This window comes from Phocoena phocoena, chromosome 7 (genome assembly GCF_963924675.1).
Source record: "Phocoena phocoena chromosome 7, mPhoPho1.1, whole genome shotgun sequence".
Lineage (NCBI taxonomy): Eukaryota > Metazoa > Chordata > Mammalia > Artiodactyla > Phocoenidae > Phocoena > Phocoena phocoena.
The window spans coordinates 81,051,578-81,160,939 of NC_089225.1; the positions used below are offsets into that span (position 1 = coordinate 81,051,578).

At 37.6% G+C, this 109,362-nt stretch overlaps 2 protein-coding genes and 1 pseudogene across 2 annotated transcripts; 1 reads left to right on the top strand and 2 right to left on the bottom strand.

The window, feature by feature from the left end:
* Positions 1–18,498: 18,498 nt before the first annotated feature.
* On the bottom strand, positions 18,499–78,921 carry TRAK2 (trafficking kinesin protein 2). Its single transcript, XM_065880089.1, has 16 exons — positions 78,726–78,921; positions 54,695–54,986; positions 47,788–47,982; positions 39,502–39,578; positions 37,847–37,963; positions 36,640–36,849; positions 35,891–35,969; positions 34,307–34,437; positions 33,801–33,875; positions 32,721–32,858; positions 30,165–30,244; positions 29,663–29,860; positions 27,710–28,008; positions 26,131–26,397; positions 21,901–22,006; positions 18,499–19,380 (listed from the first exon to the last, which is right to left on the bottom strand). Exons 2-16 carry the CDS (start codon positions 54,783–54,785, stop codon positions 18,702–18,704), a joined length of 2,742 nt encoding a protein of 913 aa, XP_065736161.1. The 5' UTR covers positions 54,786–54,986; positions 78,726–78,921; the 3' UTR covers positions 18,499–18,701.
* A 285-nt stretch (positions 78,922–79,206) lies between these two features.
* Positions 79,207–99,635, top strand: STRADB (STE20 related adaptor beta). Its single transcript, XM_065880595.1, has 12 exons — positions 79,207–79,338; positions 82,370–82,466; positions 85,445–85,525; positions 90,333–90,432; positions 93,502–93,623; positions 94,714–94,822; positions 95,692–95,815; positions 96,837–97,008; positions 97,306–97,410; positions 97,570–97,814; positions 98,515–98,557; positions 99,065–99,635. The coding sequence occupies exons 2-12, from the start codon at positions 82,455–82,457 to the stop codon at positions 99,206–99,208; spliced, it is 1,257 nt and encodes a 418-aa protein (XP_065736667.1). The 5' UTR covers positions 79,207–79,338; positions 82,370–82,454; the 3' UTR covers positions 99,209–99,635.
* Positions 99,636–103,717: 4,082 nt separating this feature from the next.
* Positions 103,718–104,761, bottom strand: LOC136125415 (heterogeneous nuclear ribonucleoprotein D-like pseudogene; annotated as a pseudogene).
* Between the last annotated feature and the right edge of the window lie 4,601 nt (positions 104,762–109,362).

Sequence of the window (109,362 nt, forward strand, 5' to 3'; positions counted from 1 at the left end):
GGCCTCTCCCGTTGCGGAGCACAGGCTCCGGACGCGCAGGCTCAACGGCAATGGCTCACGGGCCCAGCCGCTCCGCGGCACGTGGGATCTCCCGAACCGGGACATGAACCCGTGTCTCCTGCATCGGCAGGCGGACTCTCAACCACTGCGCCGCCAGGGAGGCCCTATTTTGCTCAACTCTTTACCCCTCTCCCCTCTGGCAACCAGTTTGTTCTCTGTATCTATGAGTCTGTTTCTGTTTTGTTTTGTTTGTTCGTTTGTTTTGTTATTTATTTTTTATGTTTTAAAGTCATTATTAAAGTTTTTATTGAAAATAACTCTCGCTCATACAGGTAAGGCCAATATAGTGTGTTATTGGTTAAGGAGTCACATGGAAAGACTGGCAGGAAACTGAGTTTAAAAACAATGTAGATAACTAAAATATTTTAAAATGTTATATTAGAATTAGAAATGTTATACTAAAAATATACTAGAATTTTTGCAAAAGTGAAAAAGGGTGTTTTGTTTTTTTAGATTCCACGTGGAAGTGAAATCATTCAGTGTTTGTCTTTCTCGGACTTATTTCACTTGGCATAATAGCCTCTAGGTCCATTCACGTTGTTGCAAATGACAAGATTTCATTCTTTTTTATGACTGAATAATATTCCATTGTATACATATGGCACATCTACATTCATTCATCTGTTGATGGGTACTTAGGTTGCACAGCAAAGGAAACCAACAAGATGACAAGCCGACCTACTGAATGGGAGAAGATATTTGCAAATGATATATCTGATAAGGAGTTAATATCCAAAGTATAAAAGAACACATACAACTCAGTAGCAAAAAACCCAAACAATTCGATTAAAAAATGGGTAAAGGACCTGAATAGACAATTTTCCAAGGAAGATATACAGGTGGTCAACAGACACATGAAAAAATGCTTAATATCACTAATCATCAGGGAAATGCTAATCAAAACCACAATGAGATATAGCCTCACAACTGTCAGAATGGCCATCATCAAAAAGACAACAAGTAGCAAGTGTTCACGAGGATGTGGAGAAAAGGGAATCCTTGTGCACTGTTGATGGGAATGTAAACTGGTGCAGCCCCTATGGAAAACAGTATGGAGGGTCCTCAAAAAGTTAAAAATAGAACTACCATACAATCTAGCAATTCCACTTCTGGGTATTTATATGGAGAAAACAAAAACACTAATTTGAAAAGATATATGCACCCCCCTATGTTCATTGCAGCATTATTCATAATAGCCAAGATACTGAAGTTAAGGATCTTGAGATGGGGAGATTATCTGGATTATCCATGTGGGCCCAAGGTAATCATTAGTGTTCTTTTAACAGGAAGGTGGGAGGGTCAGAGTCAGAGAAGAAAATGGCCAAGTAGGAGTGATTGAGGTAGGGGCCACGAGCCAAGGAATGTGGGCAGCCTCTAGGAGTTGGAAAAGGCAAGGGAATGATTCTCCCCTGAACCTACAGAAGGAACGAAGTCTTGCCGACATCTTGATTTTAGCTCTGTGAGACCCATTTCAGATTTCTGACCTCAGAACTAAAAGATAAACTGGTGTTTTAAGCCACTAAATTTGTGGTGATTTGTTACAGAGCACTTGTAATAGGAAACAGAAAATTTGGGGAAAAGTTAAAAATAGAAACATAGACACCTAAGAAAATTAAAATTGCATAATTACTGCAGGCTAACAAATATTGCATAAGAAAGTAAATAAAATCATAGTAAGGAACACTCTCATATATATTAATGTAAACGCTTAATATTGATTTAACCAAAAAGTGATTTGTGACTGCACTGGAAGATTGGGAGTGGGTGTGGGATGGAGAATGTTGGCCCAACGACCAGGTGACAGGGCCGCTGTATCTAGCTGTCCGTGTTCCCCTTTGCTGGGGGCCTGGTCAGGAGGTCTCAGGGAGACAAGGGAAGGAGGTGGGTGGAGCACACCAGGTGAGAAGATGGTGTCACAGGGGGCTAGAATTCAGGTAAGAATCTGAGAGGAGCCTGCAGCAGTAGTAAGACAGAAGCTCTGCTTCTGTTTAGGACCTTGTATCTGCTTCCTGTGAGAATGGAGCCGATCCTGAACTTGGGGGTTTAGAGGAGTCCCTGGGGCAAGAAGTGAGAGGCTGGGGCAGGCCAACTCCCAGCAAGTGCCTTCCCTATTCCATTTCTTGTTGGCCCATCTGGACTGAGCAGTTCTTAAAGGCCTGGATCCACCATGTCATTCTCTGTGCCCCCAGGGAGCCTGGCAAAGCAACTTGTCCACGACAGGTATTTGATAAATATTTGTTACCTGACTAATAAACTGGGTGGCTCTAATCACAGGGAGTAGTCAACAAGGAGAAAGGAGCTCCACAAGTGAAACTGTAAAAATGTACAGAAGTAAATTATGGTACAACCACTCAGTGGAGTTGATATAGATTTTTTTTTTTTTTTGCTGTACCACGTGGCGTACTGGATGTTAGTTCTCAGACCAGGGATTGAACCCATGCCCCCTCCAGTGGAAGCAGAGAGACTTCGCATTGGACTGCTAGGGAAGCCCTATATAGATTTTAACTGACCACTTTAAAGCCTGTGGAAACATGAAGAAATGAGTATGAACCAAGATATAAAATAGTGTGTATGCAATGAATACAGTTATATAAAAGTTTGTACCAATATGGACAAGGGTTAGAAGAGAATATATTTAAAAATGAAAATTGGGCCAGAATGTCAGAATTATAATTTTTCTTCCCCCCTCCACAACATTCTTTACTAAAATTTTCTTTGGGTTTTGGAATCAGATGGGTCTGATTTGCATGGAAGCTTCTCCACTTATCACCTGTGGGACCTCAAAAAATGTACTTTCACATTTCTGAGTCTCAGTTTCCTCATCTGCAAAATGGGGACAAAAATTCATGCCTTCCCATTGTGCTGTTGTGCACATGAAACAAGACCATGTCAGGAAAGCTCTTGGCACACTGCCTTGCATACATTACATTCTCAAAAACTGGTAACTGAGTTTAGGAATATTATGAACCCCAGTGGCATTTTGTTTACAGAAACTTTTATTTCTAAATTTGTGGGAGAATAGGTTTATTTTTGTGTTTCTGTTAAATTGAAATATGCTTATTGTAAAGAAAATCATAACACAGAAGAGTCTAAGGAAGTAAAAATTCTCCAAAATACTAACATCTAGAGATGACCACTGAAAATATTTTGATTAATATCTTCTAGAATTCTCTCTAAAGAAACAGGTTTATATAATTTTCCATAAATGAGAACAAACTCTACTTACATTCTAGATGTGCCTTTTTAAAACAATGTCATGAGCTTCTTTAATGTCAGTAACTATATATAATATATATATAGTATATATATAGTATAATATGTACATAGTATATATATTATATATAGTATAATCATATAATCTTTTTTTTTTTTTGCGGTACACGGGCTTCTCACTGTTGTGGCCTCTCCTGTTGCGGAGCACAGGCTCTGGACGTGCAGACCCACCGGCCATGGCTCACGGGCCCAGCCGCTCCACGGCATGTGGGATCCTCCCGGACCGGGGCACGAACCTGTGTCCCCTGCAATGGCAGGCAGACTCTCAACCACTGCGTCACCAGGGAAGCCCCCACATAATCCTTTTTAAACTTAAGTTTACTATGGAGAGATTTTTTTTTTTTTTATGGAGAGATTTTTTAAATGTACAGAAGTAGAGAAGAGAGTACAGTGAACTCACACATCACCTAGCTTCAACAATTTGTGGCTAGTCTCACTTTTCTAACACTAGATTATTTTAAAAGCAAATCTATAATTTTAATTATACCTAAGACAAATCTTTAAAACAAGCCTGAGATTTGATTCTATATCATCATGACTTTGTAAATTTCCCTTCTATGAATGTACCTGTTTATATTTTTAGCCAGTTTTATATTGATGAACATTTGGTTGTTTCCTTTTTTCACCAATGCTTAGTGCATATTCTTTTGCTCTTAAAAAGTAAAGTCCTCTCCCTCCAAATACTCGTGGGGGTGACACTCAAAATAGTTAACAACCGGTAAGACAAGACTATGGAACAATCAGTATAGTCAAGGGTTATAGGGATGGAACAGGGTGGAGGACCCTCTCCCATCCCCATGCCAGGTATTAAACCCTTACCTGCTGAATCCTGAGGAGGTATGCGGGTGCCAGGGGAGGTGTTGGGGTAACCAAGGTGGCAGTCAGGGCATTCGAGGGGCTTGAACAATGTATATGCACAACCAGTATGGTAGTATTTCAGTATATCAATAACTGCATACGAGCTAAACGTCAGCCCTCTACCTCTGTACCCTCCCAAGAGGGAATCACTGTTAACAGCTTTTTGGTTACCCTTCCAGAAATGTTCTGTAATCTTTAAAATTTTGTACACAAGTGAGAACATACTTTACACACTACACCGTTTCTGCTTTAAAATTTTTTTTAATATATAGCAGGCTATCTAATAGATATTTCCATATCAGCATAGATAGATCTGCTGCATACAGAGTGGCTTGATGGCCACCCTATGGCTCTAAACACAGGGGTGTGTGTGGTGGTGATGGGGTTAGGATTCTTTCTCCTCATTATTTTCCTTTCCTATATCTCTCCCTGATGATTTTACCTGAGGATCAGTGGACCGAATGTGCCAACTGGTGACTCTGTAGTCACCAGTGAGCCAGCTGAGCCTCCAGAAAAAAATTATATGAAACATCTTTCCAAAGGGCTTACCTTGGACTGCCCAAAGATTTGTTTTTCCCATGTGGTTCCTCTCCAAGCCAAGAGTCTTAAAGACACCACAAGGTTATAGAGAAACTGTTTCGCACCAACACAAAATCAGAATTCATTCTAGGTCAAATCCAGAGGGTTCCGGAACTCGAGACTTCAGTGGTCATTCCAAGTGATTGAAATGCCAGAGCAGAAAATCCACAGTATGTGTGCTGCAGAGAGACAGGCTTCCAGCGAATCCAGTCAAAGTCTTTTACAAAGGCTGACCTGGTATGAGCATGAATTTCCCTTCTAAAGACAATCCAATTTGAGTTTTTCAGTATTGCAATGAAAGTCAAACTAGAGCAGAAAGTCACCCCTTCATTCAGACTCTTGATGTGGACTTTGCGTTGTGAGGTTTGTCCTTGGGAGATGGAAGGGAAGATTTGTTTCTTTTATTGCTATGGAAACAGAACGGCAGCACCTCATTGGCTCAGGCACTCTGCTCTTTAAGAGAGAAGGCTGGAGAAGCAGCCATTAAGAAATTCTCCAAGATGTGAGACAAGATATGCTTAAGATACACTTTCAGAGGAAATAAAATTAAACAGCACTCCTGGGCTTAGTTGGCTGTGGCAGTAGTTTCCAGACAGGATCTGTGATGGGTTTTAAGTTCCTCTGTCATTTGCTCACAGAAACCTAAAACTCTAAAGTAAGCACTTTCTTCCTTGAATTTCAGGATTTGAAATCTATAAAAGTACAAATCCCCCAGGGGAGGAGTCTTTTTCAGTACCAGGAAACTCAGATTTCTTTTTTTCCCTAAAGAAAGCTTCTTTTCCTCATATTGGATTGGCCAAAAAGTTCGTTTGGGTTTTTTGTTAAGATGTTACCAAAAACCCTGAATGGACTTTTTGGCCAACCCAACAGAAAAAAAATGCTTGCTTAAAAAAAGACCAGTGGCTTTTATTTGTATTCTGCTACATCTCACTATCTCACTATATTTTACACATTTTATAATAAAAAATTGCTTTAAATAATACCTTGTTACATACTATTCTCATTTATTAAAAAAATTTTTTTTAAGTTTAAAATTTTTTAAAATAAATTTTATTCATTTATTTCAATTTTTATTTTATATGGCAGCATAGTTGATTAACAATGTTATATTAGTTTCAGGTGTACAGCAAAGTGATGCAGTTATACATGTACATGTATCTATTCTTTTTCAAATTCTTTTCCCATTTAGGTTATTACAGAATTTGTTTTTTTTTTTTTTTTTGCGGTACGTGGGCCTCTCACTTGTTGTGGCCTCTCCTGTTGCGGAGCACAGGCTCCGGATGCACAGGCTCAGCAGCCATGGCTCACGGGCCCAGCTGCTCCGCAGCATGGGGATCTTCCTGGACCGGGGCACGAACCCGTGTCCCCTGCATCGACAGGCGGACTCTCAACCACTGCGCCACCAGGGAAGTCCTATTACAGAATTTTGAGCAGAGTTCCCTGTGCTATACAGTTGGTCCTTATTGGTTATCTACTTTAAATATAGTAGTGTGTACATTTCAATCCCAAACTCCCAATCTATCCCTTTTTCTTCTATTTAAAATGAAAGCTGATTATAAATCCACCAGATTGATTTCATGATTCACTGATGAGTCACACCCCAAAGCTTTTAAAACTTTGTTATAAGTTCATCCATTCATTCTACTCCACACTTACTATCTACTGTGTACCAGGCACTGTTGTGAGGTTGGGTGGATACCTCAGTTTCTGGGATCCAAAGAGCTTAGAGACTAGTGGGGAAATGGACAGTTAATAAATTCAAGAAAAGCACAATGAAGCTTATATTGAGGGCTTCACCACATGCAGTGGGAGTGGATAGCTGGGATTTCTCTCTAGTTTAATGAGTCAAATAGTTTTAATTAGAGAAAGAATCTAACTAGCTTTGCATATTAGAAAGATAATTTTGACTGCAGTGTAGAAAAAAACAATTGGAGGGGCCAAGATACGTATGAGGGAGGAAAATCAGTTAGGAGTCTGTGGCAGTGGCCAAATGAGGGAGTAGCAGTGGAGATGGAGAGAAAGAGGACACAAGAGGTCTTGGTGATTGAGGGAAAAGGAGGAGGCTATGATGATTCCTGGGTTTCTAGCTCAAACAATTGAATAGATGGAGGGGCCATTTATTGAGATGGGAAAGTCTGGGGGACAGACAGGCTCAGGGGAGCTGGTCATGATTTCTTGGACTTGCTGAGTCTGAGATGCCAGGGAGACATCCAAGTGGTGAGGTCAGTTACAGAGCTTGTTAACATGTTTTGGGAGTTCAAAAGAAGAGTCTGGGCTATAAACACTTTAGGAGTCTTCAGAGTAGATCCTATTTTAAGCCAAGGCAGTGGATGAGATCACACAGGGAAAGGGTGTGTGTAAGAAGAGAAGAGGTTGAAAAAAAAAAAATCCCACAAGGACTCAGGGGCAAAAAATATACAGATCAATTTTCACTACAAAGTAAAGGAGCTGTTACAGTGGAGGATTACTGGACTGAATGTCAATATTATGACATAGTGTGAGTGTGTTTTGTGTTTGGTAATTGCAATCGTTGCTTTTGTTGTGGTCATCCATTTACAATGCTTGGTGTCCGTTTATTTATCTCTTGTAAAAATAAAATACAGTATGTGTGTGTGTGGAAAAAAAAAAAAGAAGAGAAGAGGGTCTAGAACAGAGCCCTGAGGATCACCAATGTTTATGACAGTATTTCTCAAAGTATGAACCATGTGTTAGTTAAAATATGTAAAACTACTACATGAATGAAAGTGGCTTAAAACAGAGAGGTTCATTAATTTCATGAAATACAAAGTCTGAGGTCAGGCTACCAGAGTTGATGTAGACTCAGAAATGTCATTGTAGAACTCGGTTCTTTCCATTTAATCTGTTAGTTAGCTCTTCTCCTTCTCTTCCTTATCACTGTCATTATATTCCAGAATATTTATTTTCAATAAATCTTCCTTTATACACATAATGAATATTTAATTAGTCAGCAGAGAAAATAAATATGTCTACATTTAAGATAAATCTTTACTCTCACAGATACGTTCTCTAGCCTTGGTGACTTGACTAATTAACAAATTAGTCTCTAAGTAAAGAAGATTTGAATTTAAGTGTGGAGAAACATAACATATTCACTGAAACCAAATGGACCATTTTTCAAATGCTAGGACTGACTCTAATTATTTGCACTTAGTTGGATTATTGTGTATTTTACGATTTGCATTATCATCTTATTACCATACGATACCTGCTATGGAGGAAAAATGTATTTTATGTGGTTCATAAGGAACAGTTGGAGAAAATTACCCTTCATTTGAAAATCTCTGTTGATACTTTGCAATAGTTACCAAAGTAAAGCTGAAGCATCAAAGTATGTATAAAGATCATACAAACTATATACAAAAAAAGAACTGGGTTCTCTCCATCTTTCTGTCATGTCAGCCTTAGTGTGTTGCTGGAGGGGAGCCTCGTGATTGCACTGTGGCTGCCACGACTCCAAGCACGATGAGCAGACTAGGTAGAGATGACTTCAAAAGCTAAAAGGATGACTTCCCTGGTGGTCCAATGGTTAAGACTTCGCCTTCCAATGCAGGGGGTATAGGTTTGATCCCTGTGCGGGGAGCTAAGATCACACATGCCTCACGGCCAAAAAACCAAAACATAAAACAGAAGCAATATTGTAAAAAATTCATCGAAGACTTTAAAAATGGTCCACGTCAGAAAAAAAAAAAAAAACAACTAAAAGGGAGGGAGAGAAGTTACCAAGAGAACAAGGGGATTGGATTTAGGAATTGGATAATTATCTTGAGTCTGTTTATTGCATGAAAATTTATATTTACCTGCTGTCCTACGATTAAAAAATAGGTAGGATTTGGGTCTTGTGTGGAGAGTGGCTGAAGAGAAAGATACAAAGGAAGTGGGTGCTGAAGGAAAACCCCAGCCACTTGACTTGGCCAAGGCTTAGCACTAATAACATTGGGATTTCTCCCCCTCCTTTCCTCTTTTTAGTCATTAGGACAACTTTGTTATCTCTAAAACAGCAGAAGGGAAGGAAATGAAAGTTTTTCAGAGCTAAATGTTCATTGCTCTTTCTTTGGTTGAACTTAGGGAAACTTTGGCATTGCATAAAGGGCTCTTTCCAAAGACCCCGTAAGGGGACTGATGCTACTAACATCCTCAGTAACTTTCCCCAAAGCAATGTGCCTTAGTATTTGGAATGGAGGTGGAGGAGGCCAGAATACCAACCGTATAACCAAGTATAAGCTGAATGAATGAATGAGAGAAACTGTGACCTAACAATTCACATATGTCATCAAAATTAGTCTGCACATTGGCTGGGGAAATGGGCACCATCTTGTGTGACGCTGCAGCCCTCATGAAATGGCAAATGTGATCAGCTGGTGAGCATTTAGAAGCTTCCCGTTCGTGTGGCTCTATGAGAATATTCCCAGTGTGGAAAAGACAGTGTTCTCTTAAGGAGCTTGTCATTATTTTCAGTTCTCTTTGATCATTTCTTGTCTTTTAAGATCTGAGTTAAGGGTGCTATGCTAAATCCCACAGACTCATTGAGCAGTTTCCAAATGGCCCCTAGCCAGGGAGCCACAGGAATCATGCAGCAGCCTGCAGTGCCACCCTCACACCTAGAAAGAGAGGCCGTTGCCCTGAGCCCTGGGCTTTAGAGGGCTCTGCACATCACAGGTCTACACAAAACCCTAACTTTATTAAAGAACACATGGGCACTTGATTTTGAGCTCAGTTCTGGAATAGCAGGACCTGTAACCCTAAACATGCTTCCTCATCATTAACATCATCAGGCCCCAGGAGAATGCTTCTTCCCATCTCTTGCCCTTTATCTTTAGAACAAAAGATGACTGTGTCCACGTGCTATGAAAGCTTCTGGGTTGTCCTGCTGCTAAGGTCAGAGGCCCTGCTTTGGAATTCAGGTAGAACTGGGGCAGGAGCAGTGAGGTGGGAGGAAAGGGAACTTGTCAAAAACACTCAGCATGAATGCACAGATTTATGCATAATGAGATAACGGTTTCCCAGTGGTGCTGAGCATACATTTTTTGCTTCTCATGTTTTCATTTGTAAATCCACAGGTACTCATATATTGGAGTACTATATATTATAGCCGAAGAGCATTTTGTAATATGGGTTCTGATTACCTTTAAATTGATATATATAGAGAGGTCTAGATGGGATGCAAATGAATCATGGCGCCAATTCTTCACATTATTGTATAGATCTAGCGATTGCTTTCAGAGATGGTAAAATAGCTTTATAAGTGGTAGTGAATTAAATGAAATTAAAATACTTTGTAAAATTTTCTGGCCCTTTTGTTGTAATGTCTGAATGTGATGTGAAGTTGTTTTAAACAACTTAGTGATTTTGCTGAGAAGGTAAGACAAATAAATTTAATGGAATAAAATTTTTTTACTTATTTGACATTTATATATATTTCTTCTAACATCTCACCTCACCTTTGGTGTGCTTCACTCATACTTTCTTATGTTAAAGAATAAAGCACTTCCTGCCTGTCAGCCAACAGTTGTGTTTTGGCATCTTCGCCATACCTGCACGACAATTGTTCACTTGAAAATTTTATGGCATTTTGGCCCTATTTCATAAAAACTAATGAAAAACCAATAGTAGCATAACTCAAACATATAATAAAAACAGAGATGAAAGTCAACAGGATGCTGAAAGCCTCAAATCTTCAGCCTCATCAGGTATTTGAACTTAAAACACATCCATTGATAATCATTTGTGAAAGAAAACACAAAGATGCTGGGAATATCACTAAATTATCAAAGAAGTAGAGACTCATACTTTACTCATTTCTCACAAAATGTTCATATTTCTTTTTTTTAACTTTAATTTTTATACAGCAGGTTCTTATTAGTTATCTATTTTATACATATTAGTGTATACATGTCAATCCCACTCTTCCAGTTCATCCCTCCTGCCCCCCCCCACATCCCCCCTTGGTGTTCATACGTTTGTTCTCTACATCTGTGTCTCTATTTATGCCTTGCAAACTGGTCCATCTGTACCATTTTTCTAGATTCCACATATATGTGTTAATATATGATATTTTTCTCTTTCTGACTTACTTCACTCTGTATGACAGTCTCTAAGTCCATCCATGTCTCTAAAATGACCCAATTTCATTCCTTTTTATGGCTGAGCAATATTCCATTGCATATATGTACCACATCTTCTTTATCCATTCAACTGTTGATGGGCATTTAGGTTGCTTCCATGACCTGGCTATTGTAAATAGAGCTGCAATGAACATTGGGGTGCTTGTGTCTTTTTGAATTATGGTTTTCTCTGGGTATATGCCCAGTAGTGGGATTGCTGGGTCATATGGTAATTCTATTTTTAGTTTTTTAAGGAACCTCCATACTGTTCTCCATAGTGGCTGTATCAATTTACATTCCCACCAACAGTGCAAGAGGGTTCCCTTTTCTCCACACCCCCTCCAGCATTTGTTGCTTGTAGATTTTCTGATGATGTCCATTCTAACCGGTGTGAGGTGATACCTCACTGCAGTTTTGATTTGCATTTCTCTAATAATTAGTGATGTTGAGCAGCTTTTCATATGCCTGTTGACCATCTGCATGTCTTCTTTGGAGAAATGTCTATTTAGGTCTTCTGCCCATTTTTTGATTGGGTTGTTTTTCTAATATTGAGCTGCTTGAGCTGTTTATATATTTTGGAGATTAATCCTTTGTCTGTTGATTCATTTGCAACAGAGAAGAAAAAGAAATGAAAGGAATACAAATTGCAGAATTTGCAGAATTTATCCCATTCTGAGGGTTGTCTTTTCATCTTGTTTATAGTTTCCTTTGCTGTGCAAAAGCTTTTAAGTTTCATTAGGTCCCATTTGTTTATTTTTGGTTTTATTTCCATTACTCTAGGAGGTGGATCAAAAAAGATCTTGCTGTGATTTATGTCAAAGAGTGTTCTTCCTATGTTTTCCTCTAAGAGTTTTATAGTGTCAGTCTTACATTTAGGTCTTTAATCCACTTTGAGTTTATTTTTGTGTATGGTGAGAGGGAGTGTTCTAATTTCATTCTTTTACATGTAGCTGTCCAGTTTTCCCAGCACCACTTATTGAAGAGGCTGTCTTTTCTCCATTGTATATCCTTGCCTCCTTTGTTATAGATTCGTTGACCATAGGTGCATGGGTTTATCTCTGGGCTTTCTATCTTGCTCCATTGATCTATATTTCTGTTTTTGTGCCAGTACCATATTGTCTTGATTACTGTAGCTTTGTAGTATAGTCTGAAGTCAGGGAATCTGATTCCTCCAGCTTCATTTTTTTCCCCTCAAGATTGCTTTGGCTATTCAGGATCTTTTGTGTCTCCATACAAATTTTAAGATTTTTTGTTCTAGTTCTGTAAAAAATGTCATTGGCAATTTGACAGGGATTGCATTGAATGTGTAGATTGCTTTGGGTAGTAAAGTCATTTTCACAATATTGATTCTTCCAATCCAAGAACATGGTATATCTCTCCATCTGTTTGTGTCATCTTTGATTTCTTTCATCAGTGTCTTATAGTTTTCTGAGTACAGGTCTTTTACCTCCTTAGGTAGGTTTATTCCTAGGTATTTTATTCTTTTTGTTGCAAGGGTGAATGGGATTGTTTCCTTATTTTCTCTTTCTGATCTTTTGTTGTTAGTGTATAGGAATGCAAGTGATTTCTGTGCATTAATTTTGTATCCTGCAACTTTACCAGATTCATTCATTAGCTCTACTAGTTTTCTGGTGGCATCTTTAGGATTCTCTATGTATGGTATCATGTCACCTGCAAACAGTGACAGCTTTACTTCTTCTTTTTCCAATTTGTATTCCTTTCATTTCTTTTTCTTCTCTGATTGCCACGGCTAGGACTCCCAAAACTATGTTGAATAATAGTGGTGAGAGTGGACATCCTTGTCTTGTTCCTGATCTTAGAGGAAATGCTTTCAGTTTTCCACCATTGATAATGATGTTTCCTGTTGGTTTGTCATATATGACCTTTATTATGTTGAGGTAGGTTCCCTCTATGCCCACCTTCTGGAGAGTTTTTATCATAAATGGGTGTTGAATTTTGTCAAAAGCTTTTTCTGCATCTATTGCGATGATCATATGATTTTATTCTTCAATTTGTTAATATGGTGTATCACTGATTGATTTGCATATATTGAAGAATCTTTGCATCCCTGGGATAAATCCCATTTGATCATGGTGTATGATCCTTTTAATGTGTTGTTGGATTCTGTTTGCTAGTATTTTGTTGAGGATTTTTGCAACTACATTCATCAGTGATATTGGACTGTAATTTTCTTTTTTTGTGATAGCTATGTCTGGTTTTGGTATTAGGATGATGGCGGCCTCATGGAATGAGTTTGGGAGTGTTCCTTCCTCTGCAATTTTTTGGAAGAGTTTGAGAAGGATGGGTGTTAGCTCCTCTCTAAATGTTTGATAGAATTCACCTGTGAAGCCATCTGGTCCTGGACTTTTGTTTGTTGGAAGATTTTTAATCACAGTTTCAATTTCATTATTTGTGATTGTTCTGTTCATATTTTCTATTTCTTCCTGGTTCAGTCTTGGAAGGTTATACCTTTCTAAGAATTTGTCCATTTCTTTCATGTTGTCCATTTTATTGGCATAGAGTTGCTTGTAGTAGTCTCTTTGTATTTCTGTGGTGTCCATTGTATTGTCTCCTTTTTCATTTCTAATTTTATTGATTTGAGTCCTCTCCCTCTTTTTCATGATGAGTCTGGCTAAAGGTTTATCAATTTTGTTTAATTGCAAATGTTGGTGTGTTTAATATTGTCCCAGAGGTCTCTTAGGCTGTCTTCATTTCTTTTCATTCTTTTTTTTTTATTCTCTTCAGTGGCAGTGAATTCCACCATTCTGTCTTCCAGGTCACTTATCCGTTCTTCTGCCTCAGTTATTCTGCTATTGATTCCTTCTAGTGTATTTTTCACTTCAGTTATTGTATTGTTCATCTCTGTTTGCTTGTTCTTTAATTCTTCTAGGTCTTTGCTAAACGTTTCTTGCATCTTCTTGATCTTTGCCTCCATTCTTTTTCTGAGGTCCTGGATCATCTTCACTATCAATATTCTGAATTCTTTTTCTGGAAGCTTGCCTATCTCCACTTCATTTAATTGTTTTTCTGGGGTTTTATCTTGTTCCTTCATCTGGTACATAGCCCTCTGCCTTTTCATTTTGTCTATCTTTCTGTGAATGTGGTTTTTGTTTCACAGGCTGCAGGATTGTAGTTCTTGCTTCTGCTGTCTGCCCTCTGGTGGATGAGGCTATCTAAGAGGCTTGTGCAAGTTTCCTGATGAGAGGGACTGGTGGTGGGTGTTGCTCTGGTGGGCAGAGCTCAGCAAAACTTTAATCCATTTGTCTGCTGATGGGTGGGGCCGAGTTCTCTCCCTGTTGGTTGTTTGGCCTGAGGCAACCCAGCACTGGAGGCTACAGGCTCTTTGGGGGTGCTAATGGTGGACTCCGGGAGGGCTCATGCCAAGGAGTACTTCCCAGAACTTCTGCTGCCAGTGTCCTTGACCCCATGGTGTCACAGCCACCCCCCACCTCTGTAGGAGACCTTCCAACACTAGCAGGTAGGTCTGGTTCAGTCTCCTATGGGGTCACTGCTCCTTCTCCCTGGGTCCTCATGCACACACTACTTTGTGTGTGCCCTCCAAGAGTGGAGTCTCTGTTTCCCCCAGTCCTGTCACGCCAGTGGGTGGACTTCTGTGGTGTAATTGTTCTCCAGTTTGTGAGTCACCCACCCAGCGTTTATGGGATTTGATTTGTGATTGTGCCCTTACTACTGTCTCATTGCAGCTTCTCCTTTGTCTTTGGATGTGGGGTATCTTTTTTGGTGAGTTCCAGTGTCTTCCTGCCAATGATCATTCAGCAGTTAGTTGCAATTCCGGTGCTCTTGCAAGAGCGAGTGCATGTCCTTCTATTCCGCTATCTGGAACCAATCTCCATATTTCTAAATGGATATTAGATGAGTTTAAAATAAATACATCAATTAAATTGTGAGAGAGAAAAGAGAACATCAAAGAACTTTTCTGTTAGAATCCAACAATTCTCAAATTTAATTTCTTGGAAAGAGTTTCGTAATAGCTAAGAGTATCAATAGTAAATTGTGGACTATAAGTAATGAATTGCTTCATACTTCCTGAGTCTTTTCAAATTAAAGATCTGCATTGACTTTAGATTTTATTTTTTTGTTGCTGATACTTTGCTGAGGAAACAATATGGCTATTCTATTTTTTAAAATCTAAGAAAATAGAATAGATGTTTACTACTCATGACTATTGTTGTTTTGTTTTTTCTGCTGTTTTGACAAATAGAGTTGTTTTCTGTACCAAAAACAACATAATGGAAAGGAAAGACTTAATGCAGGATTACCTGTGAAAAGAACTGGGACAAAAACACAGAAAGACAAATGAAAATTTAAGAAGATACTCATGTTTATTATCTGATTAACATTTGACAAAGCAAAGGTAGGTGCACAAAGAGCTCTTTGACAAAGTCAAGCCCCAGATATCAAACTACAGTATCTCCCTGGCAGCCCCAGAGGGCACCATGCCACTCCCAGGTAGCTGTGCTGGCTATGCAACCACTCAGTGTAGATGTTGCTGTGTTGTACTTGGAGTACAGGCTTGCAGGCAACCGACATCAAAGAAGTGGGCTACTAAACACTAAGAGTTCTAGTTTCAGGTGTCAAAAGTCAATGTTATTACCAACAAGTACTAATTGTGTACCAGAATGGTCAGAAAAAATAACAGGCTTTCAATACTGTATAAAATACACCTTTTATAAAGAACAGGCTCGTGTTGTGAGCTGCCTTTAACTTATTTCCTCCCTTTGCCAAAGTCTGTTCATTCAGGTCAAATCAAGGACATATAGTACAAAATTTTTTAAAAAACTACTTTAACAATAGTCATTAACTTTTTTCCAAGACCCATGCCTAAGGCTATGTACATAAGATTTGGGATCATCATAATTCAGAAGAAATTTTCATTCTGAGTTCACAGGGAAGGTATCCTTCCTAGTAGATAATAGGATACTCAGAAATACCTGAGGTATAATCACTGAGACCCTTCAGAAGGAAAAAAAAGAATCAGAGTTCCCTATACTGGCATTAAAGTACATACACAGTTGATAAAGAAAAAGTAAAATGTGAACAGTGCTAAAACATAACAGATAAATTAAGAAGGAACTTGCTACAAGGCTCCAGTTCTTACTATATTTTACACACAATTTCATTATAATAGAGATTCTCATTCTCAACCAAAAATGATTTTAGGTGGAAATTTCAAAAACAACAAAACCCAGTTTCAAAACAGGATTCATTTCTAGAAACGAGCATGCACCAGTTTCCAATCATTGTGTTTCTGGTGGAACAGCAACATCAATTTAATTTTCAAAAACCAAAGTCTGGTTCTCTTTAATCAGACAGGCTTATTTGGCTGTGAATACACCCTTGCCCTACCTCCAAAGTGACCATTTTAGCCTCGGTTATTTTAAAAGTATACTAACTATACAGAACACTCCAACATCTAGCTTAATTTTTATAGCTGTTTATATAATATACATAAAATCTGATAATTTAACACTTTGTACTACTCTCTGGTCTTATATTTTCCTACTTCCTGATGTCTCTTGGAAACTGGTAACAGGAAGATTACTTTCTTAGAGAATAAATAAAAAGCTTAAAGAATTGTCTAAAATAAGCATCCCAGCGTTACTTTATGAAGTAGAAACTCAAATATCATTTAAAATGTGAACTGGAATATTCTAGAAATTTAAACATCAGGAATTCTTCTGGTCCACATTCAGGGACATGTGCGTTCACTTACAGACCAGCTGGAATCCTTTCTGAACATCTTTGTGTATGGTCTGCTGATTTCAGAATGACTGAGCAAGGGGGAGAGAATGGGAAGAGGTCACTCTTTTTGTTTTTAAGAAGTTTATTTAGAAAAGTTTTATTAAAAGATTCTAAAAATCATGGAAAACTCACACATTTTACTCTTGCATGTGTGTTTTGAGCACATAGCTCTTCCTGAAGGAGAGGCAACTCATGAGGAGAGAAGGAGCCTCCTCTGGCCTGTAACAGGTGTATGGATGGGAGCCACAGGAGTAACATGCCCATCAAGAATTCTGCAGAAAATTACCTTTCAGTTTAAGTCAGAACAAAGCAGCAAAACATTTGCTAATGAAGCAATGAAAAGACCAAGTAACATGCCTCCCATTTTCAAAAAGAACTAGCCCCCTCCTTCATCTTCTCTCCATAATGCCTTTCATGTAACAGCATTTCTTTCTCAACTGCATGGCCGAGATAAAGCCATGTCATCTGATGAGAAGCAGACCTTGGTCAGCAATGCTCAGAAAACAGATCTGTTCTTCCCAATTCACAGCCTTGCGTCACACTGCTGAAAGCTGAAACCTAATCCCGGAGTTTCACTTTGCCATTTCACATAATTAAAAAAGAGAAAAAAGGAATCCCAGAGAAAAAGAAAAAGCATTTGACTTTCCCATCGAAAAAAGTTCATTCTCTACTTCCGCGGGTATGAAGAAAAAGGCAGATGTTTTAATTTTGTTTTATATTAAAAAAACACAATCTCAAAGAAAGCACCTGGGTTTTACTTCAGTTTATAATAATTTGCTGTGCCTGAGAATTTTTGTGCAAATATATGTCATCTTTCATTAAAAGTATGCATAGCACATTTTGGAAAAAGTTTAGTTGCAACCAACTTTCCTTCCAAAAATACTTACAAAGATAAATACACAACATTCTCTAATTCCTATTGATTGCACTTCTGGTTTAACCCATCCAGCCTCCAAGGAAATTTGAAAGACATGTACAGTAATTATGTTCATACACCTTTGCCAATGCACTTATTCAGAAGAAATATTCTGAAAACAAGTTTCCTTGGTTCCAATGTACCCATATCTTCCTTCTTAAAGTAAATCCCTCCTACCCCCCACTCATGTTGTTTGGGGCGGGTTATTGTATAAAAATACAAATTAAAAAAATTAATCCTTGGGCTTCCCTGGTGGCACAGTGGTTGAGAGTCCGTCTGCTGATGCAAGGGACACGGGTTCATGTCCTGGTCCGGGAAGATCCCACATGCCGCGGAGCGGCTAGGCCCGTGAGCCATGGCCGCTGAGCCTGCGCGTCCGGAGCCTGTGCTCTTAAATGGGAGAGGCCACAACAGTGAGAGGCCCGTGTACCGCAAAAAAAAAATATTAACCCTTATTAATCACAAGTGCAAAAGGAATGTGGAGGATTATGTTTGGGATCCCAGTGGCTCAAAGGCCTGAAAACAGAAAGCAAAAAGGGAGTCTCCACTAGTCTGATCTTATGCAAAAGGTAAAATTCCTTGCTGATAATGCAGTGAGCGTACTCTTTGATGGAGGTGTAATTTAACCAGACATTAACAGGGACCAGCAGATAAGCCATCTCACTGTTGTCTCACTAACAGACTGAGTTTACTCCAGCAACCTTCTAGAACAGCTTTCTAAAGGTAACGGTCAAAGCTGCTCCTTCTTTTTTCCCATCTCCTAACCTGGGTCCTCCCTGCTTATGCTCACCAGAAGTAAATGTGCTAGCAAGTTCAGTATTTCTGGTATGTTCCAATATTACTGAATTTATTTTCTAGTCACTTTTTATTTTCAAGACAAGAAATACCAACTGGAGGACCACATTAAACATTTCTTCTTTCTCTGCTTCCAAACACTCATGACCTATTCATTTATACTTTCAATTTATCAGACAGACCTCATGCCAATTGTTTCCGTTCTTCCACTTTCCCCTTCTCACATTCACAACCCTTCTGCAACATTCCTTTTCTCTCAGACAAGACTACATGTATCAGTGCAAATCTTTCCTTCATGTGCTAACTTGTGTAAGAGGTCAGTCAACTGCTGAACCTCAGTCTTCCTTCAGGATATCCATTTTCGGTGATGATGTGCAAACTGGGGTGCCAAAGCTACCCATAATGACTGGAAGACTCTGATTCCTCCTCAGTCCACTCAATAAATTGCTACCTGAATTTAAATAGACAGCAGAGTTTGGTCTTTCAAGACCATTTTCTGCCTCTTGGCTTCTTCCATTTTCCTGGGCTGCAGGGGTCTTGATCACTCTGGCTATCCCCAGTCTTTTCAGCCTGTCCACTAAGTTCATCTTCAACTGGCCAACATCAGGAGGGTTTCGGGATGGTCTCAAGCCATACATCTCCTGGAGGAATGTTTCAGCTGGTCGGGAGGCCAAAAAATTTTCAGAGAGATGCACTCGAGGCTCAACGGGCAAAGGAGAAGGGCAAGGTGAGTGAGACGGTGAATTTGGAGGCGTGGAAGGGATAGCCAGGCCTCTAGGGAGAGGCTGGAGGAGGGGGTCCTCTGAAACTGGGCTGTGGTATGCTTTAGCAGAGATGCCTCGCTTTTGTAGAAGTTCGGCCAAGCTCATGGTGCCGCTGAAGGTTATGGTGGAATCTCGTCGGTTGGTGATGGATTCACCAATGCTGAGCCTATAGGACATAGCAGGAGAATTCACTGCTGTGTTTGATGAACTGCTACCACTACTTCCACAGGATAATGAAGTGAAGTCAGAGCTTTACACAGAAAGAAAAAAAAAAAAAGCAGGAGAGAGAATTTAAGAATAAAAAGTAATCCCAAGTCAGCATTTAAAGTAATTACAGTAGTTATCCATAGTAAATATAGAGGAACAGGCAACACATCAGTATCTGAGGAATGAAAATTTTGATGTGTTACTTCAATGATTAGTTATTTGTAATTTAGTCATTAACTTACTGAAACATATTTCTTTTCACAGAATATGAGTTTACTGTACTTAGATAACTTTATTATTCTCAAATCATTACTTTATTATTCTTAAATTTTAACTCTAAAATATGTATCTGTGGAAATACAACTAAATTTTATAATTAAAAAATCAAAGGAATTTAAATATTGAAGAAAGCGAAGTTTAGAGATTTTTATTAACATATCCATTCCATAAAGTGAAATACACCAAGAGACAATAATCCGTGATTTAACAATTCTTCAACCTTTTAGAAAATACAATCTTTCATAATTAAACCGAAGACGGTTTTCTAAGGAGACACATTTCTTTTTAATCTGTCAATTTTATATTACTGAGAATAAAATTCTAATTGTTAAATTTCCAAGAATGTTAATTCCAAAGAATAGTACTAGAAGGATATCCATGGAACGAATTTTTCTCAATCTTGACTTAAAGCATGGGTTTCTGGGAAATTAAAAATAATTAAAAGCTTTGACAGCTATTAGAATCTTTCTTCTTATTCTATGTTTTGTTAAAAAGAAAAAAAACTAAATAAACAATCATGTACTCAAGGAAATGGTGATAGAATGGAGAGGGTACTTCTTTAGCAAATTATTCCCCCTTGAGCAAATGTTACCAGCATTTAAAACATAAACTTTCACTTTAACACAAAATACTCAGAATATCTAGATATCAAGATTATGAACAAGATGCAAATTTAGGATTAATAAATAAACTTTCTAAAGTACCAACTTGTATTAAAGCAAACAACTTTGACGCCTTGGTTCTGATGTAATCTGTCTACTGTATTCCCAGTATCCCACCTCCCTGGTCCTACTTTATTGTAGAATTGCCTGTCTTTTCCTAAACTGTTCATGTCACTACCATACCAAATGATGGTATCAACCTGTATCGAGAGCCTCCTCAGGAACCAATTTTATAAAACCTGCTATCTTGTTGACTATAAGAACAATGTAGAAAAATTGCACGTATGCCTGTAGACTTTATTGAGGTCTTTATAGGATACCACCCAAATGCTTCCCTAAACAGTCAATTTGCTTCTATCTTATAGACATTGTGAATCATAATGTTATTTCCCTCTACACTGGCAGCTAAAAAGCTAAGACTCAAATACATGGCTCACCTTACTTAGCAAGTATATAAGACTTTATAGTACAATTTATACACTAGGTGTATTCCTCTATCCATTGTATATCCTTACTCTTGATTCTTTTTTGCTTCATTTTTCTTCTCTAATTCTAGTTAACATTATCCTTCAAAGTTCTACATATCTCTGGAAATTGCCTTAGATTCTTTTTGGAATTGGTAGGACAGAAATTTCAGCAATATTGCTTACTGTTCTAATCTGTGTAGTAAATAATTTGGACTGCCCAGAGGGTTCTGGCTTTGCCCTCAGCTTCTGGGAGGTAATCTATGCCATGGCTGCTAGAAGTGTGTTTGTTCAGGATGGAGCCTGGCCACACTAGATCTTGGAGTGGACCTGGCCACACCCAATAGCTGTAGGATGGGGACTGGCCATGCCAGGAAGACTAACTATGTGATTTAGGGTGGAAGCTTTGCGTCAGTGGACCTGGAGGTGAGTTATTATAGTTATAGTGAGTTATAGCTATATAGGTAATCAATCAATCATGCCTTACACAGTGAAGCCTCAGTAAAAAAAATCTGGACACTAAGGCTCAGGTGAGCTTCCCTGGTTGGCAATACTCTGTGTGCACTATCAAACACTGATACCAGGAAAGTAATGATTCCTAAGGACAGGGAGGTTTCATGTGTGGAACCCTCCCAGACTCTGACTTATGTGTCTCTTCCTTTGGCTAATTTTATCCTGTAACCTTTCCCTGTAATAAACAGTAACCACGTACATAACAGCTTTCAGTGAGTTCTGTGAGTCCTTCTAGAAAATTTATCAAACAAGAGCATGGTTTTGGGAAGCCCCTGAACTTGCAGGTCATATCAGAAATGAGGGCAGTCTTGTGCAGAGGACTAGTCCCTCCAATCTTGCAGTCTGGCTAACTCTGGGTATAGTTTCAGCTGGGTCATTTACTACCTGCCTGCCCTTGGACCAGTCACTTGAACTTTCTACGCCTCATTTTCTTCATTTAGACACTACATACTCGCTTGGCTTGCCTACTTCAAAGAGTTATAATGATCAAATGAGAAAATACAATGTGAAAATATTCTAAAGACAAATTATCACAGGACATTAATTAAAATTCTGGGAATTAAAATGACAGTAATTTAAAAAAGAAATTCAAGAAAACAGAGTTGAGGAAAGAAGTAAGGCCTCATATTGCCCAGCCCCTCTTACCTGGGGGTAACCTGAGTAATATCAGAAGGATGTAATATCCTACAGGTGGTGAAGGTGAATGTTGAGTTTGTGCAGGAGAGACACTTTCCTGGGTTTGAGGTTGCAGCTGAAGTAGACAGTTTTAGGGAATCAAACACAAAATTGAAAGACTAGGTTAATAATGTAAAAAGTTTGTCATTACTATTAATAATACAGCATTTATCTGGTGCCTTTTATACAAAAATTCCCAAATCTAGAAATGAAATATACATATTTCATTTTTTCCCCATGAATTTATTTATTTATTTATTTTTGGCTGCATTGGGTCTTCGTTGCTGTGTGTGGGCTTTCTCTAGTTGTGGCGAGTAGGGGCTACTCTTCGTTGTGGTGTGCGGGCTTCTCATTGCGATGGCTTCTCATTGCGGAGAAGGGCTTCTAGGCATGTGGGCTTCAGTAGTTGTGGCACACAGGCTCAGTAGTTGTGGCTCGCAGGCTCTAGAGCGCAGGCTCAGTAGTTGTAGCGCACGGGCTTAGTTGCTCCCCAGCATGTGGGATCTTCCCGGACCAGGGCTGGAACCTGTGTCCCCTGCATAGGCAGGCGGATTCTTAACCACTGTGCCACCAGGGAAGCCCTACATATTGTATTAGTATCCACTGGTTAGTATGTAGCTGAATCCTTCCAATAATTTGAAACTGTAATTCAAAAGGATTTAATATAGCTTAGAAACAAGAGAAAAACACATTCTGAAAAAAAACATTAGAAAAAAATACCAAATCAAGAACTAGTCGTCCAATCTTTCTAGCCAAACTATCTACTCCAGTGGTTCTCGAAGTGTTGTTTGCACCTTGTGTGAGTCTACAGGTCAAAACTACTTTCATAGCAATGTTAAGATGCTATCTGCCTTTTTGACTGGGTTGGCACTTGCACTGCTGGTGCAAAAGTAATAGTGGGTAAAGCTGCTGGCTCTGTAGCACAAATCAAGGCAATGGCACCAAGCTGTACTAGTATTCATCACTATTGTCCAATTACAGTAGGAAAAAAAAAGCCAAATTCATATCAGAATGTCCTGATGAAGCAGTAAAAATTATTTATTAAATCTTGACCCTTGGGGGACTTCCCTGGTGGCGCAGTGGTTAAGAACCCGCCTGTCAGGGGCTTCCCTAGTGGTGCAGTAGTTAAGAATCCGCCTGCCAATGCAGGGGACATGGGTTCAAGCCCTGATCCAGGAAGATCCCACAAGCCACGGAGCAACTAAGTCCGTGCGCCACAACTACTGAGCCTGTGTTCTAGAGCCCACGAGCCACAACTACTGAGCTCATGCGCCTCATCTACTGAAGCCCATGCGCTCTAGAGCCCACGCTCCGCCACAAGAGAAGCCACCGCAATGAGAAGCCCACACACTGCAAGGAAGAGTAGCCCCGGCTCGCCGCAACTAGAGAAAGCCCGCGCACAGCAATGAAGACCCAACACAGCCAAAAATAATAAATAAATAAAAATAAAATAAATTTATATATATAAAAAAAATCTTGACCCTTGGGCTTCCCTGGTGGCACAGTGGTTAAGAATCTGCCTGCCAAGGCAGGGAACACGGGTTCGAGCCCTGGTCCAGGAAGGTCCCACATGCCGCGGAGCAACTAAGCCCATGTGCCGCAACTATTGAGCCTGTGCTCTAGAGCCCGTGAGCCACAACTACTGAGCCTACATGCCACAACTACTGAAGCCCCGTGCCTAGAGGCCATGCTCCACAATAAGAGAAGCCACTGCAATGAGAAGTCCGCACACCGCAATGAAGAGTAGCCCCTGCTCGCTGCAACTAGAGGAAGCCTGTGTGCAGCAATGAAGACCCAGAGCAGCCAAAAATAAATAAATTAATTAATTAAAAAAAAATCTTGACCCTTGAAACTTTAATATTCTGTGTGATGAAATGGGAAGCATTAAGCACTCTGCTAGATACAATGGTTATCTAGAGGAAAAGCACATATGCAATTTTTGCATTTTTTTCACAGAACACCATTTTTACTTGAAAGAACAATTAATACAAAAACTACAGTTATTCAGACTTGGATATTTGGCAACATTTTCTTGAAAAAGAATGTAGTGAGCCTGTCTCTTCAAGAAAATAGCTGACAGGATTTGCTGCCAGTGATGAAATTTGAGCTTTCAAGTGAAAATAAGTGTTTTGGTAGACTTGTATCCATCGCTGAGAGCTTGAAAGCTTCCTAATACAAAAAGACTTACCCAATGAGACAGATGGTGATATATATGATTTTAATATATTCTATAATGAAATGGGTCAACATTCGGAAGATCTGCATAACCCAGTGAACCAATATTTTCCAAATGACCAATGCATTATGTTAACAAAATCATGCATGGGTAAAAGATGCATTCAAAGAGCAGGACAGACTAATAGATTTTAATGTAACAAAGTATGAAAAATTCACTGATAGGGTTTTAGATTCACATTGCTACAAACCTTAAAGAGACTACCACTTATCAAGTTTTGGTGTAATATCAAAGAATATCCACAAATACCTGAAGAGGCTATTAAAATACTCTTTCCTTTTCCAACCATGTATCTGTGTGAGGCTGTATTTCCTTTCTTTTTTTAAATTTTAAATTCTTTTTATTTCATTTTATTTTTCTATTGAGGTATAGTTGATTTACAATGTTCTGTTAGTTTCAGGTATATAGCAAAGTGATTCAGTTACATAAATAAATATATATTTTTTCTTTTTCATATTCTTTTCCCTTATGTATTATTACAAAATATTGAGCATAGTTCCCTGTGCTATACAGTAGGTCCTTGTTGGTTATCTATTTTATATATAGTAGTGTGTATATGCTAATCCCTAATTTATTATTAAATAAATTATTAATTTATTATTAAACTCCTAATTTATCCCCTCCCCACCCTCCTCACCCCTTTGGTAACCATAAGTTTGTTTTCTATGTCTGTGGGTCTATCTCTGTTTTGTATATAAATTCATTTATATCAATTTTTTTAAGATTCCACATAAAAGCAATAACATATGATTTCTGACTTTCTCTGTCTGGCTTACTTAGTATAATAATCTCTAGGTCCAACCATGTTGCTGCAAATGGCATTATTTCATTCTTTTTTATGGCTGAGTGGTATTCCATTGTATATATGTACCACATCTTCTTTATCCATTCATCTGTTCATGGACATTTAGGTTGCTTCCATGTCTTGGCTATTGTAAATAGTGCTGCAATGAACACTGGGGTGCATCATGTATCTTTCTGAATTATGGTTTTCTCTGAATACATGCCCAGGAATCATATGGTAGTTCTATTTTTAGTTTTTTTTTGGCGGTACGCGGGCCTCTCACTGTTGTGGCCTCTCCCGTTGCGGAGCACAGGCTCCAGATGCGCAGGCTCAGCGGCCATGGCTCACGGGCCCAGCCGCTCTGCGGCATGTGGGATCTTCCCGGACAGGGGCACGAACCCGTGTCCCCTGCATTGGCAGGCGGGCTCTCAACCACTGTGCCACCAGGGAAGCCCCTATTTTTAGCTTTTTAAGGAACCTTCATACTGTTCTCAATAGTGGCTGCACCAATTTACATTCCCACCAACAGTGTAGGAGGGTTCCTTTTTCTCCACACCCTCTGCAGAATTTATTGTTTGTAGACTTTTTGATGATGATGAGGCTGTATTTTCTTCATAGTCCTCAACCAAAACAACATATTGTAATAGACTGAATGTAGAAGCTGACACAAGAATCCTGCTATCTTCTGTTAAGCCATAAATTAGAGACTTGCAAAACTGTAAAACTAAACCACTTTGTAAACTACTTAAAAAAATACAGCTATTTTTCATAAAACATATTATTTGTGTTAACATGTAACTCTTTTAAAATAATGAGTCAATAAATATTTTTATAATTTCTCAGTTTTGATTTCTAATAGGTAAATATCGGTAGATACAACCCACACAGACGCTCTCTGGAATTCTTAACGATTTTTAAGAGTGTAAAGAGATCCTGAGTCCAAAAGTTTTGTGAACCACTGGCTGAACTGCTCTCTCTCTGCCTATCTATTTATGCAGGTTGGCTAAGAAGTGGAGAGAATTAGAAGGGGCACTTATGCTATAGATTTCTATTGTCTTATAGTCAAGACTGAGTACACTCCAGTAAGATTTATATAGAGTCAGTCAGCTGACCATACAGTTACGCAGAAAGCAAAGTACTACTGTTTACTGGACTACACTCAACCAAGCACTCTTCTCACCTGTAACTGGACCACCAGCTGAAGTCATGGGCGGCAAGAAGATTCCTGTTACTGGCTGGGATATTGATGGTTTCTGTTCCACTTGAAGAGGTTGCTGAACCTGAAAAGTGATACCTTCCTCTTCATCTTCTTCTAAATCTGAGAGGTGATAGATGGCATCCTTGGGCAACTGGGTAAAGCCTTTAGTGATGACACCTGGTCGTGGGTCAAGAATGGTTCCTAAATTTGGTTGAGCAAGCTGCTGCCATTGGTGCAGAGTTTGTGATCCTGAGTACGCAAACCAAAAAAGGAACATGTTTTAAATTTCCCACAAATATTAAATCTTGAAAGAAGCTAAAACTGTATGTGTAAAAAAGTCATGATAATAATAAAACTACTTATTTGGTCTTAATATTTTGGTAAAATTTGTAAATTAAAGTTATCTGTGGAAGATTAACAAGATGATAAAGGTATGAATAATAATCTGTTCATTTCAAAAGTTAACTTTAAAAAGGAAATCTAAAGCAGGGGTGAAAAAAACCAAGACAACACCCTTAATAGAAACTAGGATGCTGAGGCAGTGATGAGAAAGAAGATACGTATCACGTCGGGTTCTATTTTCCCAGGTGACAAAAATTAATACTCCTTTGTCCTGGAACTATGCCTATGAACTTTGAACTCAAAAGCCAGGCTCCTAGGTTGGAAGGCACCTTGAATTACCATGGGTTTTTTTGTATATTTCTCAAGACTCATATGTGCTCATGACTCTCCTTTCACCAGGCTCTTGGGGAGAGTAGGAAAGCGAAGGAGATGATAAAAAAAGGAGGATCAATCCTCATGGTTTCTGTCTTCGAATACTGGTGAATGATCATCCCAAGTACCTGCAGTGTCTAACTGTCACTAATAGTCATATAATCCTAAAAGTGGCAACTCTGACAAATACCTGTACTATTAATGAATAAAAGGAACTTATAGCACCTTTGAGTGTGAGGGGTCCTTATAGGTTACTGACTCAAAATTTTGTCTAATGCAGACTCTTTCATGATACTAGCAGAGGATCATTTGAATAGTGTCAATATTCCATAAAACAAAGAGATCTGTTTTGAATTCAAGTTCTTAGGAGAGAATAGAAACTGACCTGAAATTAACAGAACTGAACAAAGAAAAATACAGACACACATATCCATAAGTAACTGACACTTTTTGGGTAAAGAACTTTTTTTTGAAAAGGAAGGTAGAGATGAAGCATTACATATAGATTATTTTTATTCATCTATCATATCCTGTTTATCTTACCATGAAAACCGCTATCAAGGATATTCCTTAGCAAAGGACAAGAAAAGATTACTCCTCCTCCCTCACAGTTGTAAAAAAACAGTATCAGTAGAAGAGAACTGACAGTTGATGGCTTGGAGAATGCAAATCTCTTCATTCATTTTCCACAAAGTTCTGCATGGTCACACAAACAGCGAAGATTTAGGGATAATAAAGACGTCTTCTGCATTTAGGGTTCTTATAATTACAAGAGAAATCTCAATTCCAGGGGAAGGCAAAGCCAACAAACAACATGGCTTAGAAACAGCCCTTCCTTACTTATTACCTTCAAGGGGCTTGACAATTTGCAATTTTTCAGGCATAAAACCTCGAAGGCAACTGGCACTGCTCAGGTCTGTGATCTCCGACTGGTCGGTGCAGAGGGAGGCAAGGCTCTCTGTGGGGATGCCACAGTCACTTCCCCCTTCTTTCTGGCCAGCCAGAACCTGGATCTTCCGTTGCCATTCTTCAGCAAAGAACTGCTTCTCACTTAAGTAGTTCTGTCGCCGCAGACTCAGGCGATGCAGGGCTGTAGCCAAATCGCTCTCTGCAGAGTGTCCTGGTTGACAGAGTTTCTGGACGTTCCTATGGGAAAAACACATTCACCGACTAGATCTGTGAGGGGCATAAGCATAGCATAGACCTCTCCTTTCCACAATGGTGAATGTTCAAGAGATTGATCTTAAAAACACATATCTTTTCTTAGATAGCTGGAATACAGAAATAGTAACAACAAACCCAAATCTCTAATATATATATATAATATTTTTATTTTTTATAAATTTATTTATTTATTTTTGGCTGCACTGGGTCTTCGTTGCTGCATGCAGGCTTTCTCTAGTTGTGGCGAGCGGGGGGCTACTCTTCGTTGTGGTGCACGGGCTTCAGTAGTTGTGGCATGCAGGCTCTAGAGTGCAGGCGCAGTAGTTATGGCGCATGGGCTTAGTTGCTCCGCGGCATGTGGGATCTTCCCGGATCAGGGCTTGAACCCGTGTCCCCTGCATTGGCAGGCAGCTTCTTAACCACTACGCCACCAGGGAAGCCCATATATATAATGTTTTTATAGGTCATTTCAAGTGACTTCAGATAGGCAAAACTATACTTTATTATGTTGTATTTATTAACTTTTCTGTTTCACTTAATTTATGAACCTACAGATAATGACCATCTATAAATTCAGTTTAGGTAGTCAAAAAACTAAATATTATTATATTTCACTGAATCTATAATACCACTGAAGGCAAGAGGTATCATTATTTTATGTACTAAGAAAGAAAAAAATGCTACCCATTAAACTATGACATGTCATTAGCTGCAAAAGATAAACAATTTCAAAAATATTAAAACGTGAAAAAATTTACTTTAGGCCATAGAATCCTCTATGAATATTACAAACATTTAAAAGAAACCAACAAGATCTGTAAATACCGCACTTTCACAGTTCTGCAATACACAGTTTTTCACTTATTAACATTTAAAAAATTGGCGGTATCTTACAACTGATACCAAAAGAAAGAGTAGCAAGCCAAGCTTTAGTTATTCCATGTGTGAATTCACACAGATCTGTTTGTTAGATCTTTTCCTAAGGTAACTGTGTACAATGAGGTAGTATTGAAACATCAAGCTATTGTGTGTATAGAATCTACCCCTAAAACCAGGCAATACAATTGAAAACCCAAGGTAATGGGTTTCTGCATTAAGAAAGACTTCCCTCAGATGCCAAACATCTAATTTTCAAAAACTTTCAGCTGACTTTCCAGTCATTCTCTTTAATTTATAGTTATACAAAATTCAATGAACTGAATTAATAAAAAGCAGAAAAAAATCTAAATTTAACCAAATAGGAAATTAAGAGCAATCTAGTTTTCCTCAATAGGTATTCCAGATTATTGCTTATCCTAATGGCACCAAAGCAACTGAGATTAGGACCATGGGTTATGAGAAAGTGTCATGTAATGCTATGCATAACTGCCAATGACCAAACAGATTCAAACAAATTTGACTTTGAACACAAGATTTAGACTCAAATTTTGCCAAACCAGAGACGAAAGCAGTAAAGAATTTTATAGTTCAATGAAAACTCCATTTTGAATACACTTAATTAAACTTTTTCACTCCAATGATCTAACAAATAATGATACAGGGAATCAGTACTGAATGAAGACTGACAGTTCCAGAACTTCCTTGGGACAGCACAGAGCAATGCTGGAATTTGAGTGTGTGAATCTATGTTTCTTACCCTGGATCTTCCTCCAAGTTACTCTTCTGGATTGTTTTGTCCTCTGTTTGTTGTAAACCAGATTCAAAAGGTTTTGCTGTCATGATGACACTTGAACGGTTGGAGCCTGGAATGGGTAGCAGAGCTGGGAATGGGACAGAGCAGCCCCGTGTGTCATTGGCAACCTTGACAGTATCAAATACCCGTTTTTGTTGGGCTCTGTCAAAAGAGAAGTGTTCATTATTGCCACTGCCTACCACTGGAATGCTTTAGAAAAGAGACATGTAAGTGTAGTTAATTAAAAATAAAGCCACCCTGAAGAGCATCTGAAGTTTTGGAGAAATTATTAGAAAATAAATTTCAGAACAAGAGAATGCTCTCACAGATGCAAGCACTACGAGGAAAAAACCGAATAGTAAGCAGATTTACTACTGAATCCCATAATACCAATCACTATGGATTGTGGCTTCTGTTTAATTTCCATCCCAATGGTTGAGTAACAACACATGTGATCTGAACTTACTTTTGTTTAAAGAGAGAAGATTCCTCATCCAAACTCAGCTTCTTACGCATGGTCCCCTCAATCTCAGCTGCCAGAGATTCCTAAGAAAAAGAGTTTGATGTTACAAACAGTTATTATCTAAGAAGCCTGTTAGGAGAAATAAACTATCTTTAAATTATTTAACGGAGTTTCCAGAATCCAATACTTTCGGTGTTATAATAAAAGAAAACATTCACAGGCTAAAATGCAGGGGAAGAAAAGAGACATTCTGGAAATGTAACTTTTAAACAAGAACCAACTACTTTTTCATGATATATTTTTACAAGAAAGCAGTGGGAAAAACCAATTATGATAAATAAAAGTATTACATATGCAGACACACAAAAATAAAAGGTTTGAAAGGCTATAAACCAAGATGTTAATAGTGATTCTATGGAGGTCGGGATTTGATGGTATTTAGCAATTTCTTTTTGCTTCTCTGTAATTTCTAACTTTTCTATAATAAATATGTAAAGCTTTTATAATATAAAAAATTGTTAAAAGAAAAATAAGTAAGCTTCCCCTTCCCCTGGTCAGGGATGAAGATTCAACTAGCATGGGTGTCATGCTCAGAGGGGCTGTGCCAACAATGACTAGAACTGGAGGTACTGGTGTGAACTCATGATTTTAAATATACATATAAACATAGGCATGAATGTAAAGACAGATATAGATGTGTTTATGTGGGTGTATATGAACTTACACATATTTCCTAGCTCTATCTGTTGAGGGGACCTCAAAGCAATGGTACTCTAGTGGCACTGGATACCTAGCACCCAGATTTTGGATTCTAAATATCATTTCTCATTAAAAATAACCAGAGCTCCTTGGAGAATGGCTGATCCCAGGACTGGGCCAGGGAAAGGGCAAGAGAAGCTTGAAGGAGATCCCACTGGTCATATCTTGGACAATTTAAGTATCAAAATAAAAAACAATAATAATGGATTATAATCCACTGATTAAAATAGGAATCCCTGAGTCTAGACTGACATAACCAAATGAACAAATGAATACATAAATGACACAGAAAAGCTCTAACTTATAAAAGAATGCCAACTAAAAAAAGTTGAAAAAATGATGGAATTAGAAAGTCACCATTGGCAATTATCATAGTAATAACTGAGTCAGATACATCCCCATCAATGGGTGCTAAAACTAGTGGGTAAAGGCTTGATGAGGAACAGAATAAACAGTCTCAAAGTATCACCCCCAAAATAGTAACTTTGATCGCTTGGTTAAGGTAGTATCTGACAATTTTCATCAATGCAAAGTTAATTTAGTAACATTAATTCAATTAACTATTAACAATGATTAACTTTACAATGGAAAAAACTGGCAGGTACTACCTTAACCAAGCGATCAAAGTCAATTAATATCATCAGCAATGGGAAAAAGAGACAATGTGTGCCTTGTAATACAATGTTCTGAGAAGAACATGGCATTACCTAAATCTAATTGTGGGGAAACAACAGACAAATCCAAACTGAGGACATTCTACAAAGGTCATGAAGGACAAAACAAAGACAGAAGAACTGTCCCCGATTGAAACAACCAAATGCAATGTATCCTTCAAAGGACACTGTTGGGACAGTTGGCAAAATTTAAATGGGTTCTGTGGATGAGACAGAGATAGTATTGTATCAATGTCAATATCCAGAAGTTGATGGTTATATGTGGTCATGTAGGAGAATGTCCTTGAGAGTATCCTTGTTTAATGAATACACACAGAATTATTAAGGGGTAACAGGGTTATCTGCAACTTACTGTTAAATGGTCCAGACAAAGTAAGAGAACGATATGACAAATGTAGTAAAATATTAAATTTGAGAAATCTAGATGAAGGATATATGAGTTTTTTGTACTATTGTTGGAACGTTAACCTAAGTTTAAAATTACCTCAAAATTAAAAAATATTCTGCCCCAATATTCTCTAGAAAATCTATTATAATTTATAGTTTCAGTCTTTTAAAAAATTTCACAGGATTGCATGTAAGTGTTTAAGAACTAGATTATTAAAATAACTCTTTGAACCAACATTACAAATTCGGGCATAAACTCAGAAGTTTTCATTAATTTCTTTATTTCAAAAAAAAGATTGTTTATTGAGGAATCAAATCAATATGATTCCTGCTCTCATGGGACTTACACTCTAACCGAAGTTAAATATAGCAAGAAACTCAAGATCTGTTAAAAGAGGTTTTAAATGTTCAGAGCACTATTTGAATAAGTGGTATGTGGTGGGATTAGGGTAAGGAGGATGACTGTAGTTTAAGTAACTCTATGGGACACAGACCTAACCTTAATTTCCTTAGGGTTCATCTTATACAATAAATCTGGAAGGTCAACTGTTAGAAGGAAGGCTACAATAAATAAAGACTATTAAGGTAGATACAGATATGCAAATGAAGGCCTAAATCAATAATTAAATTCAATCAACAAGGACAAACCATGTTACCTCTTCTCAAGATGCTTTACACCATTAGAAACCATATTACTCTCAGGACCATCTAATCTCAAGTTTCTTTCTCAGTTCCTTACCCCAGAAAAAACTCCGTATGGCTGGGAGAAGTAGAGATGAGCAGCAGGGCCAGATCTATTCCGAAGTTCCTTTATTTCTTCTTGCGATTCATGTAACATTCCCAGACACTCCATATTCCTGTCTTGTAACTCATGCAGCTGAAAGATAGGATGGCAATTAGTGTTCCTTATTATATTCTCAAAATGACAATGGGGAAAAAATCCCATTGGGATAAGTTTAAATTTTATCCAGAGGACTAATTTTATGAATTTAAATTTAATACAAAGACTCTGAAACAGACTAAGCAAGGAAAGTATATATATTTCAAGCTGCCAGATTTAGGGGTGTCTTGGCCAGAATTATATATATGCATGATTTCCTAAAAATGTGAAATGTAGCTGAGACAACCATAACTGTCAATTCAATAGTAAATGCTTCCTATCCTTAAAAAAAAAAAACTTATAGAGGAAGTATAATAGCTATGGTCAAGTTAGTTTAGTGGAATATTAGATATGTATATTTTTAAACATAATGAACATGAATGAACTCTGAAGTCTGTAAATGACAAGATCAAGTTTACAAAGTATTTAATAAGATGTCAGGGTGCTCAATCATCCTAAACAAGTAGTTTCTTCTCCCTTGTTTCAAAATTTTTTTTTATAGTTAGATACACAAGCATGTTAAAAGAGTACATAATTTTCAGAGAACATTTTAACTTCAAAAATTTCTTCGAGTGTGTTATGTGGACTAGATCATCAGCACCACTAGGGCTAGGGGTGCTTATTAAAAAATGCAGGTTATCTTATTTTAAAAACTGTTGGGTTAGTTAATATAGACCTGTAAAAGGGTCATGTATTCCTAAAGAATCTTATAAACTCAAGGTTTTCCTATTAATCAAGAAGGATGTTGTCTTGTTACTATTATTTTAGAGACAGAATCTTTAAAAAGCTTTACTTCTTAGATCTCATAATTTTCAGCTTAATCTTCTGTTGTTGTTTTAAATCTGGTTATCACCCTTAGCCATTCTTATTCACAAAGAAGAAAGGAACTATTCATTCCTCCCCTCCCATATAACACAAGATAAAGGAAGATTTCATTACCTCCATCGTCAGTTGTCTTTGGGCATCTTTGGAAGCTTGGAGGTGAAGTCTCAGCTCTTCCTTCTCAATCACATGCTAACAACATATTAAAAGAGACATGTGAAGCCTTCCCATATAAAATACAGGTTACTCTCTTTTTAAGACATCTTAAGAACGTATTTCAGGGATGTAGTCCAGAGGATTATCAAAAGCTAACCTTTCAAAAGCCAAATAAGTGCAATAAAATGGGCAGAATACAAAATCCATCAAGGTGTTCAGAGGACGATGAGCATGAATCAGTAGTTCACATCACAACTTTCTGAGGAAAATCCATTTTATGGAAAGAAATAGTGATTTGAAAGTAGTTATTCACGATATTTCATGACAGAAGACTAAAACAGCAATCAGATTAAAGCAATGTAAAAGGGTGGGGACCATGTTTATTTTGCTTAATGTATCTAGCACTTAGCAGAGTGCATAGTACTAGGTCAGTGCTTAACAAACACCTGTTGAATGAATGAACCTACTTCTTTAAGTTTGTGCTGAAGATCTACAATCTGAGACAAGAGAGAGGAAATCTCTTCTTGGTAACGAATCAGTTCATCACTCTTCCCAGACAATTCTTCAGTCATTCTGGACATCTGAGCATTTGTTTCACCTGGAAAACAAAATAAAAAACTTAAAATTCATATAAATATAGGGCAGAGGTTGGTAAACTATGGCCTGTGGGCCAAATCCTGTTTTGTAACAAGCACTGGACTACCGCGAATTGATTTTTCTCTAACATAAATTTAAAATAATAAACCCGGATAACCCAATAGAGAAAATTAAAGATTCTTCTGAAATAGACTAATGCTGGGAATTTAATAGGAGGCACTGAAGCTAAAAAGAGATAACTTGTAAAGGCAAGCAAGCTAAAGATTCTGCCTCAATCTTTTTCTTTATGAAGGACAAGAAGGCTGAAAAGAGATAGGTGAATTATATATCTTTGCAAGGGCCAAGATATTTATGTCTTTGAAAACTCTTCAGGAATGTAAATAAGATCCCAAAAGAAATGAAAATCAAACTTAACAAATCTAACAAAGGAATATTTCCAGAATGGAACAGTCACAATCTGTAAAAGCTACTGAGATGCTTCTGTAGGAGAGACTTTCTGGGATACCCAGCAAACTGAGTAGGGCCTCTAAAGCAATTCTTACAACGCAGCATTCTTGCATGCTTTAGAATTCCACTGGGGAATCTTTGTTTCATATAAAAATTTTGACATCTAAACCCAAGTGGCAAAGCTATTTCTAAGTGTTATATAAAACTATTTTTAAATCGATGTAAGTCTATAGCAATTCAAAGGATGGCAATAAGGAGACAGGAGACCAGAATATAAACTCTTAGGTAAGTCATTGCTTTTTGTTTTTAAAGTGTAAAAGGTGGGTAATGATAGTGTTGATGGAGAAGATTCAATTTACATTACTCTGGTTCTCTAATATTCTGTGCAAGGTACCACATTCTGAAGCCCACAGCTCAAATGATCTGATATGTTGTTATCATACCTTCTCTTTCAACATAAAAGGCTATATATATCAATATTTATAAAGAGATTAAAATTTTTTCTCTAGTAAAGCTGATCTTTTTCCAACTGATTTACTTTAAAAAATTTTAGGTAACAATACAAGAGAGTAAAATATATTCCTTTATAGACACAGAGCTGGCATTTAACAAATACTCATTGAGTGTTACGTTTTACACCATCATTTAATCCCTAGATTTGCTACTAATCAGTTTTCTGACTTTGGCAAATCATATTCTCTATAGGACTATTTCCTCATCAACAAAATAAGAGCTTTGGTTACTTTCATTCTAACACGCTATAATGGGTAGAAATATAGGTCTTTATTTAATGATGATGATAATTTGAAACAAAGATACTTCTTAAAAGTACATATGGTACTTTATTTAGAGTTGTGGGCTCAATGTGATATTCCAAGATTTTCAGCAATTATTTAAAATTGTTTCTTGAGATGCTTCTATTGAAACCATTGACCTAATTTCTGAGTTAGTGATATCCTACCAAAGAACTGCCCAAAGGCTATAAAACAGAATACATTAACACTTACGAAGTTCTTTAACACAATCACTGACAAGCTGTTGTTCCTTCTCTTCATAGGTAATCGTTTCTGTCTTTATGTGACAAGCCTTCAAGAAAAAAAAAAAATCAGTATGTGATAATATCTTCTAATGATTTTATAGTATTAACTAAAAAAATCTTTACTACTTATTTAAAGATAAAAGTTCATCACTTACAAAGGAAAACAAAAACTCATAAAGCTTTATCTATCATAAAATAAAGACCATGGAAAAGGACATGACAAATATCTCCCCCTTATTCCTCTCAGGGCCTTCGCACATGCCTACTCATCCCCACCCCAACCCCTCCCCTCTACTACATATATCTCTGATAGGCTAACCCTTAGCCTCAGCTAAAATGTCACATGTTTAAGTAGGACTTCTTTGATCCATTCCCCAACCCCCCATTATATAAGCTCATGAAACACTGTAGTTTTCCAATATAGTTCTTAACTTAGTTGTAATTATTTAGTTATTTGTGTAAACTCCACAAGCTCTACATTCTATGCTGTGCCTTTCTCTATTCCACCTGTCAGCTTGCTGTTATCCACTTTTCAGTGGGATCTAAGTAACAATGGAGGGCAAGCACCTGTGCCTTGGCTGTCACCGCCCCCCCCCCCCCCCCCACTGCAATGTCAATAGCAAGTCCTTAGTTATGCCATATTTCACCTTAATACTACCTGGACCTAAACCTTATAGCCTTTAAGGTAAAGGAGAGTGAGAATTAAGTTGACTGTACCTTGGATCGAAGAACCATATTCTCTTCTTCCAGTTCCTTGAGCTTTTCTTGCAGCATGTCCAACTGCAGCAAACCTTGAGATAAGCTAAAGGACTCACTGAAGCGAAGAGGTGTAGAGCAGCTGGAATCAGTTTCACTCTCTTCAGAAGCAATGGAGACAACTCGAAGTAACTCATCTTTCTTGGACAGCTCATGCTGCAGTTGATTAACCTGTACATCAAAAGGGTTTGATTTACAAGATGGTCTTTATTTTGCATTATTTACAAGTAATATAGCTTCTAATTCACGGAGCAATTGTTTCTCACCATACAACAAAGTCATAAAATCAGCTGTTAGGTTTTACTGACTAAAGTAACAAGGGCTACAAAGAGAGTAACAAACCTCAGATACTTCCTAAGCTATAATTTTAGAGCATTAACTCAACAAATACAGCTTTCTCTATACTAGGTGAAAAGAAAAGCCAATTTCCATATTCTATATAATGGGAATATAGGAGGAAAATTTCACATAAGATGATACATTCACAATTCAAAACAAAACAAAATGGAAGAAACTTCAAAGTATCAGAATAGAACCTTACTTCAAATTCTCATCCTAAAGGTTTGTATTTTATAAGCTGCATAACTATACATGACTTCCCAACTTTAGTTCTAGGGAATAAGTACTTTTAACACAAAGACTTGAATGTTATTAAACATGATGATTTATAAAATATAAATGAAACCAGATAATAACAAATTATGGAAGATTTAAAATGTAACCATTCAAATTAATAATAAATCAGTTCTCACTAAAAATATTTATTGCTATGGGATAAATATAGTTTCAAAAATTTCTTTTCCTTTTCTTTTCTCCTTTTGTTTGGGTTTCTGAATAAAGATACTTCCTTTGGGTACCTATTATTTGGGGGTACATTTAAAAAAAATAAATTTAAGATAAGATCACACAAAAAATCTATAGAAAGGAGTAAGGATAAAGTGTTAGAATCTAAGCAGGATGCCACAAGTACTGTAGGTACTGAATACAAGCTTTTATATTGACTAAGGTAGAGTCACATGAGTACTCCTCTGTACAATAACACTTCATTTCTCTACTGGTTAGTTTAATGGATACTATTGTCATCACTTCAGGGACACCCAGGAAAATAAATTCTCCATTTCCCAAGACCTAATTGCTTCATGCTGCAAATACTTGATCCAGGACTTACTTGATCAAAGGCTTGTCCCAGTTGCTCCTCGAGGGCTTCATTGTGCTCAGACAAGGCATGGTTCCGCTTTAAGAGAGCTTGTCCAATTCGAGCAGCTAGCTCCAGATCACGATCCCTCTGTTAAAATACCAAACACACCTTTTGAGTACAAACAAAATTAAGTGGTAGTTTAAAATTCTGCAGTCACTTTTGCTAAACTCAAAAGCAATGTCCTAGAAAGCATCAAGATCCATTTTAATGCCCAGATATTACAAATGAATACAGGGCCTGACACACAAATGATGTTTAGTATACATTAGTCAAATGGATGACCACCACAGTTATAAATGCAAGAGGGCATTTCTTGATATCAAGTGAGGTTTACTGATCACCCCATTAATTAGGATAGAGCAACCCAACTTTTCAACTTATGACTTTAGGGACTTACAAAATCAATATAGTCTGTAAAAATGGGGACAGGGCCTGACACACAGTAAAAGCCAAATAAATATTTGTTGAATGCATTTGTCTATTAAGCATGGTAATGATACAGTAGGCAGGTTGAATACAGTTCCAATTAGGGCAAAGCTTATATGCATTCAGAGCCAGAGACTTAGAGGAAAGCATAATCAAGAGCCCTATTGTCAACTGGTATAAGAATCATGATGTGAAATAAAACAGGGGATATAATAGACTGGACATTTTGAGGCTATAGGGTTCTTCTTAGAGTGTAGAAAAGAAGGGAGTCTGAAGAAATTGGTGGTAATGATGCAGGAAAGCCTATAGAAAAGTCAAGCAAGGCAAGAGTTACTCTTTCTGGGTAGATGGTGATACTTAGCAAGGCACAGGAATCCTCGACATGGTGGTAGTGAGGATTGTATTCTGTAAGGTGGAAAACTATCAATATACATCTGAGTGCCTTATAGTATTTGAGAATGGGTTCCACTTACATTAATCGCTGTAAATAAAATTATGCTTCTATTTTTTTGGTCCACAGCAACATGAAAACAGGTGGATGGATTATCTCCAAATTTTCAAGGCCCACTTACCTCATTTTCAACATAGGCTAAGTGGCATACACAAAATCATTCTGGGGAGCTGCTGAGGGTTAGGGGGGCATATGGGGAGAAGGGTACTTCAAAGAGAAAGACTGAAATTTCCATCAGATCAACTGAAACTGAAGCATAGGGAGAGACCTCTTGACCGCCACTTCGAAGAGATATACTATACATACTAAAAATGTCATGGACAAAGTGAGCTCAAATAATAGCCTGAATAAAAGTAGAAAAGGGAAGATGCTTCAAACTATTGGTGTTGATTTGCAATGGAGCTGCTTCTTGAATGGGCAGCTCTTTTCAGGGTGAGTGACACCAAGGATTTACTTAAAAAAAATTTTTTTTAAAAGATTGCTTTTCTAGGACAGAGAAGCCAGCCAGCACCATTATAACACAATAACAAAAAATTAAGCCCTCTACAATTTCATAACAATAAACTTCAGGAGCCATCTTCTTTGGAATGCCAGTTGGTATGCCAGTTGTTCTACCTGTAACAACCTTATACAGAACAACCTACAGCAAAGACATCATCATTTTTCATTGATATGCAAATTTGATAGATTCTAAATGATCTTCAAGTTTTAGCTTTTTGTACTGGAGAAAAAAAAGACATATTCCTACCTCTGCCAGGAGATGTGTAACCATGTCGATGTCATTGTACGTTTTGGTCATCTGCTCCACCCTGTCTGTGCCTAGAACTAAGATAGTTAAAAACAACAGTTTATAGGATATAGAAATAACACAAAGTTTTAAACAGTCATAAGAATTGAAAGATAACAACACAACAAACAACCCAGGCTTTTACAAAAAGCCATTCAGAATTAAAAAATAGGTGAAAAAAGAAAAGGGAAAGAAATATTTCATGTGTTAGACACTCAGGAAATGGACCAATTACTACAAACAAAATGTACATCATACAATAAATTAAGAAAGTATCAAATGATCACAAGGCAGCTACCTCCTGACTGTCTCCTCTTCCCTTGGTAAGACTGGAACTTTGGGGACTTCCCTGGTAACGCAGTGGTTTAGAATCCACCTGCCAATGCAGGGTACGTGGGTTCGAGCTCTGGTCCAGGAAGATCCCACATGCCGCAGAGCAATTAAGCCCGTGTGCCACAACTACTAAAGCCCGTGCGCCTAGAGCCCATGCTCTGCAACAAGAGAAGCCACCGCAGTGAGAAGCCTGTGTACCACAGTGAAGAGTAGCCCCCGCTCGCCACAACTAGAGGAAGCCCGTGCGCAGCACTGAAGACCCAATGCAGCCAAAATTTATTTATAAAATAAATAAATTTTATTTTATAAAATAAATTTTATTTAATTAATTAATTAATTTTAAAAAAAGATTGGAACTTTGGTTCACTCACACTAGAGAATGTGAGACTGGAGAATGAACTGAACCACCAATTGTTTTACATCCTAATCTAAATTAAAGTTATTGAGGGGCGAGTTCATGAGGAGTTATGTATAAAGGAATTTAATTAGAATTCTGTTGTGATTATCTCGAACATCTATGATCACCTGTCATGTGAGCTAGTATCAATAGACAAGGAATAGGACTTGTAGGACTTCTTGTAATTCTATTATGAACCATAACACTTTTTAGCTTAATTAAAAATCCTTTTCCTTTATGATAAGCTTCATCATATGTAGGCCTTTGCTATAAACTAAACTGTACACTACAGTATTCCTTGCATAACTCAAACCCATTATTTCTGGCACTCCATAAATTCAGGAACTGCACTTGACTAATTTAGCTCCAAAGAAGAGAACAGATATGATCCTAATGATTCCACAATCACAGTTAGCAATAAGGTAATGATGCATAATAAAGGTAATGGTGGTAATGATGCATAATAAAAGAGGGATCTTTTGACTTTGGAGTGCATTACATGAAACAGACTTGTGTTTGACTTAGACTGCTTTTAAAATTAGTTTGCCTTGAAGTGTGAAAAATCAGAGGTTTGAAGCAGAAAAGTTGAATTCACATATTTGAGTGAGCTCGAACAAGTCACTTCCCCATTCTGAGATTCAGATTCCACATTTATAATATGAAGCTGATAACCTCTCACAAGGTCATTAGGAGGTTCAAATATGATAATCTGCTAAGTAGTATTTAGTAAACTGCTAGGTATCATGTAACTATTTACAGCTATACTCTTTAAACACAACTGGTATGTATGAAACAGCCCTGATTTAAAATTCTCTGTAAATAATACACTGAGTTGGCAGCAGAAACTATGATTTAAGTCATCTATACTTCTTTAGTCCCATCTTAACACTTAAGGCTGCTCAAAAGACACCATTAGATAGGTTTTACTCTAATCTGAGCTTTTAATTTTTCTTCTTAGCACCACTGCTTAAAATGAAACTGGGAATTGGGACTTGCCTGGTGGCGCAGTGGTTAAGAATCTGCCTTCCAATGTAGGGGACGCAGGTTCGATCCCTGGTCAGGAAACTAGATCCCATGTGCATGCACAACTAAGGAGCCTGCTGGCCACAACTAAGGAGCACATGTAACATAACTAAGGAGCCCATGAGCCACAACTAAGGAGCCTGCCTGCTGCAACTAAGACCCGGCGCAACCAAAAAAAAATAAAATAAATAAAAAATAAATAAATATAAAAAAATAAAAATTAAAAAATATGAAACTGGGAATTACCCAGAGCTTAATTATTAATGATAGTCTTACTTCTAGTTAAAAGTAAAACAAAGTGTTGGGGTTGATAGTGTTAGGAGATAGCTGAAAAAGTTTTAAATTGAAAATAAGAAAACTAAAAACAACAACAACAACAAAAACACTAGAAAGAAACATTTTTACTCCAAAAGAATTTTTATTTACAAGTAGAGAATTTTTACTTATTAGTATAAATTAAACTATAATTTAACCTCAGGGATAAGGGAAATAGGCTTTTGGGCCAGGAATCTTCACAGTTTAACTTGGTAGCATAGCAGGAACAAAGGATTAAAAATTATGGCAGATACTAACAGCGTGTGGTCTCTTCTACTGCTTGTCTCAATAATACACGGGAAAAAAATCAAGTCAATATATCCACACTCTAAACTACAGAAAACTAGCCAATGGTTGCAAAAACAAAAGTAATGCAGGGCAGTGGGTCTCAACTCCAGATTCTAATTTAATTCATTTGGAGGAAGTCCAGGGCACAGGTAGTACGTAAAATATGCCAGATGTTCTGACGTGAAGCTAGGGATGAAAACTACTGATCCAGGGTTAACACTCAAAGCAAGAACCAGCAATCCTGGAGACTCAGATAAAAACAGTTTTTATACAACTAATTTAAAAAATACATGACATGGCTTATATTATACGACTGATAAGAGTTGAAGATGAAGTGGCAAATTTAATCTGAAGTCAAACCAGTAAATTAAGGATGTAATAAAATACTGTGAGATACCAGTCACACATGATGAAAGGGGAATAGAAAATGAAGGACACAGTAATACAGAAGTGTTTAGAATAAAATATGTTTTAGTGAGGAGAAACTAAAATATATTTCCCATAAATGCTTACCATCTGTCATAGTCTGACAATTTAAAGCTGAACCTTAAGAAGTTACCTAGTTTAATGATCTCTTTTTCTTATATAAGGAACCTTGACTAAGAGGAATTATGTGACATGTCCAAGACAGCAAAGCAAACTATTAGTGTCAAAGCCAATATAATAATGAGGTGATAACAACTCCCGTCTCACAAAGTCATAAGAAAAAACTTGGGTCTGTTCATTCTCAGTGGCGGAAATGGGCTCTTTGCACCATGTTGCTGTTTCTACCACAGTCCCACCACGATCAAAAGGCTTTTATCTGATGAAATATTAGAGTATTTATCTGTGAACACAAGTTATAAAACAACATACGTACCATTTTATTTATTTATTTATTTATTGCGGTACACGGGCCTCTCACTGTTGTGGCCTCTCCCATTGCGGAGCACAGGCTCCGGACGCGCAGGCTCAGCGGCCATGGCTCACCGGCCTAGATGCTCCGTGGCATGTGGGATCTTCCCGGACCGGGGCATGAACCCATGTCCCTTGCATTGGCAGGTGGACTCTCAACCACTGCGCCACCAGGAGAGCCCCATTTTTCTTTTTAACGTGTGAGTATATCTATACATGTCTATACACAAGAGACGCTGGAAGGCTATAAGTCAAAATGTTAATAGTGGTTATCTTTGAGTAGGGGTTATGGTTGATCTGTTGCTTTCTGTTCAGTTTTTTGCTAATTTTCCATGAAGAACAAATGTTATCATTGCAATCAAAAAGTAGCAGCTCTTGTTAAGAGGTTTCAAAAAGGAAAAATGAATTTTCAAATGCTTAAATATTTATTATGGCAAAGAAGTTAGATAATGCAACCAGAATTCTCCAATTCTTATGTTTTAAGTGAAACAGTCTATAGACCACCAAGCCCCAAAGGCTGGGCCACCTCAACTGCACCGAGTTGCTCAATTCATAGAGGAACACAAAGCATAGAGGAACACAAAGGATTCCTCTCTGCAGCCTAATCAGTTCTGTCTTCTCTTCTCTAACACAATACTCCTGATAAAGATAGGCTGCTTGGGATGATTCCAAAAGTACTCAGGGCAAAGCTCTTAAGTATTCTCTTGGCATTTAAGTATTGTGATTAAATGCTTCCAAAGCGATAGACTAATTCTTCACTGTAATTCTGTAACCAGGAATTCAGGGCCAAGCAGGCTGACTTTATTATAATTCTATCAAATACTATTTTTCCTTCAGTTCTCAGAGGTTAAAATAAAATATGTTAAATGGTACAGAAATTACCAATGCTCCTTGTTTGTTTCCAGACATGAACTTTCTAACTCTCTAAGAACAAATTATATATCAGGGAGAAAATAAACATTTGTACAGAACATTTTTGGTTTCTGAAGGTTGTTAGTTAATGTTCAACATTTTTGGTTAATATTTGGAGAATCTAATATTCCTGAAAAAATATGGGGAGATATATATAAGCACTTCACTAATTCTTACTCTATGTTATATCTGTGTAATTTCACATCAACCATCCCCCAATCATTTTCAGGATGGAAAATGCCAATGTTAATCCGTTTTGATATCCCTGTTATTTATATGAGATGGTTCTTGAATAGTTCTCATATGTCCTTTTACAAGGTCTAGAGTTTTTACCCCAATTATCTAATTTTTAAAAGACTTCTAATCTTTCATCACTCTCCAAACCTCCCACACCAAAAAACAAAAGCAAGACAACAAAAAACAAAAACGAAACACACAGTTTCACATGGCAGAGTAAAAGCTAGAATAACTCCTGATAACTACGGACAGGTCTTGAGGTTTTAACCCCAAAGAAGTGGTTCTTGCTACTATAATACAGAGAACATTTCTGCAATAGAAAAAACTGCCTTCAAAAGAACTGAGGCAGAACAAAAAGGAGGCTGGTGATATATACGGTCTAGGACAGCCTTTCTCAACAGGGTTCCAGGCGAGAATTAAGCCCCATAGATAATGCTTTGAGTTATCTCTGACAAATGCTCTGACAAATAATACCTACCTAGTACATAATGTAGAGGTGATAAGGTAATTCATTCTACAATAAATGTCTTAGGGCATATGGCTTAATTCTTCTGTGGAACTGGTTGCGAGGAATTATGAATCCGCTAACCTCTACAACTTGACTTATGGTTAATGCTTCCTGAACATTATCTGTTGTATTTCCTTTCTTGCCAGTACAGGTTAATGATTTTCAAGGGCAGAGTTGAGGAAAAGTATAACTATCAACCAGAAGTAATAATTTCTACAATCTATTTCTTTGCAAAATTCTACACCCTCCCTAATTCCTTAAATTCTCCAATTAATGTCACTGTGAAATGGCCATATGGCTTTGGTGACAAAGCTTTAGATCAGTGGTTCTCAAATCTGAGTGTGCACCAGTACTATCAGGAGGACTTGTTAAAACAGACGGGCCCCACCCCCAGAGTTTCTGAATCAGTAGATCTGGGATGGTAGCACAAGGATCTGTGTTTTTAGCAAGTACCAAGTGATATTATATGTCATTAATGATGTGTAATTATTACACATCATTAATGACATATAATATCACTTAGTACTTGTAATTAATGATGCCTTAATTACAACTTATATAACCACCTCCTTTTTTCTTATGCATTAGGAAGTGGTACAGGTGATCCCTTACTCCCAAATAAAAAATACCCTGAAGGGCAGATCAGGTTTCTATTTTCAGCCTTCACACGAACAAATAAATGGTACTTTCTGTCACAGTGTGATCTGATCGCACTGCTTGCCCCATGTCACTGTGGGGCTCTCTCTTAATAAAATTAAGAAAACCCTGCACGCAAAACATTCTTTGAGTATCTTAAACTTTGTGTAAGGCAGGGACTAGGAGAGAATTACTTTTTTGGACCCACCCATTGTTTACTTTTAAAATAAAACACTTGAGAGCCATCTCTTTCTGGTTTGGTAGGGGATTCAAAGAACAACCAGTGTCCTTTTATTCATGTGAGATAGGTTCCCATCCCAAAACCTTGCCCATGTTTCCTTCCAAATTTCTTTGTTTTCTTCTCATGGCTCTTTCAATTTCTTTGTGTTATATAAGAGAGAAAGTGCCTCTGCCTGTGCCGCCTCTTTTTATTAGCTGCTATAATTCATTTTAATGAGCATGAGTATCTACTGGCATGTGAGGTAAGTCAGGATAAGAAGGGGCTGAAACAGCACCAGGGAGCTGAACCCTAGGATGGCTTGCCAGGGTCTGTAGTAACTATTCTAAACCACAAATCTTGACATCTCAAGGGCATAGAAAACTGTGGAAAAGGGTAAGAGAATGGTTTGTATCATGCCTTTTAAGTTCTTTTTTTAAAAAAATTTTTAAATTTATTTTTGGCTGCGTTGGATCTTCATTGCTGTGCGCAGGCTTTCTCTAGTTGTGGTGAGCGGGGGCTACTCCTCGTTGCGGTGTGCAGGCTCCTCATTGAGGTGGCTTCTCTTGTTGCAGAGCACGGGCTCTAGGTGCACAGGCTTCAGTAGTTGCAGCACGAGGGCTCAGTAGTTGTGGTACACGGGCTTAGTTGCTCCATGGCATGTGGGATCTTCCTGGACCAGGGATCGAACCCTTGTCCCCTGCATTGGCAGGAGGAGTCTTAACCACTGTGCCACCAGAGAAGTCCCCATGATTTTAAAATCTTGGTCAATTTGCTAAACAAAGTAAATCACTTATCTTTTACATTCATAAGATAGAAATTCATAATGAAGTTTATTTATATTTGAGTGAACTGTTAACCCAAAGAATTGATACCTTTAAAATAACAGTGAAATTAAAGTACAGTACAGAGATAAAGTATCAGTGAACGGATGATGATCCTAGCTTCTATGCTTCATGATATTAGGTGTATCATATGTAGTTTAATTTTCAAATTGTTGAAGTGAAAATAGTACCATTAGATGAAAGGAATAGGACACTTTTCCAGATCTTGGAAGTATGGATCTTGTAACATCCTATTAATCTCAAGTTTTAAATTGCTCCCTTGAACACTATGGTTTGTTTATGTAAAGTCCTATAAACCAAGTAGTTTAGAATCTGTTTACCTTTTATTTCCCAGTCTTTTTACTTAAAATTCATCCTAAAAGTAACTCCATTAAATCATGATCTAAGACATCTTTCTAGCTAGTCTCCCTCACTGTCCCCTCCAGCAGCATACAGGACAAAGAACATGTAAACTAAGGGGCACTTTCTATGCCACTTTATCAGAATAATGACAAACTAAATTTATCCCAATGAAATTTCAGTTTGAAATTTTCTCACAAATCTAAAAACTCAGGGAACAAAGGGAAATGGAAATAAAATAGTGTTCCTTTTAAAAAGCATTTTCTAGAAAATCTCAAGCAAGTAACTTCTCAAACTATGAAGTTAAGAAAACCTTAAGGGCCTTAATTTAATATTCAGCTAATTAAAAGAATTGTTGAGGACAGAAATACAGTTCTATTTGAGTTCCTAATTCAAATTTAAACAATGTTTACAATTCTTTTTCTGAGCAGTAAGTAATCTGGTTATAGGAAAGTACCATTAAAAGTTAATGATTACTGGGGCTTCTCTGGTGGCGTAGTGGCTGAGAGTCCGCCTGCTGATGCAGGGGACACGGGTTCATGCCCCAGTCCAGGAAGATCCCACGTGCCGCAGAACAGCTGGGACCGTGAGCCATGGCTGCTGAGCCTGCGCTCCGCAACGGGAGAGGCCACAACAGTGAGAGGCCCACGTACCGCAAAAAATAAAAAAAAAGTGACCTATTTAATTTTGTCATTTTTAAAGAGTGTGGTGTAAAACAGACTTATTTTCAGGACAAATTTGGCTTACTTTCCCACTGAAATATTCTCTGAATCCTTAAGTAAATGATGAAGATTACTATACAGTGTGCACGTATTTCTCCTCGGCATTATTAAAGCTACTTATGTATCCAAGAACTCCGTTTCTTAATGACTTGACAAGTTCCCGTGACTATATCAGTTTAGTAGGGTAGATTAGAGTCAAAAAGCTGATGGCTCAAGATATTAAAGTATTAGGATAATAAATGCTGTGAAATATAAAGGGATATTAAATTTTAAATACTTTCACTACTTTTTTTTTTTTTTAAGTTCCCTTTTCTCCACAGTTGGAGGAAAGTATCGAGTAAAAGATTAGAGAAATGGAAACCTCTGAGTATGCTTGCAACCCTGGACACTCAGAGTCTTAAGAATGATAAACTTTCTGCATTCAGACATAACACTATTAGAACCATCTCTTCATGTTGTTAAATCAGTTCAAGTTAAAGTAGATACAAACTGAACAATGGCTAGGGATGTCAAATGTTTTAAAAGTCAACACCAAGATATTCATGATCTTTAGTTCAATGGACAAACTCTAAAATACTCACTCATATAACGGAAAGTCTCTTCAGCAAGGACTGGAGAGAGGGCATCAGATCCATGTCGCTGCTGGCGTGGGGACTGAGTCCAGTCTTGATTTTCATATAGAAAGAGAGAGTCCACTCTTAGCTTATACTGGGGTAGCTGTTCTTCTAGCAGGCTCACCAGCTCGACTTCAGGGAGATCTTCATTGGAGCACACATCTAAAGAGGAGATTCCATGTAAATGAATCCAATATATTTCAATTTTCTAGGCTACAGAGAAAAATCGATGAAATTAGTTTTGTCAAAGTAGGATAATCAAAGCAACATTAGCCAATACCATGTCTCCGATGATTTTTATTACTGTATCCTGGTACTACAGTTGGCCTTTCTCTAGGTTTCTTTAATACGAGAACTTCTATAGTAAAAATATTACCATGAATTTTAATTGTATCCTATCTAAAAATATATTGCTTAGGGAATACACTTATGTTTTTAAAGTTTAAAATTTCTTATTTCTTCCTTATCAATATATTTAGTGCTGCTTACAAGAGATCTGATCTCAAATAACATATGCTTCGGGGAAAAAAGGCAACACAAAACAACCAGAAGAAAAGGAGTTCAAAAGGAATAAAATTACATGTTCTTTAACAACAGAATTGAACTCTGTGGGAGGATTCTTCAAAATCTGGAAAAATTACATTTTACTACATTCTCACAGAAGCTAGATATAAAAAAAAATTAACTTACTGAAAATGTGATACATTTAAAGTCTTGAATACCTTTCACATCACTACTCGCTCACTTGCACACCTCTAACTCCCCCTGCTTATACTTCTCTGAACACGCTTGGGCTTCTCCACCTTCATGTGTTTGCTCCTGGCTTCTTATTCCAAATGCTGCCCATCATTTAACACCTCCCAAATTTAGCAGTTTACAAAAAAAAAAAAAAAGTTATCTCTTTTAATATGCTTAAAATACTACAGCTTAAAATAGAGAAAATACAGGATGTCATATCAACCCTCTCATTTTTAAAAGAGATCTGGTATTTCCTTTGGGGGTGGCATAAAGAAACATGTTCTAACTCTGGCAAAGAACAACAAAGTTCATTTTAAGAAAACATACCTTAAAAGAGTAAATTTCAACTACTTGATCTTAACAGTGAGGAGGCTGACATTAATCAAATCAAGTACAAGGAGACTGACAATATCAGACAATCCTATTCACCCAGAAGGACAAGCAGTGGCTTCATAACCACAAAGATGAGGTATATAATCACAGAGATGAGGTACATTTAAAACCTTAAATATGGATCTAAAGAAGCTCCTCTCAACCCTTAGCAGATCTCTTAAATAAGAGCTCTGAAAATACATCCGAATTGTATTACTATGAATTCTATGCGACTATTCAAATTTTTCCTGCCACAAATATATCACATACAGATTGTCATTATAAATCTGCAGGAAGAGAAGTTGACTATAAATACATGCAGAGCTAAAAACAGACTCTTAGGCATTCAAGGGTATAATGAAAATGAAGAAAAAAGTAACATTCATTAAAAGAACTACTATTCCCTAGAAATTTTCTTTTAATAAGTAATAATAAAATTCTGTGAAAATTCAAGATTACCAATTCCCTACTTCAAAAAAATAATTTTAAAAGTGAGTACACAATCAAGGTTTAGTAGATTCAAATAACATCCTTAGGGGCAAATCCTATTTGCTCCTCTCTCTCTCTCTATATATATATATATTTCAAAAGAAGATGTTGGGGGTAGGAGTTTATTAATTACTTAATTTATTTTTGCTGTGTTGGGTCTTCGTTTCTGTGTGAGGGCTTTCTCTAGTTGTGGCAAGCGGGGGCCACTCTTCATCGCGGTGCATGGGCCTCTCACTATCGTGGCCTCTCTTGTTGCGGAGCACAGGCTCCAGACGTGCAGGCTCAGTAGTTGTGGCTCACGGGCCTAGTTGCTCCGCGCCATGTGGGATCCTCCCAGACCAGGGCTCGAATCCGTGTCCCCTGCATTAGCAGGCACATTCTCAACCACTGCGCCACCAGGGAAGCCCCCATATTTTTGATAATGTACTATTTATTGCTTTCCTGATTGTCCAGTCTTAATATTTTTATCCTCCAAATGTCCCTTCCTTATGCTCACTTCTTTCTAGCCACTTTGCCTCCCTTTAGGTTCGAGGCCTCCTCTTGTTTCTCTTGAATATGGCCTCAAAAGTGGTCTGTCCTCATTACACTCATATTTTCCTCTACATCTTCATATCTTTATTAAGTTACTCTCCTACACAAAGCGAAGAAAGGCCTGAATTTCATCTAGCCAAAGTAGAAAAATCTCATGAACAGTTAGGACAATCAAAAGATCCTAGAAGCGTCATGCCTACTGGTAGTAGGGTTAAATTAATGCAGAATAAAGCATACTAGAGTATGGTCTTGTGATATAGAGACTTAGATAGCAAAGATTAAAAACAAGCCTCAAAAGAACTGGTATCGGGCCTCCCTGGTGGCACAGTGGTTGAGAGTCCTCCTGCCGATGCAGGGGACACGGGTTTGTGCCCCGGTCCGGGAGGATCCCACATGCCGCAGAGCTGCTGGGCCCATGAGTCATGGCCGCTGAGCCTACGCATCCGGAGCCTGTGCTCCGCAATGGGAGAGGCTACAACAGTGAGAGGCCCGTGTACCACAAAAAAAAAAATAAAAAAGAACTGATATTATCAGCAAGTAGCTTGAGGACCTGCCAAAATAATAACAGTTTTTCAAATAAGACAAGAAAATTCAAACATCAAACAACATAACATTCAAAATATTCAGCATTTGATAAAAAATTACTAGATATTCAAAGAATAAGCAATTTGTAACCCATTACCAGTTGGAAAATAAATCAATAGAAACAAGCCGAGTAAAGACAAAGATGATAAACGTGGTAAACAGCAATTTCGAAATAGCCATTATTAATATGCTCAAAGATTTAAAAGGAAAACATGAATTTGATGAAAAGAGAAACAGAAAGTATTCCTATATTTATAAAATTCAAATAGAACTAGAGTACAATATCTAAATTTAAAAATTCACTGGATAACATTAACATATTAGATACTATCCAGAAGAAAAGAACAGTAGACTTGAAGGCATAGCAATGGAAACGAATGTGAAAAAAGATTAGGAAAAAAACCAGAGCATCAGTGACTTGCATCACAATAACCATCAGTCTAACACACATGGAATTGGAGTCACAGAAGAGAAGAGGGAGCAGCAAGGATATTTGAAGAAATAACAGTCAAAATCTTCCAAATTTAATCAAAACTATAAATCTATATTTCAATGAAGTTCAGTGACTCTAAGCAGGATAAACACAAAGAAACCCAAAGAGAAAAATCTTAAAAGCAGAGAGAGAAAAAAAGACACATTACATTTGAGGGAACAAAGACAAAACTGATCTCATCAGAAGCAGTGCAAGGTAGATGACAATGGAATGTCATTGAAGTGTATAAAAAAGTCAACTTAGAATTCTGCACCAGTGAAAACACCTTTTAAAAATGGTGAAATAAAGACTTTTCAGACAAGCAAAAAACTTTGACTAGTCATTGCCAGCTGACCTATATTCCAAGAAATGCTGAAGTTCTTCAGGCAAAAAGGATATAAGATGGGAAGTTCAATCTACAAAAAGAAATAGAGTGACAGAAATGGTAAATCTGTGTGGAAATATATAAGCCTTTTATTCTCATAATGTATTTAACTTATAACTGTTTAAAGCAAAAATAATAACAATTATGTATATAACATATGTAAATATAAAAGGCATGGCAAGAATAATACAATGGCAGGGGGAAATGGAAGAATACTGTGTGTCACTTTATGGAATAGTATAATGTTATCTGAAGATAGACTGTGATAAATTTAAAAATGCATATTGCAAACTCAGAGCAACTACTGAGAAAAAAGAGAGGTATAGCTACTTAGGTCAATAGTGGAATTAAAATGGAATCCTAAAAAAAACAAACCAACAAACAAACAACTCAAAAGAGGAAAGGAATGAGGGGAAAAAAGGAAGAAAGAACTTTTAAATGGAACAAAGAGAAAACAAGTAGGAGTTCAGTAGACTCAACTAAACTGATAATTATATTAAATGTAAATGGTCTAAACATACCAATTAGAAAGTAGAGATTGTCAGACTAGATGAAAAAAAGATCTGACTTTAAACTATCTATAGGAGATGTCCCTTGAATATTCAGATAAGTTAAAAGTAAAAGGATGGAAAATGTTACCATACCAATTCTACAAAAAACTCTTTCAAATATAGAGAAGGGAATACTTCACAACTCATTTTATGAGGCCAGCATTGCCCTAATACCAAAATCATGCAAAGACGTTGCAAAAAAAGGAGTACAAACCAACGAATGGGAAACACACACACACACACACACACACACACACACACACACACACAAACATTAGTAAATCAAATCCACAATATATAAGAATGATGATACATCATGACCAAGTAGAGTTTTCCCCAGGAATGCAAAGCTGGTTTAAAATTAAAAAATAAATCAATAGAATTCACCACACCAATGGATTAAAAAAGAAAAACCATCTCAGTAATGGAAAATAGGTATTTGACAAAATTCAATACCCATTCATGACAAAAACCTGTCATCCAACTAGGAAGAGAAGGACACTTTCTCAATTTGAAAAAGGGCATTCTCAAAAAACTTCTGGTGAAAGACCGTAACTTCACTCCTAATATTGGAAATTTGGCAAGGATGTTTGCTCCCACCACTTTTATTCAAAAATATACTGAAATCCTGTCCCATTCAAAGGGCAAGAAAAAGAAATAAAACACATCTAGATTGAAAAGGAATATGTAAAACTGTCTCCATTTGCAGACATTATGGTTTATGTAGCGAATGCTAAGGAATCTACAAGAAAGTTAATAAAACTAAGTTAAGCAAAGTTGCAGAATACAAAGTCAATATATAAAGAATCAATTTCATTTCTACATACTAGTAATAAACAGCTGGAAAATAAAATTAAATAAACAATGTCATTTATAGTAGCAGAAAAAAATTAAAAATTTAGGATTAAATTTAATAAAATATGTGGAAGACCTGTGTAATAAAAACTACAAATACCATTAAGAGAAATTAAAGAAGACCTAAATAAATGGAGAGATATATCATGTTCACGGATTAGAAGACTCAATAGTCTTAAGATGTCAATTCTCTACAAAGTCTATATGATTCCATTCAAAATACCATTAATCTTTGTTGGCAGAAATTGACAAGCTGGTTTTAAAATTTATATAGAAATGTGAAAGGTCTAGAATGGCCAAAATAATTTTTTAAAAAGAAGAGCAAACTTCGAGAAATTATACTACCTGATTTCAAGATTTACTACAGAGTTACAGTAATCAAAACACTGTGGTATTTATGTAAAGATAGACTTAGGGATTAAAGAAACAGAATGGAGAGTCCAGGAATAGATCCACACATACATAATCAAATGATTTTTCAATGAAATTACCAAGGTAATTCAATAGTGTAAAAGATAATATTTTCAACAAATGGTGCAGGAACAATTAAACATTCAACTGGGAAAAAGAAATCTGGACCCTACTTCATTATATATTCAAAATTAATTATAAAATTGAACTAAATGTAAAAGCAAAAATTATAAAACTCTTCAAAGAAAACAAAGGAGAATGTCTTTGCGATCTTCAAGTATGCAAAGATTTCTTAGAAATGACACAAAAAATATGAACTATAAAAGCAAAAATTGATAAACTGGGCTCCACCAAAATTTTAAACTTTTGCTCTTCAAAAGACACCATTAAGAAGATGAAAAGGCGAGCCATGGTCTGGGAGAAAATATTTGCACCCCTTTACCTAACAAAGGATTTACACAGAATATAAAAAGAATATTTACTACAATTCAGTAGTAAGACAGATATAAAAATGGGCAAATGATTTAAATAGACAACTCAAAATATCTAGAAATAGCCAACAAGCACGTGAGAAGACACTGAACATCATTAGTCATCAGGGAAAAAGAAAGTGAAACCACACAGAGGTACCAGTACACACCTACTAGAATGGTTAAAATCAAAAACACTGACATTAACAAGTGTTGATGCTGTTGTGCAGAGGTCAGCAAACTATGGCCCACAGGCCATACTGAACCAAACTGTACACTTAAAACGGGTGCATCTTATAGTATCTTAATGCAGGTATCTCAATAAAGCTGAACAAAAAATGGGAAAAACTTTAGGTTTAGATGGGTTGCAGAATTTTATGGAGTTTTAGAAAAGTAGTACTGTTTATACTGTATGTTATATAACACCTCCAACTGGTTTTGTAGCAGTATCCCATATTTAAACACATTAATACAATTTCAGCAAACAAGTATTCCAACTAAGTGAGATGTCTAGAAACAACTGGACAGGTCAGGTTTTGTGGACCAGTGAGTTTTAGAACCAAAGTTTAGAAAAAATTTTGGGTGTACAGAGTTTTTAAAATTTAGTCTTGCAGATAAGGACTTATGGGGCTGTACCTGTTTTTGCATACCCTATATGTCCTGAGAGCCTCTTATGTGCCACATACTGTTGTTAGGTGACTGCAGGGCACAGAAACACAAGCAACCCTGTTCTTGCGGAGACAGGAAGATAGGAATAGGAAGACAAGATAAGGGAGATAAGTATGATGCAGTTCCTACTGACCAGGGCTCACACGGTACAGGGAGTCAGATGCAGACAAGGAACAGCACCCAAGGCAGATTTTGATAATGCCATAGGAGACCTGGGGATGGAGAGATTAATTCAGTGGTCTCTGAGGAGACCAGGCTGGAAAGAGAGGCTGAGTTCCATCATGGTGGGTCTTATACGCATTTTATCCTGTAACCAACAGCACTTCATTTATTAAACTGGACTCACCAGTGATGCTCTCTGAGTCTCTGTGATTGATATTCATGAGGTTTTCTTCACCCGTCGGTGATGTAGAAGTGGCATTCTGGGATTGACTCATGCAAGATCCTTTCTTGTTTTGGTTGAGCAGGACAGCTTTGGTTTGAATCAGAGTAAAGGAAATCCATCAAGCCATTCAATAAAGAAAGGTTCTGGTCAAATGGATATTTCCTTTTAAACAGATTTTTTTGTTTTGATGGTCAAATGACATCTGGAGCAATGAGCGCTCTCATGTGATTATCACTCCTTGGATGGTCATGACCTAAAACAAAGAACACATCAAGTGACTTTAGAATTCAGCATGCTCATTAATAACAGCAGACCAATTACCCAGAACGTCTGTCATTAAGAATGTCTTCCGGGCTTCCCTGGTGGCGCGGTGGTTGAGAGTCCGCCTGCCGATGCAGGGGATGTGGGTTCGTGCCCTGGTTCGGCAAGATCCCACATGCCGCGGAGTGGCTGGGCCCGTGAGCCATGGCCACTGAGCCTGCACATCCGGAGCCTGTGCTCCGCAACGGGAGAGGCCACAACAGTGAGAGGCCCGCGTACCGCAGGAAAAAAAAAAAAAAAAAAAAAAAAAGAATGTCTTCCTAATGATACACACACCACATGGATAAATCTAGATATAATATACTGGATGAAAGGGTCAGACAAAAAAATCACATAGTTTATGATTCCATTTATATAAAATTCTAGAAAATGTAAACTTATCTATAGTGACAGAAAGCAGATCAGTGGTTGCCTGGGGTTGGGGAGGGATGACCAAGGGGCAAGAGGAAAGTCTGGCGGATGATAAATATGTTCATTATTTTGATTGTGACAATGGTTTCACAAGTATATACATATGTCAAAACTTATCAAATTGTATATTTGAAATATGTGCAATCTAATGTAAATTATAATTCATTAAAGCTGTTTTAAAAATTTAAAGATAATCTACTGTTTAAAGTAAAATAATAATAATATATTGTGGGGTCTATAACATACTCAGAAGTAAAACATATTAAAACAACAGCATAAAGGCCAGGAGGAGAAAAATGGAAATATACTATAGCAAGGTGTTTATACCATACATGAAATAGTAAAATATCACTCAAAGGGGAACTGTGATAAATTAAAAATGTATACTATAAACTCTAAAGCAAACAATAAAATAACTTAGAAATTATAGATATAAACCAACAAAGATGAAACGGAAGAATATAAAACAGGGTTTCTCAACCCTGGCACTACTGATATTTGGGTCTGGAAAATAATACTTTGTTGTGTGCATTGTAAGATGTTTAGCAGCATGCCAGTAGATCCCTCTTCCCAGACCCTCTCCTAGTTTTAACAACCCCCAAATGTTTCCAGACAGTATCAAATGTCCCCTGGGGGGGCAAAGTTGCCCCCAGTTGAAAACCACTGATATAAAAGATGCTCAACCTCACTTATAATTAAAATAAATAAAAATGTAAAGAAAATATTTTTCATCCATTAGATCAGCAAACATTAAGTTTTATTATATTCATTGTTGGAGGGGTACGGAGAAAGCGGTACTTATACTGTTGATAAAAGTACAAATTGATACAAGCTTTTAGAAAGGCTATTTGGCAATGCCTACCGAAGTTTTCAATGCACATACACCATAACTTAACAATTCTACCATTAGGAATTTATATGATGGAGATACTCACAGAGTATGCCAAGATGTAGGCCTAAGGATGCCCATACAGTATTTTCTTTTTTTAAAGCATACGTACACAACTGGAATCAAGATATCCATAAAGAAATAGTTTAATAATGGTATATACAAAGGAATATAATGCATTAAATATATGCGTGTATTTTAAAAAACCCAATTGTTGCAATCAAAAAATCTTCAATATTAATTATAAACTTAGCTTTATATCAAAAGACAGTCTCTACTAAATAGTGTCTACTTAGCAACATGCAGCTTCTATTTATGGCTAATTCATTTTCATGCCTACTATTTACAGGCATTATAAACATGATGTGTTTTTTTTACAAGAGTCACCACCAAGAAATAGAAAAGACCAAAATAAAAGCACTAAAGGAGACTGAAAATGGTCACTGAGGTAGCACAGAGACACACTGTCAGCAACTACTAGGGAAGAGAATTTCAGAGACAGAACGGGCAGCAGAATTAAACATTACAGAAAAGTCAAAAAAGATCTTTGGTTTAAAAAAGGTGGTATACAGAGACCATAAAATCAACAGTAACCTTCTAGAAACCAGTTCAATCAAGAGATTAGGCCCAAAGTCAGGCTGTAAGTGATCAGGAAGCAAGACGGAAAGAATGGAGTTTAGTAAGTATACAACGAGATATGCAACATCCAGGCTTTCATGGATTTCCGTGGACAAGTAAAATTTCAAAAACTTCTGTGGTTATTGGCATAGGGTTGCTGTTTTTACACTTCATAAATGAAAAAAAAATGTACAAGGAAAAACACATAATAAACAACATTCCTTCCCAGAAAAGTTTATAATTTTATGTTGACATAAAAATTTTCCTATATTTGAATTCAGAAAATTTTTATAAATTTTTAAAATTCTATTTTATATAAACAATTATTTTCTTGAAACATGTCTGTCAACATAGCAATCTGTACTAGCCAGTGCAACATGAAGTAAAGCTCAAAAGTATTTGTTTAGGTACTTTGATTTTAATTCCAGTTGTCAAAAATTCATTTTCACATCCAAGATCAGTCTACTGTGTGCAATTAAATTCTGCCCCATGTGCTATCTTATTGTCCAAACTGCCATTCCCAAATTAACCACTGAAAGGGCAATGGAACGAAAGTGCATCAAACCAGTAAAGATTTGCCCACCCCCATCCAGTGAGGTTGGGAGGAGGCCGTTATTGAGCCTACCAGAGTGGTTAAGAACATGGATTCTGAACTCCAGCTCTACTGCTAGTTGCATGACCTTGAATAAGTTACTTAACCTTGTTTCTTCATTGTAAAATGGGCTTAATAACATGGTCTACTTTATGGGGTTACTATGGGGATTAAGTGAGTTATGAAAGGATAACAGTAGCACCTACCTCAGATGGTCACTGGGGAAATTACATGAGTTAATACATGTAAAGCTCTTAGAACAATACCTTAGAATACAGTAAATACTATGTAAATATTAGTTATTATTATTTCTACCACCACCAAATAGTACAATTTTATCATTATCATTATTATTACTGTACCTTACACAAACTTGGGCACACTGTAAACCCTACTGTTGACTGCTAATACAATCTGCTCGCAACCTAAGAAGTCACATTTACTTCCTGCCCTCTGATGAGTGATGTTAGTTTTGTGCCCTTAATCATTTTCTTTCTACCTCTGTGATTCATGAACAAACTGAAAGCTTGCAGAGTCAGAGTTCTAAATGTAGTAGAAACTAAACTTTGGCAAGCACAAGCAACACATATTCAGTGCATTTCCTAGTTTGTACACACTTATTCTTAGTAACTCCTTGAGTATCATCTACTTGCTATGCTGGATCTTTATTCACTCTTTTTAGGAACAACTTCACGGCTTTTTTTAATAAAACAGTCAACCAAGCATGCGTTATTTAACAAGAAGCCAGCCTTTGTAATTCTTGCACATTTAGGAAAAAATGAAGTAAACCAGCTAAGTGACTTATTTTAATAAGAATGAGACTTAAAAAGAACAAACAAAACTTGTCATTGATATAAACCTTGCTGGCAGAATACAACATGCTGATGACTTAGTTAGCCTAGCCATGGAAACTAAAATGGTCAACAGTGAGGGCCTAAATATAGGCCCTGTGCCTTAAAAAAATCTTGCTACTTCCTTAAAACGGGATACTCTGGCCAAAACAGACTTATAGAAAAGGCTAAAACAATTCAGGACACTTCACTTTGACAAGAGTGCAGAGCCTAGAAATACAGTAAATATAATGATGTGACAAACATTTAAATTGGAAAAATATATTTAAAATTTTTATTGTACAAATAATACTTTGGGGATTAATTTAAAATACATGTTGGCTGCTCATCTGAATGCAGAAGTGGGAACAGTGCCAATCACCAACTCCAGCAGCAGCTCTTGTAGACAGTGTCAACCTTCATCCAGACAAAAGATAAACTCTATAATTTAAAACATAAAATAAATGGACCATGTTTCCTATATTAAATCATAGATTTTCAACAAAGACAGAGACTCACTAATTTTTAATGTATCTGGCTACATCAAAGATAAAATTTACAAAAAATACACAATAATTTTAAAATCAGATATTGAACCACAAAAAAAAGACTATACAATGGCTTCAGTGCTAAAAGCTGAAAAAAAGGGTGGCAGGGGGTGTCACCCCTGAAATCCAACCTGGATAGTGAGAAGCAGATCTTACAAAGGCAGAGCCCACACACCAACACCAAGGGCAGCTTCATGGGTGAGCCACAGTACACTACATTCCGAAACAGTTACTCTACCAGCAACTGTGAAGTTCACCCTGAGGGGCTATTTGGTCCTAGCAAATACTTGATCCCTCTTTTTTTGTATCATTCAATTTAATGACCAGTAGGGTTTTCAGAATATAAACTACATGGAGGCAGCTCTACTTACAAGCAGGACAAATTCCAAAAGGCTGTTAAAGCCGTTAGTCTAAAAGAAATCCGTTAGTCTAAAAGTCCAAAACCATGAGTGAAATTTAGGTTTATGGTGTCTGTATTTCCTCCGAGCTGGTATGTTTTTGGCATTAAAAAAAATAAGTGTCCTGTTTTGTTTACAATGAACATTTACTGAGGCAGGCAACCCCTCCCTGCCACAATCTCCACCAACATAAGGGAGGCAAACTCTGGCAGCTAAGGAATCCACACCAGAGTTTCACCTGCAGATTAGAAAAGGCCTTGAACCCATGGTGCGTCTGTGGCTTTTGATAAGTTTCCACAGCGCCACTTTCACTCACCATGCTCAGCCTTTAAGTTCTTGAACTACAACTTTAACCTGAATTTCAAACCTTTGACTAAACAGGCATCCCATTTTAGAGATGATCCTCTGCTGAAACCATTTCAGACATGCATATTTCTTCACCGTTGGCTGACTCTCAACTGCACAGGCACATCTTTTTTCACACATCCTGGGACTGTCCTTCGTAATCATTCTTATTGTCCAGACATATATTTAATATGTATAATTTCCTCACTTTCAATTTTTTACACTATTTCTATTTTAGTGTTCATCCATCTATCACCAGTACTGCTTTCAGAGATAAAATGGGGGGCTTCCCTGGTGGCACAGTGGTTGAGAATCTGCCTGCCAATGCAGGGGACATGGGTTTGAGCCCCTGCATTGGGTCTTTGTTGCTGCGCACGGGCTTTCTCTAGTTGCGGCGTGCAGGGGCTACTCTTTGTTGCGGTGCGCGGGCTTCTCATCACGGTGGCTTCTCATGTTGCGGAGCACGGGCTCTAGGCACGCGGGCTTCAGTAGTTGCAGCGCGCGAGCTCAGTAGTTGTGGCTCGCAGGCTCTAGAGTGCAGGCTCAGTAGTTGTGGCGCACGGGCTTAGTTGCTCCGTGGCATGTGGGATCTTCCTGGACCAGGGCTCCAACTCATGTCCTCTGCATTGGCAGGCGGATTCTTAACCACTGTGCCACCAGGGAAGCCCTGGAGGCATAATTTTAGATGTTGCTTGTGCTTGGCATTTGGTTTCAAGCCAAATATTAAAGAAGGTTTGAAGAAAAAATTAGTCTGCTGTCTTGTTTGCAAAGATACTGAATTTATATTCCAGTAATCCAGTCTGAACTACTGCAGTGGAAAGGGATACTGTTTCTCTATACTTCCTCAACAAACAGTAAATAGCAAGAGAATGGGTGACTGCCAATAAGTATCTGATTCATCAGGGTCTTCAAATCACTAGGAGCTAAAACTACCACAGCAACACTGAAGAAGGTTTTCTAGGCAAGGAACCCTCTGTGAGCTGATGATTAATTTTACAGCAGCCACATTACACAACTGTGATTGTATATTCTGTACTTTACCTTTTCTAAAATTAGGCAAATAATCCAAAATAAAAAGAATATTAGGCACTTTTTCACGAAAGCCAGGTCTAGTCATTACTAGAATCCTTATGTTTCATATTTTACATCGACATCCTCATCAAAGTGCAATGACAATTATTAAAATATGACCCCAATCATGAGGAAAACATTAAATCATGCTTTCATACCTACGCTTTAAGAAGTTAGGAAAGCAGGATTTAAAAGAAAATGTTAAAAGATAATATTTTATGGTGTTTAAATAATTAAGTTTTACCCATCTGGAAAATTTACACACCCAGTGTGCTACAGTAACAACTATGGCACCTAATAAAGAGTTATCACTATCTGTGGATTTTATTTTCAAATTCTTGGAAGTATAATATTAAACATGTTAATAAATATGCTTCCTTTTCCCATTTGGCATTTCAATGAGTTACACATATTGGTATTCAAAAGTTAAAGTCAGAAAAGTTAAATAGCACCTTTGTATTTGTAATGGACTATGAAATAACATATACTACATAACCCATTTATTTTCATAGACTTTTCATTAGTTATCTACATTCACCAATTGGTAATATTAAAACAATCTCTCTGTGCCTCAGTTTCCTCATTTATAAAATGGGAACAATAATAGTACCTATTTATGTGGCTTAAATGAGTTAATACTTATAAAGCATATATAATAGTATTTTGTAAACAGTGAGCATTACTTATGTGCTTAATATAATTTAAAAGTTAAATAGATAAGGATGTAGCACTATAAAATACAAACAACACCATTTCATGGTACCTGGTCATGGGACGCAGACTTAGAAGATATAGGATTCATATCAGTTCCTACGCTTCCACATTGTCAACAGCTCTAGCTCTCAAAAAGAACATGCTTTTATAAAAAGCATGGCTCTATATCTCATCTGGGATTGCCACCTAACAATAATTCAGGAGTTCTAACAATTATTCTTACCTAAGGTAATCCTTTCTTGTCACTAACTACTGGCCGTAGAGAAACTCTTACAAAAATTTACCCAAATAAAAAGCCCATGATGGGTATGCAGACTAGTGCAGCCGTTCAAAAGAACCATGGAAACTATGTTGTCAAATTAAGTACACACATACCCTTTGATCCAGCAATTCTGCTCCCAGGTATATCTATCTCAAAGAAATTCTCACATCAGCCCATAAAGAGACAGGTGTGAGATTGTTTCCTGCACTGCTATTTGTGGTAGTAAGCTGAGGGCCTACTCCCTCTAGAGTAATAGGTAAAATGTGGATACATACCATGGAACAATACAGCACTAGAAGCACAGTGCTGAGTGAATAAAGCAGAAGCAAAAGGAGAGAGACACCATAATGCAATTCACATAAATTAAATTTTTTCTGTATTATGAATACATTAAAATGCTTGCCTTGCGGGGAGGAGAGTAGGGGAATTTGGAGCAGGGTATGGGGATAAAAGGGAAATTTTAAAAAAATCTATGAAGTCCTACTGTTCTTTTGGCAGGCTACTTATCGTATAATCATTATTGCAACTCTTCAATCCTTAATGTCTGAACATGTGCCTGGAGGTGAAAACATTTTCTGGAGACAATGTATGCAGAACTAGCAATCTCTGCAATGTAAACTATGTGGGGCACAGTTCCTGACAATTTCTTAAAAGGCCATGCTGCTTTTATATTACTACCTAGCTGCTCTAAAGCACTGTAATTAGATTTCAACTAAAGAAATGGTTAAAAAAAAATACAAGTGAGATTAAGCCTCAATGTTGACATCTTCAGGTGTTTGGTTATCTGGTAAAAGTTTTGAAGGGAAAAATGTTTAAAGTTCAAAGATGACAAGAGTTTAAAAGTGCTACATAATAAGTTACATTCCTTAAACAAACCTATTTATCATCTGATGAAAATCAGCCACAAGTGACACTGAAATTTCCATTCGGTTTCTCTCTTTTTCTTTAAAACACACAAACACAACACACACATATGCGTGTGTGCACCTTTGTCTTTCATTATAAATAAAGTCATATGTTCATTCAAAAAACATTCAGGCAGTAGATAAATATGGGCAATCAAATAAAAGCTCCTTGTAATCTTTTACCATCTTTCACTGGGAGATAGACTGTTGATATGCGTTTAGTAGCCTACTCATTTATCTTTCCATGCCAACATATTGTCAATCTATGCCATCTTTTTAATGTAACTCACTTAGTAATGAATTACACAGTATTCAGAATATACAATTATATAACCACGAATTTTTTCCATCAGTGACTTTCTAACAATTGCTCATCCACTTAAAACTCAAGAATCTAAACTTTTTTGTAAAAAGCTGGGTAGTATGTAAGCCTTCAGTCATCTATTATCTTTGTTGTTGTTATTGTTTTTAACCCTTTAAAAATGGAAAAACCATTCTTAGCTTATAGAACTGGCTACATTTGGCCCACTGGCTATAGTTTGCTGACCTCTGGTCTATACCTTAAATCACAGTATTTTTGCACCACAGAAGAAAACAATGACACAAAACTCTTAAAGAAAATGCAACAAGTAACTGAATAAGTATAATAGTATCAACATCATATTTTCAAAATTCTACTTCTAGACAGGAATTCCAACTTTTGCATGATTTCCCAGTGACAGTGAGTATCAAAAAAGAGAGTAGATATATAAAAATCCTAAAACCAGCATAGGCTACTAGTTATACATCTCTAGTTTTATCCCTTTTTCCCATAACCCATTTTTTTCAAACTTGTTTCTGTAAAAGATCATGATTGGCTTAGAAATGTGAAATCCATGGCAAATTATTATTTGGCAGTCAAAAATAATTTAGTGACGTCATATGTAGTTTAGTCAAAGAAAATCGGATAGAAAATAGCTCAAAATTACTAAATGCAAACCTCAAAAGGGTAGTCTTCTTGCACACATTCACAAAATAGTCTTGGTTTAGTTCTCTAAGAGAAACATCAACTCCATACTTGAACTCTATCTGAAATTCTGTATCCTTTTAAGAGGGCACTATCTTCTCTGAACCACCTGGCAAAAGAGCTACATAATGTTATATAGTATAATCAATTCTAACACTGCAAAAGCTTTTTCAGCATAGGGTTTTCTTATAACTTCTTTAAAGAATGGAGACTGCGTTTAGTGTGAATTACTGAAATTTTTGAAAGTTTGGTAAATGGAGAAAATAAGTTACTTTAAGGGTTATTATTATCAAATTAAACCTAACAAGGCACACATTTCATCATTTTAACATCAACAGTGGAGGTCCTCCTAGGAAAGAAATGCTTTTTGTTCAGGAAAATACATGGAAAAGGCACTTAGGGTGGAAGGTAAGGCCTTGCAGCATCAAAGGAAGGCAAAGATGCTCTGCATAAGACTAGGGAAACAATTGTTTGTTTTTTCCCCTCTAGAGAGGGAGAGAGAAGGCAAGGGGAAGAAATCCCATCCAGATGGCAGTAACTCAGAGGCCACAGAACACTAGGAATTTGCAGAAATCTTAGGGAGGGTTTTTGGCTTCTCCATAACATGAAACTGAAGGTTCAAGCCAACTGTTTAGTTCTTAAAGGGTCTGTCTGGATACTCAGATGACATTTAGGTATAGACATGTTAAAATATTCACAAGAGTGATTGCTATTAGGAATTTATATTCCAGGATATTAATAAAGTCATCATAGCTATATTTTAAATCTTTTTTTAAACACAGAAAATTATGTCCTTTTGACTAAAGTAATGATTAAAAAAAGAAAAAAACAATTATAGGTCTTCAAAAATGGATAATGCAGAGGAAATGGCATTATAAAGTTTGTGGATTTCCTATTCTCTTAACCAAAAATGGGGGGAAACATCTCGAGCAGAGGTATTTTACATAATAGATTATGTGGGTACTAAAATATGTACTATACTTCTAGAACCAAATAAATCCTTCCACAACAAATCAGAAAGCATTTTCTTTCAACGTTAACTGGTAAAATTTAGGTAGTAGAGTAAATCAAAAGACACCATCACCTGAAAACCTACAAACACTTCACAGAAGGTTAAGAAATAAACCAAACAGATATAATCATGCTGGCAGACTTAAGAATACTTCTGTATAATCTGCTCTTCCAGACTTAGCTTCAAATCAAATAGCCAAGAAGATGCCCTGAAACAGCACTTTCACAGAGCAGTAAAGTAAATTCAAAATTTAAAAACAGAAATTCAAGAAGAAGTTCAAAATCCACGTCCTCATTTTTAAAAAAAATTTTTATTGGAGTATAGTTGATTTACAATGTTGTGTTAGTTTCAGGTGTACAGCGAAGTGAATCTGTTATACACATACATATATCCTCTCCTTTTTAGATTCTTTTGTGTCCTCATTTCTGTCTCCTCTAACAATCAAACATAAACTTGCTTTTGGTGGCTTAAGGTGATCCTAAAGTCTTCAGTTATTTTAAAATTAAAATACTTAAAGCCTTTAGAAGTAAAAGTTTCTAAAAGCTGCCAAAAGAAAAACTGTAGGCAAGATAGCTCTTCAGATCAATGAAGTAATCAGTGGCACCAGGATATGCAATCTTATACGACCAGGAACAGGGTGTAACTTAAAATGGGGGTGAGTGATGGTCAGGATAGAATATTTATTATAAACATATTTATAAACATATATAATTCTCAAATGATTCTAGAATTCTGCATATCTAAGACATATAACCATGTTAGTAATATAATTCTACTAGGCAAGAGACATTCAAATTATATTATGGTTTAGACATAAGACTCGCTGTTTTCCGAATCAGTTGTCACAGTCAACTCCAGGACTTCAAGATAAGGTTAACTTTTGAGGGAGAATTGACATGTAGTGGATGATTTTGGTTTGCCAATGAAATTCAGGAATCAATCAATCTGCTACTTGTTCTGAGCTGCTAAAAATAATAAGTGGACTATAGATCAAAATACATCCTTATTCCAAAAAATTAAGTCCACCTATATCTCAATACCTTGCAAATGCCAGGCATTCAATAAACATCTGTTAAATGAATGAATCAATCTGTAGTCAAGTTACATCCTTGCAATCCGCAGTAGGGAGAAAATGGAGCCACATGAGAAACAGAAGACAGTTAGAGCATCTGAAAACTGAAGGCTTTCTTAACCCAATTTACAAAGATCTGCATAGGCCTCCCATGGGTTTCAGTAAGAAATGTGAGCATACAAGCAGGGCTATATCAGTTAAGCCCATCAGTTACACTGAAGTTGAAAACATCCCCTAGAAACGGGTTTGACAACAGTGTGGCAAAAAACCAGAAAACGTTTAATACTTGTATCCCCCGCTTTTTGAAAGTTGACTTTATGCCACTTTGCTTTTTTTTTTTTTTTTGCGGTATGCAGGCCTCTCACTGCTGCGGCCCCTCCCGTTGCGGAGCACAGGCTCCGGACACGCAGACTCAGCGGCCATGGCTCACGGGCCCAGCCGCTCTGGGCATGTGGGATCTTCCCAGACCGGGGCACGAACCCGGGTCCCCCGCATCGGCAGGCGGACTCTCAACCACTGCGCCACCAGGGAAGCCCTGCCACTTTGCTTTTATGAAAGACCTACATTAGTACCTGTTTTCTCTAACTAAAAAAATGAAAAAAAGACATTTGTTTTGCAGAGAAGTGTTACAGAGGCAGTGGTCACCCTGAGCAGTGAGAGGGGCACCACCAAGCTCCTTCCCAGGGAACTACACTCAGCATCTCAGCATCAAGCCTCTATAGCCTTGAACCATGTCTGTGACCATCTGCGCTTTATCCTGACTTATTTTGTGCAGCTGTTAGTAAGATGTGTCCTAAGGTAATTACTTCGCTTTATACCGGCTTTCCAAAAGGTTTCATAGGAACGCTCTACTTTCTGATAGCAGGGGAAACTTGTACCCAATCCTCCCACCCCATACCCATTTTATTTTAGAAACATTGATAGTAAGATGTTTTCTCCTTAAAGTTAAGACATGGTAATGAGAAAAGTCCAACAGACTGCAATGGGAAGGGGGAAAAAGTCCTTAGATAGAATAGAATAAAAAGAAGTTGATGACTCAGGAGCATAACTATGACTAGCAATTACTGTATTATGGTGACTATGGCGATATGCTCCAGGATTATAAGCTTTTAAAGAGTTCTTTCTCCCTACACTAAATGATCTCAAATTGCTAATTTTTTGGAGACTCAAGTCCTCTTCTAATTTTCTTTTCTCCCTCACTGTGAGGCTATCAATCTTTGTTGCCAGTGTGCCTCTCCCTTTTCTAACCTGCTGTTGGCTGAGAAACCAGATTATCAGAGAACCCAGAAGTTGTCTGCTTGAGACCAAACCCTAGGACCTGTTTTTTGACCCTTGGCTAGTTCCTCAAGTACCTTTTCTTTCATCCCTTCAGCACTAGGGATTCAGCTGGCTTGCTTCTCTTCCTTTGGCACTGTTACCAAGTGCCTTTCTCATCTGGTGTTCTTTTCTCTAGGCTGGCTATGAATATGCTCTGTCCTTTCTTTACTGTCTCCTAAGAAAAGTATAGGTCCTCGTCTCTTTTGTGAGAATTTTACTGTTAATCACTATAGAGAAATACAGTGGAAACATGGAGAAAATGGTTTAGGAAATCTTAAAATTTTTTATTGTGATTTTGCTCCTTAATTAGTATTTACTGACTCCCCTACTTGGATGCTCCCAGAAGACTGTATGCTCAATTTTTTTCCTCACTACACTATGAGCTCCTTGAAAGAAGCTATCTTATTTTTGTATGCCCCAAACCTTAAAGCAACTGACATACAGTAGGCTCGCAATACATGCCCAGCTATAAGCTTAATGATTAAAAATGTCAACACACTGCATTACAGAAGTAACTGAATGAACAAAATTGATTATTAATACACTTCAGTCCAGCATCAACTAAATGAATTGCCTTGAAGAACAAAATCAAGCTAAGATCGAATATTTGAAAGAAAGCACTGTATTTGCTTTATGGAAAACTCTGTATAAGAGTTTGTTGATAAAAGGGTGATATATCATTGTTATAGCTGTGACACAGTACCCACTTTTCTTGTAATAACTAAAGAGAATGAGTTGTCAGTTTTGTCAGAAAGCTAAACCTGAACCTTTGGCTCACTGCTTAGTTTTATCATGTTTTCCACAAAGAGCATTTGCAGCTGTTTATGAATACATTTAAAATAAGCCCCATATCAAATAAGAAATGACCAAATATCTTCTTTAAGAAACTCACAATCAATAATATGTCTCATTTGTAATCTTTCAATTTTGTGACTAAACATAAAACAAAGTCACACTCAGCCATTTAGCCTAGTACTAGCTAAAAAGAGAATGGTTGAAAAGAAAATTTTTTTTTAGGTTGTTAAAGGCTTTAGGAACAGTAGTGCTACCTCAGAGACATTGTAGTTGGTTTCCAGTCTCTTCTTCCTTTCTGCCTTCAGACAGAGAGTGCTCTCTCTTAACCAACAAGCTTCCCTTTGTTTTGATTTATACCACTGGTCTGAATAACCCCAAAGCACCATGCAACATGCCTATGACTGAAAGCAATTAAGAGCTGAAAGCAGAGTTCTGGCACTTGGACCCCAAACATGTACTTACTTTACACAAGTGATGAATTTTTGAGAAAGCCATTTTCTAAGTTGACACAGATTTTAAATATAAAGTAGTTAAGTTCTCCTGAAAAGGTCACAAAACCATGTGGAGAGGGGCTGCTGAAAATTCTTCACCCATGGGCGTCACCCCATAGACATGCCCTCCATCATCCTCTTCAATGGCCTTCTTTTCTGAGACAATTCCATACCACACCTTTCTCACTCTTCCCTGAACCCCTATCTGTCCTCCATCTCTCTTTCTCTCATTCCTCCCACCAATAAACCCACATAATCTATAGCTAGATTTCTCTCCAAACTCTGAGAATTAAGTACAAACATAATCTCAGTCATACATTTATACACTTATTGACAGCAGTGGAAATTAGCAATCCTCTAAGAAGAGGAACTGCGTGGCTGGAAGACAGAAGGGGGAAAGAAACTTATTTTTCATCATTTCCTTCCAATTTTCCTACCATGTGTATATGTCCATCAAGTTAAAAAATAATGAAATGTATGTTATTTGTAAGTCTCTACTCCTGCCTTCTCGAAACTTTGCTCTACTGGTTATCCCTATACTCCACTAGCTTCACCCTCTTCCTTGGCCTATTATCATGTCCAAAGTCTTCTATTTTATTAAAAACAGATAAAATAAAAGTTTAAAAATCTCCCTTCCCCAAGACTCTGGGTTCCCCTCTAGCTGCTTTCCTCAGCCACAGAGTATGACTCTCACGCCCTTCTCCTCACCTCTCATTCATCCTTCAACCTCACTGTGATCTGATTTTTCCTGAAACCACTTTCCCTTCAGTGACCAACAGTCCCTGCTATCCAATCCAATCATACCTTCTTAGTTGTTATCTTAGGTCATCTCTGGTTCAATATTACTCACCATTCCCTACTTCAACTTTCCTCCTGTGGCCCCCTGGAGCCTACATCTTACAATGAACGCTCTTTCTCAAATCCCTCCTTTGGATCACCCAGCTCCCTCCCCTTGATCCTTAAATGTTGTTGATGCCAGAGTTCCAGTTGTGACCACGTACTTGTTTTTCATGTACCTTTGTGCAAACCATTCACGACCACAGATTAACCACTTCTTTCGTGTTAATAACTCCCAATCAGGCTCTTCAGACCAGACTTCTTCCTGAGTTCCACTCAAATCTCTCACAGGCTGATTATGATCCCTTGAACTGATCCACTGAACAGCAGATGCCTCCTTTCTCTCACCTTGCCACATTCAATCCATTATCAAATCCTGTATAGTCTAATACCAATATATCTCAAACACACCCACTTCTCTTCATCCCCTCTTCTACCATCCTAATTCAAGCCATCGTCATTTCTTAGAATATGAAAAACCTAACAGACTCCATGCTTAATCTCCTCTCTATTCTCCATAAGGCAACAAGAATAAAGTTTTTAAAACTAAACTCCTTTTAAAAAAATTCAAGGTGTTCATAGTATACAGAATAAAATCCACACTTCTAATCAGTCTCCAAGGTTCAGCCCCATCTGGCCTCTGACTACTTCTCCTCCCTCATCTTGTACCACTCTCCTCTTTGCTCATACTCAGTCACAGGCCTCCTGTCATTTCTTTCCACTTCCTCATCATACTCTCTCCTATCCTGGGCCTTTGCAACTGTTCACTGTACCCAGAATACTCTCCCTTCTTGTTCTTTATATGGTAACTACTTCTCACCCCTCAGGTCTCAGCTGAAAAGTCACCCTCTGGGAGACGTTACAAGTCCACCTGGTCTGAAGTAGCCTCCCCTACCACCTTTATTTTCTAACTTAGCATCTAATGTTTCTTTCCCAACATATATTACAATTTACTTCCTGGAAGTCCTCTTCCACACAGGAAGGGGGAAAGTGCTATCTTCTCCCTTTCCTCCTTGCTGATCAGAATGGAAATACAATGGCAGGAGCTCAAGCAACTCAATAAATATTTGTTGTTGAAATGAACTATTAACTGAACTGGTGGGTGAATTCTTTCACCATTAGCATGTATAACTATCAACTCCATTGTTAAACAACATAGTGTGACACTCTTAAATTAGACCCTATTTTATTTGAACTATTCCTTCCTTCTTCATGACTTGTCAGAAACCTTTCTAAAAAGAAAGAACTCACAGTTTGGCAAACTGACAGAGATATATGGATAAGCTTCAAAGATCTCAATGATCTTTACAACATGAATTAGTTCCACTTCTATACCACAGGTAGACTTTGTGTGCTCATTTTCTAGCATGAATAAACCATAATACAGGGTGCAGTTAATCAGAATGTCCCCAAGGTTACATGAGTCAGTAGTAAAGCTAGCAATAAAGTGAGAGCATTACATATTAAGAAGTCAGTTATAAAAGAAATTGCTTTTTTTAAATTAAATTAATTTTTTTATACAGCAGGTTCTTATGAGTTACCTATTTTATACATATTAGTGTATATATGTCAATCCCAATCTCCCAGTTCATCCCACCACACCCCCCCCAAAAGAAATTTCAATAAATGATTTCAATTAACAACCGGTCAACTAGCTGCTTACAGGACAGCTTTCAATAAATGCCTCTTGAATTAAACTAAAAGTACTGGAAAGGGATAAAAAGTAATATACAACAGTCTCTGTCTTAAGGGAAGATGAATATCTAAGAAATCTAAACTCTGATGGGGAAAGTTCCAATGATCTCCATGATCTAGATTAGATCTAAGATCTAATGATCAAAGAACTGTAAGAATATAAGAGAATACCACCAGATAAGAAATAAGTAACTAATGAGTATTAGAACAGAACTGTTGTATAGATAGTCAGTGGCGGGAGAGTTCTTTTCTAGCTGAAGTAGCCTGGCTTCACACAGGAGTAAGATTTAATACAGGGCTCCTCAAGGATGGAAAGATTTCAATAGTGAGAATGGCGGTATCCAGTAGGTAAAGGACATAGAAAGAAAAAGAAGCCCCAAAGCAAACAGCAGGCAGAGCCAATTTGGCAGCAGTGTACAGACCAACTTAAGTGGGAATGATTATGGGGAAGATACTTGGAGCTTTAAATTTGGCTAGTTAAGATTAGGAAGTCTGCCCGAATAGCCAAAGCAACCCTGAGAAAGAAAAACAGTTGGAGGAATCAGGCGCTCCGACTTCAAACTATACCACGAAACTACAGTAATCAAGACAGTATGGTACTGGCACAAAAACAGAAATATAGATCAATGGTACAGGATAGAATTCCCAGAGATAAACACACGCACATATGGGCACCTAATTTACAATCAAGGAGGCAAGAACATACAATGGAGAAAAGACAGCCTCTTCAATAAGTGATGCTGGGAAAACTGGACAGCTACAGGTAAAAGAATGAAATTAGAACATTACCTAACACCATACACAAAAATAAAATCCAAATGAATTAAAGACTTAAATGTAAGACCACACACACTATAAAACTCTTAGAGGAAAATATAGGAAAAACACTCTTGGACATAAACCACAGCAAGATCTTTTTTGACCCACCTCCTAGAGTAATGGAAATAAAAACAAAAATAATCAAATGGGACTTAATGAAACTTAAAAGGATTTGCACAGCAAAGGAAACCATAAACAAGACAAAAAGACAACCCTCAGAATGGGAGAAAATTTTGCAAATGAAACGACAAAGAATTAACCTCCAAAATATACAAACAGCTCATGGAGCTCAATATCAAAAAAACAAACAATCCAGTTAAAACATGGGCAGAAGATGTAAATAGACATTTCACCAAGGAAGACATACAGATGGCCAAGAGGCACATGAAAAGATGCTCAACATCATTAATCACTAGAGAAATGCAAATCAAAACTACAATGAGGTATCACCTCACACCAGTCAGAATGGCTATTATCAAAAAATCTAGAAACAATAAGTGCTGGAAAGGGTGTGGTGAAAAGGGAACCCTCCTGCACTGCTGGTGGGAATGTATATTGATACAACCACTATGGAAAACAGCATGGAGGTTCCTTAAAAAACTAAAAATAGAACTACCATATGACCCAGCAATCCCACTACTGGGCACGTACCCTGAGCAAATCATAATTCAAAAAGAGATGTGCACCACAATGTTCATTGCAGCACTATTTACAATAGCCAGGACATGGAACCAACCTATATGTCCACTGACAAATGAATGGATAAAGAAGATGTGGCACATATATACAATGGAATATTACTTAGCCATAAAAAGAAACAAAATTGAGTTATTTGTAGTGAGGTGGATGGACCTAGAGACTGTCATACAGAGTGAAGTAGGTCAGAAAGAGAAAAACAAATACTGTATGCTAATGCATATATATGGAATCTTAAAAAAAAAAGGTATTGATGAATCTAGTTGCAGGGCAGGAATAAAGAAGTAGACATAGAAAATGGACTTGAGGACATGGGGTGGGAGGGTGAAGCCGAGGTGAAGTGAGAGTAGCATCGACTGTGTATATATATACGCTACCGAATGTAAAATAGTTGGCTGGTGGGAAACAGCAGCATAGCACAGGGTGATTGGCTTGATGTTTTGGGATGACCTAGAGGGGTGGGGTAGGGAGGAAGGGAGGGAGGCTCAAGAGGGAGGGGATATGGGGACATGCGTATGTTTATGGCTGATTCGCTTTGTTGTGCAACAGAAACTAACACAGTATTGTGAAGCAATTATACACCAATAAAGATCTATTAAAAAAAGAAGAAAAAAAAGGATCAGGAAGTCTGAACTTGATTACATAGGGTACAAGTTCCTTCCTTTCTTTGTTTTCTTTTTTTAATAAATTTATTTATTTATTTTATTTTTGGCTGAGTTGGGTCTTCGTTACTGCATGCGGGCTTTCTCTAGTTGCAGCGAGCAGGGGCTACTCTTCATTGCAGTGCACGGGCTTCTCATTGTGGTGGCTTCCCTTGTTGTGGAGCACAGGCTCTAGGTGTGCGGGCTTCAGTAGTTGAGGCACGTGAGCTCCAGAGTGCAGGCTCAGTAGTTGTGGTGCCCGGGCTTAGCTGCTCTGTGGTATGTGGGATCTTCCCATACTAGGGCTTGAATCTGTGTCCCCTGCATTGGCAGGCAGATTCTTAACCACTGTGCCACCAGAGAAGCCCCTCTTTTTTTTTTTTTTTTTTGATTAAAACTTTTTTTTTACTACCATGAAACAATATTGTTTGGTCAGTTGGTCACAACTGGGTTCTAAGTCTCTTTTTTTTAATTTATTTTTTATTGACGTATAGTTCAATTACAATTTTGTGTTAATTACTGCTGTACAGCAAAGTGACTCAATTATACATATATGTACCTTCTTTTTCATATTCTTTTCCATTATGGTTTAACACATAATAATGAATATAGTTCCCTGTTCTATTCAGTAGGACCTTGTTGTTTACCCATTCTGTATATACCAGTTTGCATCTGCTAACCCCAAACTCCCACTCCAACCCTCTCCCTCCTCCCTCCTCCTTGGCAACCACCAGTCTGTTCTCTATGTCCCCGATTCTGCTTCTGTTTAATAGGTAGGTTCATTTGTATCATTCAAATTCCACATATAAGTGAGATCATATGGTATTTGTCTTTCTCTTTCTGACTTACTTCACTTAGTATGATAATCTCCAGTTCCATCCATGTTGCTAAAAATGGCATTATTTCATTCTTTTTTTATGGCTGAGTAATATTCCATTGTATATATGTACCACATCGTCTTTATCCATTCATCTGTCAATGGACATTTAGGTTGGCTCCATGTCCTGGCTATTGTGAATAGTGCTGTTATGAACATAGGGGTGCATGTATCTTTTTGAATTATGGTTTTGTCCAGATATATACCCAGGAGTGGGATTGCTGGATGATATGGTAATTCTATTTTTAGTTTTCTGAGGAATCTCCATACTGTTTTCCACAGTGGCTGCACCAGCTGACATTCCCACCAACAGTGTAGGAGGGGGAACAAGTTTCTAAGTGGAAAGTGACATTTGAAAAATAAATCTGGAGTCAGAATACAGGACAAATTTCAGGAATTGAGAGATTAGAGACAGAAAAATAATTAAGAAATTTTACCACGTTATGCCTGAATTATTGTTAATAAAGGCATAAACTAGGTGAATAGAAACAGTAAGAGGGATGTGTGGAATTTGTGAGACAGTAAAATAGGACTTACGTGTTAAGTTGGGACTAGATGAACTTTATTGATCCTCTCCTAAAAGATAATTACTTCTAGTATACACCTCAATCATTTGGCTTAAAAACCTCACAATTTTCCTTGTCCCTCACTCCCCTAAGAGTGCTCTTTCTCAGACATTTGCTGCCTCCCACCTACCATCCCCCAAACTGGCTTCTCCAACCACATAATATATTCCAGCCAAAACAAAGGACTATATTTACTAGTTTCCTAGACAAACCAGGAAATTCCCAAACCAATGACTTTGTTCATGCTATGTCATCTTTAATGTCCTCTCTCTGTTCTTTGTACCCAAAGTCTAGACATTCTGCACACCCCAGGTCAATGCCACTTTTCCCACCAAGCTCTCTCAGAGGCCCCAACTCAAAGTAAGTGTTGTCTCCCAACACTCTCCATTTTTCTCTGAAACACTTTTTTCAAAAAACCTTGCAATTGTTCCTTATCTCTTCTGGTAAACTATATACTCCCCATGGTAAACATAGCCAATTTATTTCTGTATTCCTTCCTTCTCTTTTCATAGGTACTTGAAGATCTTGATAAATAATATATGGCAACAGCACAGTATAATGGCTAAAAGCACAGACTCTGAAAACAGACTGTTTGAATCTGAATCTTAATACTGCCATTTATTAGCTACGTGACCATGGGCAAGTTACTTAATCTCTGTATGCTACAATATCTTTATGTATAAAATGGAGATAATAAGAGTAGATATTTCATAAAGTTGTCAGAGGACTTGGCTTAGAACAGTATAAGCATCATAAAAGTATCTATTAAATACAGTGGAAAAATACTGAATATTCTGTGATACATGAGTAAAGCTTTATTTATCTATGGAAGGCAAAATGAAGCCAGTCTCTAGGTACTAAATAGGTATATACAAATTCTTCCTAAATCTTCTTATGTATTCCCTAAGGGTTAGCTGTGTCCTTTAAAGTCTTCCTTATGTTAACAATGGTTCTGTTGTAGTTTGACATTTCAATTTCTGAGAAAATATTTAGTTCAGTTTCCTGTGACAATAAGACACCTAATTGATCTTCTTGCCTCCAGTCTTACCCCCTTTAATCCATCCTCCCATGGCTCAAAGAGTATCTTTCTAAAATGTAGACCTAATGTTTTCCCACTGCTACAAACCCCCTCCATTCCATCCCCGTTAGGATAAAGTTTAAAATTCTTAGAGTCTCATACAAATTCCTCCAAATATGGACCCTGCCTAGTCTCCAGTTTCATCTCTCAACACTTTTTACCATAAAACCTAATCACTCGGCCACATCTCAAAAGCTTTTTGTATGTCATTCCTTTTGCTAGAACATCTCTCCATTAGTTTGCTAGGGCCACCATAACAAAATACCACAGCCTGGGTAGCTTAAACAACAGAAGTTTATTTTCTCACAGTTCTGGAGGCTAGAAGTCTAAGATCAACATGTCAGCAACACTGGTTTTTCATGAGGCTTGCAGATGGCTGCCTTCTCAATGTGTCCTCACGTGGTTTTTTTTTTCCTATATGCACATGTCCCTGGTGTCTTTTTGTGTCCAAAGTTCCTCTTCTTATAAAGTTACCAGTCAGAATGAATTATAACATACCTTAAAGGTCTCATTTTAACTTAATTACCTCTTTAAAGGCCCCATCTTCAAATACAGTCACATTCTGAGGTTATGGGGGCTAGGACTTCAACTTACAAATTTTGGAGAAACACAATTCAGCCCACAACAACCCCTTCTCCTTTTCTTTAGCCAGACTAATTCCTATTTGTTTTTCCAAGACTGGCCCAAGCCTTCCCATCCAGGCAGATTTCACTGTCCTGTCTCTGTGTTCCCATAGTACTTCTGCATGCTGCTCTCTGTATGCTGCTATCCCATTAACACACTATCCCAGTTGTCTCTTTCCTTCTTCAGACTGTATTCCTTAAGAGCAGAGACTAAATCTCTAGCACTTAGCACAGTGTCTGTTCCATTGAAGGTATTTACTAAGGATTTGATTATTTAGGGAAAGTAGAAGAACATGGACTTTGAAGAAAGGCAAGCGTGAGTTCAAATCCTGGCTATACCATTTACGTATCTTGTGGCTTTCGATAAGTCACTAAATGCTGACCTTCCATTCTACATAAGGCAGTTATAAAGATAAATGACTTAATTATAATAAAAGCATCCAGTTGTAGGGTTGGTACACAGTAGGTGCTCAATAAATGTTGGAGTACAGATTCTGGGATTGCCTGGGTTTGACACCCAATTCCACCACTTGGTAGCTGAATGACCTTGGGTATGTTAACTTATCCTCTGCTTCAGTTGCTTATCTATTAAGAACATCTCACACTGCTACTGTGAGGATAAGTTAATATAGGTAAAATATTTAGACAGGTATCTAACACTTATAAGTACTATACAAATGTTTCCTATTATATGATCACTGCAGATCTGAACTAATATGACTGGAAATCATGAATAATTTAGTTCATTCAATTATGAAGTTATTTTAAATGTGAATATTACTTTAATGCCTCAGATTTCTTACCACTAAACAGGATAGTAACTAAAGAGGTTCAAAAACTGGTACGGATGATATAAACAAAGATCCAAATAAACATGAAATAATATCATCTGCCTCATTCCTTATATTAGTGTTTAAACATACTTTTGGTATTGAAGTAAAAAATCTTAAGAAACAAGTTTTTCTAGTCTTTGCGACTACAGATGTTAACCATTTGCAGTAGAGAATAACACTCCTTGGCTCATATTTTCAATTTCAGAACCACTAAACCTTTGAACTGGAAAGACCTTTGAGATGAAAGGCCAGTCCTATCATGGCTTACATTAAGTAAACAGGTGGATTTGTAACGGGCTTTCAGGGTCTTAATGAGCAGCTCTATGGAGGACGGGAATTACAAGCAGAGAGAATAACTGGTTCAGAAGTACTAAAGCAGGGTTCATAACTTATTCTAAATGTCCAAGGTATGTAGTAGGAACCAGTATTAGGAAATAACGCTGGAAAATGCCTTTGAATCATCCAACCTTTAAGGTCAGTAATTTCTGAAGTAGGTACCTGACCTGTAACTTTGAAGTAAGGCAGATCTAGGTATGAATCTCCACTTGTTACATAAGCAAAGCTGAGCCTCAGATTATGCAACAGGGTTATTATAGTGATTAAGTGATCAAATGTACATAGAGCTCATAACTGAGATGCCTGGCTGATTGAAAGTACTCAAATTTTTGTCTTTCTGACCCCCCTCACCATACGAATAAAAATCTGCAAAATAATAAAACACTGTCTTTCATACAGTATGCGTTTGCTGAATGTCTGAGACTTGTTGAACATTACTTAATTTTAAAAACAGAAAGCTGGAATAACTGCTGAAATGATCAAGTGTCTTCATCCCTGCCCTTTCTCCCCACCAAATGTCCTTCACAATTTCTTCGCAAGTGTCACTGCACCACCATTAACATGCTATTAACATGCTGTAGCTTCCAATTCTACAGCAAAGATTTGAAGGTCAGGAAAAAATAATCATTGAAATAGATAAAACAAACTAAACTAAACAAAACTGGAAGAGTCCATTTCATTTTATTCCTATGGTCCATTCTAGCTTGATGAATTTCCAGTGAAAACTTAGTTTCTGACACAGAAACTGCAGGTTTAAATAAAAGGTTCGTGGGCAAGTAACTGAATTCACCGCTATTATAATGACCCAGAAATCTTTTAAGTGTTTAGGAGACTATCTTTACTCTGGTTCTAAAAGGACATCTGCCAATATCCATTATTTACGCTTGAAACTAAAGGCAACCGTCTTTCTTTTAAAAGACGTGCGGTGTCTGGCTCAAAATCAATCGCAAGAAAAGCCCAACTCAACACTGAAAGAGCTCTTTCCAATACTCTCTCGTCTCGCTCACATCACAGATGGCGACCAAGGCTTAAGGTTTAACGTCCAGACACTAAAGCCGCTTATCGCTCAAGGATGGGGCACCAGGTGGGTGCTGTCCGGCAGAGGATGGGATGCTGCCAATCTTGAGAGGTGCAGCTGGGGTGCACCCCGAGGCCGGAGCGCAACGCCCAACACTTCGCACTTACACTTGGGAAACCAACCGCTTCCCACCGCGGCGGGGCGGGGTGCGGGGGGGACGGACCCGGCGAGGACCCAGTCCTCCGGTACCCAGCTCAGGCTTCGGTGTCCGGCGTGACCTCCGAAGACCGAGAGGAGCGCGGGGTGGGGAGGTTCCTTTGCCTTCAACGGAGGATGGCAAGGGCAAGTTCGAGTCGTGCGCGGGAAGGTTACTCACAGGAATGGTCCGGCGTCCTCCGTCCTTCGCACGCGCTTGCTCAGGGAAAAGCCTCTAAAACGGCAGCAGCCTGAGAGGAGCAGCAGAAGCGGCCGCCGCTGCCAGTAACCGCCCGGGCGTGGCAGGAACGGACTGGCGATTTCACAACATCATCATTCGGCGACTTCGGTTTTGCAGCTACTCCAGGTCAATGACAGCCCCCACACATTTGGGGAAGAGAGGAGGAAACCCATTCTCCCAGCAGCCTGCACGGCACCAGCGCATGACCTGCTGGGGATTGTAGTTTCCTCTAGACCACGCCCCCTATCTCTAAAGGCCACGCCCCTCGCTGCTAGCCCGGGGGCGGGGCGGGGCGGGCGCGGGGCGGGCGCGGGGCGGGGGCGGGGCCGCGACCCTGGGGCCAGGGTGGGGCGAGCCCAGTGCCGGAGGGCTGCTGGGGGTTGGGGCAGAATTCCAGGCCCACAGTGCCAGACGGGTCTCGCCGCCGTCCTGGCTCCGCGGCTTGTGCCGCGAGCGGGCCTTACGCGCTCGCTTTGCCGCTGGGCGGGCCTGGCGCCCGGGACCCGCACCGCTGGCCGCCTGAGGAGAGCCGCTGGCCGCAGTCGCCGCCAGGGTAATGAGGGGAGGCAGGGCTGGGGAGGGAAAGGGCTACGGGCTGGTCGCGAAGTGAGAGAGTGCGGCTCCGCCAGCGCGCGCCTACGGAAGCTCGAGGCTAGAACTCGCCGCCCCGCTTCCAGCCTGAGCCCGGGAGGCCGACGGAGCCGTGGCGGGAGTCCGGCTCGGCGTCGCGAGCGGCCCCTGAGTGCCGCGCGGCTCCGGCTCGGCCCGGCGTCCCGGGCCGCGTGGCGGCCGAGGCACCTGCGTGCGGCGTAGGCGGTGCCTGCTGGGGTCGGCGGTGCCAGGTGCGCGGGCCCAGCTGCCCGCGCCCCCCCCCCCCCCCCCTGCCGCTGTCACCTTTGGCCGCACTCACAGGCACGCAGAGTCTCCAGACCCAAGGTGCCCTCCGGCCCGGCTCTGTGTGCCGCCTTCTGCGAGTTCGCTGCAAAGTCCCCCAAAGCAGGACTCGGAAGGAAGCTTTTACGTAATTGAACGCTCAAGCCGCGTTTCTTCCTCGGTATTTAAGTTCAACGTTGTGTTTTTCCCTCGTGGATTTGTTGTGTCGCGTACCTTTTTCCTCGATTGGAATTGGTGACAGCGCCTATTTAGGATAGAGCCTGGCACACAGTAGGCGCTTAGTAAATATTTTTTGAAATCCTGAGTCACGATGCTAAGTTTGGAAATTCTTCCGAGTTGTGCGTGGCTATAATTTTTAAGATTTTATGGGTTCCCAAGATAACTTTGAAAATTACAGTAATTTTAAAGCTCCGCAAAGAGTTAAATCTGGCTTTTTTGCATTCCCTGTAACAAGGGCCTCTGGTGATGCTTAAATTAACTCAAAACCCGAGTTCTGTAATTTAGATGCGCCTTCCGATTGTCGCAGAAAGTGTTAACCTTTCAGATTAAAGCTTTCGGAGGAACCATTCCATTTTAGAACAAATTTAAATTATTTAGAAAGCTTTATTTTAATTCTCTTTTTAGAGATAATTGCGAGGGACCACACTGATGTACTTGTAAATACATTTAGAAATACAAGTCTCAAGTATGAATTTTTGAAAAGGGTTTATGTTCATACCTAGTGAAAGAGCACGCAGGAGAAAATTATGACGGCAGACCTATACCCCGCCCTCCAGCGACCCCCAGCCCCGTCTCTTGGCGGGGGCAGCTGTTGCCTTGACCTCAAAATGTCTCATAAAAGTATCTCTTAATAGTCTGTCACATCTAAGCAAAATCCTCTGGGATTAAGCCATGCGCGTGGGCAACCCCTTTAGTACTGACAATTCTCACAGATTGTGTCTGCTTCTTATGAGTTTTTCTAAAAAATAGATAATGTAATGGAGTTTAAAGGTTTTTTTGTTGTTGTTTAAGAAAGAGCTTAACTGATATTACACAGAAAGAGCAAGAAATAAATTCCTGAGAACCAGGAGATTCAGTTAATCACGACATCCCTGATCTTTCTGCTTGTAGGAATGTATGCTCCAAGTGGTCAGGGCCTTGTCTGCCTCGATCACTAGTGAGTGTCCCCAGTGCCCAGCACAGTGCCTGACCCATAGCAGCCATTCATTAAACACTTGTGGGATGAATACTTGACCGGTTCAGGTAACAGGGTAATTACTTTCTACATGCTTGTAGTTTCTTCATTTACTTGGATATTTCCTTAGAATAGATTACTAGAAGTGAGAATTTTACAGGGTCAAAGGGATGAACATTTTTATAGTTATCAAAACATTGCCAACTTACTTTCCAAATGAGTCCTACCATTTGGTACCTTTCAGAGCATCTTCTCAAGCTCTTCTTGATACAGTATTTGATAGTTCTGAGCACTTTCAGATAAAGTATTTCATTGATCCGAATCACCCTGGAAAGTGAGCAGGGCAGGTTTTGCATTACCTCTTTTGTAGCACAGCAAACACCAGTGCCTTAAATTGATGGTAATGAATGGCAGGTGACAAAAATAAACCATTCCGGGTTTTTTTCTTCTTCCCATTCTCTTCCTTTGGTTTGTAGTGAATATCCTGAATAAATTGACATCCTTTCTTAGCAATAAAATTGGATGCTGCTGTATAATATCTATGGTTTACAAAAGCTTTTTCTTTCTAATTTTGTTCAGATGTTTGCAGGTGCCTTGATCAAACTTGGGGACTTCATTAAAATGAAATAATGAACCACAATTTAGGTGAAAGAGATACTGGGTAGGTGTAAGGGAATACCCAGCACTAGCAAGTTTCGAACATTGCCACCCTTTCTATTAGGAAAGATTTGGAAACTTTTGGTGGTGCTTTTGTAGCTCCTTCAATCTGAATAAGTTACTATTTTAAACCTCTGCATCTTTTGGAGCCCTCATAAACTATTGAGATTAATACTCCATCAGTGAAAGTGGACAGGAATTATTTGTGTAATAATCTGCATATCTTTCCTATCTGTCAATAAATTCCAAGAAGAATGGAAATGAGAACTAAGAATCATAAAAAATATTCAACCTACAGAAAATATTATTTTCACATGAAAACTGAAAAAAAAATCTTTTTTTAAACATGGCAAGAAGAAAATGTAATTCCTACTCTGTTGCTAATCTTGACTCTTTCCCATATTTGCTGGTCAGTTACCCTAGATGATTTAATAGGTAATTAATCGGATAAGGAAGCTTTGGAAGATTCAAAGTTTACTTCTAAGTAGAACCATTGGAAATTCTTGGGCATCATTTGTATTAAAAGTGGGTCCAACATTACCTTTCTGTATTGTTTTTACATTTGCTTAGGGTTCTGTAAAAAAGTAGTATAGAAAAGATGAGGAAGAAGAGATGCAGGTTTATTGAGGCTTTGGAAATATTCAGAACCTCCTTTGAACTTCACTCCACCTTTCTGTTGTGATGTCAGATCCCAAATAGTGTTCAGTAAACAGAAATGTTCTTTAAGGACACCTTTCAGGAATGTCTGTAGTCCTTGTGTCAAAGAATAGCTGCCCAAATAGTGGTGGGTTTATGGCAACTAGATCTTTAAGGCATTTGTATGTAAATATAAGTTATTTTGCTTCTGTTTTTATACTAGGATATTTCTGTATCTTGAAGATAAAGCAGAAATCTTCTTTGGAGTAGATGGACTCTTCTCACTTTCTGTGAACTAAAGCGATTCAATGTCTCTTTTGGTAAGTTTTTATAAGCGTGGATCTAATTTTGTGTCAATAGAGTAATTAGATGTTAGTGCAAAGCCCTAATAGGCATACTCTGATGGAATATTCTTAGGCTCTGAGATGTTATTTTGATCTGAAAGACTTCTGGTCTTTAAAAATGAGTTAAATTATCATTGAGTTTTTGTCTCTTTAAAAAAGAGCTTCTCCTATACTTCTCTGATATACTCCTTCTATTCCTTTGTCCCATACCCACTTTTCTCATACATTTACTGTCCTTAGACATTACTCTTCCATCCAGTTAGCTATGTCTTATCCTTTAAATCTTTCAAAAATCCCTTTGACAAATTTCCATCTGACTAAAGGCAAGCAAAATAGTATGAAAAATAAGCCCCTTGACTTAACAAGACAGGAAACATTAGGATCATTGTCTAATATGATGTATAGATACTAACGTGTTTTTTGTTTATATTAAGTCCATGGTATCTACTCTAGATTAAGTAGTTTTAGGACTTTCATTGTGTCTTATGTAGAATATAATACGTTATTTGAATATTTGAATTTCTTTTAAAAAGTGGTGGGTGCATTTGTATGATGATTTGTAATTTACAAATACTTTCATGTATTATAGCTCTCTCAGTCTTCAAAATTGTAAGCAGGGCAGGTGGTATAATCCTCATTTGGAGTTTGGCCCATGATTGCAAAGAATTAGAGCCAGGGCTCAAACTCACATCTGCCAATCCACTCTATCACTTGCCAAGTCTGAGAGGCAGAACTATGAAGTTAGGAGACTGTATTGTTAGTTATTTGGAAAATATATAATGCATTTACTTTATGTTTAAAGTAAAGTTTATCTACTTAAAAGGGGAGCTTTATATATCTGGAAAATACATTGAGGTGAAATATCTACCTCATTTTCTAAAGCAGGGATCAGCAAACTTTTTCTTTAGAGGGCCAGGTAGTATTTGTGTGCTATGTGATTAAGTTACTCTTGGAAAAAGCTGCCATAGGCAATATGTAAATAAATGCAAATGAATGTGTCTGTGTTTCCGTAAAATTTTATGCACTAAAACAGGTGGCGGGTCAGATTTGACTCGTGGACCATAGTTTGTTGACCCCTGCTCTAAAGGATTACTTAAGATTAACAATTTTATGTCAGTTTGTAGGTTGGATGAGATGTAAAAGGGCATTTCATAGATGGAGATACTGAGATTCAAAGGGCTGTATGGTTGCCCAGGGCTTCCAAATTTGGGGGAAAGGACATCTTACTTAATCTATTATTTCATAATTATGGATTTTTGGAAAAATAGAATTTGATAGGGTCATTTATATTTGTTCAGTTTGTTAATAATTTTACTTTGTATTCTTCTTGCAATGAAATATGTAGAATCCTTTGAATCAAAACATTCGTGTTTTCTCCTCAGTGAGATATTTGTGTAACTGAGATAAAGTTAATGTTTTTGCTTATGAAGGATTCTTCCTCATTCAAATTTTACCTCTATTTGACAGCTAAGAAGTGGTGTTTTCAAAGGAGCAGCAGGAATAAAATTCCAGACTCCCAGAAAGAAAGCAGGTGTTCAGCATAAACCATGTTGTTTGCCTAGACAGTTTAGGCACACCATGATCCATTCTTACCGGGGAATGGTGGGAACCCTCCCAAAATCCGAGTTCCTAGATACCAGCCAAGGGTCAACCTTGCAAACAGGCCTTTCCAAGGAGAGCAGTTTTAGGCCTGCTGACCCTTTCCCACACAATAGTATGAATGATTATTGTGAAAGATTCAGGGCAAATGTTGGAAAATATATGTAAATACCAAATATAATATATAAATGATGTAACTGGTGGCTGTTTTTTATATAAACAACAGTATTAAGTATCTTCAAAAACTTTTATTGTAATTTTTTTATTGTAAATTTTATTCACCCTACACAAACCAATAGAAACTTTGCAAAGGAAATGATTCTACAGCTATCTTGACACTGTTAGCTCTTGTTCTTCAGGGGTGAGTTTTACATAAAACGGTGGGGATATATGTCAAATTATTTTGGTAAGATTGATATGTACAGACTGTAGGAATTCAACTTAATCAGTAATTTAGGCTAACTGGGAAAATGATTAGTTTGATTAATGAGAAGTTCTGGCATATTTTAAGCTAAAGGAAGTTTGATTAAGTAAGTGACTGCAAAATAGACGTGGAAGGACTTGTCTTAAACACTCATTTGATATTATACTTTAATGTTCATATAAAAATGAATGTTCATAAGATGCTTGAAAATAATTAAAAGTCTCTTTCATACAATTTGTTTATACTTTTCTTTTAACATACCTTTTCTTCCTAAATAAGTATAACATCAGCTTCACGCCACTAACGTGTGTAGGTGTTACATTTCTTTATTGACAATATGTGATAACAGAACACTGAGTTGAAATGCAGGAAAATGTAAATTGTGATAATGGAACTAAGTCTCTTAATTTGATTTGAGTTGGTTAGAGATGTTTATCACCTTACGGAACAAAATTGGTTCCAAGTATTGATATATTCAATGTGTGGTTTAATGTGGATAAACATGGTTCCCACACTTAAGGGAAAAAGAAAATCTGAGGATCAAGATAAAAATAATATGATGAGCATAGCAGAATATATCTCTAGCTAAATATTCAGAAAAACACTGCAAAGATTACGAAAGGGTTAAAAATTAACACCAGCAGTAAAAATGAATTGCTGTTACTACCTCCAGGGTAGAGGGCAAGAATCAGAGCTAGCGCCAAGTAAAATTATAGCAGATATGAAATTTGTCTTCTGCATACCCAGCTGCTTCTCCATTCTCTCCCATACTGTCTACCTCCACAGTATGAATCCTGGCTCCAGTTCAGGTTCCTGCACGTTGCCCTTTCTCTCTGCTCCTCATCCCAGTCAACAGACTTTTTTGTATCCACATGCCACCCTTATCTTGTGACTTATTTTTCACTTATTTAGTGTATTTCTGAATTTACAGGATTGTTTCTGCACTTCACGAACACAAGTTGAATCACTCAGACCTGAAAAGCAGTCTGAAACCAGTACCCATCAAAACTTGGTAAGAAAATGGTTAAGTACAATTAATACTCCTCTTTTGCCTTCTGTGACACCATTTTACAGAATATAATTTCTGGTTCTCCTGTATCTCTTTTTCTTTACTTCTTTCTTCTTTCACTTTTCTTCTTTTACTGTTTCTTCTTCCTCTACATAAGCTATTCTCCAGAAGTCTGTAATTGGCCTCTGCTCTTCTGCCTAAACAGACTCTCCCTAAGCAGTCTTACTGGCTCCTGTGGTTTCAGTTGCTCAGATTTCAGATTGTCTGGAGCTACCTGAGGTTTTCCTTTAGGTTGTGAGGGGACCCTGTCATCAGGTAGGACTGATGATTCTTAAGTTTTTACCTGCAACTTTGGACTCTCTCCTGGGCACCAGATGAGTCTGTAGAATTCCTCTGGTTAGAGTTTTCAAAGGCATCTCTGTGCAGTTTGAGTAAAACCTTAATCTCTCAAAACTTCACTGACCTATTGAATTTCCTGCTTTGGCAAATGAAAATCCATCTACTAAATCACCCTAACTAGAAACTTTGGAGTTGTTCTCACACTGCCTCTTCCTCTGCCCTCACATCTAGTTACACACCAAGTCTTACGGATCTGTCTCTGAAATGCCCTTGAGTCCATCCCCTCCTTCACCTGATCACTGCTGCTACTCAAATCTCATCATCTCTCACCTGGACTGTTGCAGGTAAACACATTGCCTCTAGTTTCCTAGACACACATATAACCTCCTCTCCCACTCAGATCAGTATTCAACACTGTTACCAATACAGGCCTGTTTGTGCCACTTTCCAGCTTTAAAATTGCCATTGGTTTCCTAAAGCGTATGGGATAAAGCCTAAACTTGTTAGGGTTTTATAAGGACTCTTAATGGTATGGAATATGTCTAATGTTTGAGTTTCATTTATTGCTACTGAGTCTTAGCACACACTTTTATTTCTGCTTGAGATACCCCTCTAAAATTCTTCCTCGTGCTTAAAGAGTTGGCTCAAGTATCACATCTCTGAAGCCTTTGCTCTTGTACCTTTATTTCTATTATGGTCCTACAGATCTTAGACATCCTCATAAAATGGCATTTACTATATTATCTCACAATGATTGATGTATATGTCTCTCCACATGATCCCCATAAAATAGGCATCCTGTCTTTTTTATCTTTATCATCCCTGGTCAATGCCTGATGTATTAAATAATATTTAAAGAAACATGCTGAGAAATAAATATTTTTCTGGGATCTTCCCCTCTAAATCTCTTAATTTTCATTTTATATTATAATTATTTCTATAAAATAGAACCTGCCTTGCAGATACCTTAGTCCTACAAAATAGAGTTACCCCAGTTAATCCTATTTTTAAATTTATTCTGACCTTATCTTCAATTGTCATCATTTTTGTCATTTCGCTTTTTACTCGCTAATACTGTAAAGTCTTCTAGTTACGTACCTTGTTGTACAATAGGATATAGTATCCAATCCTAGTTTTCATTCAAGTATTACCCTTCAGACAGGTAGTGTTTAGAAAGTAAAGTGTCTGTTGTTGACTCCTTGCTTTTACCAAGAGAGTGGCCTAGAACTCAGGAAATTTCCACAAGTGCTGCTTTTTTTGCGGGAGGGGTTATTGTGCTAGGTACACATAACATAAAATTTACCATCTTAACCATTTTAAAGTGTACAGTTCAGTGGCATCAAATACATTCATAATATTGTACGACCATCACCACCATTCATCTCTGTAACTCTTTTCATCTTGTAAAACTGAAACTCTGTACCTATTAAACAGTAGCTCCTCCTTCCCTTATAATTCCCTTGCCTCTTGGAAACCACAATTCTAGTTTCTGTCTCTGATCTTTGACTACTCTAAGTACCAGTATAAGTAGAATCATACTGTATTTGTTATTTTGTGACTGAGATTTTTCACTTAGCATAATGTCCTCAAGGTTCACTAGTGTTGCAGCATACTGCAGAATTTCCTTACTTTTTAAGGTTGAATAATATTCCATTATATGTATATACTACATTTTGCTTATTCATTCATCTGTTGGTGGACACTTGGGTTGCATCCACATTGTAGCTATTGTGAATAGTGCTGCTATGAACATGGGAGTACAAATTTCTCTTTGAGACCCTGATTTCAATTCTTTTAGGTATATACCCAGAAGTGGAACTGCTGTATCCTATGGTAATTCTATTTAAATTTTTTGAGGAATGACCATACTGTTTTCAACAGTGGCTGTACCATTTTACATTCCCACCAGCAGAGCACAAGAGTTCCAGTTTCTCTACATCCTCTCCGATACTCATTTTCTGCTTTTTTGATAACAGCCATCATAAAGGGTGTGAGGTGGTATATCGTTGTAGTTTTGATTTGCATTTCCCTAATGATTAGTGATGCTGAGCACTTTTTTCATGTGTTTATTGATCACATACATGTATTCTGTGGAGAATGTCTATTCAAAGTCCTTTGCCCATTTTTTAATTGGGTTGTTTGTTTTTTGTTATCGAATTTTAGTTCTCTCTATATTCTGGGTATTAACATCTTATCAGAAGTATGACCTACAAATATTTTCTTGATCCATTTTGAGTTAATTTTTGTATAGGTAAGGGTCCGACTTCATTCTTTTGCATCTGGATATCCAATTTTCTCAGCACCATTTGTTGAAAATACTGTCCTAGCTCCATTGAATGGTCTTGGCACACTTGTCAAAAGTCATTTGACCATATATGTGAGGGTTTGTTTCTGGGCTCTTTATTCTGTTCTCTTGCTCTATATGTCTGTCTTTGTGTCAACACCACACTGTTTTAGTTACTGTAGCTTTGTAGTAAGTTTTGAAAGCAGGAAGAGTGAGTCCTCCAATTTTGTTCCTTTTTCAACATTGTTTTAGCTATTCAGGATCCCTTGAGATTTTAATAATACTAAGTCTTCCAATCTTTGAACATGAGGTATGTTTCCATTCAGTTATGTCTTCTTTAATTTCTCTCAGCAATGTTTTGTAGTTTCCATTGTACAAGTCTTTCACTACCTTGGTTAAGTTAATTTCTAAGTATTTTATTCTTTTTGGTGCTATTGTAAATGGTATTGTTTTCATGACTTTTTTCCCAGATTATTATTTATTAACCAGGTCTTCTGAATTTTTAGTTCAAAAAGTTATTAAAAAGTTGGACAAGGACAAGGACCCTGCCGTGATTTTTGCTTTCTAATTCTCTAACTAGTCATGAAATCAAAAAGAGAAGTGAGGTTAGTTTTAAGATGATTTACTCTTAGTAAACCTATATTGTCTCCTTGTGATTACCGTGTTGTTTTCTTAAATGTCCATAACTTGTTTGTGTAGTGATTTGATACCAGACCTTACTGGGCAACAGCATCAAGCTTGCCCCTTTATCCTTTTTTCTCTTTTTTGAAAATTGAGTCAATGTTTGACCATTTCCATTCGGGTATTGAGCTTCAGCTACTTAATTATAATCTAAGTGCTTCTAGTTTAAAGAAGACTATTTCCCTGATGGAGTTGAGGGAAGCGAAGTGGAGGTTGATTAGCCTTATTTCAATCCATCATCTGGTAACCTGATGCCATTTTTTTCAAGCAGTGAACTGTAAGCCTCAGTTCATTCTGTGCTCTAGCCTTCCTGGCAGACTTATAGCTTATCACTTTAAACAGTTTTTAAACTGCTATATGCTCTTCTTTCTCTCTCTTATATGTGTTCTTTAAATCTGAGTTTAAGACTACTTGTTTTAAAGAAATTGCATTGATTTATTTAGATTTCTTTCTTCATTGGGATTATTTCCAATCGTATGGTAGAATTTCTTTTTATAGCCTTTCATCTCTCTTGCAGATTATTCACCTTTTACCATGAGCTTACAATTATATTTTTCTGCTCTCTTAAAAGCTTGGGGAACATGTAGAATCAAATGTAAAAAATAGTTAGCAGAATTCCTAGTAAATAGTAATGTCATTCCTAACTCCCTTCTTCCTTCTCTTTACCTTGGAGGTAGTAACGAGATTCTTGCCACCTGCTGGTGCCTGTAAAGGCTGCTAAGTGCCTTTGGAGTACTGGTGTCCTTTTAGAGATCCTCATGGCTATCATATGATGCCAGTGGTGTTGGCCTCTTCTTTCTCCTGTGTGCATGTTGTTTCAGTGCCACTGGGATCTGGTGCAAACCTAGCACTCTGACTCCATAGTATCCCGTGAAAGGCCATAGTGGTACATGGTCATTAACTCAGGACTTCTGTACCCTATCTCTGTTCTCCCATCTCTTGAGGCTTATTTTTCTTTCTGACCTCCCTTCTGATTCATCTCATCTTTGAAAAACTTCTTCAGCTTCTTTGAATAGGTTTTAGTATGGAAATTGTTCCTTGACTGTTAACACCTCCATTAGCTGAGCAGATACATGTATGTGTAATGATTGTAACTGACAACCACTTGAAGTAAGAGCACCAGAATAGAATATTCCTCATAGGTCCTTTCATTTCTTCCCTTGATATATTTATTAGATACCCTGAAGAGTCAACAGCCATTCTTAGCAACTCCTAAGAATGCTTCCTGGAAATTGTGCTGAAAAGTATTCTTCACTACCTGTAAATCTGTTTTTCTAGCCCTCTCCCCCTTCACAGGCTGATAGCTTTATAACTAGCATCCCTTATTAGCTGTTGTAAATACTTTTTGGATCTTAAAGTCTCTTAAGCCACCTTTTCAGTGCCTTCTTAATGAGCACTTGTGTGTTTGAAAAGACAATATCAGTATTTTACATTGGAGTAGGGGACCAAATTGGGGCACCAAAAAGTTTATACCTATTTTGTTTTCATATTTTTAAAACAATGCAGGTTGATGAGCCAACCCTTTCCTTGTTGCCTCCATCCACTAGAGCCAGTGAAGTTATCTGTTCCACCAACGTTTCTCACTATGAACTCCAAGTGGAAATAGGTAATCATTCTGGATTGCACATAATTGACTCATCATTGTTAGAAATGAAATTGATGACAAAAAGATTACTTTGTAAGCAGGTCTCTCTTGTTACCCACAGCATAAAACTAAATGTTAATTGTCTCAGTCAAACGGATCTGTTAATTTTATCTGTCCTAAAACAGTAGCCCAGATTTTTTTCAAGATTACCTTCTAGAATTTTTACTTTTTCACTGAAATACTTGTAGAGGAGGAAGACACTAAATAATCTAAGCATTTGTTATTTGTATCTTTATTTTGGGGAACTTCTGATCATTTGATTTAAACCAAATCATGTAAATCTTTTCAGTTACAGTCCTTTAACCAAATTACTTTCTTTTAACTTAAAACCTTGCCTAAAATCCCATTCGTAGTAGAAACTTTTTTCAGTTAAGTTTGGAACTGGCTGAGTTATTGTTTTTAGCCTTATACCTGTGAAAAGTTGCTCTGAGTATTCAGAAACATCTCTTAAATAATACAAAGAGATACTATCTTAGGTGCTAGGAATATAAAGCCATGTAAAACACTTGAGGAGTTCACATCCTCTCTGGGAAGACGAACATGAAAGATAGCTTTGTCTTATGCATTGGAAGGTACTATAGTAAAGATGTGCAAATGTTATGGGAACAGAGAAGATGGAGCGTTCACCTGTGCAACTCGACTCTTCTAGGAGTCAGGGAAGATAGCAAAAGGGCTGGATCCTGAAGCATGAGGAAAAGTTTACTAAATATTCTAGTCAGGGTTTTTATTCAAACAACAAAAAACAGTCCTGACTACTTAAACTAAGAGAATTTTTTGAACAGTTTTGCTAACTCACAGAATCATTGGCTAGAGAAATGGGCTTGGAATAAACCAAGAGAAACTATGTGACTAGAACTGTAGCCTGGGTCAGAGCATAAGAGCAGCCTAGTTAATGTACACTAGTAGGGTACTTTAACCCCACTAGATGATGTTGGGCCCCACTGGTGAGTTCCAACTTAACTGAAAAAAGTTTCTACTAAAAATGGGATTTTAGGTAAGGTTTTAAGTTTTAAGTGTGAGTTCTGACTGCCTCTGCTTCTTTTGTCACTCACTTCATCCTCCATTGACCAAGCTTATGTCATTGACCCTCCCATGCCCAGGTCAAGGTGACCAAAAGAGAAATAAGGATTTGACCTTTTCTAAAATAGCACTGGTGAAAAATGCCCCCAAATTAGAAAGGACTTTTCAGATGGTGTCAATCGAAAAAACGTAAAAACATAATTTACTCGAATAGGTGATTGAGGAAGGACTATCACATAGCTGCTCTGTGCCTAGACTCAGGAACATAGGGCGAGTAGGCAGTAGGAGTAGGTAAATCTGAAAAAGGAGGCTTGAAACCATTGTGAAAGACCTCATATGGGGTATATATATATAGAAGTTCAGACTCTGTCAGCCCCGCAACGTACCACGTTCATTACTCAGTGGATTTAAGGAAAGGTTTGGAATTTATCGTCTCTACTAGAGAGACATTGTGGAATAGTAATGATGATAATAATAGCATCTAATCGGCATCAGGCTGAACATATTATATGTATTTTTTCATTTCACCCCATTAGCCCTCCCATTTTGCAGATGAGGATACTGAGGCTCTGAGAATTTAAGTAATAGTCATACACTTAGTGATTTGAAAGCAAACTCTTGTGACTGTCAGGTCTAAGCTCTCAGCTGCTGCACTGTAGTATCTTTCTTTTGATAAAATGTTGAATTTAGGAGGACAACTGGCAGCAGTTCCAGGCAGCAATCTGGAAGATACTGTATGTCAGGGATTTACAGCCAGAGTATCATCCTCATCACCTGAGTCTTTTTAAAAATTGCAGTGCCTATATCCCATCACAGACCTCCTGAATCAGAATTTCTGGTGAATGGGAACTAGGCACAGGCTTTTGAAGTAGTTCCGTCAGTAGTTTTGGTGCATGTCCTGATCGAGAATGCAGGGCATAGTGAGGAAGTCACTGCATCTATCCAGAGAACAAGGACAGGACTTGAGCTAAGGCAAGTGATGCTTGTCGCTGGGGAGGAAGGGATGAATTTCAGATTAACTGCATTTCAACAATAAAAGTGACAGAATTTGGTGACTGTGGAGAGAGGGAGGAAACTAACATTTATTAGGTGTCTATTAATAGATTACCATTCTAGGTGTTTTTAGTTTAAAAACTGACAACACCAAATGCTAGTGAGTATGTCAAGTCACTGCAGTACTTATACGTGGCTTGTGGGAATGCAAAGAGGTTCAGCCACTTTCAAAAACAGTTTGACCGCTTCTTATAAAGTTAAACGTACACAACCTAGCAATCCCACTTGCAGGCATTTGCCAAAGAGAAATGAAAACATATGTCTACTTAAAGAATGGTTTTGGCAGCTTTATTTGTAGTCACAAAAAACTGAAAACAACTGAAGTTTATCAATTTATGAATAGATAAAAATAAATTGTGGTATATACATATAATGGATTATTACTCTGCAATAGAGAGAAATTAACTACTGAAACACGGAAGAATCTCAAAAGCATTATACTAAGTGAAAGAAGCCAGACACAAAAAACTGCTATGATACTACTTACATGACAAACAAAAATCTCATCAGTGGTTGCCAGGGACTGGGAGTAGGGGATTGCTGAGTAACATTCCACTGTTTGAATGTAACAATTTGTTTATCAAGTCACAATACTAACCATTACAATAGGTGTGTAATAGTCTATTGTGTTTAATTCCTACTCCTCTATTTTGAGCATCTTTTCATGTGCTTGTTGGCCACTTCTGTGTCTTCTTTTGTGGCTTACCTATTTAATCTTCTGCCTAATTTTTAGTTGGGATGTTTGTCATTTATTATAGAGCTATAAGAGTTCTTTATATAGTACTCTGTGTGTAAGTCTTGTCAGGTGTAAATATTGTTAATACTTTAAATCAGTGGCTTGCCTTCTCATTTTCTTAACAGTGTTTTCTTGAAGAGCCAAAATTTTTAATTTTGATGAAGTCCAGATTATCAGTTTTTTCCTTTCGTCATTAACACAAGTTTTACGTCTGATTATAGGAAGAGGATTTGACAACTTGACTTCCGTCCATCTCGCACGGCATACTCCTACAGGAACACTGGTCACTGTAAAAATTACAAATCTGGAAAACTGCACTGAAGAACGCCTGAAAGCTTTACAGGTAACAATACAAAAAAAAAAAAAAAGATACATTTAATTTAATGTCTATTTGAGGAGATTACAACTATAATTTTTTTTTTCGCAAATTAGTAGTTCTGTTAGAGAAAGGTAGATTTCTTTCTTCTAATAAACATGCAATTACAGAAATGGAAAGAATACTTGGAAGCCAGATCCATGAAAGAGCAAATATATTCAAACTTTGGTAACTACTATAAGTTCCTTCAAATGAATATCATATTTGGAACACTGGTCTGGAATTTATTTAAATACCCTTCGTCAGTCCAGTCACAAATAATCGTATAGGAAAATAGAAAAAACAAAAGCAAACAGTTTCCTTTTCATCCAGCTAAGTAAAACTAGCTTCTGAATTGATAAATTTTAACAGATTGCATTTCAGGAATATTATAATACCATTTCAGTTGTCACTAATCATTTTTGATATAATGAGGGAAAGGATTTTGTTTTGATATTATCCCAATTTTTAAACTATTTATATGTGCACATGTATATTGCACAGAAGAAGACTGGAAGAAATTATACTGAAATGTTAACAGTGGTTCTATGATTTAATGTTAGAAGTGACTTTTATACTCATATTTTAATGTATTTTTTAAATGTTTCTATCATAAGAACACAGTTTAGTTATTGACTGTGACCTCTGGCGTCAGACTGTCTAATAAGTTCACATCCTACTTTCATTAATTATGTGCTTTTGGACAAGTTTTCTAACTTGTTTCTAAGTATCCTCTTCTGTAAAATGGGAATTATAATGTCACATACTTTGTGTAGTGGTTGTGAGATTTAAAGACATGATAGCACTAAGAACAGTGCTTAGTACTAATAAGCTCCATTATTGGTGCTAATAAGCTGCCACTACTGCTGTTATCTTCATAATGAGGAAAAAGGTTGGGTTTTGGGGGTTTGTTTTATTATTTAAATCCACTTTATTGTTATTTACTTTTCCCTTCTTTTTTTTAAACATCTTTATTGGAGTATAATTTCTTTACACTGGTGTGTTAGTTTCTGCTTTGTAACAACGTGAATCAGCTAAAAAGGTTTTTAAATGTCTTGTCTCTGTGTTTCTATGCTAGAAAGCAGTGATTCTATCCCACTTTTTCCGGCATCCCAATATTACAACTTACTGGACTGTTTTCACTGTTGGCAGCTGGCTTTGGGTTATTTCTCCTTTTATGGCCTATGGTAAGAAAACTCATTTTAGGTAAAATAATTCATGGTTTAGCCTGGATGCTATAATTAAGGATGAGTGTGATCTTAGATTTATGATTCACTACTTTTAATTTATAAATCTGATGGCCGATTCTAGATTTCATGATATACTTTTATATCTGGTTCATGTTGAATTTTAGTTTTCAGAAAAAAAAGTAGAATGGGTCTCATGATCATTGAAATCACCACTGATTGCTTCTCCAAGAAGTCAGTCCTTTGAATGAGCTGTCTTTTTTCCCTTCAGTTTCCTTCCTCTCTCTCAGTGGAGAGCTGCTGTTAGTCTTCAAGCAAAAGTAGTTTTTCTGCTTGTGCACACCATCCCTATCCTTGTTTCTCTGCGTTGTAAACTTATTTCACTGTATTGTAAACATCTGTGTGTGTACCTGTCTCCTTCACTGGATTTGAGCTTCTCGAGGGCAGGATCATGTATGTATTTTTCATTTTGGTATCCCCAGGTGCTCATAAGATACCTAGCACAAGTAGTGTTCAGTAGATGTGTTGAATAAATAAATGAATGGATTCTAGAGCTTTGATTTTTAGGATAGCTTTTGTGAATTGCCTGTGGATTTAAAATATATATGTTCTCACACAGTATGTATTATTTTAGTAATATTGAATATTGTTAATTCACTTTCCTAATCTCTAGCATGTCATTAGAAAGATTGGTGAAGGAAAATTACCTTGGCATAAGAAAGTGGTTAGACTCTAAAATGTAACACGTGTGCATGCGAGCGTGTGTGTGTATGTGTGTGTGTGTTTATGGTTGATAAGAACATTTAAAACATAGCTAGAAACAAAATCACTTTCAGTGTTCATCTAAAGATTTCAGGGGTTTCTTTCAGGTTCAGCAAGTCAACTCTTGAGGACTTACTTTCCTGAAGGAATGAGTGAAACTTTAATAAGAAACATTCTCTTTGGAGCAGTGAGAGGGTTGAACTATCTGCATCAAAATGGCTGTATTCACAGGTATTTACTTATTTGTATTTTACAAAGTGCAAGAATTTGAGAGGAAGAAGTCCTTTAGGGAGCTTTTAGGAAGGAGCAGTTGAGTGTTAGAATGGAGGATAGGAAACTTGCAAATGAAAATTGAGGGAGGAAGGGACCAGTAGGTATAGTAGATGCTTACATTTTATAGTTCATTCACCAGAAATGTTCAGACCACCTCCTCTGTGCCAAGTGCTGTGCTCCGTGCTGGGTTGGAGTGCCTGTCTTTGCACAGCTCAAGTCCCAATAATGAGGGTTACAAGAACCTATCTGTTTGGGGTATAAGCTGTGGGGAGAGGGATCCTAGTTAACTCTTGTGTTTTGTTTTTTCCTTAAGCAAATAAAGAGCTGCTTTATCTGCTTTTCAGTTTTATGTCATGTTTATGTCATATACAGATTGTAACTAAACCTTTGATTTCTTAAGTGTTCTGTAGCACTTTGAGATTATCATACTAAATATCAGTTCTCTTTTTGCCAAACTGTACATGCAGAAGTAATTGGCTGAATGTTAAAAACAATGCTGTTCTAAGATATATTGGGGCTTTGTTTTCCTTTTTAATTAAGTTGCTTTTAAATAAGCTTGTTTTCTTATTGTTTGTTTCACCTCAAAGCTTTTTTCTTACTGTTTGTTTCTTAGCAGCATTCTGGTTAACTGAGGATTTCTAGCAGACAGTATTCTAATTAATCAAGGTTTTATTATACTTTACCAGACTATTGGCCATCCTGCTCTATTAGTTTCCAGTTTCCGTGTTTAGGATGAAAAACAAGGCTCTTTTATAATTTATTTGATGAAGGAAAATTTTACATTAGACATATCTTTATAAATTTTGTTAATACCATGAGAGGCTATCTTTTATTGGATAATATTGCATTTAACTTTAAATTATAACTTCTAAGGAGTATTTAATTTCCAAGGGAATACATGGATTTATTCTGACCAGATTTTTATCCTTTCTTCATTGGCCAGTTTCTTAGTATTTAGGATTGTTTCTTTTTGTTCTAGGAGTATTAAAGCCAGCCATATCCTCATTTCTGGTGATGGCCTAGTGACCCTCTCTGGCCTGTCCCATCTGCATAGTTTGGTTAAGCACGGACAGAAGCATAGGGCTGTGTATGATTTCCCACAGTTCAGCACATCAGTGCAGCCGTGGCTGAGTCCAGAACTACTGAGACAGGTCAGGTGTGGCCATTGCATTGGGTTGTCTATGCGTCTTAAGTGTCTTCTGAGTTTGACTAAAGGACAGTTGTGCCCTTATATTTGGATTGATGAAAGGCCTACTGCAAGACTTTTAAAATTCTTTCTTGTCAAAATTATTGTTAGGAATTTTTAAATGTATACCAAATATTAGGTATATCTTGATTTCTCATGAGTTTTTTCCATTATTATTCACCACCCTTTATCAAAAAAGCATATGTATGTAACTTTTTAAAGGGTATTTATACTAAAGGACTTCAAATTAATTGTTCTACAGGATTTACATGGATATAATGTAAAGTCAGATATTTACAGCGTTGGGATTACAGCATGTGAATTGGCCAGTGGGCAGGTACCTTTCCAGGACATGCACAGGACTCAGGTAAATGCTGCTAAAATCCCTGAACTACTTTCCTTCCCTTACATTCTATATAATTTCTTTTAAACATCTTTGCTGTAGACTCTTAGGACCTTTATTGTTGTTGTTATTGCTTTAATATTTTGCCTGAAAATGACTGAAGGAAATTTTTCTTTCTTTTAGATGTTGTTACAGAAACTGAAAGGTCCTCCTTATAGCCCATTGGATATCAGTATTTTCCCTCAGTCAGAATCCAGAATGAAAATTTCCCGATCAGGTGTAGACTCTGGGATTGGAGAAAGTGTACATGTCTCCAGTGGAACTCGCACAGTAAATAGTGACAGATTGCAAACACCGCCCTCAAAAACATTCTCTCCTGCCTTCCTTAGCCTGGTACAGCTCTGTTTGCAGCAAGACCCTGAGAAAAGGTAATATTGGTCACTTCTAAATAGCGTAAAACATCTGTGTCTTGTATTTTATAGAAGTTTTGTGAGATTTCCTTCTTGCCAAATTCAAATCTTTTATCAGTCTTCTCATCAAAAAACTATACAGTAGCCTAATCCAGAAAATACCAATGCTAAAAGCAAGTGGAGACAATGAGCAAATGGGAAGAATACTAGATTGGAAGTCAGAAGACTTGGGCTTCAGTCTCAGCTGTATCATTTCCTAACCAAGTCACCTTGTAAAAATCAGTTAATCTTTCTGGACGTTAATTACTGCACTTATGTTAAGACATTTTAGAAACTTCCAAGCAGTACAAGAGTGTTAGTTGCTGGTATTACAATAATTATTATCACAGATAACTAATGCGTTAGCATTTTGGAAATAAGGTGTGTGTCTTTTTAATCTTTTTTAAGCCGCTTAATGCCTAGTATAGTTCCTTATAATTAGTAAGTGCCTAATAAATGTTAAGTCACAGACTAATTGAAGGTTATCTCTAGAATTAATTCTGCCCATTAGTTAAGGTTGAAGCTAAGAATTGGGCTTCCTTACATACATTTTTTCCTTTTAATTTTTGTGTATTGAGTTTTATAGCTCTAAACCTAAGTTCTAACATAGTTTACACCCAAAAAATCTACATTCTAATATGAGGTCTTTTTTAAAATAATTTTTTCAAAAAAATTTCAGGCCATCAGCAAGCAGTTTATTATCCCATGTTTTCTTCAAACAGGTGAGCTGATCTATCTTTGTTGTCTAGATGTTTTTTAATACTATTAAAAAATCACATCATTTTGTTGGCTTAATGGGACAGTTTGGTTACTAAGATTCTTAATAATTTTCTTACAAGGTAAAGTTAAAAAGAAGAAAACGTTTTTGGTAGTTTAATTATAGACTTTCTAAAATATTTCCATTCTACAAAACAAAATGAGTAAAGACAAACGGAATATCATCATGTGTTACTTTATCCTCAGTTTATATTTTGATTAACTTAGAGATATTTTATTTTTCTATATTGGCTAGAAATGATGTAAGGGCAAAATAATTCTGATAAAAGTCAGTTTATTTGGCTGTTACTTCTTGTTTTCGGATAACCAGAATCAAAGGCATGTTTAAGTGAAAATACCTAAAAACAATTTAAACACATTTAACATGATTTCTTTAAAAGTTATTTTTTACTAAAAAAAACTAATGTATTGAATTTATGTACCAACAGCCTTATTTTGAGTTTCTTTAACAGATGAAGGAAGAAAGCCAGAGTTCAATACTTTCACTGTTGCCTCCTGCTTGTCACAGGCCATCAACAGCACCACCTCCAGTGTCACCTTGGACTGAGCCGGAATGGGATTTTCCTGATGAAAAAGATTCAAACTGGGAATTCTAGGGCTGCCAAACCCTTTTATGTCCTATATACTTGACACTTTCTCCCTGCTGCTTTTTCTTCTGTATTGCTAGGTACAAATACTAGAATTATACTTGAAAATACAGTTGGTGCACTGGAGAATCTATCATTTAAAACCACTCTGTTCAAAGGAGCATGAGGTTCTAGCCCCTTTGGTTAGCTCAGAGTGCTGTTATAACTCCAGGGAAACTTTGGAATTATTAATGTAACTACATTTAGTGTCATCTGTTCTCAAAATTTTTTCCCAAGCTGTGACTAACTATTCTTTTTGATCTCTCAGTATAATTTTTGAGCCAGTTAAATTTTTCAGCATTTTGCTGCCCTCAGGGGAATGAGCCCTCAGAGGACATTGCTTCCAAGTACATTTTTTACTTCCAGATTCTCTAGCCTTTTTAATCAGCTATTGTTAAACCAACAGGCTAGTTTATCCTGGCATCAAACCTGTTTTTGATAGAAGGGAAAATGTTTATACTTTCCCATTTTCATGTGTTAATACTTATGGTAATATCAAACTGAGCCTCACTCACATTAAATGATTCACTTGAAATATATAGAGAAGTTGTAATTTGCTTTTTTTTTTTAATTGTTAAGGGGTTAAAGTAACACTTTTCTACTTATGTAAATTATAGATCCTAAATTCATGTGCCCCGTGGGAGCTCAATAAAGATTTATTCAATTGAGTTTATACTTAATAATTTTATTTGTGTGGTTTGACAAAGCTAAAACATACATTCTAATTTGTTTTGCCAAGGAAAGCTCTTTCTCAAACAGATTTATTTATATAACCTGTTGAATTGAGGACAGCCTGGTATTTGATTCAATGGAGGCAGATTTTCCAGCCCTTTATATGATTATTCTTGCCCTGTAGGAGATCCAACTTACAAGGACATAGAGAACTTAATAGTTTTACCTTATTAGCAAAAGAGATATGCTGTCTCAAAAAGATATGTAGTTTGGACTGTGATAAGTTGGGATTTACCTCAATTAGTAGATTTTCTTTATTTGCACACTCTTAACATTACATTAAAAATTATTTTGAAATGATTAAGACTTAAAAATGAAAACCAATGAGACAGTAATATATAGACTAATAGTCTGAAACACAAATCTTTTCATGTTTATTGGCCAGCCCCCCTCAAGGATATTTGGGTTACTCCATCAAGCAAGCCACAGACTTGCCAAGGTGGAGGAGAGAAAGGAGATGAGTGCCAGTGGAGGCACTGAGATCACCTGTAGTGGTGGGGGCTGTAGCTCATTCCACTAACCTCCTCCTCCTCATTTCCCCTCAGCAAGAGAAGCTCACAGGAACCACAGAGGAGGTGCTCTCAAATCTGTGTGGAGAGTCAATATGTGTACTGCAAAGCGGGACTGTGGAGGCCGGGAAACAGTGCCTCTCAGGTCCACTGTGTTAGGGTTCTCCAGAGAAGCTGAACCAGTGGATTTTTTTTTTTTTCAAGTATAGTTGATTTACAATGTTGTGTTAGTTTCAGGTGTACATCAAAGTGATATATATATATATATATATATATATATATATATATATATATGTAGATATATATATATAGAGAGAGAGAGATATATGGATATAATCACATGTTCTTTTTCAGATTCTTTTCCATTATAGGTTATCAGATATTGAATATAGTTCCCTGTGCTATACAGTAGGTCCTTGTTGTTTATTTTATATACAGTAGTGTGTATCTGTTAATCCCGACTCCTAATTTATCCCTCCACCCACTTCCCCCTTTGATAACCATAAGTTTGTTTTCTGTGTCTGTTTGTTTCTGTTTTGTAAATAAGTTCATTTGTATCATATTTTAGATTCCACATATACATGATATCATATGATATTTGTCTTTCTGACTTACTTCACTTAGTATGATAATCCATACACACACACACACACACACACACACACACACACACACAGAGAATAGAAAGTATTCCACTCAGCCATAACAAAGAATGAAATAATGCCATATGCAGCAACATGGATTTTATATATATATATATCACATCTTTTTTATCCATTCATGTCAGTGGAAACTTAGGTTGCTTCCATGTCTTGGCTATTGCAAATAGTACACTGGGGTGCATGTATCTTTTCAAATTAGAGTTTTCTCCAGGTATATGCCCAGGAGTGGAATTGCTGGATCATATGGTACCTCTATTTTTAGTTTTTTAAGGAACCTCCATACTATTCTCCATGGTGGCTGTACCAATTTACATTCCCACCAACAATGTAGCAGGGTTCATTTTTCTCCACACCCTCTCCAGCATTTGTTATTTGTAGACTTTTTAATGATGGCCATTCTGACTGGTGTGAGGTGATACCTCATTGTAGTTTTGATTTGCATTTCTCTAATAATTAGAAATGTGGAGCATCTTTTCATGTGCCTCTTTGCCATCTGATTGTCTTCTTTGGAGAAATGTCTATTTAGCTCGTCTGCCAATTTTTTGATTGGGTTATTTGCTTTTTTGATATTGAGCTGTATGAGCTCTTTGTATATTTGGACATTAAGCCCTTGTCAGTCATATTGTTTGCAAATATTTTCTCCCATTCTGTAGGTTGTCTTTTCATTTTGTTTATGGTTTCCTTTGCAGTGCAAAAACATATGTTTGACTAGGTCCCATTTGTTTGTTTATGCTTTTATTTCTTTTGCCTTGGGAAACTGACCTAAGAAACATTGCTATGATTTATGTCAGTGAATGTTTTGTGTATGTTCTTTTTAGGAGTTTTATGGTGTCATGTCTTATATAAGTCTTTAAGCCATTTTGAGTTTATTTTTGTGTATGGTGTGAGGGAGTGTACTAATTTCATTTATTTACATGCAGCTGTCCAGCTTTCCCAACACCACTTGCTGAAGAGACTGTCTTTTCTCCATTGTATATTGTTGCTTCTTTTGTCGAAGATTAATTGACCGTAGGTGTGTGGGTTTATTTCTGGGCTCTCTATTCTGTTCCATTGATCCATATGTCTGTTTTTGTGCCAATACCATGCTGTTTTGGTTACTGTAGCTTTGTAGTGCTGTCTGAAGTCTGGGAGAGTTATGCCTCCAGCTTTGATCCTTTTCCTCAGGACTGCATTGGCAATTCTGGGTCTTTTATGGTTCCATATAAATTTTAGGATTATTTGTTCTAGTTCTGTGAAAAATGTCATGGGTAATTTGATAGGGTTCACATTAAATCTGTAGATTGCTTTGGGTATTATGGCCATTTTAACAATGTTCTTCCAATCCAAGCACATGGGATCTCTTTCCATTTCTTTGAATCATCTTCAATTTCCTTTATTACTGTTTTATAGTTCTCAGTGTTTAAGTCTTTCACCTTGGTTAGGTTTACTCCTAAGTATTTTATGCTTTTTGATGCAATTTTAAAAGGGATTTTTTTTTTTTAGCTTTCCCTTTCTGATAGTTCATTGTTAGTGTAAAGAAATGCAACAGATTTCTGTATGTTAATCTTATATCCTGCTACCTTGCTGAATTCGTTTATCAGTTTTAGTAGTTTTTGTGTGGAGTATTTAGGTTTTTCTATGTATAGTATCACGTCATCTGCATATAATGACAATTTTGCCTCTTCCCTTCCAATTTGGATATGTTTTATTTCTTTTTCTTATCTGATTGCTGTGGCTAGGACTGCCACTACTATGTTGAATAGAAGTGATGAGAGTTAGCATCCTTGTCTTGCTCCAGATTTTAGTGGGAAGACTTTCAACTTTTCACTGTTGAGTGTTACGTTGGCTGTAGGTTTGTCATAAATAGCTTTTATTATGTTGAGATATGTTTGCTCTATACCCACTTTGGTAAGTTTTTTTTTTTCTCTCATGAATGGATGTTGAATTTTATTAAATGCTTTTTCTTTATGTATTGAGATGATCATGTGGTTTTGTCATTTCTTTATCACATTGATTGATTTGCATATGTTGAACCATCCTTGTGACCCTGGGATGAATCCAACTTGGTCGTGGTGTATGATCTTTTGTATGTGTTGTTGGATTCATTGTGGTAGTATTTTGTTGAGAATTTTTGCATCTATATTCATCAAAGATATTGGCCTGTAATTTTCTTTTTGGTAGTGTTTCTATCTGGTTTTGGTATTAGGGTGATGGTGGCTTCATAGAATGACTTTGGGAGTGTTCCCTCCTCTTCAGTCTTTTGGAAGAATTTGAGAAGGACTAGTATAAGTTCTTCTTTGTATGTTTGGTAGAATTCCCCAGTGAAGCCATCCAGTCCTGGACTTTTGTTTGCAGGGAGTTTTAAAATTACAGATTCTGTTTCACTTCTAGTGATCAGCCTGCTCAAATTATCTATTTTTTTAACACATAAGGAAGCATTTATTTGAGGTTTAACATGAAATCATACAAATAAAATTTGTATAAACAAATCCACATTGAGTCATAACACAGCAGAAGACAAAGTTAAAACGAATTGGCGGCTATATACAGTTGGACACAGTTGTGTCTTGTACACTAGAAAGTCTTTTATAGAATAATCATCTTAGATCAACAGAAGACCAATCTTCAGCGTCATCCTGCAAGCAATCTCCTCCTGTTTTCTTCAATGTCCCCTTGTAGTACGGCTGGCAGTTGTTTTGGTGACTGCCACCCCCTTGAGATGCCTTGCCATAAGTGCTTTCTTGGGCACTGTAGTCTGCATATCCTTGTCCGTATCCGCAGCTCCTAGTTATGCCCAGAATAATCATAGCAGCCATAGCCACTATAGTTTTGATCACCACCATAGGCGCTATTGTAATTTCCATATCCTTGATCATAATAATTATTACTTGGTTCCAGTTTGGGCCCTGACCTCAGTCACGACTCCAGCACCACCTCACCCACCAGCTACAGCACATCTTCTTCCTTTTTGTTGTTGCCTGTATGTGCAACTTTGATTTCACACTTCCCAGGACCAATTTGATGATAACTGCTTACTAACAATTTCTTAACTGGCTCTTTGTCTGTATATGTAATAAAACAAAATCCTCTTATTTGCTTTTGTATCCATGGGAAGTTCAATATTTTCAATCTCTCCAAAGCCTCCAAAATATTCTTTAATTTGTTCTTCAGAAGTATCTGGGCTCAGTCCACCCACAAAAAACCTTTTGAGGGGTTCCTTCCCTTTTAAAGCTTTGACCTTTTTAGCGTCTAGCAATTTGCCATCCAGTTTGTGTTCTTTAACTTCCAAAACCTTATCAACACTAGCAGCATCTTTGAAAAGCACAAATCCAGATCCTCCTGATCTTTCGGTGACTGGATCTGTTTTAATTGTGCAGTCTACAACTTCCCCAAATTGAGACAAATATTCAGTCAGATCTTTCTTAACTTGTATCCCAGCTCAAGCCTCCAATAAACATTTTACTGTCATCCTGCTGATTCTTGCTCACGTTAATCTTGGATCCCTCTCCGAATTCCTCTGTGTTACTGTACTGATATATATCCTCCATGGTGGCAGAATTGTTGGCTGGTGGGTGCTGTCACGCAGTCTGAGTCATGGCCACAACGATGGCGGAGCATTGTATGGAGCTGGATTTAAAATGGCGGCGGACCCTAATTAAACTTAAAAGCTTTTACACAGCAAAGAAAGCCATAAACAAAACGAAAAGAAAACCTACAGAATTGTTGCAAATGATGCAGCTGGTTTTCTTTTATACTTAAGTTCAAATTTTTGGTTTTTGTGAATCTTTTGTATGTTTTTGATTTGTGGTTACACTGGTTTTCAAGTATGTTAACTCATTATTGTGTCTACTTGCTTTAGACTGGTGGTCCTATAAGCTCAAACACATTCTAAAAAAATCTACATTCTCTTATTCCCCTATTTTATGACGTTGATGTCCTGTTTTACATTTTCATGTTTATCCTTTTGCTGTTCATTGTAGTTATAATTGCTTTCACAAAATTCTTTGATTTTTTTTTTTAATCTGTGTACTGGCTTATTCAAGTGGTGTACAATCATTTTACATACTTGCTTTTCCCTATTTTGATTTTCCCTTTCCTATGGGTTCTTGCTTCTTTTCTATTTAGAGAAAACCTTTCAATATTTCTTTTAGGGTAGACTTAGTATTGCTGTATTCTTTTAGTTTTTGCTTGCCTGAGAAATTCTTTAATTTTTTCTTCTATTCTAAATGATAATCTTGCTGGGTAGAATATCCTAGGTTGCAGGTTTTTCCCTTTCAGGACTTTGAATGTATTTTGCTATTCCCTTCTGGCCTGCAAGGTTTCTGTAGAGAAATCAGCAAATAGCATTATGGGGGTTCTTCTGTAACTAACTCTTTGTTTTTCTCTTGCTGCCTTTAGAATCCTATCTTTAACTTTTGCCATTTTAATTATGATATGTCTTGGTATAGGTCTGTTTGGGTTCATCTTATTTGGGACCCTCTGTGCTTCCTTTATCTGGACATCTGCTTCATTAGGTTTGGGAAATTTTCTGCCATAATTTCTTCAAGTACATTTTAGATCCCCCTTTCTCTTCTCCTCCTGGGATCCCTATTATGCACAGCTTGGCATCCTTTATATCAGCCCATAGGTCTCATATGTCGCTTTCTTTTCTTTTTTTTCATTTGTCTTTCAGCGTTCTGTTATGATTGGGTGATTTCCATTATTCTATCTTCCAGATCACTTATTCGTTCCTCTGCATTATTTAGTTTGGTATTTTATTGTCTTTAGTTTGGTTTTCATCTCAACAATTGAGTTGTCTAATTTTGATTGGCTCCTCTTTATAGTTTCTATTTCCTTGTTACAGTGATCTGCATTTCTATTGACAGCCTTTCTTAATTCCTTCAGCATTTTTATTACCTCCTTTTTGAACGTGGAGTCTGGCAGGCCGGAGAGGTCTGTTTTATTGTTCTTTCAGGGGATTTTTCTTCTTTTAATTGGGAGTGTTTCCTCTGCTTTTTCACTTATATTTCTTTGACTCTGAATTTAGGGGAAACAATTATCTACTGTGGTCTCAAAGGGCTGTTTTTATGTGGGAGCATCGCTGTATAGCCTCCGTGAGTCCATTATTTTTGGTGTGAGGGCTGTTTTTTGGCATGGATGCCTGCCATGTCTTTCCTCAGAGTTAGCTGGCCATCATCCCCTTGATATGGGGTATGATTGGTGTTGTGATGACCAGAGCTTGCACTGGTTGTTGGGCAGGGCCTCCTCTGCTCTGTGGTTGTCACAGCCCTATCGAGAGCAGGGTCTGCTTGCCAGTTGTTGGAATAGAAGCCCCCAGATCCAGTTCTAAGGTACACTGTGACGTAGGTGGGATTGGAGCGCTCCCTCTGGGAAAGGAGCTGCTCCATATTCCTCTCCAGGGGCTGTCCACTGGGACGGGCACTCTGTGCCATCACCTGTTACCTAGTGCATGTGCTCACAAAATACACTGTTGTTGGCATTGCCCTCGGCCCTGCCTCTGCTGTGAGAATGCTGGTAATCAGCTCAGATTTCAGCCCTACTTCTGCTTGTGTGCACCCACAAAACCTGCTGCTCCTGGCACCAGACCTGCCTCAGCTGGGGAATGCTGGTAATCAGCTTGGATGTCCCTCAGGCGCTGCACTCACAAAGCCACTGGTATAAATCCACTGAAGTTGCGTACCCGGACCCGTTGTAGGAGTGGCGGTAATCTGCCCAGATTTCAGCCTCAGCAGGTGCGTGTCTTGGGCTGGGAAGTGCAGTGAGGTGGCAAGGACTGTCTGTCCTGGTCTCTCTCTCTCCTGCCTGCTGCAAACTGGCTGCCACACTCCCTTCTGAGCCTCTGAAGCTCCCTATCTGTCCCCTCTGACCTCCTAGCTGGTGAAAGGGGTTCCCAGGGTGAGGGAACTTTTTCACAGCTCCCTCCGAGGGGTGCAGGTCCCATTCCAATTACTTCCCCCCCCCTTTTATCCTACCCAGTTCACATGGTGATCTTTCGTGCAGCTTTGGTTGTATGAGATCTTCTGCCAACGTTCAGTAAGTATTCCGTGAGAATTGTTCCACGTATATTATTTTTATATATTTGTGGAGGAGGTGAGCTCCATATCCTTCTATTCTGCCATCTTGATCTCCATCCCCCCAGTGGATTTTTTAAATAAGGAATTGGCTCACATGATTATAGAGGCTGACAAATCCCAGATCTGCAAGGTGAGTAGGCAAGCTGGAGACCCAGGAGAAGCAGTGGTGTAGTTCCAAATTGAAGGCTGGCAGGCTGAAGACTTAGGATGAGCTGATGTTTCAGTTCGACTCCAAAAGCAGGATAAAGCTGATATCCCAGTGTGAAGGCATTCAGGCAGGAGGGATTCTCTCTCAGGGGAGGATCAGCCTTTTTCTTCTGTTCAGGCCTTCAACTGATGAGGCCCACCACATCAAGGAGGGCAATCTGTTTTTTCAGTCTACAGACTTAGATGTTAATTTCATCCAAAAATGCTTTCACAGAAAGACCCAGAATACCGTTTGATCATGTAACTGGGCACACTATGGCCCAGTCAAATTGACACAAAAAATTAACCTTCTCAGTAGATATTGACAGCCTCACCCTGAGAGTGAATGCCTTAAGTGTTGCACCATAGGCTCCTGGCATGCTACATCAATTTTTTTTTTATCACTGTTGTAACAAATTACCACAAAGTGGTAATGACTTCAAACACCACAAGTTTATTATCTTACAGTTCTGGAGGTTAGGATTGTAAAATGATTTGGCAGGGCTACATTCCTTCTGCAGGCTCTAGAGGAGAAATTTCTGCCTCTTCCAGCTTCTAGAAGCTACCTGCCTTCTTTTGCTTCACGGGTCAGCATTACTTCAGCTTCTGTTTCAGTGACCACACCTCTGAATTGACCCTTCTGCTTCTGTCTTATAAAATCCTTTTGATTATGTTGGGCCCACCCAGACAATCCAGGATAGTCTCTCCAGCTCCAGATCATTAATTTAATCATAGCTGCAAAATCTCTTTTGCCATGTAAGGTAACATAGTCACAGGTTCCTGGGATTGGGATGTTTGTGTGTTGGTGGGGGAGGGGTTATTATTCTGCCTACTGTACATGGCTAATCTCATCTTGGTATCTGCTTTCTGAAGGATCCAAAGTAGCACAGCCACCTTGGCCAAAATGACCTCCCATGAGTTTCTATAGTACTTTCCCCAACAACACTTACACAACTCTACTATAACTACTTCTGTGTTTATGTCCCTGTAGACTATGGACTCCTTGAGAATACTGTCTTATTCACGAGAATGTAGTTTAGCAAAATGTTTGGCATATTAATTTTATTTCCATGGTAGGCAATTTTTGACCATGTCACAATATTGCTGTTAAGAGTTTAATGAGGCAAAGTGACTTGAGATTTCCATCTAGTAAATATTTCCTTCCTTTACTGCAAGCTAGATCAATGGTTTTCCCCATAAGTACTGTTGGTTAGTTGCCTGTTAGCTCTCAAATCCATTTCTCCACTTTTCCTCTGCTCTGTTTCACTGGGAACTACATTTCCCATGCCCCCTCACTCTCTGGTTTCCAGTGAGGCAATAGCAGATTAGAGAGCAGGATGAGAGAGAACAAACATAGTTATTTCTCACCCCCTGCCCCACTCCCCTGTTTCTTGTGGTGTCTCTGTCAGTGGCTGTATCTTCTTTGTGTTCTGGCTTTAGGACACTGGTCACACCACTTCTTCCTGATGTCCTGAGGGGTGCTTTCACTTTCTGCTCTTGCCAATCTCTGGATTGCCACATCATCCCTTTTAGTTTCTTAGCCTTGGTTCCATCACCCATGAAACCAATTCCCTGTGTTCCTTCTACTTGAAAGATCCAGAGGTAATTGTGCTTTCTCAGTCACACTCTGATTGATATATGTACTGGCAACTTTGAGAATTACTAGAAATTCTTGGTCTCCCCCCCAAAATTACTACCTTGATTATGGCATTAAATGAACGATCAGAAATTATGTTTTCTATCAGCCAATTCTATTTAAACTCCATAAACGTTATGATTTATGGTAGAAAAATGGAAATGGACAAAAATTCTATAAATTGAAATTCTTACTCCCCAAGAGTGAACCAAAGTTCAGCAAGATTCAAATATTGTATTTGATAAGAATAGAACCAAAATTAGCTGATTTAGCTAATTTTTAATGCAGTTTGTTTTATACAGTTTCTTCCTGAGTTTCATGTTATTAAAGAGGCTGTCTCATAGTT

Bases quoted from the DNA above. Each gene is read 5' to 3' on its own strand.
- TRAK2 (XM_065880089.1), bottom strand. From the start codon at position 54,785: ATGAGTCAATCCCAGAATGCCACTTCTACATCACCGACGGGTGAAGAA. The intron at 34,438-35,890 runs GTAAGTGTTAAT...TTTGTTTTCCAG, and splicing joins TGATTGTGTTAAAGAACTTC to GTGAAACAAATGCTCAGATG. The intron at 26,398-27,709 runs GTAATAAGTAAG...TTGCGTACTCAG, and splicing joins AATTGTCAAGCCCCTTGAAG to GATCACAAACTCTGCACCAA.
- STRADB (XM_065880595.1), top strand. The intron at 90,433-93,501 runs GTAATCATTCTG...GTCTGATTATAG, and splicing joins TGAACTCCAAGTGGAAATAG to GAAGAGGATTTGACAACTTG. The intron at 97,411-97,569 runs GTAAATGCTGCT...TCTTTCTTTTAG, and splicing joins AGGACATGCACAGGACTCAG to ATGTTGTTACAGAAACTGAA.